The sequence below is a fragment of the Mesocricetus auratus genome, unplaced genomic scaffold, assembly GCF_017639785.1.
Source record: "Mesocricetus auratus isolate SY011 unplaced genomic scaffold, BCM_Maur_2.0 Super-Scaffold_100676, whole genome shotgun sequence".
NCBI classification, from domain to species: Eukaryota; Metazoa; Chordata; class Mammalia; order Rodentia; family Cricetidae; genus Mesocricetus; species Mesocricetus auratus.
Window position 1 is genome coordinate 56037523 of NW_024429266.1, and position 139812 is coordinate 56177334.

Consider the following 139812-nt stretch of genomic DNA (forward strand, 5'->3'; position numbering starts at 1 on the left):
GAGTGTGGTATTGCGTGCCTGTCTTCCCAGCATGCAGGAGGCAGGAGCAGAAGGACCACAACAGGCTCTAAGCCAGCCTGGGCTACATACAAGTTTCAGGCCAACCGAGAGTACACAGTGAAACCCAGTCTCCAAAACCCAAAACTGAAGTAACAACAACAAACCCAACGATAGTAAACGTAAATGAGAGAGCCTGTCAGTCCTTGGTCGGATGAATCCGTAGTGTGTAAACTGTGTGTGTGGAGCGCTGAGTGTAACCTGGTAGGAAGTGATGGAGGAATAACCAACCCTCCATGGCTGGGCACTGGAACCAGAGTAGCTTCCTCTTCATTGCCAAGTGGGTTGCGGCGGCTCACGCTACCTCAGGCTGGATTAGTGGGTTTCATGGATCTCTTCTCCCTTAGTGGACTGCACACCTTCACTACTGGAACTGAGAAGGGCAATGCTGTGTTTCATGCTTTCCTACCATGGAAGAGGGGGCAACATGGTGGGTACTGGCCCTAGTGGTAGGAGAGAGAGTATGAATTTAGGGACGGAAACCCAGTGAGGGAGAAGACAGAGGGCAAAGAGGAAGACAGGAGAGAGGCACTCATGTGACTCGACTTGAGGCTCTCCTACATTGAGGCTCCTAGCACAGCCCCCTGGATACGGCACAACTCCTTCCCCAGCAAAAAGCCTTCCTCAGAACAAAAGATCTGTCACCAAAAGCACTTATTTAGCAACAATAATAGCAAACACACAAGGTACAAAAACATGTTTCTCAAAAAAAAAATTCCAATTCAATTCAACAAATATTTATTTTCCTGAAAAAAAAAGCAGAGATATATAAAGAAATAGAAACATGCATTTTTTTTCTTGGTTTTGATTGAAAAGCCTATTGGTACAACCAGGAGAACAGTTTTGCCCCAGTGAGCCAAAGCACAATGGGAAAGCATTTTTAAATAGAAAAGAACACTAATACATAAATATACCAAGGTAATTTTAAAACACAGTGGTGTCTCAGAGCTCCCGAGGGGGATGGGGCTCATGCCCAAAGGCAACTTATATTCTGTCTTTCCCATGGGCTACTTGGGGATACAGCCTACCCCAGGGTGAATGTCCATGTCATGCAGTCGGAGCGGTAGCTGGAGAGATGGCTCAGCAGCTCAGAGCACTTGGTGTTCTTGCAGAGAACATGGGCTTGGTTCCCAGAACCCACATATGAGTTCACCACCACTGTTACCTCCAGCTCCAGGAGATCCAGTGTCTTCTTCTAACCTCTGAAGGGGCCAGTCATGCATGGTGCATATACATACATGCAGGTGAAACACTGATACACACTAAATAAGTAAATAAAAATGTGGTATGGGGACAAATATATAGCCAAAATGGCAAGAAAATGACACATCATCATCAGTAAATACATATATGGCTAGCAAAACCCAATGAGAAAGAGCCAGGTATCATGGTACACTCTTGTAAGCCCAGAACTCAGGAGCTGGCAGAAGGAGGATCGGAAGTTCAAAGCCAGCCAGGTGTGGTAGCACACGCCTTTACTCCCAGCACTTGGGAGGCAAAGGCAGGTGGATCTCTGAGTTTGAAGATAACTTGGTCTACAGGTCTACAGTGGGAGTTCCAGGATAGCCTGGGCTACACAGAGAAACCCTATCTCAGAAAACAAAAAGTTCAAAGTCAGCCTGAACTACATAAGGAATTTGAGCTATATTGGTAACTACCTTGGGCTACATTGCTACATGAGACAACATCTCGAACAAAAGAAAAAGAAGAAAAGACAAAAGAAGGGAAAGATAATTTAGAAGCCAATGGAACTCCAGTGAGCCAGTTTGGAGTAGGGAGAGAAAAACAAAGTCCACTTTCCTCCCCGCTGCCCAAGTTCCCCCACTGTCTTAGTTAGGGTTCCTACTGCTGTGATGAAACACCAAGACTAAAAGCAAATTGGGAAAGAAAGGGATTATTTGGCTTACACTGACATACTGATGTTTATTATTAAAGGAGTCAGGACAGGAACTCAAACAGGACAGGATCCTAGAGTCAGGAGCTGATGCGGAGGCCATGGAGAAGTGCTGTTTACTGGCTTGCTACTCATGGCTTGCTGAGCCCAGGGATGGCCCCACCCACAGTAGGCTGCCCCCCCCCATCAATAACTAATTAAGTCAGGAAGTGGTGGCACAGGCCTTCATCCTCCCACTCAGGAGGCAGAGGCAGGTGGATCTCTGTCAGGTTGAGGCCAGGCTGGTCTACAGAGTGAATTCCAGGACAGCCAGAGCTGTTACACAGAGAAACCTTTCTTCAAAAAACCAGAACAAAAACCACAACTAATTAAGAAAAAGTGTTAGAGCCAGATTTTGTTTTGTTTTGTTTTTTGAGACAGGTTTTCTCTGTGTAATAGTCCTGGCTGTCCTGGAACTCACTCTGTAGAGCAGGCTGGCCTTGAATTCACTGAGATCTGCCTGTCTCTGTCTCCCGAGTGCCACCACCTGGCATACAGTCAGACCTTATTGAGGCATTTTCTCAATTAATGTTGCCTCCATTCAGATAACTCTATTTTGGGTGTCAAGTTGACATAACACCAGGCAACACACTCACATATCAAATGGACTCAGTGGTCTCAACTATTCCTTCAAGCTATAGTGAACTGCGATTCTGAAGAGGTTGCATAGGGACTTAGGTTTGAATACCAAGGGGGAGATGTGGAAATTCTGCTGGGAACTCAGGGGCACTCCCACGGTAAGGAAGTCCCAGGGAAGACAGTCTTGGCCAAATTCCATAAAGAAGCCCACAGGCTCGGGCCTGGGGAGGTGACTCAGTGGTTAAGAGCACTGGATGCTCTTCCACAGGTGCCAGGTTCAATTCCCAGCACCCACATGGTGGCTCACAGCTGTCTGCAACTCCAGTTCCAGGGGATCCGACACCCTCACATAGACATACATGCAGGCAAAATATCAATGTACATGAAATAAAAACAAACAAACAAACCCACAGGCTCAGCCTAACCCCAGCAGGGATGTTTAACATGGTGTTGTGAGCCTGTGCATCTCAGGGGGAACGTAGCTCTGGGTAAGCTGGGTGGGGAAGTACAATATCAGGGCTACCCTGCTGCCAGGCAGAAACAAAGGCAACAAGGAAAGGTGAACATTTCCCAGGGTGATGCCACAGAGGCCACCATAGTGACCACCCCGTGCTTCACTTGGGACCATGGCCAGTTCTCCTGAGGTCTCTAGGATAGACTGGAGCAGTTAGACAGTGGCTCTGTTGATCCACCCAGAGTCATCTGGTGCTCTTTCAGTCTGTCAAGGGTGGTCCAAAGATTGCAGTGTCTGTAAATGGGCTATGAGCACTGGAGAGAGCTCCAGGTGATACCCAGGGTTTTGATACTAGGGAGTCTAGAGATTCCCTACCTAGTAGGGAATGAGGCTCTCAGATCCCACTCCGCCCTTTTTCTTGTGGAAGCACTTGCCGTCCAGCTGCCTGGCCTCCCCTGCTCTGGTTCTATGTCACCCACACCCACCTGATGAAGATGCATCAGGGGGAACCTGCCACACCCCTCCACCCTGACACCCACAGACACTCCCCACACTTCGTCGTGAAGGCCATTCCCTGGCTTAATTATTTGCAGATCTTCTTTCTCTTTGGAGTCTCCCAAAGTCCAAAGACTCTTCACTGATTAAACCCAGAGACATGGAGAGGAAGGGGTCCACCCCTGGGCCTTTGGAATGGGTTGGGTGATTAGGTCATCAGTGATCTTTATTGTACAGCTGAAGGTTTTTCCTTTCCCAGAGGAGTGGGTGTCACCATCTGCCCACCTCCATCTTCCTGGGAGCTGCTCTGCCCAGTGCCGGAGCCTCTGCCAGCTGCCCAGAGCCCTCAGCCTGCACCTAGGTGGAACAGGGGCCATGTTGGGTGTTACTTGTCTTCTTCCTTTCCTTAGAGGCTTCCCTTGCTGCCCCTCCACATGGACTTCTCACTCTTTCTTCCTGACTCTAGGTTTCTGTGCCTTGGGGCTCTGGACCTTGCTCAGCTCCTCTGGGTCAGAGCGAATACTCCGGTGCAGCCTTCCTTTCCTGAGCTCCTGGGCGCTTGCTTTCCCAGGCCGGGCCAGGAAAGGAAACAGCCAGAGGCAGGGGGATTCCTAAAAATACACTGCTATTTCCCGGTGGCTGGGAGACTGGGAAGTGGACAGCGAGGCTGCAGGGGACGTTCAGCTCCACCGTCCCTGGGGTGCAGAGGATTCTCCGGGAAAGGAAAGCAGATTTGCCACACACGTGTCTCCTAGACTGCCCCGAGCAGCTGAGACCCACTACAGAGCTGTCTGTGATAATCGTGTGCTTGTCTTCATAGGTCTAAGACATTTTTGCTGATTTCATTTTTCTCAGCAGCATGACTTCATCTGTCCCAGGCGACCAGGCAGGCCAGACAGGAACTTCCCTTCAAAAGCAAGACTCAGCCAAGTCACTCTCCCAAGTCAAAACCAGAATTTACACCAGAACTGGTGGCCCAAGTTCAATGCCCAGAACCCATGCAAAAAGCAGGATGTCGTGGCACCCATCTGTAATACCCATACTCCCAAGGTGAGATGGAAGGCAGAGACAGGAGAATTGCCTGGAAGCTCACAGCCTGCCTCACCCCCACCCCTGCCTGAGCCTGGAGTATACAGGCCTGCAGCAGAAGAGAGACCCTGCTCCAGCTAATTAGCAGGTAATAACTGACTCCAAAAATCATAACTATTATAACTGCTCTCTCACCTCCACAGACAGGCCAAGGCATTTGTGTTCTCTCTCTCTCTCTCTCTCTCTCTCTCTCTCTCTCTCTCTCTCTCTCTCTCTCTCTCTCTCTCTCTCTCTCTCTCTCTCTCACACACACACACACACACACACAAACACCCAAAACTCAGGATCTGAGTCCCCTGGCTCACATCATAGTGGCTGTGTGGCTTTACTGAAACAGCACTGGGGTCTTGTTCAGGGTTAACACTTTCACTTCTCTTTTGAAACTCCATAGTAAGACCACCAATTCAGTACCCCACCCCCTCATAAAAGATCCGCGCCCTTCTTGTGTCTGAATGCTGTCTTGCTCAGAGCAAAGTGGTACCCTAGATAGAAGGAAGGATGTTCACAGTTACCATCATGTGGTGATATATTATTTGTGATTTATTAAAGCTTGCCTGAGGGCATAGAAAACAACGCTAGCCACAAGCCACAAAGCCAGGCAGTGGTGGCACACACCTTTAATCCCAGGGCTCAAAAAACCGGCAGATGGATCTCTGTTAATTCAAGGCCACACTGAGCTACATGAAATTGATCCAGTCCTAAAGAGAAGCAGCTCACACAAAGGTGATCTCAGCACTTGGGACCACACGCCTTTAATCTCAGGATTTGAGAGGTATAAAAGGAAGGAGCAAAGTCAGTCTTAAAGATTTATTCTCCAGCCATGCTGAGGACAGGACAGCCCTTTCAGCCTGAGGTAGAGGCAAGAGCTGGTGGCTGGCTGCTTTGCTTTTCTGATCTTCAGCTTGAAGCCTGAACTCCAATATCTGTCTCTGGGTCTTTTATTAATTGTGTTACACTAATCCTGTTTCCTGAATAGCCTGTTCTCTCAGCAGTGTCTTCCTGTCGTAGGAGCCAGGCCATCCAGGACTGACTCCCCTCACATTGCCTTAGATTGTAAAGCCTTTTTCTCAAGGAGAGATGAGACTGGTGGCTGCATTGTTCAATTTCTCTGCTTCTGGATCGCCTGCACAGATCCGCCGTACCCCTGTGTCCCACAGCCTCAACAGCCAGGCATCAAGTGCTCCTTGTTGCTGTTTAAAGCCTTCCCTAGCTCTCCAACCCCTCTGGTCATCAGTCTCCTGAAGCAGCCTGTTGCTAGTTCAGTGTGCTTTCTCTGTTATGGGTCATACCTGAAGGCATCCCTGTATCATTTCTTGGTCACTCTCTTCCCCTTCACTCCTCCCATAAGTTCTCAGTTTTGAAGTTCCAGGGGAGGTCTATATCACTGATCTAATTTGGACTCCCTTCTCCTTTTGACACCTTAGCAGTTAAAAACAAACAAACCACAAACAAAGACTAGCTGGCCAACACCTCCATTTCTTCTCCTTTTTTCTAATTTATGCACTAAGTCGGAGGCCGGTACGGAGACACCACTCTTAGGGCAGTTTCTCCCTTACACTTGCAGCGTCTCTCTGTTCTGCTACCTCAGTTTCAACAGGTACATATTGGCCATCGCAGTGGCTAGGCTGCTTCTGAAGCTGCTATTTGCTGTTACCTCTGCTCCTGTCGAGCCACAACCAGGGCACATGATGCCTGCTCTAGATCTACAACTGTTCTTAAAGCATCTCTACGCTCCCTCAGGAGAATGTGTCACTTCATACCCCCTAGAAGACAGCCATCCTGGGACTTCTACTACAGTCTCTGCCCTGGTATTCTAACCGTAACTATCCTCAGCCTTACCCTTGCCCTTGCTACAAAGCAACAAATCACCATGCCAAAATTTCCTCTGCAAACCAGCCTCCCCAATCCCTGCCACAATCTCACAGCTTCGTTCCCCGTAACAGGGACACCATGAGTGCTCTTACCAAACTCATCCTCTGTTTTTGTATATCCTGAAAACTGTTCTAAAGATTGCTAAAATTACTTCCCTGGGTTTTTATTAATCACATTGCAACTTTCAAGGACTAGAAATTTGAATTACATTGTTAAACGAGCTGTATATGTACAATTCCTTAAATAATATTAGAAACTTATATATAGTAGGTTTTAGCAAAATTAATCTCAAATTTGTACCAATATTCAGAATTTGCATACAATATACAAAAGCTCGATCCAATGCAAAATATTTAAAACTAATAGTTGTTAGTATTTAGGCATCTGAACTGGCCTGCCTTTGGAGTTCTGACAGGATACGCCCTCAGCTGCTGCCACTAAGAGCACCTTTGCCTATTCACTATGTTCCCTTTCAAAAGGGCCCTGCCCACCTCCCATCCCTTTCTCTCTCTTTCTCTCCCTTTCTCTGTCTGTCTGTCTGTCTGTCTGCCTCTCCTCTCTCCCACTGCTCCTGTCCCTGGAAGCAGGCTCTCCCCTCCCCTCTCCCCTTTCTAAGATCCTTTTCCCCTAATAAAAACCCTCTACTTGAAGTCAGTCTCACGGTGTCTTTCTTTCTTGAGCCATTTTAAAAAATTACAGCAGTAGTTGCTTTTTAAAAGTAGATTCAATAATCTTACCACACCTACATCCTCCCTTTCTTTCTTTTCAGAGCAGATTCAGTCATCCACCCTTTTTAAGCTGTCACCATCGCTTCACCCTGCTTTGGACCAGGTTCAGGGCATGAATAATCTCATTCAGCGTTCCCAAGAGCCCTGGAAAGAGGCACCCCACCCCAGTTGGGGCTGCTGTTACAAATGTTAGACCAACAGGCTTATCTCACAGTTTTGGAGACTGAGAAGTCCAAGGTCAAATGCTAGCTGCTTTCTCCACAAACTTCACCATCTAACCCCTCCCCCAGCACACACTGCCTGCCATGTCAAAGGTCAGCAGAATCCATGTTGAGAACCCTTTTTCACCTGTAAAGGAATTTCTTGAATTAAAACAAAACTCTGAAATCAAGCAAACAAACATTCCCTAAATATTTCTAAGACCTCTGAGCTATGTTCCTCTAAGAGTCTACCAGTGGGCATGGTGGCACCTGCGTGTCAACTCAGCATTTGGGAGACAGTGAGTTCACGGCCAACCTGAGCAACATCACAAGACCCTGTATTATTTTTTTGTAAAGAGATAAGAAAAAGGAGCTGAGGAAATGGCTAAGTAGGTGAAGCTCTTGCCACTGATTCTTGAGGATCTTAGTTGAGATTCCCCAGCACCCCAGAAGCAGCATGGGGGGCATAATTCCAGTGCGGCAGAGGCAGAGACCCAAGGATCCCTGGAGACTGCTGTACAGTCACACTAGCTGACCAGGTTTACTGAGAAAACTTGTCTCAAAAAATAAGGTAGAGAATTATTGAAGAAGACACTAGATGTTGACCTCGGCCTCCGTGTGCACACATATATATCCACATGTATCAGCACACATGTGCACCGACACATGTGAATACACATACACGCATATACCACACACACATCACAATTTAAAAAAAGGAGAGGAGAGCAAGATAAATGAACAGTGTTGGGGGGCAGTGGAAGGAGGGAGGGAAGAAAAAAATAGTGTCCCCCCACTCCGTGGCTTCCCACCCCATCACCCTCATCTTCCAGCCATTATCCTCCCACTTCCTTTGTGTCTGAACCAAGACAAAGAATCCTCCCTCCAGAGCAACAGCCATCTTAGCACCAAACATCCAGCACTCTCCCGAGCTCATCAGACTTGGGAGCTTTGAGGGTTGGTGTGTCACGCCAGTGTCCCTTCCTGTACACCTCCACCGTGGCTTTGTAGTGTCCGGAACTCAGTATGGTACTGAAGAGAGTAGTTCTCTCCCCAGAAGGTACTTCCAGCACCCCCTCTCAAGGCTGCTTCAGTGCCCCCACATACTGACTGGCTTAAGTAGTTTCCTTAACTTCCCAGGCCTTTGGTCTCCTGGAGTCTGTGTCTAGAGGGCAAAAGGGCCACACTTGGGTTGGGATCGCTCAGTGAGGTCCAGAAGGGGGAAGCTAAGAGGTCTCAGCAGCCCCAGTGAGTCTTCCAACAAACTGTCCCCATGCTGTGCTAGGACACCACATCTCCAGTAACACGAAATTCCCTGATTTGTAGCTTATTGATGGCGATGGAATTAAGACTTCTGCAACCACCAATGCCATTAAATCCTCCAGAGCTCAACACACTTGGGAGTTTCGAGGGCTGGTGTGGCATCACACCAGTGTCCCTTCCCATGCACCTGTCGTAGCTCCCAGATGTCTCTGATGCAGGGGCAGTGTGGCTTTGTCTCAGTCCCTGGCAGGTGTCTGATGAGCAGTCTGGGAAAACCAAACCCAGACAGTACATCTCCCCAAGCACCCTTGTTCCAGCCACAGGGGAAAGGAGCAAACAGTGGGAAGCCTTGATGTCTGAAAGGTTTTTTTTTTCCTTCTAAGGAGTTCAAAGTAGTTCTGTGTCTGATCTTACCTTAGCCTTCTGGTACCCTGGGGAGATGGGGGAGACAGCGGGAATGATTTCAGTATACTCTGAAATATGGGGCCACTGAGGCCCAGAAATCTCAGACAGCTGGTTCAAGGCCACCAGAGTAGGGCACAGAGGCTGCTGTGGGCGCCTCACAGCTCCCTTCCCCCGCTCCACCTGCTCATGACCCACAGAAGGAAGCCTGGATGAAGAAGCTTGAGAGGTCCTGTGGTTTTCCCAGACAGAGCCCAGGTCTCAACTTCCCAGCTCTCCCAGTCGCAGACCACACACCCTTAGTGCCTCCAGGGGAGCTGGCCCGACAGGCTTCCCTTGGGGTTGAGCCAGCTCTTTCTCTGCTCATTAGCAGGTCTGTTTCCAGGTGGATCTACCACTGGGTCATTAAAGCAATAAACAAACTGCTGATTGTCGGTGGGCTAGACCTGGCACCCACGCTCCCTGCATTGTGCTGAGTTCCAGCGGGCCCACACAGCCCCTGAAACAATGCCCCACTTCCTCCCAGGAAGCTGCAGACCCAAGCCAGCCTCCTGGGCTCGCCCACGTGCTCTGGCCAACCCATTGTCTCAGAGTCCTATGGATCTAGCCATTCCCATGACCAGGGCAGTTGCATTCGCTTTGCAGTCCAAAGGAGGGGGTCAAGTGGCGGGGACAAAGAACTGTCACTCCCAAGTGGGTGCTATTGCCAAATTTCCAGGCTCCTGGTCAGGAGTTCGAAGCTCTGCCTATGCAGGGTTTGTGTTTCAGATTCTACTTGCCAAGTAGAGTCTAGAAACCAATGCAGGAGAGGAGCTGGGACTAAGTCTCATAGTCAGTGGTTCTCAGCCTTCCTAATGCTGTGACACACTAATACAGTTCCTCATATTGTTGTGACCCCCGCCATAAGATTATTTTTGTTGCTACTTCATAACTGTAATTTTGCTACTATTATGAATTGTAATGTAAAATCCATGTTTCCTCATGGTCTTAGGAGATCCTTATGGACTCAGGGGGTCACAATCCACAGGTTGAGAATGGATTCATTTTGTCTTCCAATTCATCCTCTTTTCCTTAGGCTTGGCTAGACTTGCTCCCTGCCTCCAGAATGTTTGTGTGTATATCCCCTTCACACACATGCGTGCGCACGCGACACACACACACAGAGACACAGACACACACATGCAGAGACACACACAGACACACACACAAAGACAAACACACATAGAGACACAGACACACACATGCACACGCACAGACACACACACAGATACACAGACACACACAAGCACACACACAGAGACACACACACAGAGACACACACATGCACATGCACAGACACACATAGACACACACAGAGAGACACAGATCACACAGAGACACAGATACACGCAGAGACACACACAGAGACACAGACACACACATGCACACACAGAGACATACATACACAGAGACACAGACATGCACACACACTCACACAGAGACACAGACACACAGAGAGACACAGACACACACACCCATGAGACTGAGGCAAAGATTGTTAGCAAAAGAGCAAGAGGAACACCCAGGTGTGCAGCCACCTGCCTGGTGCAAGAGGAACACTGCAAACCTGGGGTTTGCCTTCACAAAAGATCCTAAGAGGCATTCACTTGTCATCCCTAGAACTGAGGCAAGGACTACGCCGCTGGAATCACAACCAACCTGGGGCTTCCTTCCTTCCTTCCCTCCTTCCTTCCTTCCTCCCTCCCTCCCTTCTTCCCTCCCTCTTTCCTTCCTTCCTTCCTTCCTTTCTTCCTTCTTTCCCCAGTCCTAGAGATTGAATCCAGGTTCCATAAATTCTGTACATGCAGGCTGGGCAGTGGTGGTATATGCCTTTAATCCCAGCACTGTGGAGGCAGAGGCCAGCCTGGTCTTTAGAGCTAGTTCCAGGAGAGTCAGGGTTGTTACACAGAGAAACACTGCCTCAAAAAACCATAAAATTCAAACAAAAAGTCTGTGCATGCATTCTATCCCTCCATCCTCAACTGCTAGGTTTTGATTTTGGTTCCCCTGCCCCAGTCTATCCCCACTCCCTCTCTCCCCTCTCTCTCTTGAAACAGGAACTCACATGGTAGCTCTGAACTGTGAACCATGTTGACTCAGAACTCATCATGTAGACTAGTCTGGCATTGAACCCACAGAAATGTATCTGCCTCCCAAGCGCTGGGATTAAAGGCATGCCCCACCATGATTGACAACTATTGCTTTACTGAGATGGGGTCTCTCCCCATGTAGCTCAGACTCCCTTTAAACACGCCATCCTCCCGACCTATCTTTGAGTGCTGGGATTGTAGGCATGTATCATCATGGCTAACTTTTCATTCTCATCCCCTTTTGGGATACCGGGTGAAAGTTATGCCTCAAGGCAATGGAGAGGACTTTGGGACAGCATGAACTTGGGACTAAAAGAGGATGCGACTAGGGTGGAAATTCTGTGCTGTCTAGGAAAGGCTGTGCCAGAGGCCCACAGGGAAGTGTTGAGGTGTGAGGCAAAGGTCCAGAGACTGTTGCAGCCTCAGCTCTGCCAAGACCTGATGGAGCTGGGGAAGCTGGTGTGTCTCACTGAGTGCCAACTGTGCATCTGTCCAACACAATACACTGTGTGCACAGCTTGGCCCAGAGCCCTGAGGCAACTTATCTAGCTATAGAACTGGAGTCTGCTGGAGCCTTCTGATTGCGGAGGCAGGTGAAGAAAGGCCTTGGCTGGTGCAGGCAAAAGAGCTTTCCATAGAGGAAGGAGCCCAAATCTGGATGGTTCTGGGGTAAATAAATGTGTGAATAGGTCTGTGTGTCTGTCCAAAGGTGAGCCCAAGTCAGCAGTCACATTGCCTAGATGTAGACTCAGCAAGGGTCTCTCTCTCTCTCTCTCTCTCTCTCTCTCTCTCTCTCTCTCTCTCTCTCTCTCTCTCTCTCTCTCTCGTTTCTGACACAGGGTGTCATATATCCTATGCTGGCTTCAAATCGCATAAATAGCTGAGGACGACCTTGAACTCCTGTTCTCCGAGCTTCCACCTCCCAAGTGCCAGGATTACAGTTTTGTGTAACGAAACCTGACAAGAATTTTATCATTTTGTGTATTATTAGGTCTATGATTCATTTCTCCTCTATTTTTGGGTTTATTGTGAGATCAACCGGAGAGGGCATGGTGGTGCAATACCAGCACATGGGTTGTGATATAAAAGGATCAGGAATTCAAGGGCCTCATGGCTACTTAGTGAGTCTGAAGCCAGCTGCAGATCCTAAGGTCATAACTCAAAATCAAAGCAAGACAAGCAAACAAAACCATTGGGAAGACATGGAGGTCTATTTCCCGAATCTGTCTTGCTCAGTGTTCTGTCGAGGAGCCCTCCTCTGGCTACAACATTGATGACAGAGCTTCACAGCAAGTTTGAACTCAACATGAAGTCTACTTTGCTCTCCTTTCTCAATACAGCTTCGGATAGTCTAGGTCCTTTGAGTTTCCAATTTGACAATTTTAGAATTACCTTTTCATCTTTTGCAAAAATTACTGAGTAATTGTGGTTGCACTGGATCCATAGTTTTATTTTTAGGAGCCTTAATGTCTTCTTGAAAAAAGACTTATTTTATGTGCATGAATGCTTTGCTTGTATGTCTGGAAGTGTATTATGATGATCATGCCCAGTGCCTGTCAAGGTCAGAAGAGGGTGTCAGATTCTCCATAACTGGAGTTGCAGAAGGTTGTCAGCCTCTGTGCAGGTGCTGGGAATTGAGCCTGAGTCCTCTGCAAGAGCAACAAGTGTTCTTACTGGCTAAGCCAACCCTCCAGTCTGAGAACAAACGTCCCAATGATACTGACTCTTCTTGGGGCTGGAAAGAAGGTTCAGGAGTTAAGAGCATTTTCTGCTCTTGCAAACCACTAGAATTCATTCCTAACGGCTCACATTGTGTATAACTCCAGCCGAGGAGAGGTGGGGATTGGCGTGTGGACCGCACATATGTACACAGTTAAATGTATTCATATTGGGGCTGAGAAGATGGCCCAGTGGCTAAGAGCACTTGCTGCTCCTCCAGAGGACAAGTTCGGTTCTCAGAGCCCTCCTCGGGCCACTCACAACCACCTTGTAATTCAGCCCAGGAAACCACATAGCCTCTTCTCTCCTCCTTTGACACCTGCATTTATGTAGCACACACAGAGAGTCACATAAGCAAAAATAAAGAAATACAATTAAAAAATAAACCCCCCTCCCCACAAGACATGGCCTCACTATGTAACTCTCTGGCTGTCCTGGAACTCACTCTGCAGATCAGTCTGGCCTTGAACTCGAAGAGATCCGGCTACCTCTGCCTCCTAGCTGCTGAGATTAAAGGTGTGTGCCACTACACTGGATTTAAAAATAAATCTTTAAAGCTGAGTCTGGTGGCTCTCTGGAGGCAGAAACAGGCAGATCCTGGTAAGTCTAAGGCCAGCCCGATCTACTTAGTAAGTTCCAGACCAGAGTGACAGTGAGATTTTTGTCTCTTAAAAAAAAAAAACTTTGGGGGCTGGATAATAATAGCATACACTTGGCAGGGGGATCTCTGTAAATTCTAGGCTAGCCTGGCCTACAGATCGAGTTCCAAGACAGACTCCAAAGCTACAGAGAAACCCTGTCTTGAGAAACAAAACAAAACCAACCACTAAGAAACAAAAAGCACTGACTCTTGCCATTACCTGCATGGCTTTGGACTTGACTATACTGGAGCAACAGGAAATGAAGAAACAACAGACACACTTACAAGAAGCTGGGATCTTGAGGGCTGCTCATGACAATAATACACATTCATACTGGATACACTCCCTCTTCACAGACTGTCATTCATGAACATAATATATCTCTTTATGTACTGAGACTTTTCTCCCAGAAATGCATTATCATTTTCAATGCAAATGTCTTACAATTCATGTATTAAATCTACCTCTAAGTATCTCACATTTAGTAGTACTATTGTAAATAGTACCTTATTTTCATTTTTCAGTGCATACAATTCGAATACGTGTGTGTGTGCCTGCATATGTGTGTGAAGTCAAAACTGGGGACTTATGAATGCTAGGCAAGTAATCTAGCACTGAGCTGCATCCCCAGCCTCTTACAACTGCTTATTGTAACTTATATCCTCTAATTTATTATTGTATTCTATAATCGATTATTGTATCTTGTATCTATAGTCTACTTGAATCACTTAGTAGGTCTCAAAGTTTGCTCTAATTTGTTGATAAATTCTTAGATTTTCCCATGTTTACGGTATTAACTGTAAATAAATTCAATAAAATAATAAAAAGAATCCATGTCTTTGTTTTGCTGTTTCCTAGCAGAGCACATTTATAACATGTAGAAAGCCTGATTTACGTGGAGACACAGGACTCAGTCTTTAGCATAAAATAGACAACAGAGACTGGAGCGATGGCTCAGTGGGCTGCAGTATTTGCTGCACAAGCATGAGGAACTGAGTTCAGATCCTGACATCCATCTAAGAACCAGCGTATTCCAGGTTTCACCTATAACCCCCAACATTGTGGGAACTGGAGGCCCCTGATCACTGGGGTTTGCTGGCTACCAGCTGAGCAACAGGTTCAGTAAGAGATCCTGCCTCAAAGGAATAAAATAGAGACTGGTAAAGTAAGCTCACAACATCCTCCTCTGGCCTTCATGAACATGTACACAGATGATTTATACCCCCCAAACACACACATGTTCATACATAACATACACTTACATCACACACACACACACACACAGACACACACACACACACACAGACACACAGACACACTCACACACACTCACACACACACACAGACACACACACAGACACACACACAGACACACTCACACACAGACACACACACAGACACACACAGACACACACACAGACACACTCACACACACACAGACACACACACAGACACACACACACACACAGACACACACACACAGACACACACACACACAGACACACACAGACACACAGACACACACACACACACACACACGCGCGCGCGCACACACACACACACACACAGACACACACTCCAAACAAACAAACAGAGTAGCTGTTTGTGAGCCCTGCCTTCCTGGGTTACCCTATTTGATCCTAACATATTATTCTTTTTATATATTTCTGAGTCCAACTTAAAAATAGTCCAGGCTTTGTGTCTGTGCTCATGGGAGATGCTCGTCTGTGGTATGATTTCCTCACGTCACTGGCTTCCCTTCAGGATATTGTCTCACTACTAGAATGATGGGGGATGTTTCTTCTCTTGGTTCTGAAATACTTGGGGTTGTTGTCAACTTCAACTGTTTGGTAGAATTTTGTACTATTTTGTTGTTGTTGGATTTGGGGAGGGACAGTGAGATAGAGTCTCATTCTGTGTGTAGTTCAGGTTGGCCTGGAAGTCACTATGTAGCCCAGGCTGGCTTCAAACTCATAGTAACCCTTCTGCTTCAACATGATGCATGGCCCAGCATGCATCACCAGGCCCAGGCCACATTCTTATTGTGAGGACAAGTTTATATAGGTAGAGAACTATTTAAATTTCTATGTTTTCTGGGGCCAGTTTTGATAATACATGTGTTACAAGTAGTTTGACCATTTCATCTAAATTTATTCTACAACACTGCTAACAATACTTTCTCACGTTTGGTCTGGCTTGGGGTTTAGGGGTTCTGAGACTGGGTTTTAGGTAACTTAGGCTGTCCTAGATTTCCAATGTAGCCAAAGATGACCTCGGATTTGTAATCCTCCTGCCTCTACTTCCCAAGTGCTAGAATTACAGCATTCACCACCATGCTGGTGCCTGAGATGCAGAGTTTCACAAATTCTGGGCAAGCACTCTCCAGTCTGAGCTCCACCTCCAATCTCAACATTCTCTTCTTACCCTCTCTGCACCTGTAGGATCCGAAGTAACAGCACCCTGTCTTTTCATTGCTGATATTGGAAATCTGTGTCCTCTTTTGCTGTCAATCAGTCAGCTAGAGAGTTATTGATCTTATTGATTTTCTCAAGGAACCAGCCTTGAGTTCATTGATTCCCTTTATTTTTGGCCTGTTTCTTATTTCAGTGATTTCCATTCTTTTCTTCCAACATTGCTTTGGGGAGGATGTGAAAGGGTGCAGGCTTGTACCAGCATCTCCAGCTATAAACCACGGAGGGTCTTTGTGAAAAGTCTTCGTAGACAGAGTTCTGTGCAACCTCTCTATTTTTTTTTATAGGGGAACGCAAATCTAGAGTGGGAATCAGTTTTGTTCAGGTCACTTAGCCATCTCATTCCTCCCTTCACTAACATAGTCTTGGAGGAAAACATGTAAGATATATTTGGGAAGTTTATAATGTATGCCAGAGGCTGTGTTCTAAGAAAGAATAAAAAAGATTCACAAATCACTCTCTTTGCTTTCAAAATCATTCCATTAAAAACAAAACAAAGCAAGCAAACAAAAGCAAAACCACTTTTCAGTTTAATGAGGAAGACAGGAAGTTCTCAGCCAACCCACAACAAGTGCCAAAGCAGAGTCTCCTCAGGGTGACATGAGAGCTCTGGGGGAAGATGGAAACGCTGATGTGGATGAGGATGAGAGTGACAGATGGTCCAGGGGTTTCAGAGAAGACGGTACAAGAAGACCCACCAGCCAGCTGTGCTGGCATAAATCTGCAGTCTTAGCCCTTGGAAGGCAGAGGCAGCAGGATCAGGAGTTTGAGGCCAGCCTGGGCTATGAGAGACTATCTCAATAAATAAATAGTAACTAGCCAGGCGTTGGTGGCGCACACCTTTAATCCCAGCACTCAGGAGGCAGAGGCAGGCGGATCTCTGTGAGTTCGAGACCAGCCTCGTCTACAAGAGCTAGTTCCAGGACAGCCTCCAAAGCCACAGAGAAACCCTGTCTCAAAAAACCAAAAAAAAAAAAAAAAAAAAAAAAAAGGAACTGGGGTGGAAATCAGTTTGTAGGGTGCTGTTCTAGCATGCAAGAAGCCCTGGGTTCCATCCCCAGAACAGTATAAAATTTATGAGATTGGTACACTCCTGCAGTCCCAGCGATCGGGAGGCAGAGGATAAGATGGTCAATGTCATTGCCAGCCCAGATTGAGTGAGACTCTGAATAAATAGAATAGATCCAGTATGGACCACAATTTTTTATGAGTAGTGGCCCTGACTTAGGGACTCTGCAAGGTCTCTTCCCAGGGCTGCAGAACTGGAGGAACACACTCCAAGCTCACTGTGGCAGGTAGCTTCAGATGCTCCCCATGCAGGGTTCCCACAGAGCTGTCTGACACAAGTGATCCAAATGCCATTCTTTATTTTATGATCTGATCTGCCACACGCTGTAACTTCTGTCTGTTCTAGGCACTGGAAATGAGTCACGAGACCAACACACATTCAGTGTACTGGCGTGAGCACCAAGAAGTAGGGAATTTTTTGGAGACCATCTTGGAGACTTACTGCCACAATACTCTCATGCACTGACTACAGTTTTAAGAATCTGGAAGCTAGGCTGAGCATGGTGGCCCATACCTTTTATCACAATACTCTGGAGGCAGAGGCAGGTGGATCTTTGTAAATTCAAGGCCAGCCTGGTCTACATATTGAGTTACAGGTCAATCAGGCCTACATGACGAGACCCTGTCTCAAAATAAACAACTGAACAAGTGCTAAGACTCTGCTTGCTTTCCAGCAGAGCAGACTCCAGAAGTCCAACCACATGGTACTCAGGTCACCTCCCATTAAGCACCCCAATGACAACAGAGGGCTCTCCTTACAGTAACCCAGTAGGGATCTAATTATTTCCTAAAAGTTTTCAGAGCGATATGACGTCCAGGCTGACCACTCCTTGGTTCTTAAAATTTAGGAAGCTTTTAGGGGGAGAACTACGTGTCTGAGAGAATAGATTCCACTGCTGGAACAAAGGCCACTGTCACACAAGCTTGCACAACACCAGTTTATTGTCTCTCATGTGGTTGTTGAGGGACAAGCATTGCAGAGCTTTCTGAGGGCTCCCTGGTAGCAGGGCTCCAGACAGACTCCTCACTGATGTTCAATGCCTTTCTTTTATCTCATGGCCTGCAAAAACTGCCATAGCTCATGCCACCACGCCCACTTTCCAGCCAGCAACAGGAAAAGGAGAAGGGAGAATACCCCCTTTCTTTTGTTAGACATCACCAGGAAGTTGCATGTGTCACTCTGTGTAGGTCTTGTAGGGGCAGAACCAGGAAGTTTGCATCTCTCAGATTTACTGGGCAGAACCAGGAAGCTGTGTGTATCTTCTACCTAGGGCAGACTCCAGGCACTTGCCCTTCCTTAGCAGCAAGGAGGGGCTGAGCAATACAATCTTCTAATTGGTAGTCATTTTCTTAGCTAAACTTATATTACCTGAGAAGGGAAAAATTGATACCATGGGACAACCAGCAGCATTTGACATAAGAATCCCCATAATCTTGCCTGGAAAAAAGACCAAGTGTTGGTAACATAATCAGGTACATAGGTTTTTACCAGACTGTAACTGTTTATTATTTTGCACCGCTGGAGGCAAAACCCAGGGTCTCACACTTACCGGGCAAATGTTCCACCACCAGTCTATAGTCTAGCCCCTCAGATAGTGAGCCATTTGGTGTCTTGTGACGTGAGGAAGCAGGGCCAACTTGACAGATGTTTGTTTAGTGTAAGAACAGGATCTCTCTGTAGCCTGAGTTGACCTGCACTATATGGAACAGGCTGGCCTCTAATTTGCTGCCATCTTCATCCTGCTCAGTCTCTCAAATGCTGAGATTATAGGTATGAGTCGTGCCCAATGTTGACAGGGTTTTGTTTGTATTTTTGAGACAATGTGTTGCCTAAGTCTGGTGGCTTTTGAACTCCTGATCCTTCTGCTTCTACCTCCCAAGGAGATTACAGGCAAGTATTGGGTCCAGTATCCATGTAGCAAGTCTGCTGTACTGCACTGGAAGCCAGCCTAGTATCTTCCTGAGGGAATGTTATCCCTCAGTGTCCTGTGTTACACAGCCTGGGTCTCACAGGCAGGAGAGGCCAGCTTTGAGGCCCGTGAGGCATTAGGGACTTCTGCAGAGAAGCTGGGAGCATGCAGCCTCCTCCCGATGGCATCTGGGCTAGCCTCAAAGCTTCTCCCAAGGGCTGTGTTTCCATCCTCCACACTCAATAAGCCGAGAGAACTGAAAACAGTCAAGAATGGAAGATAATACAACAGACAATAAAAAGACAAACTAGAAATAAAAAGATGGTTAAGAACAGTTAAAGGGGAGAGGGGACAGCAGGTAATACAGTAGGAACTAAAAATAAGCCAAATAGACTAAAAAAGAAATTAAAAGATAGAACAAAGACATGATAAGGCAAGGGTTAGAAATAAAAGACAGTGAGAAACGAGATAATATAATAACAATAAATCTAGAAGATAAGATGAGATAAAAGGAAATAATATGAAATAGCTAGGAGAAAGACAAAACAGATTAAAAATGTCAGAGATAAGTAAAATCATTAAGACCCAAACAATAAAAGACTAAAGAGATGAAAATAATAAAATGGCTGGCAAAAGCAATGAAATCTCCAGCAGGTGTGGTAGCTCACATCTATAATCTTGATACTTGAGAGGTACAGGCAGGAAGATTAGGAGCTCATGGTCATCTTTAGTAACAAATCAAATTCCTGACTAAACTGGGCCACATGAGATGCAGTCTCAAAAAACAAAAAAAAATTTTTAATGCATATATATATATACATATATGTGTGTATGTATTTATAAAAAAGGCAAGGCTACTGGGGTGAGTAACAGGGTAATAGATCAATTTCCTCTCAAGTTAACATAATGTGGCCATGAAAGTTCACAAGCCCAGTCTCCCGCCCACAAAGCCTGAGTGGAGGCTGCCCACTCGTACAGCCCCTAGCTGCTGAGCATCTGTAACAGCCGCCAAGGCACCACACTGTACACTGTACAGCGTAACGCAAGGCACAGCTCAGTGAGGAGCCATGAGTGAGGAGCTTGCACAAGTTAGTTGACTCCCAGCTCTGGAGACTGAACGTCATGGTCAAGGGGAGAGTGTGACTGGTTCCTTCCGAGGCTCTGAGGGAGGACCTGTTTCAGGCCTCTCTCTAGCACCTGAGGATGCCCTCTGACTCTATACAGTATCAGCCCCACACAGTTCCGGATCCAGATACCCTGGTTTCATAAAGACACCACTCAAACGGAAGTAGGGCTTGCTCCAGGGAACGCATTTTAACTTACTCACTCCTATAAACTCCTTCCTGGCATGGTGGCACATGCCAGTAATCCCAGGACTTGAGAATCAGTGCTAAATGAGTATTCCTGGCTGTCCTGGAACTCCCTAGGTAGTCCAGGCTGGCTTTGAACTCATAGGGATCCGCCTGCCTCTGCCTCCTGAGGTCTGAGATTAAGGGTGTGTGCCACTGTGCCTGGCGTGATTTGGGCACACAGGCAGAAAGGACACCCTAGAGGCACAAGGCTATGGCATCCTACCCCATCTTCCCTTATGATGCTAAAACTGCAAACAGCAGAGGAGGTCCTGGCCACAGTTCTCTTACTGTGTCCATGAGGCCAGGACCGATGGTCTTGATTGTCAAGAAAGTTCTCTGAACAGAAACCCCTCATAGGGCCCAAGGTGCCTTCCAAGGAAATATGATCTCCATGGTTTGGGGATCATACCTTGTTCTCTTCTGCCTGTGGGTCTGGTCACCGCTGGCTATCAGAACATACCTTCATATCTTTTTGTTTTCTTCAGTTTTTTCAAGACAGAGTTTCTCTATGTAGCCCTTGCTGTCCTGGAACTCACTATGTAGACCAGGCTAACCTCAAACTCAGGAAAACGCCTGTCTCTGCCTACCGAGTGCTGTGACTAAAGGCATGCCCTCCACTACCACCCAGATAGAACACATAGTTTTTTTTTTTTTTTTTTTTTTTGGTTTTTCGAAACAGGGTTTCTCTGTGGCTTTGGAGGCTGTCCTGGAACTAGCTCTTATAGACCAGGCTGGCCTCGAACTCACAGAGATCCTCCTGCCTCTGCCTCCCAAGTGCTGGGATTAAAGGCGTGAGCCACCAATGCCTGGCTAGAACATATAGTTCTTAAGAACAGTTTTTTTTCTTGTTCCAAACCACATGTTTCAGTCTGTCTGGGATGCTGGAACAAAATTCCACGGACTAGATAGGCAATTAATAAACAACAAAAATTCTTGAGTTTGAGGCTACCCTGGTCTATAGAGTGACTTTCAGACAGCCAGGGCTACACAGAGAAGAGAAACCCTATCTGGAAAAACCAAAATGAACCAACCAAACAACAACAACAAAATTCATAGTGTACAATTCTGGAAGATGGGAAAGAAGTCCACCATCTAGGTAGCAGCAGAGTAGGAATCAGGTTAGAGTTTGTTCCTCAAAGACAGCATCTTCCGTGTCTTTGACGTAGTGGGAGGGGCAAAGAGACGCTGCTTTGAAGGCTGTTTTATAGGGGTCCCATCTCATTCAGGAACTCAGCCCTCACAACACAGCTTCCAAAGGCCCTGCCTCTGCCTGCTGTGCTATCATGTGAAGCTGCCAGTTGAAGGGAGGGGGTGTGGCCCAAACACTCAGACCACAGACACATCAGCGCATGAGTAGAAGTAAAAATTCTTTTCGCTTTGGAGAAGCACAGACTCTCGTGAAGGAGGTCAGTCAAGGATCGCGTAGTTCTAGCTCCTCAGTGGTTGAGGAGACATAAAGGGGGCTGACTTGGAGCGGTTGCTCATACCTGTACTTCCGGCACTCTAGAAACGGAATGAGGGAGATGCCCACAAGTGTGAGATCAGTGAGTGAGTCAGTGGAGAAGAGATCCTGTCTATGCCCCTCACTCAGACTAAGTAGGCCGACAGAGCTCAGGCCCCAGGCTGCCTCCTGGAGAGTTGGCGGTGCCTCTGGGAAACCTTAGTGAACCTTTGATTAACACTCTGCTGTCACCATTTAAAGCCTCTCATAATTCCTAATCCAGGGACTCTACCCTCTTATTGGCTCTGGGCCCTGCAAGTTCTGCAGCTGGTCTCTCCCTACTGCCTCATCCCAACCAAGTCTTGAGACGGAAGCCAGGGCTGTTGAGCTGGCTTTGACTGGGTGCTGTCTACCCAGGGTGGTTTGGGTGCAGTTCTCAGGGCAAGGTGAGCCCTTCCTCTGCACTGCCTTTGATTTGGTCTCCCCTGATTCCCGGGTGTGCTCTTAGAGACCGACCCTAGGAGTCTCTCTGCTCAGATCTCTTCTCCTGAGACTTGGCCAGTCCTAGCCCTGTTCCCTCCAGGATCTCCCTGGCAGAAACCCAAAGTGGTGTGAGAAGGGAGGGATGAAAGAAAGTGAAAGGATCAGCCTCTCTGGATGGCCCCTACTCCTCCTCCTCCTCCCTTGCCACCCCTCCCCCGTTGTCATGGAGACCAGAACAAAGCCTCTTTTTCCCCTCTTTTCTGGATTGTTAATTGTCTTTACTCCATGGTGCCTTTGTTAATTGTTGCCAGTCCCTCCCAGGATGGGGATCTAGGTTTCCTCCAGACAGGAAGGAGGGTTTTAAAAAGTTGGGTGGTGGGGGTGGGGCACTCCACGCTTGGCTGGGGTGGAAGTGAAGGATCCCCCAGCCAGGGCAGCATTTCCTACAGTGCTCAGGCTTCTGGGAGGGGAAGGCTTTCTTCACCATCTTCCTGTCCCCCTTTAATCAGTGCCTTTTCAGGTGGGCAGGAAGAGATGGGAGAGAATAAAGGAGGAAGGCAGCCCAGCATTATGTGTACGCATGTGGGTGTTTGTGGTGTCCTCTGAGGCGCAGGTGGCCTGCCCTTTCAAGTGGGGCAGTAAAGACATGCAGCCTGCTTATTATTACCCCAGCATGGAATTTAGACACAAGGCACTGAGGAAATGGCACAGTGGTTAAAAGCACTTGCTGCTCTTGCAGAGGACCCAAGTTCAATTCCCAGCACTCATGCTCACAAACATTCGTAGGTTCCAGGGAGTCTGACACCCTCTCTGCCCACATGGGCACCAGGCATACATGTGGTGCACATACATGCAGGCAAAACACCCATAAAATCAATACATTTATTTTTTAAAAATACTGTACACAATGACTGGACATGGAGACACACACCTTTAACCCCAGCACTCAGAAAGCAGTGGAAGGCAGATCTCTGTGAATTCGACGCAACCCGATCTACAGAATGAGTTCCAGAACAGTCAGGTTTCACAGAGAGACAAAAACAAAAACACAGTTGAGAGGTCAGGCCCTAGAGTAAGAATGATCAACCCTTAGTTCCTCATGGTGACTAAGTAGTGAAGAAAAAATTGGAGGCATGTTAGGAGTGTGTGTGTGTGTGTGTGTGTGTGTGTGTGTGTGTGTGTGTATGTAAGGCTCACCCATTTGTGTTAGGGGTGGCATGGGTTGGGTCTTCCAATTGGAAGGCAGAGAGCTGACTCTCACATGGAAAGTAGTGAGCTGTCTGTTTTTCTGGGGTCCAGGATAGGATATGGGATATTTGTAACACTCAAGATCTGGTCTGTATGGTTTGAATTCTAAGCGTTACCCAATGTGGCCCATTTTGCCCACATGTACCAATCATTGAGACACCAAGTTTTGCAAAGGAGTTTATTCACAAGCATCCACACAAAGAAGCAGGAGCTTCCAAGATTCAAATATGTCTCCCTGGGGATATGGTTTGGGGCATTTATGTGGTCTGAGGAGAAATATGACTGGAGTGGTATCCTTAGCATGCTCAAGTTAAAAATCTTGACTTTGTTGCCGGGTGTTGGTGGCGCACACCTTTAATCCCAGCACTCGGGAGGCAGAGGCAGGCCGATCTCTGTGAGTTCGAGGCCAACCTGGTCTACAGAGCTAGTTCCAGGACAGCCTCCAAAACAATACAGAGAAACCCTGTCTCGAAAAACAAAAACAAAAACAAAAAGAGAAATCTTGACTTTGTGGTACATTTACACAATGGAGTACTTACTACTCAGTGGTAAGAAACTATGACATCTTTAAATTTGCAAACAAATGGACAGAACTAGAAAAAAAATCATCCTAAGTGAGGTAACCCAGATCCAGAAAGACAGATATAGTATGTACTCACTTATAAGAGAATGCTAGACATAAAGCAAAATATAACCAACCTGCAATCCACAACCCCAGAGAAGCTAGATCCCTCTTCCAGAAACAGATGTAAGCAGATGCAGAGATCTATAACTAATCATTGGGCCAATCTCCCAGTGAGGGAGGAGTGATAATATGAACAAAGGAGTCAAGACCATGATGGGGAAACCCACAGAATCAGCTGACCAGAACTAGTACAAGATCACTGACTTCGTACTGTCATCTGGAGAACTGGCCTAGACTGAACTAGGACCCCTTAATACAGGTGACAATGGTATGGCTTGGCCAGTATAAGAAGCCACTGACTTTGTGGAGCCCATTCTCTATGGAGAGATACTTTGCTCAGCCTAGACATGGGAAGTTGGGGCACCTTGGTCCCGCCTCAATGAAGTGATGGGATAGACTTAGTTAGCATCCTAGGGAAGGCTTTACCCTCTCTGAGGAGTGGATGGGAGGTGGCATTGGTGGGGGGGCTGGTGCAGGAGGAGAGGAGGGAGGAGGGAACTGGGATTGGAATGTAAAAAAATGTTTAAATAATTTTAAAAAATAAATAAGAAATCCTGACCTCCAGAGGTCAAAAGGTCATCTATTAGTCACCAACACAGGTCAAGTGAGGGGTGGTGGTGGTTTCAGTCCTTGTAAAACAGACAACAGAGCACCTGCGACTCCCTTCTCCAGAAGGGTTTGGTTGGTAGTGAGAAGACTGGGTGTGGCTGCCCAGTCTGACCCAACCTAAATGATGCCTCCCTCGCTTCACACAGAGGACGCCCTGACTGACACGTGCTGGAGGCTGGCAAGGCAAGCCAGACAGAAACCCCATTCTTCCTCCCTCTTCTGTTCCTCTGTTTGCTTTCTGTTTCAGCACTTTCTCAGGAAACTGGCCTCAGGAAAGCAATTCAGAGCGGCTCTGCTTTTAACCCTTTTGTGGTTTCCCCTCAGGGGCCGTTGCTGGTGAGATCAGGTCTCCAACCTCAGAAGTTAAAGAGAGCTTCCTTCCTCGGGCAGTCCAAGTCCGCCAACATTTTAGGAGCTAGCTGCATGCAAAGCAGTTCGGAAACGCCAGTTTCCGAACTGCTTTGCTGGTCCATGCTTGTAACCCCAGAATTTGGGAGGACGGGGCTGGAGTGTTAATGGTGGTCAGTAAGGTCTGGATGGGGTGTGTCCAGTATCTTGGCATCTTGTTCAAATAATTTAAATAAAGGGCAGTGTTTGCTTCAGCAGCACATATGGTAAAACTGGAATGAAGTAAAGCCGAACACAGATCGGAAAACTTTAAGGAACTGTTCAAAAGAAAAACGGTAGTACGGGCAGCTAAGCTATGACTGCTGCTTGGGTTGGTAGAATAAGAGCCCACTCTAGGGCTTGAAGCTGTCCTCTGGGGCTTCTTTGGGAGGGGGTTCTTAGAGAAGGAAGGGGTTCCTTGCTAAGAAGCATAGTAGGCCCTGTCTCAAAAAACCAAAAAAAAAAAAAAAAAAAAAAAAAGAAGCATAGTAGGACGGGTCTCTGTTTTGATTGACAACATATACCTGTTCCCATGACACATCTTTTAGAAAAATCATCTGAATACCTAACTTTAAAAAATTACCTTGTGCCTATTATGCATAGCTATAAGATGGTGAGCAGAAGATTCTCCGTGGGAGTTCACCAAATGGTCAGTTTGCCTTGTGAATGCACCCAAAACTAGTTCAGGAAGGATCAGCCCCCTTACTACCAATGTGTCCACCTTAGGCTTGAAAGCCATCATCTTAGAGTAAAGAAACTAGGCTCATTCCTGTTTATGATCAAATCTGTTTCCCAAGGATTGGGCTATGCCCCACTTGTAACCTTAACTACACATGGTTCTGTACTGCCCGTTCCAGGAAACAGCAACCATGTCTTTGCTTCAAAAGTTGTTATGACCACCTTGCAACCTCATCTTTGTTTCAAAACGTAGTTATAATCACCTGTTGTTATGACCACTTTGTCATAGTCTGCTTCTGTAACACCACCCATTTGTTTGGAAGCCCCTACTCTATTCCAATCCTAGCTAAGAGTAGTAAGATCTCCAACTGCTAAGCCATCTTTCCAGACCAAGGACTTATTTATTTTAAATTTCACTTATGTTATGTGTATTAGTGATTTGCCTGTGTGTTTTGCATGCAGTGCCTGTGGAGGCCAAGAGACAGTGCCAGATCTCTTAGAACTGGAGTTGTAGATGGTTGTGAACCATCGTGCATGTGCTGGGAATGGAACCCAGTTCTGCTGCAAGAACAGTCCTCTTAGACACTTAGCCGTCTCTCCAGTTCCTGGGTCACTATTTTTTAAGCATCTCCTAGAAATTAAATGGGGCACAGGGCAGACAAGATTCCCAGCTTCGCAGAGCTTACTGTCTGAAGGGGAGCAGGAAAAGACAAAAACAAGTCAGAAGCAGACAAAGTGAGTACCTGCTGTGGGTGACTTTTAGGGGTGTTTTTGTTGAAATATAAGCAAATTATTTGATAAGTTACTGACTTTTGCACTAAAACAAACTATTATCTGGAGAAGGCAACTGTTTATAACAACCTGTTTTCAGGTCAATTATCTTCAAAAGGTTCCTGAAGCAAATAATGAAGTTATTTACTGGATTTCAGTGTTATCTTTCTGGAACACATATCAAAGTCATATGGAGGTAGGCAGATGGCCTCAGAAGCAGTGAGAGTGCTGGTCTGGCCTGGCTAGGACGGGGAGAGAGACAACAGAGAAATGGATGGGCTGGGATGTATTTTTGGAGACAGAACAAAGCCGATCACTAAATGGACTAGATAGGAGGAAGGAAGGATGGCGGTTAGGCTTTTGTCTTGAATCCCTGGGTCGCCAGGGGTCCTATTAGTTCAGATGGAAAAAGCAAGCCTGGGGTCGTGTATGTGTAAGTATGTTGGGTGAACTGATGATTGGCCTAGGGGAAGGAGTCTGTAACCCTAGTTTCTTTGGATGTGGGGCAAAAGAGTCATAAATGCGAGGCCAGCCTGGGTAATTTAATGTGACTGTCTCAAAATTAAGAACAAAAACAAAAAAGGGAGGGGCTGGAAATATAGTTTAAGGTAGGGAACTTTTGCTTGCCCAGCACATGAGAGCTCCTAACGAGTTTAATCACCGGTGGTGGCAGAGAGGGGGAGGGGCAGTATTGGTACCTGTGCTGCAACACTATGAAAACAGATAAAATTTCATACTGGAGCCGGGCGTTGGTGGCGCACGCCTTTAATCCCAGCACTCGGGAGGCAGAGGCAGGCGGATCGCTGTGAGTTCGAGACCAGCCTGGACTACCAAGTGAGTTCCTGGACAGCCTCCAAAGCCACAGAGAAACCCTGTCTCGAAAAACCAAAAAAAAAAAAAAAAAAAAAAAAAAAAATTTCATCCTGGAAAACTGGAGATGTGACTCAGTTGGTAGAGTAGCAGTCTAGCACTCACACAGATCCTAGCTTTTATCCACAGACCGCACAAACTACACTTCACCCTCTTACAGTCCCAGCATGTGGCAGGCAGAGGCAGGAGGATCAGAAATTCAAGTTCAGCCTACATAGTTTGGGGATAGACTGGGCTACATGAGTGCCCCATCCCCCTTTTCCGTCTCAGGAAAGAGGGTAGATAGGCAGGAAAGTGGGGCGCAGGAAAGGATCCCAGAAGAGCGCCCCCTGGAGGCAGGGCAGAGAAAGGACATGAACAAGGGAGGTTGGGAAAGAACACACTGCGAAGTTGGAGGCCGTCCTGGGGTGTGGGAGGGCAGAGTGACTATTTCAAGGATTGAGTTAAAAGGTATAAATCTGGTGGTATGATCATAAGAAAGATCTAGAATCTTTTGTCAGACTGTTCCTTCCCCCACTTATTGTCTATAACTTGAATTTCGTATTTTTTTTCACCTCTAGAATGGTGACGATGATACCAATTCCACAGAATCAAAGTAAGGCGCCGTCAGATATTGTATGGGGAAGTAGCACCATGTCCAAGACTCAACAGGCAGACACTCCATAGCTTAATCTGGTGGGGAGGTGATGGGGAGGTCTGTTACAAATGAACCATGAACCGTCAGGCAGGGAGTGCTGGAGAGAGGAACATCTCAGCTCTCTGTCATTGTTTTTAGAGATGCTAGGGGTTTGGGTTTGTTTTAAATAATAATAATAATCATTATTGCTATTATTGAGACAGTGCCCCGCTATGTCAGCTCAAGTGGCCTAGAACTCACTGAGTGGACCAGGGTGCTTCCAACTCACAAAGATCCACCTGCCTTCTGGGACTCCACTCTCTCTTCAAACTCTGTCCTTCCTCCCCGTGACAGTTTCAATGTAACTGGCCCCCATAAACTCATAGGGAGTGGCTTTGTTGGAGTGCCTGTGGCCTTGTTGGAAGAAGTGTGTCACTGTAGGGGCAGCTTTGAGGCCGCTCAGGATAGTGTCGTAAGTTGACTGTAAGATGTAGGACTCTCAGCTACTCCTATAACACCACGTCTGCCTGCATGCCAACATGTCCCCTGCCACGATGATATGTCGTGGACTGGTGTTTGTGGGGCTACAGTTGGGACCAGCCAATCAGCCCCAGGTCCACTCCTGAGAGGGGGTGTGTGGATGAGGGAAAGGCTATTAATAATCAGAAATGCAGAATAGCTGTCAGGAGGGCAATTTCAGTCCATACTGAATGTACCTCAGTTTATTCATACACCATCTTAAGTAACCAACCACAGGTGGGGACAATGGCAGAAGACTCGTATTATCATGTAAAAAGGGCAAATAGCAATTACTTCCCTTAATCCTAAAGACACTCCATAGCTGCACATACCACTTGGCCTTCAGGCACTTCAGAGCTACCTGTATCACCTAACCTTCAGGGTGAGAGTAAACCAGCCTGGGCCCAAGTCTATTGTTATTTAGACAGGAGCCATTCACCACAGAGGCCAGGGCACCCTGTAGCCATTAAGCTAATGTCTTAGAGACAATAGGAGTGAGTTGAGCTCTCTTGCAGGACAGAATGGATTTCCATTTCTGGGTCCCAACAATAATAATGGACTGAACCTCTGAAACTGTAAGCAAGCCAGCCCCTTCACTTACATGTTTTCCTTACATGAGCTGCTGTGGTCATGGTATCTCTTCACAACAACAGAACCCTAACTAAGACACTATCTGTCTCCATCTGCTATAGCTAAGGATGGGGACAGGAAGTGGCCCACAAAGAGATACCCCAGAGTCAGAGACCAGAGGGAAACCACTAGGTATGGATGCACAGGCATGCTGTCTAGGAGGAGGAAAAGATGGTGGAACTTGGATAACTCTCTCTTGGCTTGAGAAATGGCCCCATTCAGTCACTGTTATGGGATAATTGATCATGATGTGACTGTGTTAACTCCTAGACTGTGTTAATATAATTAAACTTGGATCAGGGGTGGAGTCAGTGACTAGTTGATAAGAATCATAGAGAGTATGGAGGACCTAGGAAGATGGATAGAGAGATTCACAGGAAGGAGTAGGGAGGGACTTGGTGATTTGAGGGCTTTTTTGGTTTGGTGGGAGGAGCAATGTGTCTTGCTGGGTCTCCCACCAAAATGGAAGGTTAGCTGGTTGCTTCTTGACATCTTTGATCCAACAAGTTTTCACTCCAGCATCTGACTTTTGAGTCTTTATTGTTAACTAGAACAACTTAGATAAAAACACTGGTTTGTGTACCCTGGATGTACTTAATAGATTGTGGTCCTCTAATCTTTAGGAGATTTGCCGTATATGACTTTAAAATGTTTATGCTTTCTGCACTGAACCATAATCATTTCTAGCAGTGACTATTGAGGTCTCCAGAAGATTAATGGGACCCTGCAATGACAAATTCACCTAGAATGTAGTAATGCCATTAAGCTGCCAAACACCACCCAAAGGTCAGTTTGGAACTACAAACTGCTCAGGACTTCAAAGCTGCTAGCTGAGATGGTCCTGCCTTACAGACTACTCCAGCCAGGATTTAAAATAAGCTCTGCACTTTCCCATCACACTACTGACTAGACAATAGCTGTCTCTCCCAGGACTTGACCATTATCTCAATTTTCTTAGGGTCCCCTAAAGATTCCATTACCCCCAGATAGTAGGAAGTAATTTTAAGAACACAACATCCACATTCCCAAGAGGTGGGACAGCTGGTATCTGGTCGTTCAGTGGGTTATAGATGTTTGTCATTGTTTTGGGGGAGTTTAGTTGCTAGTTGTTATTAGTCATGGTCAGGGAGGAAACTAACAAAGGAGGTTAGATTCAGGGATCTTTTTATGAAAAGAAAAAGGGGGATATAGGGATGATAGGATAAAAGGGTAGATTATTGAATGCAACTACTAGTCTCAAATATTTTACTTTGGTATAGATTTTAGTATATTGATACAAATTTAAGGTTATTTTTGTTATAACATATTGTAGACATGTTTCTATTCTTTAAGATATGGTACTTAGCCGGGCGTTGGTGGCGCATGCCTTTAATCCCAGCACTCGGGAGGCAGAGGTAGGCGGATCTCTGTGAGTTCGAGACCAGCCTGGACTACCAAGCGAGTTCCAGGACAGCCTCCAAAGCCACAGAGAAACCCTGCCTCAGAAAAAAAAAAAAGATATGGTACTTATGCAGTTCATTTTAAAATGTAATGTAAAGTTCTATTATTACAAACTGTTTAGAATAATTAAGAAATTCAGGTTAGCAGTTGTTCATCTATAACATGTTTTAGGTATGTTTTCAGGATTAAACATTTATATTAGATAGATGGTTTTCAAACACTTCAGAGATCTACAGAATATGGCATTTAAAATGTTTTAATAACATGACAGCACCCATGTACTCCAGAGAAGATGATGGGCACTGAACAACCTCCATACACAGTTTGTCTTTGTTGTGGCAAAGTTAGCCACTGGGTAAAGAAACTGCTCTTGCCTTGACTGTGGAAAATATGCTGTCCTAATTGGATAGGCAGGACACAAAGGAAGTTGTGGGATATTCGCAGTCTGACTACATTTGAGAAAGCTTGCTACAGGACGTTGACTGCTTAACTTTGCCAAGATAAGGTAGGTCAGCCCTTCAAACTTCCTGCTTCACAGAAAAGTCTGTCAGATATTCTAGGCTTGAAGGCTGAAGATGGATATCCCAACGTTGCAGAGAAACTTGAGTGACTGTCCTGGAAGCTGTCTCTATCATTTCTGTAGTTTTGGAAGTTGTTTTTCCTGCACTTCCTGTTTACTCAGGTAGTATTTCATCCTTCTCTGGTCTCTGATGGGGGTTGAAGACTAAATAGCTATACCATTTTCATTGTTACCAAATTCAGAAAAGAAACTTATAAAAGAGAGGTAAAGTTTATAGAGTTGGGAGACATAAAAGCTTAAATTATTTATATAAGAAAATATTTTAAGGCCTAAAAAGATATTTGTAGCTTGGCAATATAAGTTATGATAGAAAGTGGTTTAGGTATAAAACTTTGGATTCACCAAGATAAAATAGATAATAGTTTCTCCAAGTTTTCCAGTTACTAACAGATTGGGCATTGTGAATATAATTCTTCAATGAGAATCATTCTTTGTGTTTACAATTTTACTGTGTTACAGTTAAAACATTTCCTTTTTATTTAGACAATACCTGATACTTCTTCTTCTTCTTCTTCTTCTTCTTCTTCTTCTTCTTCTTCTTCTTCTTCTTCTTCTTCTTCTTTTTTCTGAGACAGGGTTTCTCTGTATTGTTTTGGAGGCTGTCCTGGAACTCACTCTGTAGACCAGGCTGGTCCTGAACTCACAGAGATCCACCTGCCTCTGCTTCCCAAGTGCTGGGATTAAAAGCCACCAATGCTCAACAATTGTTTTTATTGTATATAGTTTTACTGTGTTAGAATGAAACCCTTCTTTTTTTTTTTTTTTTTTTTTTGGTTTTTTCGAGACAGGGTTTCTCTGTGGCTTTGGAGGCTGTCCTGGAACTCGCTTGGTAGTCCAGCCTGGTCTCGAACTCACAGAGATCCGCCTGCCTCTGCCTCCCGAGTGCTGGGATTAAAGGCGTGCGCCACCAACGCCCGGCGAAACCCTTCTTTTTTATTTAGACAAAAAGGAGGAAATGTTACAGGATATTTGAACACCCTAAAACCAGACCCTCAATAGTTAATGTTGACTTTTCCCATCTGTTTTTGTTTTTTGATGCTCGTTACTGGCCTATCTCCATACCTCTGGCTAGACTGACCTCATCAGAGCCTTGCTTAGAACACCATTCCCTTTAATCAGCCAACTGATAAACAAGAATGTATTAAGAACCTCCTCTTTGCCAACTCCTGTCTAGACACAAGAGATCTAACCATGAACAAGAGGTATGTCCCTGTCCTGCAGAGTTTACCATCCAGGGGAGTACACAGACAAAGGGATTGGGGGGTTCTCAGAGCCCATGCACAGAGTTCTTGGCCCTGATTTGACCCCTCCCCCAAGAAAGAATTCCTGAAGAGTTGATACCAGACTGAGACCCCAAAGGCAAAAGACAATAAAAAGACTTGTCATCCAGGCAGCAAATGGGGAATGATGAAATGCAGTTCCTAAAAGACTTCGTAAGCTTCCTGGCTGGCCATCCCTCAGGACAGTTATACAGTCCCACAATTGGCATTCCTTCAACCTACAGTACTCTGGCAGGTCCCCAAGACCCACTTTGGACAGTGGCCTCTCTAAGGAGACTCTGATTCCAGTCCCCACGGCTTAGTGTCCTTGGTAGGCCATATGGCTTACCCTGCCTGAGTCTCTAGCACTTTCTAGAATTGTGGTTGACCCATTCCTTCACAACATGGGAATCCTGGAAGAGTTGCCACGGCGCCATTCATCTTGGTGGTCCCTGGCACCTGCTTAGGTCAGGTCTGTTGTGGACTTTCAATAAATGGGCTGGGTGAGGAGAATCCATTCTTCATTCATGCCTTCCTCTTAAATAGGGCAGGAGAAACGAAAAGAGACTTGTTGGAGAGACTCTGAAAAGGACAGGACTAGGGAGTGGCCAGAGACGTGTAGAAGCTGTCTGTCAGAGATCAGATCAGGCTAAAGTAGGTCTGTCTTCCCCCCTCAGGCTGATTTCAAATGGAGACCCTCCTGCCTTAGCTTCCCCAATGTTGGTATTATAAGTATGAGCCACACCCCGCAGCTGTCAAGTCTAGTTTTTAAAGAATTCAATCTAAAGCTGGGCCAGGTAGAGCACGCCTTTGATTCCAGTACTTTGGGGACAGAGGCAAGAGGGCTTCTATGAGTCCAGCCTGATTTACAAAGTGAGAAAAAAAAAAAGCTCAATACAGGCTCTCTGTTTTTAGAGGCTGTGAGCAGGGCAAACAACTTCTTAGGGCTTGTTCAAAGGCATGAGGATTCTCTGTAGCAACTCTCTGCAGCAACCTGAGTCGAGGGAGTGAGCCGAATTCACCTTCTTTCTCCTATTTTCTTTATCCAGTAGTCGCTACATCTCCACTGGCTCTGGAGAACTCCACAGTCCCCTTCTCAGCACAGGTCTCCAGCTGTTGAGGCCTGGCTGGACCAGCTGCTGGGAGGAGGAGGAAACTCCGTCCCTCCCTCCTTCTCCATCTCCCCACCCTCCCTCCTCCCCCGCCCGCCCGCCCGCGCGCGCCCTCCCTCCCTCTTTCTCCTCCGCGGCTGTCGAGTGGCTTTCGCAGAAGCGAGTGGCGAGCTCCCTGCTCCAGTCCCGGCTGGGAACTGAAGTGTACGAGCGCGGCTTCAGGAACCCGAGATCCGGAGCGGCCGGCGCGGGTCGAAGGCCAGGGCGGCGCGCTCAGCTTCGGAGGCCCTGGCTCTGAACCGAGCGGGCTCGGAACTGTGCGGAGGGACAGAGCGCACTACCCGCCGGCCTGGCCCGCGCAGCGGCGGAGAGTCTGGGAGCCGGACCGCGGAAGGCAGCACGGTCAGCCGGGGGCAGAGGGCAGAGTGCCGAGCGGCCTGGCTCGGCGGAGGGCGCCGCCCGGCCCGGCCTCAGCTCGGAGCCCGCGACGGTGGCCAGCGGAGCCCGGAGGGCCGCGGGTCCTGAGCGCCTCCAGCCCACGGCGGGGGGGCGTGCCTCCGCCCGGCCGCGCCGCCCCGGCCCACTGCCCGCCGCGTTGCCCGGGCATGTGAGCGGGAAGGCCAGGCTGCTGGCCGCCGGGACGTACGGAGCAGAAGCGGGAGCGCGGAGCTGCGACCTCGGGCCAGCGCCTGACCGATTAGTAAGTGCGCCCCTCCGCAACGCGCGCCCCTCTCCCCAGCCTCGCGAAGTTTGACACGCGCGCCCCCGTGTTCGTGGGGATACGCTGGCTCTCTTCCGCGTTACTTTCCATCTTGGGCAAAGTTTTGCCAGACGGAGCGGATCCTACGGGACCCCTCACAACGCCGGCCGCTGGCGCCAGCGCTAACCCGAGTCCTTTAGGAGAGCAGTGGCTGCGGCGCTAACCCGAGTCTTTTAGGAGAGCAGTGGCTGCAAACCATGGGGGTGGCGTGCGCGCGCCGCGCGAGCTGGGCTTAGGAAGTCCTCAACCCTCCCGCCCTCTGCGCCCCGCCGGCTCTAGGTCTTTCTCCCCAGCGTGACCAGCCCGCCCAGTTTTCACATTCCCAGTCCGAGTCTAGACGTCCGATGTGCGCCCCGCGTGGGGCTCGGGTGCCCGCGACGCGGAGCTCCGACCCCTGGGTGCATGGGGGTCCAGCGCGCACCCTTCCCACGGCTCCGGTTCATTCTCCGCGGACCAGCCGGGCGCCGCCTCCCGTTTTTCTGCGGTTGCTGCTCTTGTCCTCTCTCCACTCCAGCCTGCCCCTTCCCACCCCTACCTCCCACGGTGGGGTGTCGGAGGAGCGTCTTTCACTCCCCCTTTCACGGTAGAAATAAACTGAGCACAGGGCTGGTGGGATGAGGAAAGGGGTGGTCGCTTAGTCCCAGCGGTTCGCCATTGTTTTCCCACCCCACGTTCGGTACGTAAACACACTCACGCGGGTGTGTTTGTGTGCACGCGTGTGTGTGCACGCGCCGGCTGCGGCTGCTCAGATTCCCTAAGAGCTCTAGGGTCGCCCGCGAGATCTCCCCGCAGGCAGCCTGGATGTCCTGGCAGGAGGTGCCCCATTACTTGGAATTGGGGGAGAGGGACGCGGGAGTGGGAGTTGCCCCAGAGTCCCTGGAGGGGCCGGGAATCTGGCCTGCGTTGGACGTGAATTTTGAACTTCAGCCTTGGACCTTTCCGGGAGGACCCCGGGCGCTTGAGCGGCGGCTCCCGCCTGGGAGGGTCCCCAGCAGCTGGCGCTCTTGGCAGCGATCTCCGTGACAAGGACTTGGAGGAAGCCGAGGAGTTTTCCTGGGAAGTTTGCTTTAGCTCTGTGGGAATTTCCGGGCCCGGCGCCCCCGCGCTGGCTCTGACGGAGGGGTCTGACCTACAGCAATCAGATGCTGCCTTAGGAAGTTTCTCTCAGGGTGCTGGGATTCAGCACGCTTGGGTCTTATTCCTCAGCAAGAGGGGCAGCTTGAGTTTGGCTATTTCCAGACATCGTCTGTACTTTCTCCAGTAAAAAAAAAAAAGGGCGGATTTGTGCACCTATCTTTGGAACTGGCATATGCTGATTGTTTGGAGGATACTGTTTGGAAGGCTTTAACCTGTACCAGGAGAGCCAGATAGTAGTTAGAACCAGGAAGCTGGAGTTGTACACCAGTGCGGCTGCTCGTGGTGTGGCTCTCTATGATCAGTTTAACCCAACCCTGTTGGTCAGGTTACTTATCTGTAAAATGAGGTTAAATTCTGACAATATCCACCTGGTGGGGGTGGTCTTGGGAATGAAAAATATTGGTGTAATCTCAGAACGCTGTGCCTGGCACATAGTGCTAGACAGTCGTTAGCTGTTGGGGTCGGGGAGTATCTTAGTGGTAGAGCACTAGCCTCAGGAAATCCTGGGTACTGTGTTCAGTGTGTGCGTTTGGGAAGTTTGTCGTTGTCTATTATTATTATTAACTATATCTTTTATTATTGTTATTAGTTTGCTCTTTGATACAGGGTCTCTGGGTAGCCCTGGCTGTCCTGGTACTTCTTTTGTAGGACAGGCTAGCCCTGAACTCAGATCTGCCTGCCTCTGCCTCCCTAGTGCTGGGACTAAAGGTGTTCACCAACACACCTGGCTAGCTGTGTCATTATTGTAATAGCAGTATTATGGAGCCCAGGGCCTAGTTCATACTAGGAAGTGATTACCATCTCCAACGTGGGCCATTGCAATTTAAATGACCTTGTACTGAGCCCAGAAGAACTCTTTGGGATTGTGTCCATTTATCAATTTTGGTTATTTTCACTTCTGGGGAGGAAGAGACCCCACACTTTTTCCTACCTCTAATTGATTGTGTCCATTTGTCTGCTTCAACCTTATTGTGTATTTTTTTCTTCCGTCTTTCCCTCCCTTCCCAGCTTTTGTGCATGGCATTTCAATCCCTCCTTTCCTCATTCTTAAAAATTAATCTTGGCACCATGGAGCATTCGCCCTGGAAACAGCCCCAGGAAGGAAATGTCTTCAAGAGGGTAACCCTGGACACCCTGGTCTGTACTGCAGACTCGGGATTGGATGTGCATTTGTCGCTGGGACTGGATGGATTTCCACTGAGAGGAACCCAGGTGTCTTGGGCTCAGGGGACCGTCATGTGGGACGGGCAGGCTGCCTGCCCTGGAGGGTTCTGTTCCCTAGGTAGTATCTGTTTCCTGTTACTGGGGCTCACTTGAGAACCTCTTCTAGCTAGCCTGGCTGCCAGGACATGCTGCATCTGGGATTAGATACATGAGGGGCAAGGGTGTCACCTCCAACTTTCCAATGGCAGTTGGAGGAGGGTTTTCTAGGAATGTAAGGTAGGTACCAGTTCTTGTCTTTATTCCTGCATAGCACAGGGAGGGAGAGCCGGGCACCCGTTTCCTCCTCTGACCCTCACCGGGCGTGTGGGGGGGGGGTGGGGGAGGGGGCCAGTGTGGGGAAGCTTGGTGTTGGGAGGCAGTTTGCAGATGAAAACCTGTGCAGAAGACATCTGCTTCATTACTTAACAGAAACTTGTGGAGGGAATGTGCTCATTGCCTGCCAGGCCTGTGCTAGGCAGTGATAGGTGGCCTCTACCTGTAGGGGGGGCAGCTCTCTACCAAATCATGAGAAGAAATACCCCAGGTGGGGAAATAGCGCTTGGGGCGGTGGGAGCATTGGGAGGCCAGAGCAGACTATCCTGGGAGAACTCAGAAAAGGCCTGAGGACAGGAGACGGCTGGCTGCACACAGCCGGGAAGAGGGGCATTCCAGGCGCCGTGTTGGAACCACGTATTCAGCTCTGTGGTTGGAGAAGAGCGCCTGAAGGATCAGGAGGTTCAGAGCCTGGCTGGTGGCACCCGGTGGAATAACTGCTCGTGGTGGCCGTTGTGGTAGGCCGAATTTTATTGTCAGTGCCACAGGAAGCCATTGGAGAGTGTGAAGTGATCAATTTATGGTTTTTTGTTTGTTTGTTTGTTCTTTTTTTTTTTTTTTGAGACAGGGTTTCTCTGTATTGTTTTGGAGGCTGTCCTGGAACTCGATCTGTAGACCAGGTTGGTCTTGAACTCACAGAGATCAGTCTGCTTCTGCCTCCCGAGTGCTGGGATTAAAGGCGTGCACCACCACCGCCCGTCTCAATTTATGATTTTTAAAGATCATGAGAAACTGTGATCCTCAATTTGTCCTTTGTAAATTCAGTATATGTGCACACATATCAACTATGCCCCAAACCCAAAAATACATTTCCAGGTTAGAACCTGGAAAAAGTGAAGAAAAAAAAAACCCCGATGTATACTACAACTTGGTAAAGATAATTAATGTGTATACATACAGTTTTTGTTTATTTTTTTTTTACTACACTGTGTGTGTGAGATGGTTGTAGGGACATATGGGTCTCAGCTCTCGTGTGGAGGTCAAAGAGAGAGAGATGGCCCCAGCTTAAAATAAAAAAAATCCATATGTCCTGGTGGAGACTCATTTGTATGGAGGGGAGGGGAGAGTAAATTGAACTAGAGTGGGCAGTCAGTAAGGGGCTGTCTGGAGGGCTCACCTGCATAGTACTGACTCCGTCCTAGATGTGTGACCCCGGAGTGCCAGGAAGGGTAGAGACGGTTCCAATCTCAGGTCCTCCTGCAGCCTTACTTCCAGATGGGAAGAGGCCCGACCTGGGCTTTTCGCTGGAAAATTAAGAGTTGGGGACTGAAGAAGGACCTCAAGACAGAGCAGATGTGAGCCATGTCCTCTCCAGTCCTGTATCTGGGCTGTGAGGTGAGCCATGGCCCAGAGAAAACCTTCCCCCTAGAGCTGCTGAGCCCCCTGGGCTGTGAGGCTGCCAGGTAACCGTTGGCCTGAACTGACCGCATCCCTCCTGGGGACCCAGCTTCTTGCCTTTTAGGGGCTGATGCTGGCTCATATGCACTAAGGTTTCTTCTGGAGGTTTGGTTGGGCTTTCTTGGGCTAGCATGAGTAAGTTCTCAAGAAGCTGATGCCGTGGAAAGAGAGGGTCCCACAGCCCCTGTTCTCACCTGCACCCCATCCTCAGTGCATTAAGGGGTGAAGCTCAGAGTTTGAAAAGGCCTCTGGGCAGGGAGGGCTGCCCCCTTGAATGGGAGTTACCTTCCTGTTTGCTTAAGAGGGCCTGCTCCTGCCTGAACTTGCTGTCATTCTCACCCTCTGCTAGTCCCCTTCCTGGAACATGAAAATGTCAACCAGGGTGGCTGTCAAAATGCCTGTCACCAAATGGGGAGCCAGCACCCACAATCTCCCTGATGCAGGCAGAACCCATGCTCCGAATGCAGGTCCTTGTCTGGCGACCCTCTTCCGGAGTGTCCTTTCCTTAGTCTTTGGGAAGACTTTAGTAGGAGATTCATCACTTGACATTTGGACAAGGCCACCTCTACCCTTTGCCAATGTCCCTGAAGGGGTATGTGTCACCAGGCTTTCATAAAAGGCACATGCACCCTCCCAAGTGTGCCTGATCTATTCCAAGGAGACAGGAGTCCCCTGCTCCTGCTTCTTCAGGAGAATTCTGGACCTCATGACCCAAGGTTGGCAGGATGCTTCTCCTGCTTTAAGACTACCCTTTTATGGCTTGACATCTCTGGGTTGGCCTGGAGGCTCCTAGTACTATCAGGCTTTGGTGCTGTCAAGAGGGACCCACCAAGTTCCAGAGAAGCATCTGGATGGTGAGCAGACCTGTGAGGAGTGGGTAGTAGCTGTTCCGCTGCTTCCATCCAAGAGCCGGCTACAGCTTTAGCTGCGCAGTGTGGCCTGGTATCTTGGTACCCACCGGTGCTCCTGGGACCAGACCAGCTAGAAGAGGAGCCCCAGATACTGAATAGGCAGGGGCTTATGGAGTACAAGACAAAGAAGAAGTTGGGACAATATCCCCAGCTGCCGCCTTTTTCCTAACTAAGTACATTCTTTAGCTAGGCCCTCTGGTCTCTTGGAAGCTGTCAAATCTGGAATTCTGTTCACCAGATAGGAACCCACATCCCACCCCACTCCCTCTGGCTTTAGCAGAAAGCCTTATAAACTGTCCATGGGGATGGAGCAGGGCTGGGGAGGAGCATTATTATCTCCCCCTTCGTTGTCCCCTAGGTAAGGAAGGTTTCAGTGTTCTGGCTTGAGAAGAAAGGGGAAGGGGCAGCCCAGGGCGCACCGCTGGCCCGGCCCCTGGTGTTTGGGTCCGGAATCCCCGCCAGGCTTGGTTCCCTAGGGACCCGCCCCAAGGCGGCCGGCCTGTCCTCCAAGCACCCCGCCTCCTGCCTGCGGAACCGGCCGGGCGGAGAACCGGTTCCTGTGGGCCGCCCCGCCCCTTGGCAGGACGAGGGGTCGGCGCCTGCGCGGAGTTGGGGGCTGAGGCAGGTGCCTTGGGGTCCAGGTGCGACAAATGGACTGAGCAGCTGATGTATGTGGGTGGCCCTCCCGAGGCCAACGGCCTTTGCTTACTTCTTTTTAAAAATTGTGGCTCATTAATTAATGATTTTTCTGTGCTGGGGAAGGACCCCAGTTCCTTGCTTGATCATGCGAGTGAGGCAAGCAGGCTAGCACTGAGCCACACACTCAGTCATTTCTAGTCCCTAAAAGTAGCGTCAGCAGTGCCGTTACTTTACCAGAATGCAAAAAGGATTTAAGATAGATCTAGATTTGCCAGTGAGACAGGGAAAGGAATGGATGTTTCCATGGGAGACCTAGAGGAGTTGGGTGCTGGAAGGGGTGACCTACGGGGGAGTGGCCTTCACCGCACAAAGGACCTGTGAGGTTGGGCCAGGCCATCTTGTGACAGCCCAGAGCCCCCCCCCCCACTGGCTGAAGTGGTCAGGAACTCCCCAGTTGTGCAGTGAGGCTAGACTAGATGAGTCTGACCTCACTGCAGGCTTTCTGTGACCCCCAACCATCCCTCCCAGTTCCCAGCTCTGCTGTTAGAGTCTGAAGTTATTCAACCAACCCAGGGAGGTCTGGGTGCTCAGCCTGTGTCTTGAGGGGTGGGGTAGGGTGGGGAAGGAAGGAAGGATAAAAGGCTGGCAGGAAGCCTGTGTGCAGGTACAGCGGGGCTCTGGGAGCTGGAGGGGTGTTGGGTAGGACAGGACTAGAAAGTGTTGAAAGCAGAGGGAGGGGCCTGCAGCTCCTGCCATCCCTCGGGTCAAGGAGCTCTTCCCCTCCCCCCATTTGTGAATGGAAGGAGAGGGTTAGTGTTCACTTTACAGACAGGCAGGGTGGTTTAGTAAACGCCAAGATATCCTGGGGAGAGAGTCAGAACAGGTGTGTGTGTGTGTGTGTGTGTGTGTGTGTGTGTGTGTGTGTGTGTGTGTCTGGCGTGCGTGAGTGCGTGCACGTTTGTGTGCAGTGAATATGTGGGTCAGAGGACAACTTTCAGGAGTCCGTTCTTCCTGCCATGATGGTTCCAGGGCTTGAACTCGGCCATCAAGCTTGGCAGGCAGCGCCTTTACCTGGTAAACCACGCCCACCATCCATCTTCGCTATTCTACAAGGTTGTAGATCAGTGTTCCTCAGTGAGACACCCAAATTGGAGAATGATTTTGGCTGATTGTACACGTGAGCTTGGGGGGCCAGAGCTGAGGGGAGTGCTTGTGTTCCAGTGTAGTGCCTTTGGCTGTTTAGAAAGGGTCTGTGGACTTCTAGCTAAGTGGACACCAGAGTAGGATCCCTGGTGCCCAAGTGAAGTCGCATTCGGCTTGGAATGTTGAGCTGGGGCCCCAACACAATGAAAGGAGAATGGGAAGTGCGAAGGGTCTTGCTTGCCCGAGTGGCTTCAGCACATGGGTCTTGGCATCAGAACCTTCCTGCCTTCACCCAGCAGAACTTACCCGTCCGTGTCTTTCATGGGGCCACTATGCTGTGGCCTCGAGATGACTGTCTGGTCACATATAATCAGTCTAGGCACACAGAGTGGTGGCATCTTCACAGGTCACACCATAAGACCTCAACCTGGAAGCCAGCCAGGGCGGAGACTAGCATTGCTATGTGTGGCATGCATAAGGACTGGAGGGAGCTGCCTTCCTTTCCAGTAGGGCTTGGGCACAGTGTCATGCAGGAGACTGGATGCCCAGGCAGCACAGGGGCAGCATTGCCAGCCAAGCTGGCATGAAATGCTTGTGCGGCTTGCCCACCTTCTGTTGCCCTCCCCAAACCCAACAACAGGAGATTGTGTTTGACCGGAGCCTCTGGGCTGCCAGGACCAGGCAGGTGCTGGCAGGGGCTATGAAGCCCCATGCAGGGGTCAAGCCACCAGTGCCAGCACCGCAGGATAAACAAGGCTGCTCATAGGCTGGGTGAGGGTGGCCACAGGAGGCAGGAGTGGAGAACAGGTGTCTCAGGAGCTGCTGACACAAAGGGCCTCTTGTCCCATCCTCCTGCCTCAAGGCGTAGCCCCCTCCCTTGTTCGGGCCTGCCCAGAGTCCAGTGACCAGGTCAGCTGAGGTGTTGTCTCAGCCTGTGTTTATGCTTGCTTGAGACAGATCCTGCAGGTACACCCCAGGAAGAAGGGGACCTGTCTGCATAACCCCATAGCCCAGAGGTCTCTATGGGCCTGAGTTTCCCCTGCTGGGGCAGTGAGCCCAGGAGGTGAGAAGAGTTCCTGGAACTTGGTGAAGGATGGATGTAGTGTCAGGAGTGGGGATCCCAGAAATCCATGGGGCGGGGGGTGGGGTGGGGGGAGTTCGGGCTGGGGGAGCTAAAATGTGACAACGCATCCCCCTTCCTCCTAGATCATACACGGGAGACCTTAGCCAACCTTTCTGCTGGCTCTGTTCTAGGGTCTGGGGAGACAGTGCCAGCAGTCAGGAAGCCTCGGTACCCAGACTAAGTCTTCAATAACAGTAGTGGCTACCTCGTGTTCCTATGGTCCACCTATGGAGAGGTATGAACCTGGCCTATGTTAGGAGAAGCCTGCTGCTGTTGCTGGACCTGGTAGAGTATCTGCAGGAGCCTGGGAGGGAAACAGGAAACATTCGAGTTAAGCACTAGAGAGCCGGGCTGCCCAAGGTCTGTCCATAGGTGGCCTCCTGTGGATAATTCCCTCTTCAAGGAATGCTAGGAAAGGTTTGGGGGATGCGGCATTTAAAAGGGGTTTGAGTGAACTGTTGGTGATTGCTGCTCAGGAATGTAGGCAGGCCTTTCTGGCAAGGCCGGCCTGTGAGCCAAGCACAGTGGAGTGAATTGTGGTTTACCTAGAGCGCAGTGTTGGAGGCTGACAGCCTAAGGGTCGACTGGGCCATCCTGAAGGCACGTGTGGGGAGTTAGGGCGTGGCTCCTCCAGGTCAGACTCCAGTTTTTGTCCCCTCGACAGCCTTTATGCCCCCAGCTCTGTATTGTGGTAATGCCATTGCTCATTCCAGGTTAGTGTTCAGTTTACAGAGAGGCAGGATGGTTTAGTGAAAACACTCTGGGAAGGGGGGAGAACATTTTAGATTGTGAATGTTGGTTTTGGGCTGTTTACCTAGGGTTTTTCTGGTTTTTTTTTTTTTTTAACGTTTGCATCTTCCTTATCTATAACCCAGGGTCGTGGTATTTCCCATACAGGATTTGTGTGAGGACAGAGAGGGAGCGTGGCCAGGTGTACAGTGCCTGGTGGGTGACGGTGCCCCCTAAGGTAGGGTTGCAGCGTAGACCTGTCATGTTTCTAACAAGGAAACAATAGTCTGTGTCTTTTCTTTGGCTTTCTGAAGCTGGTGGGCCAGGCTGTCCGTGGCGTGAGTGCGCAGCTGAGGCTGGGAGGCTTCATTGAGGGCTCTGCCACTTCTGCAGGACTAGATGGGGAGGCCTGCTCTCTCTAGGGCGTCATTAGACTCAGGCTATGCTTGGGGCTGCCCAGAGCAGCTCCTGTCCCTTTCTAACTGGGGGGGAGCCCTCTGGCATCTCCTTTGTCGTTGTTTTGTGTTGGAGGTGGGGTATGGGACTATTGGCCCCCTGGTCTAGCTCCTGCTGCTGGTGGCATGTGTATCTCAGGCCTGTCACACAGTCTCTTTGAAAGGCTGGCAGTGAGACAGCCTGGGTGTATATAGAACTTTCTGGGCTCCAGGGGCTCCACCCCAGTGGGAAAGGCACAGAGCAGCCCCAGACAGGCCCAGGCAGGGCCTGGTACCTAAAGCCGCCCACCCATGGGGCAGTCCATCCATCATCCATTCTGTCTGGGTGACAGGTCCCTTGGGGTCTCCTAAAAGCCGCAGATAGCCCATCTTAGACATCTGGAAGGGCATGTGCTAGGCAGGGACCACTGTGGCTGCGTTCATTGTGAACATAGTCCTTTTCTCTTCCTCCCCTGAGTTAGGTTTCTTAGGTGTCCATAAGGTGGACAGAGACCCAGTTGCCATGAGGGTGAATGTGGGAAATTGGGCTGGGACGCTGCTCCGGGTTCACATGGCCAGGTGGTGATGATGGCTTTGCAGGAATTCCGAACACCTCACAAACAAGCAAGAGAAGAGGAAGGAGCAGTTGGAACCCCTGGTCTCTCCCCAGGGCCTTGTCTATATTCAATGCAGTGTGAGTACATTATTTACAGCCTGCACCCAAACACTTAAGTTTATCTCTCATTTTTTCTCAAGATGGGTGTGTCTGACTTTTTGGCCATGTCTGTATCTTTCGCCTGTGCTTTCCTGTCCCTTCCTTATTGCAGAGGGCAATGCCCAGCCTCTCCACGATAGTGGGGTCTGGGCGCCTTTAGGCTGTACTCCACAGGTATCCAATAAACGTGAGGTAGAGCAGAATAACCAGGAGCAGGTATCTAGGGTTCCGGCGGCCTGGCTTGTGCCTGTGAAGGAAGGCTTCATGGTGTGAGGGGTAGCTGCTGGAAGGGAGGGTGCCAGAGGCAGAAGTGAGCCAGCGGGAACCGGTTTCTCTGGAAGTGACTGGCCTAAGGGAGCCTTTCTCCTCTTGGCCCCACAGGGACTAGTGTTGAGCTTGAGAGGAGCAGAAAGGAAGAGGCCTACGGTTTTGTTTTTCAGCCCGAGTTCTGTTAATAGCAATTTATTGCATCCGGGTCCCCAGCCAAGCACATTCTGTTCTCCAGTGTTGGGGGACGACACTTGGAAATGGCAAGGCTAGACAGGAAGGAGGAAGGGATCAACACTTGTGATTGACGGTGGTGTCTTGGGCTATGGAGGCGCCAGTTTCACCACAGGCTAGCTTGAGTCTGGCCTGTGTAGGGAAGGAAGCAGGGTGGGCAGCTCCGTCCTGCACCATGCCTGAGGGACCTTGGACTTGAGCTTTCTGTTTGTCAAACGGTGTTTGGGCTGTGATGCTGACCAGGCCTGTAGTATTCCCTGAGCTCTCTGGAAAGACCCCTATAAGGAAAAGGAGGGCAATCATGCAGGAGAACTCCAGAAGAGGGGGAGCAGGCAAGATGGCCACCCCCGTGAAAAGAATGGTGCCTGAGCAAAACACCCCCTTTTTGCAATGTGCTGAGCTGGTGGAATTTTAGTCGGTGGCTTCAAGATCGGGCTGCAGATGGAGCTCTGTGGGTGCCTCGGCTGTGTGCAGACTGTCGTGTGGGGGTCCAGGATGGAGAAAGCAGAGCTGGCATCCGGGGTGCCCCTTCCTCCCAGCTGCTCTCCATGCTTCCCTGGGTACCTCACTGATCCCCACTCCTGGGGGCAAGTTCCCCACCCCTCTCCATCTCTCAGGTAAGCAGTCTTTATTTTTTCCTCATTTCTCCATTGTCCTCCCAAATGTTTGGCTTTGACTACAGGCATTTCTCACACTTTCCTCAAGACCATTCCCAGACTCATGGTGGGAACCTCAATCTGGGAAAGGCAGAGCCCGATTCCAAGACCTCTGCTCATGGCTCTGGTTTGGGGGGAGTGGTGGCTGATTGCACCTCACCTGCATCCTAAGCTAAGCATGGGGCCACTTGATGGTTGTTGAAGGCCAGCTTCACTTTCTGGTGAGCACACTGTGTGTTAGGCAGTAGGAGCCTGAACATGGTTTCTACCTGTGAGGTTTGGCCCATTATTGTTCCCGGGGACAGCTGGTGGCCTCTTCACTCCGAGGCCAGTTGCTCACCCTCTGTTCTCTGAACCGATGACAAGGGCTCACAAAAAGACAGGCACGGCTCATGGCACCCAGGCTCCGTAGCATCCCCACATCAGCATATTTGGGACACCACTGTTGGGCTACATTGTGAGGACCAGCCCAGAGGCTCAGGAGGGAGCCCTGCTGGGTCCGAACAGAAGGAGTGGCGGGCTTTGACGCAGACTGCAGTTAGACAGAGCCCACCCAGTCCAGCCAAACCTTGGACCCAGCCACAATGCTGGGACTTTGTTGACAATGGGAAAACAGGGTGTTTCAGAGAACTTTCAGAATGGGTGGCTGGTTCATTCAGGCCGAAGCGTCTCTTATTGTCCCATGAAAATTCCCAGCAGTCTCTGTTCTTTCCACTTGAAGCCATTGTTGCTGCCTTCCCATTGTGCTGAATGCTGGTGACCGAGAGCCTTGTGTTGACTTGCCAAGGCTAGCAGCTCTTAGGGCTCAGGCTAGCAGCGTGGGAGCCATGTTGCTTTAATCATCTGCCTGACCCATGCTGCCCAAGACTCCTGCATGCTCAGGCTTTCTGACGAAGGGGCAGATGGTGCTCCAGGCCGATCTCTACATGTCTTTTTAAGCGGTTTGGTGGCCAGTGCTTGTGAGACAGGGTCTCGTGTAGCCCTGACTAGTTTTGAGCTCAGTGGTTGAGGATGATCAGAACAGGTGCGTGTTACCATGCCCTGCCAGGTTTGATGTATATTTAGAAAGGAATGACATTTCCCAAAACTTTACCAAGACCGTCATGGTAGAAAGATTGGGTGAGATGGGAGACGAGGCAACCAGGCTCAGCTCCCTCTATGGCATCTGCCGAAGTTGGGGGGCCTTGGCCATCCCAACATTTGTGGAGAGACTGAGCGGCCTAGGTTTGTGCCCTGGCTCTGCTCACCCTGAACTGGGATTTGGGCAAATATCGGAGTACAACTCCTCCCCCCGAAAGTCAAGGACACATTTATTAGATTTTAAAGGAAAACCTTTAAAAACCTGGGCCGGCAAGCTATGAATCTCAGCAGCTTCTTGGAGAAGGAAGAGAAGGGGGGAGGGGCGGCCATGCGATTTGAGTCGGGCCATCCCAGAGGTCAGCTAGCCACATGGTGGACAGGCAACCACACCCCAGGGAGGGCAGCTGTGGAGAAAGAAACCGGGAATGCCAAAGAACCAGAGAAGTCTTGCTTGCAACAGAGACAGAAGAAAGGGAACTGCTAACACTTTTTGAGTGATTCAGAAAAGCAGGCCGACTTTGGGAGCTGCATGGCTGCCAGCCTGGAAGCTGCCTCCTCACAGCAGAGTTTTCTCACAGTGGGGAAAAAAGAATAATAAAAGATGAAAGGACTCAGTGAAGTGATATGTGTGTTCTTGTTCATCATCTGTGTCCAGTGTGGAGGCGGCTGGCCACTGAGGCTTGTCCTGGGCGGCGATAGAACTATCCTTCTCCGCCCTGACAGGGTGCCTGCCACCCAGTACCCCGACTGCGCTCTCTGGAAGACCTAGTAAAAGAAGAGTACCTCGGGGCTGGAGAGATGGCTCAGAGGTTAAGAGCATTGACTGCTCTTCCAGAGGTCCTGAGTTCAATTCCCAGAAACCACATGGTGGCTCACAACCATCTGTAGTGAGATCTGGTACCCTGTCTGGCCTGCAGGCATACATGCAAGGAGAATGCTGTATACATAATAAATAAGTCTTTAAAAAAAAAAAAAGAGTACCTCTCCAGACACGGTGGGCTTAGACTCTGGCATCTAGGATGCCTCTGTCCGCTCTCCACACCTTCTTCCTTTGGATTTGGGAAACAGATGCGTTGTTCACCTTGGCCGAGTTACCCCATGCCTCAGTGCTTCTTTTAAGTCTTGGCCACCAGTGCCAGTATGGGGAGGGTCACAAAAAGGCGTGTGCAAGAAGTCTCTAGGATGGAGTCTGGCCTGGGAGGATCTCATCCAGCTGTTGGCTGCTGTTACTGGCTGCTGTGCTATCAGTGACCATTTCACCCAAAGAGACCAAGGAGAGAGCTGCTATTGAGGCTCCGTGCAACTTCGCTAGGGGCACGCCCCCCTAAAGGATAAACTTACAGGCTAGGTGTGACAAAAGTGACAGCTCGACTCCGAAAACATTGCCTTTCCTGTCTCCTGTAAACTAAAGGTGGTAGTTCTTGCCAGGTAGAACCAACGGAGGCCTGGAACTCCCACACACAAATGCAGGAAGCTGGACTGCCCATTTTAATAATTTATAATAGTCAACAGCCTTTAGCTGACCTTTGGACTCTGATGCTGGATGCTGCCAGAGAGACTGGCAGGAAGTAAAGGCTTCATGGCTACCTGGGTCTGCTTCCTCCTAGGACCGTGGCGGCAGGGAAGAAGTCTTGCTGTGTCCCTGCTACATGCAGAGTCCACGGATGGCAAGGGTTCACTGGGACTGGAGAGTCCATAAGAAGTGACTCCTGCCGGGCGGTGGTGGCGCACGCCTTTAATCCCAGCACTCGGGAGGCAGAGGCAGGCGGATCTCTGTGAGTTCAAGGCCGGGCTAGACCGATAGCCTCCGAAACAACACAGAGAAACCCTGTCTCGTAAAAACCAAAAAAAAAAAAAAAAAAAAGAAGTGACTCCTTCACAGAGGGCCTGGTCTGCGCTTTGGGATTTGGAGTCAAGCTGACTCTAAGCTGCATCCTGCTCCCTCCTCTTCGTTTAAATTTCCTTGTCTGTGAAATGTGTCTGGTTTGCAGACCAGCACATTTAAAGATTCCAAGGATGTCCAAGCCCGGGGATGCATGCCTGTGAGGATGGCTATGAATTGGGACAGACAAGAAATCATAAACGTACTTAAAATGTCTTGGGGTATTGTTGCAGTTCTTTTGTTTGTTTTTGTAAATTGGCTGGGTGGCTTTGTAGATGACAAGACAATGTTAAAAGGTTGAACACCAGCTGGGCGGTCAGTGGTGGCGCATGCCTTTAATCCCAGCACTCGGGAGGCAGAGGCAGGGGAATCCCTGTGAGTTCGAGGCCAGCCTGGTCTACAAGAGCGAGTTCCAGGACAGCCTCCAAAACAATACAGAGAAACCCTGCCTCGAAAACAAAACAAAACAAAACAAAATGTTGAACAGCGACTCCGTTTAGTTTGAGATCACCCAGTAGATGCCTGTGCTGTTATGTCTGTTGAGTCCTTTCCCCATGTGACCTGCTCTGTGCTACACCCTCATGATGGAAGTTAGGGCCTTAGCACACTACCCCCTCCCCCTCCCCCTTTGCATCTAAGGCCTGAGCCCTCTCACCTGTAATTTAACCGCTTGGAGAAGTGTAACTGATGCTCTGGGCAAATGTCTGGGTGATGTGCACCAGACACCCCCCCCCCAATGTGTGACTGTGTATGTGACTGTGTGAATCCCTCGGTGTATCAAGTACGTGGTCAGATAACAAGTGTGGTGAGGCCGGCCCTCCAGTGATCTCAGGCAGGGAAGGGTACATTGACTCCTGTGGTGCAGAGGGGAAAGCTGAGGCTTGGAGACCTCAGGAAGCTCGGCCAGACTAGCACGGGGTCCGGGAGGGCCTCACATCTGGGCTGGCTCTCTCTAGTACACTCTGAATTCTCACTCCATCTTTCTAGGCCTTCTGCAATTATTTTCCCCATCCCCGTAGGCAGATCTGTTAGGGCGGATAGTCTTGAGCCGGGAGGAGGAGGGTTAAATTCTTCCTAAGTGCAGATCTAGGCGCTTCCATTGACCCGGTTGTTGACCCCTTGTCCTCCCCTGGGTTAGGTCTGCAGACGGAGGGTGGGGGGGGAGGGAAGCCACAGGAGGAGTCTCAGTGATCCCATGGATCAGAGATGCCCCAGGCTGGCGTCCTTCTCTTTCATCAGAGATGAATGAAGATGCTGGTGGCTTTCCAGGGAGTCCCTGGGGTCCTTGGGGTCGGCCACCATCTGAGGGGCCTGCACTCTTAAGCTACAGAGTAAGGCTAGTCTGTGGACACAGTGAACTCTGTGTGCTTAGTCAAGAGAGAATGAGGATGCTTTCTGTCAGTAAAATGCTAGATTAAAAAATCAGAAAGTGGGACTGGAGAGATGGCTCAGCAGTTAAGAGCACTGACTGCTCTGTCAGAGGTCCTGAGTTCAATTCCCAGCAACTACATGGTGGCTCACAACCATCTATAATAGGATCCAATGGCCTCTTCTGTCATGTAGGCATGCATGCAAGTGCAGCACTCATACTAGAGTAAATAAATAAATAAATATAGAATACATAAATAAATGAATCTTTAAAAAATCAGAAAACAAAACATCAGATGACCCTTAGGGCTAGTGGGACTTTGTCACTTGTTGAGAAGGAAAAAGATGCCCAGGGGACCAACTGAAGCCAGTGTCCATGACCGCAAGTGGATTATTCCCTGAGGATTGGGACAATGGTCCTGGCCTCCCCAGTGGCTCCTCAGCACAGGGCAGCTGCTGTGGCATTCACTGTCCTGTCACCTCTGTAGATAGTGGGGCACCCGGAAGTAGCCCTATTTCACAGCCCAGAGTGTGTAGCAAGTCCACAGCAGAGCCGTTCTGGGAACCAGGGGTCAGTCACCCTAGAGAGACCTGTGAAGAAGGGATTTCCGGGAAAGTCAGTCTTGAGAGGAGACTAAGTATCTTCCTCTATCCCAGGCTTCCTGCCTCTCAGCTGAAGAATCTTAAGTGCACCTTGTGTCTTTCTTACAGACTGTGGAGCAAGACCTTGACGCAGAGCTGGGCTCATACTGTCTGGCTCTGGCCATTTCTAGACTCTTCAATTAGTGACTTTAATCATGGCCTGTGAGCAGCCATGCTGCCCTTCTGACGCCCCGTCTCAGGCTAGCCACCAGTCTGTGGGGTTGCCGCGCTCTTGTCTCAGCTTACATGTGCTTTAAAGGTGTGTGAAGCGCGGTTTACAAACAGTTTCTTACTGATTTGCGTGTGTCCGTGAGTGGGGGTACTAAGTATGGGACATGCTGGGCAAGTACTCCGCCACTGAACTACAGTGATGGACTTTGCCTCTTGATTAAGAAAACAAAAACACCTTTAATCCCAGCACTCGGGAGGCAGAGGCAGGCGGATCTCTGTGAGTTCGAGGCCAGCCTGGTCTACAGAGTGAGTTCCAGGACAGCCTCCAAAACAATACAGAGAAACCCTGTCTCGAAAAACCAAAAAAAAAAAAGAAAACAAAAAAAGCCGGGCGGTGGTGGCGCACGCCTTTAATCCCAGCACTCGGGAGGCAGAGGCAGGCGGATCGCTGTGAGTTCGAGACCAGCCTGGACTACCAAGCGAGTTCCTGGACAGCCTCCAAAGCCACAGAGAAACCCTGTCTCGAAAAAGAAAACAAAACAAAAAACAAACAAACAAACAAAAAGAGTGAGCCAGGGTGGTGGCACACACCTGTAATCCCAGCACTTGAGAAGTCGAGGCAGGAGGATTATCATGTCAGCCTGGGGGGAAACAGATTGAGGCCCTGTCTCAACAAAGCAAACACTGTGTTAAAATATACATAGCATCAAATTTATGGATGCACCGTTGTAAAATGAAATCTAAGGGCATTCTCTGCCTTTGCGCTGTTAACACGACAGTCACCAACTCCGCCATCCCTCCTCTGAGCAGCAGGTCGCTCTACCCTGAAACTGCACTTCTCAGTGCCTGGAACTCGATCGTTTTCATCTCTGCATTCCCGGTCCCTCACAAGTGAAAACATACAGCATTTGTCCTTTACATCTGGCTTTTTTCACTTAGCGTGTTTCATGGTTCATTCATGTTGTAACGTGCCAATTCCTTCCTGTTTAAAGGCAATGAACCCATTGTATTTGTAAACTGCATATTGTTGGTCTGCTTCCCGTCTTTTGGTTGTCATAGTGTCCTAGTGAGTCTAGAGGTAGAGCTTGCTTTTGTTTGATTCTTGGGGCTTGTATGTACCTGGAAGGAATTAGCCACCATGCTATTTTCCACAACAGCTTCGTTTTATGTTCCACGTCCTGGCTGATACTTCCATCTAAAAAAAAATGTTGGGTGGTGGTGCACGCCTTTAATCCCAACACTCTGGAGGCAGAGGCAGGTGGATCTCTGTGAGTTCAAGACCAGCCTGGTCTACAAAGTTGAGCTCCAGGACAGGCTCCAAAGCCACAGAGAAACCCTGTCTCGAAAACCATAAAACAAAACAAAACAAAACCATGTGAGGACTGAGGAGATGGTTGAGTGCTTGCTGCACTGGCATGAAGACTTGATTTCAAATTCCCAGTGACTTTATAAACAGTTATGGAGGCGCACGCCTTTAATCCCTATACTTGGAGGCAGAGGCAGGCGGATCTCTGTGAGTTTGAGACCAGCCTGGTTTGCGGATTGAGTTCCAGGACAGCCTCCAAAGCTACACAGAGAAACCCTGTCTCAAAAAACCAAAAAAAAAAAAAAAAAAAAAAAAAACCTATTTCAACACAAAACAAAACAAAAACCCAACATACAACAACAACAAAAACCAGCCATGGATTGCTGTACGTGCCTGCAACCCCTGCTCTGGGCGGGTGGACAGTGCAGAGACAGGAGTGTTGGTGCTTGCCGGCAGCCAGCCTAGCTCCAGAGTCAGTGAGAGACCCCCCTGTCTCACACAGCAAAAGGCAGAGATAGAGCGGGACGCGATGTCTTCCTCTGAAGTGAGCCCTGTGACACAGATACATACCTCTTTTTTCTAGGAAGCTCTCTGGCCTTGGGCTGATTCCTGGCCCTGGTCATGGCCTCCATCCTCCATATCAAGTCTCCTTGCCGTTTGTCATTAGGAGGAGTCAGGTGAGGCTTTCTCATCTGCCATAGCAGCAGAACAACTGAGTCAGCAAAACCGTGATGTTGGGGTTTGGGGGGGCATGACCTTGTGGGTTCTGTGAGGGGCTGTGAGGTAGAGGCATGCAGCAATTAAAAATGGCTGTCCAAGGAACTCTTAAGGCCTGGTGAATGCTGAGAAAACACTCTGTCACTGGACTGCATTTCCATCCCTCGGATTCCTGTGTGTACCCCGCCCCCGCCCCTGCCCCCACCCCCACTGGTTTCCTTGTATAACAACTCTGGCTGTCCTGAACCTTGATTTGTAGACCAGGCTAGCCTCGAACTCACAGAGATCCATATGTCTCTGCCTCTTGAGTGCTAGGATTAAAGGTGTGTGTCACTACCGCCCTTGGATTATTGAAATGGGGCCTTAAGGTATAGCTCAGGCTGGCCTTGAACTCACTGAGTAGCCTGGGCTGGCTTTGAGATTGTCCTGCCTCAGCTCACGGGTGCTGGAATTACAGGCACTGTCACCATGCCCAGCTCAAAGGATATTTAGTATTTAGTAGCACAGAGACTCCATTGGTAGCGGTTTCATGGGAGAAAGAAGAGAACTTTTCATTCCAGACTCTTGGAGAAAGCATCAGTAGACATATGCCAGGTGATCAATGAGCAGCCACCTCCAGACTGATGTGAACCAGACGACTTCAAAATTTCTGTCTTTGTGTTACTTTACATAAAGTTCTTGTAGATTTTCTACAGAGCACATATTCCTTTTATAGTAAAAAATTAAAAAAAAATGACCGCACCCATTCATGAGACGTAGGCTCTGTGCTGTAGGGAGTTTAGGAAGCTTTGGAGAGGGCAGTGACGGCCTGGGGACAGGTGGCGTGGAGGAGAGGTTAGAATGCAAGGCAGTGAGTGGTGTGTGGGAGGGAGATGAGCTCAGAGCAGCTGGGAAGACATTGTGAACACAGCTGGGCCTTTGAAACCCTGGTTCCTGCAAGAGCTGTGAGCGGGCCCCAGCGAGCTCCCCACCGTTGTGGTCTCTGGGAGCCAGTGACTGACCCTATGGCCTGGGTCTTTCCTGTCAGGCTTGCTGTGACCTTGAGCAGCGCTAGGCAAGCAGGGGTTAGTGGGCTGGTTCAGGTCCCGGGTGACAGCTCTAAGAAGGGTCTCATCAGCCAGTCTCTGAGTTCAGCTCAGGTGCCATTGGCTGCGACTTTTGCCTCCTCTGTCTTGTGTTCTCATCGGTAAGGGAGATAGATGATTACTAGCAACTGTTTCAGAGGGCTGCTTAGTGACATGGCAGAGCTGAAGGTGGTCCTCCATGTTGCTAGTCAGTTCCTGTTTCCTGTTTGAGAGGTAGATGGCAATGCTCGGCTGCCTGGGCTCACATCTCCTCAGAGAGAAATGGAGGTCAACAACGTGCCTACCTCAGACAGTTCCTCTGAAGAATAAATAAATTAGTAGGAGTAAGACAGTTTGAATAATGCTGGGCGTGAAGTAAACCTCAAGAAGAGTTAGCTATAGTTGGGGGTCCTTAGCCACACGCACCAGGGTGACTCAACCACTCACTGTAGCTGCCATTTGAAAACCTGTCTGATTGCCTAACAGTCATTTTTTAAAAAATGTTGTGGATGTCACCGCTACAAGTCTTTTCTTCTCGGTGCTGCCTCAAGATCCCTCCCTGGCTCACTGTCACACTCCTTTGCCAAGTCCTGGTTGCTGTCTCATTTTCCGAAGAGAGTTGGTGAGGAGGCAGAGGCTGGGGCAGGGCAGACCTCTGGGAGGGCTGGCCACTGTTTGTTGAATGATTTTAGATGGATTAGAGACTGTGAGGCAGCCTCCTCCTTGCTTCCCGGCCCCTTTGAAAAGGAGCCAAAGCCAATAGAAAACAGTGCGTATAAAATTAAAGGTCACAGCTGGGGAATGACACCCTCGCTTGAGCTCTGGCCTAAACACAGGCACACACACACATGCATGTATCCAAACGAACTTCACTTACATGTATACATACGTGTACACACACACACACACACACGGTGTGGCGTGCTCAGAGGGGCCCGGGTACTGTGAAATAAAAAAGAAATGTCAATCTTGTGGCTGGCCCTGGAGTAGATAATGGGAGAGGAGAAAATGGAAGACGCGCTTACTTCACTCTTGGTGGTGAATGAACATTACATGAGCAAAAGCTGGGTTGCTGGTGCCGGGATTGGTGACTGAGTGATGCTGTCCACCTATTTTGTCCTTGTGTCTGCTCAAGCTGGGGAACTAGATGCTTGAGTCCCTGGGGTAGCTTTCATACCTGGAAAGGTAAATTTCCCATGGCAGCATAGAGAGGTGGTCCCAGCTGACTGTTGCTATGACAACCTTCCTGTCCACAGTGCCAGTGGCTTTCCTGGTGACCAGCATCAACTTCTTCATCTTTTTGAGATGCCAACTGTCCTGATTGCTGATCCATTTCTTTGCTGTTGCAGGTAGCAGAGTGAGAGGAAGGAAGAAAAGAATCAGACCCCTTTCCTCAGCCTGCAGGGACCCTAGGATACTGTGTGGAGGTCAATCATGGAACAGGATGTGGGCTTATATGGTGTGGTGTGGTGTTTAAATGCCTTTAAGGAGTACCTTCAGAATATATCCTGCTTTGGAGCTACAGCTCTGGGCCAGCAGAAATGCACACTTCATCCAGTTCATTCATTCATTCATTCATTCACTCACTCATTCTACCAACTGTCCAATACCACCGTGCTAGGCACCACTCCGTCTTCTGCAGGCTGTGCTAAGTACATTATATCCAGTAACTTGATAACTCTCCAGCTTGCCTGTAAGAGGGTAGTGTGAGCTCTACCACAAGCAGAGACCCAGAAGCTTACAGAGAGACAGTATCAATGTTCTCCAAGCAAGTTGGGCAGTTCCCGGTCCTGCCCTCGAGACTCCTAATCAATCTCATCGCTGTGGTCACAGTCATCACAGACAACTGGGTAGGAACTGGCCTTTATCTATATTACCTCATTTACTACGCAAAACCACGCTGTGTGTGTGTGTGTGTGTGCCTCCATGTTTATATTGTTAGGAACTGGCCTTTATCTATATTACCTCATTTACTACACAAAACCACACTGTGTATGTGTGTGTGTCTGTGTGTGTGTGTGTGTGTGTGTGTCTCCATGTTTATATTGTCGCATTTACAGATTAAGGAATTAGCAGGCTTAGAGAGTTAATAAACTGGCTAATAAGAAAAGTGCTTAGGGGCTATGGAGATGGTTCAACCAGTTAAGAGCACTGGCTGTTCTTCCAGAGGACCTGGGTTCGGTTCCCAGCACCCACATGGCAGCTCATAGTTGACCGTAGCTCCAGTTCCAGCAGATCCAACACCCTCACACCAGTGCACATTAAAAAAAAACAATTAAGGGGCTGGAGAGGTGGCTCAGAGGGTAAGAGCACTGGCTGCTCTTCCAGAGGACCTGGGTTCAATTCCCAGCAACCACATGGTGGCTCACAACCATCCACAATGAGATCTGGTACCCTCTTCCCTCTTCTGGCGTGCAGGCAAATGTGCAAGTAGAACATTGTATACATAATAAAAACATAAAATTAAAAAAAACAATTAAAAAGAAAAGTGCTTAGCTGGGTGGTGATGGTGCACACCTTTAATCCTGGCACTCGGGAGGCAGAGACATGTGGATCTCTGTGAGTTCTAGTCCAGCCTGGTCTACCGAGTGAGTTCTAGCACAGCCAAGGTTACATAGAGAAAAACAAAACAACAGCAAAAATAAAAGTGCTTAGCTTTGGATACAGGAACCGGAAGACAGGAGTTAGATCTACTCTGAAAGCCTCCTCCCTGGGGACCAGCTATCTTGGTACCAAGAAGGCACCATGCAAGCTTCCAAAGGAGGGAAGCACCAACAGCTCTACCCAGCTATGATGCCTGTGAACCATAGCAACAACCAGCGCAGCACAGTGACTTAAGGGTGCAGTGGCAGCACATATACCTTGGCAGTAAGCGCTGGCTCTTTAATTGCACTTAAGGTGGTTCAACAAGAGAGAAATCTTTACAACGACTCAGGTCTAGTGGATCATGGATCTTGAAAGGGGACTCTCCAACCTCGGCTCTACTAAACCAGCACAATCCCTAGTTACATTCTAAGTATCCATCCTTACACCCACACGTAGGTGCAGTTCACACCCCTTATCAAGGAAACTTCTCTTTGCAACAGATGGAGGCCACTGAAGAAAACTGCAGCTGATCAAAATGCAGAGTTGTGCAGCCCAGACCCAGTGGATTCATCTACAGCACAACTCCTGCACCCAAGGGTCAGGGGTCACTGCAGGAATGAGGGTGCAAAGATTGAGTGGAATGGGAAGCCTACCGTGAGATTGTGTCTCCTAGGAACGTCACAGCGTGGCTTCCTAAATGGGAAGTGAGCACGGATAACCCCGGTAGACATGCTAATATGGGGGGGGGGGCAACGAAGATCTGGAGACCACAGAAGGACGCTGAGAGCAGGAGAAATGGTCCTCCCCAAGGAAGAGCGACCACTCGGTTATCCAGTCCCAGATGGTCAGCCCTGAAAATGGTGTACGTTCGGGTGACATTATACAGACTTAGCAGGGTGTAACTATTTAAAAGTGCGTTTGAAGCCAGTGGCAGTGGTGCCTGCCTTTAATCCCAGCACTCCGGAGGCAGAGACTGGGAGATTTTTGTGACTTTGAAGCCAGCCTGGTCTGTGTAGTGAGTTCTAGGAGGGGATGAGGAGGGGATGATGGGATGGAGGGGGCAGATGCATTTGAAGTAAGAGCGGTTGTCACAGAGTGTGTTCAGAGAACTTCTACCACTCGTCTTTTCTCCACAGCACCCATCCTATTAGTGATAGGTAAGATAAAGCTAAAAGAACAGAGTAAACAGCACAATCAAGAATGGAGAAAAAAGTAAGGAAGGGATGGCTCAGTGGTTAAGATCGCTGGTTGCTCTTCCAGAAGACCCAGATTCATTCCCAGCTCTGCTGTAACTCTAGCCCCCGGGGATCCAGCACCCTCTTCTGGCCTCTTTGAATATCAGGCACACATGTACATAGACATACATGCAGGCAAAACACCCATGTATACAAAATAAAAGTTAAAAAGGGGGGTACTGGGGTTTCAGTCCTCTTTGCTTGTCTGCAAAGTCACTATTTCACCTAATACCATCTAATATTTTGAAAGAACCAGAGCTTAAGCTGCAGAGCCTAGACTTATAACTAAGCAAAAGCCACATGCTGCCCTGTCCAGACACAGTAGAAAGTCTGTGTAAGTAAAGGTGAAATTCCTCTTGCATGATGGGTAAACATAGCTTATTGTAAACTGTCTTAATCATCTTTTCCCTCTGTGGCCATCCTTTGGTCCCCACATTCCCCTTGTTCTTGGAATTGGCGTGGCACCACCCTGGTTAATGGAATGGCGTTTCACACTGGTGGGCACCAGAGGGAAATGATGTTCTGAGGAGTCTGAAGAGATCCCAGGGAGGGAAGGCGCGGTTGTTGACGCTCCATGCAGAGAGTGACAGGCCCTCTGCTTACTTGGGCTTCCTTCACAAGTCAATGTCCTCACTGTGGACATCTGAGGACCTACACTGTGTAGTACTTGTCAGAGAGATGCTAGTGTTGGGCATATCAAAAGGTCATTGGTTCCGGGGCACACACGTAACATTAGCTGCTAAGGAGGCAGGAGGATTGAGGCCAGCCTGAGGTCCTAGCTCAGAAATATCAAGGGCTAGGGGGTGCTTTGACTGGAAGTGGATATAGAGAGGGACAACTAAAATTAAGGGCCATTTGAGGGGCAGTGTGGAAGCCTACTGCCGTAGAAGCTTCTTACAATATCTGCATATGTGAAAAAAATCTAAGTGAGATAATGGAAAGCCCTAACTAGATAGCTCTTGTCACCAAATGAAATCTCCAGGGTCAGGAATTGGTTACATGTAATTGAGTTGTTGACCAAAGAGACTCCGTGAAACCCCCAGACAACCAAAGTGATGGTACGGCCCCGTTGCTGAAGACAACATCTGCAACTCTCTGAACACAGAAGTCGGGCTGGTGCCTACCGAGAGCCTCCATCCTGTGTCTAGCGTTCGCGATACTGAAAGGTACTCTGTACACTACCAAGAGGAGAAAGGTAAACACCAACTCCGCTACAGACATTTAATCTAAAATAGTTACCTGACAAAAGTCCTGGGAGTAGCCAACCACTATCTGATTGAAACCCGTGTCTCCCGCTGCTTGGGTCTCTAAGACCCAGACAGGCCGTGGACCTAAGGGAAGCCAAATACTGCTGTTCTAAAGGAAGGCTGCAATAAAATGACTCCTAATGACATTCTGCTATACTCAGATCAACGTTTCATTCAGCCATCATCAGAGAACCTCCTGCAGTAGATGGAAACAAACACAGACACCCGCAAATGGACAGTGTGCAGAGAGTGAGAGAACTTGGAACACCCAGTCCTAAATAGGATATCTCCAGCAAATCCCTCTCCTCAGAGCTCAGAGAACCCTGTGGCAGAGGAGAGATATTGTAAGAGCCAGTGGGGGTGGAAGATAGCAAAGAAACAAGGCCTTCTAGACACAACAGGACTGATAAATTCATGGAGAGTGAAAGGGATTCCTGCACAGTGGGGATTTCTTCCCAGACCCTAGAGGGCACAAACCACACCCAAGCACCTGCTTCTCACAGAGACCCTTTATTAAGTGGGGAAGAAAAGTTAAAGTGGCTGCTTTCTTTTTCTTTTTTTGTTTTGTTTTGTTTTGTTTTGTTTTGTTTTGAGACAGGGCTTCTCTGTGTAGCTTTGGAGCCTGGAACTAGCTCTTGTAGACCAAACTTGGTCTTGAACTCACAGAGATCCGCCTGCCTCTGCCTCTTGAGTGCTGGGATTAAAGGTGTGCGCCTGGCCTGGCTGCTTTCTGACTCAGGCAGAAAATAGCAGCAAATGACCTTGCAGGTGTCATGTTTAAGAGGAGGAAAAGGGGAGGTCTGTGTTAGAATGGGCTATGATGAGGTGATAAAGAAAACGGGGTGCGAGGGGAAAGGGGGGAGGGGTATTTGTCCCAGAGGGACAAATGCCTGCCTCTGGATAGAGAGGAGACAGGCCTAGCACATAGGCAAATGGCAGCTTATAAAGGCAAAGATGAGGTGTTTAATTTTAATTGGGCATGGTAATTAGTGAGCCAAAAGGGGCTTCTGATAGCTGGACCTTGGTAGTCAGCCTCTAGCTAAGGAAGTGGCTGAATTAGGGAACAGACCTCGGTGGCTGGCTTTAGGAATGTAATCTAAGGGTTTTTAGCAAGACAGAGGGAATGGGGAGAAGGGTGAGGCCTGCCACAGCCATGCTCAGGTGGGCTAGTGTTCCTTCAGAGACTGGCACACCACAGGTCTAAGCCATATGGGGTCCTAGTGCTGAAAGGGGGTGTAGACACAGGCTCCCACCCCTAACCCAGGACCTACCTCCACTTGATAACTGCTTGAAAAGGAAAAAATTGTTTTCTCCAACCGAGTCTCACTGGGTGTACAAACCACACTTAAGGTAGGCCCTGTGTCCAGCAGTATATGACCAACACAGAATGAATTTAATGCTTTTTATTGTTTTTTGCCTTACAGGTTTTGCTTACATATTATGGTTTCCAATTTTGTGTTTTTGTGAGATTTCTGTATGTGCAGATTTGTTTTTTCTCTGTGTCTTCATATATTTCTTGTGCTTTTTCTTTGGCTCTTTGTGTTTCTGTTTGTTTTGTTCCATTCTGGTTTTTATTTTATTATTTTTTTAGACGCCTGTTTTTTAATGAGATATAGACAGATAGATATGTAGATAGGGTGTGGGCTTGAGGAGACAGAGGAGGATCTAGGAAGAGTTTGGGGAGGGGAAATTGATCAGACTATATTGCGTGGAAAAAAATCTATCTCCAGTTTAAAAAAGAAAAAAAAAGACAAAAAAAGCACAAATCTAAACTCAAAAAAAAAAAAAAAAGGTAAGAGTCTGGGGTGCCACAGCTCAGTGAGTGAGCTCATAGTGACAGACTAGTGTGCACGAAAACCTGGGTTCCACCCTGAGCATTGTGGGGGATGGGGAATGCAGACAGTCCTCTTGAGACTATGAGGCAGAGCCAAAGGTGGAAACCTGTGTGTCTGACCATCTAAGGATGGTGGGCAGGGCCAGGGAGCAAAGTCATTGCTTACTTTTTGGTTTTTCAAGACAGGGTTTCTCTGTGTGTAGCCCTGGCTGTCCTGGAACTGGCTCTGTAGACCAGGCTGGCCTCGAACTCACAGAGATCCACTTCCCTTGCCTCCTGAGTGCTGGGATTAAAGGCCACCACGCCGGACTCATTATTTACTTTTTAAAAGTCCACCCCTCTCAGTCTCAGGCTTCTGTAGGATGCGTGTGTCTGGTCCCGTTTATCATCTCATTTCTTGCAGTACTAGGGCTGGAATGCAGAGCCTCACACCTGGAGGTCGGGGCTCTATTGATGAGCTCCAGAGGTTGGGGATGGAAGTGAGAGTCAAACTATCCTTGCTGCTTGGGGCCTGCCAGCCTCAACCAGATCACTAGCACATAGAGAGACATTATCACTTTGCAGAGTGCAAGGGTCTTAGGAGTCGTACCTGCTGAAGACTAAATATGCATCTCACAACTGCAGGGAAGGCGTTGGAAGGCCATCTTGCTTCTCTAACCCCTTTGTCCCCAACCATCTATGTGGCCAGAGTCTTGACATGTACATCACCCTGACTCCACAAAGTGTTAGACTCTTTGTATACAGGAAGAAGCAGAGGGGTTTCTGTTTGAAAAGGAATCTCATGTAGCCCAGGCTAGCCTGGGACTTCGGATCCTTCAGTTCCTCTTCCAAAGTGTTGGGATTACAGGCCTGTGTCACCATGCCTAACTGAACAAGTTCGCAAAGCTGCCGTGGTTTCTTTTGACCACGTTTTCCTTAGCCAGAGCTCAGTCAAGAACTGACCTTGTGAACGGTCAGTTTGTCTTTGCTGGGCTAAACCATAGAGGTAGTGGGAGAATGGCTGGCATCGACCAGTGAGTGCAAGATGTGCATGATGTCGCTATCCCATCTCTGTCAGATGGCTGCCCCAGCCCTCAGCTTCTGGAGTGTTCTCTTGAGGAAGAGACAGTGGGCCACCAGAAGTGCTTGGAGCTGAGTAAATGTATACGTGGGCTCTTACATTTTGCTTCTCCTTCCTTCCGTTAATAGTCAGGCATGTCCCTTAATGGGGTTTTGACACTGAAGCAGCAGTCCCTGTTTCAGTGGCCTAGGATTCTCCTGCTCGTGGGAGACAGGGATGGCCCAGTCACATTCTTGGCACTATTGGGATGGAGCACGCCTGGAGACCTTTTGGGGGATAGCTCACAGTGTGTACCCCAGCAGCCCCTCCGAGTTGTCCCCTCTCTCTTGAGCTGCCCTCTGTATTGAGAATGCTCAGGTGCCACCCTCTGAGGCTGGAAGGAACTCAGCTACCGTTCCTTCTAGACCACTGCTTTCCCCTCTACCCTTCGGGACTCATGTATTCAGTGCCAGGGAAGAAAGCTCGGTGCTCCGTGGGTTCTGGGCTGCAGGCACTTACAGGTGAGGGCCACCACCTCTCCCAGGCTGGGGGCAGGAGCTGGCATCTTAGTGAGCTCAGGTGGATAGATAGCGCTTTGGCCTGCCAGTGATGTCTGCCGGTCCAGGGGCTGGAGTGGGAGCTGTTCTTATCCAGCTGAGACTTAGACCAGCCACAGCCTGATCCCATCCGCCACAGGCTGAAAGGGGACTCTCAGGAAAGCTCCGTCCTCAGCCTGCCGCGGCCAGCCCAGCTCCCAGCTCTGAGTAAACACAGAGATAGGATCGGGTGGAGCCAGGAAGGGTGGCAGGGTGCGGCCTGTGGGAAGAATGACAGGATGTGGCACTGGGCACCATTCTGGGCACCCACGCCTTGGGACTATTGTTCAGGGTAGCCTGAGGCTCTCAACTCTCTGGGGTTTCAGAGGAAGTGACATTCCCTCTGGGACTAGGGCCTGCCCCACCCATGCTGCGTGGATCTCTTTCCCTGGCGATGCCCTTGGCACCAGCCACTCGGACAAGTTGAGGGAAGGGGCAGCGGTAGAAGTTTCCTGTGCCCAGTGGCCCCCCTCGGAGGGTCTTCCTGTGGCCCAGGTCTGAGTCACAGTCATGCTGTGATAACTGGACTCTATCTCTCTACATCTAGACACGGGGGAGGGGGGCAGGAGCTGTGGTTATGGGAGGAGGAAGAGCTCAGAGGGAAGACTTTCCTGGACTCCCATTCAGCTGGGTCTGTCTTGAGTGATTGGGAGAGGAAGTGGCTGATGGTTTGTTTGGGGTAGAAAGGGCTTGGCAGAGGATGGGAGTAGGGATGGGGAAGCCTGCTTGTGGGGAGAACAGGAGCCATGCGCACATCGAGTACAGGCAGCACTCTGTGCCCCAGTCCTCCCCGGAGAGGAGGGGTGTAATGATAAACACCCCTCGGTGGGCCCTGCCAAGGTATGCCACTAAGCAAACAGGCCGCGTGCAAAGGAGTTAGTGCAAGAGGGTTAGTGAGGGAGGGGGAAGTGAGAGAGCGAAGGGCCGAGTGGGAGTGGGGGGAGACAGGCAGGCAGACAGACAGACGGAGAGAACAGGGAAGAGACAGGAGGGAGAGGTGAGACAGCCAGCTGTGCCTGGTGGGCTCTTTTAAGGGGTGCACGTGTTGCATAGCTGAGGTGGCGAGGCATCTGGCGACAGGTGATGATGTAACCTGGGTGGCAGAGGCAGGCTGCTGCTGCAGCAGGAACTCACCAGGGGTACTGTTCCGTCTCCTTGCTGGCGGGAGGTCCCTGACTGTAGTACTGAAGCATACAAACTCCGCATCTCTAGACCTGGGTGTCCCATTTATTTATTTATTTAAAAAAGTGTGGTGCTGGACGGGGCGGGGGTGTAACACTGAGCTGGCACTGGTGGGCTGCCTTGGGTGTAAAGCTAGGACTTGGGGTTGCAGAATAGGTGGAACTGGGGATCCCATAGTTATCTCCTGTGCACTCTGGGCTTTGGGCTTCAGGGCATCTAGAGAAAGGAAAACTCCTGAGATACTTATCGTGTGCTAGAAGGAGCAAAGGAAGTTGGCTGAGTCTTTAGTCCCTGGAGAGGGGGCTTAAGAAGGGAGGCTCCGCTGGAACCTTTAAATCCAAAGGGAAAGGTTTCTTACCGGTCGGGGTAGGAGGAAGAAATGGGCTTGCTGTGTTGCTGGGTGTCATTCACACCGGGGAAGGGCAGGGAGCAGCATCCGGTTTCCTCCATGCTCCAGGCACCATGCTAGGCTCTGGGGCTACAGTGATGGGTGTAACGGGTATATTTTCACCGTGTCGTGCTTGGGTTCCCAAGCTACTGGGTGAGTCAGAATCATCAGGCATTCAAGGGCCAAGTTTAAGGTGCCCTGTGAATGTAAAACAGGCACATTCATAGGTTGCCTCTTCATCTTGGGTTCTGTTATTTTACTGAGAAGGAAACAGGCTCAGTTAAGCAATTATTTGCTCAAGGTGGCAGGCACAGCAGTGGCTATTTGGAGTTTAGGCGCAGTTATACCCAGGTCTGCGAGACTTGGAGACTTTTCTGTCACCCGTTTGACTCAGTGTCCCGGGCTATCCACATACATGTCCAGGATGCTCGTCCTGCTGTACTTAGCCCCCATAAACTCCTGTGAGGTGTGGGTAACTGCCCAGTGTGTAGGAGAGGAGATAAGCAGAGAGGCTGCTTGCCAGTGCTCACACAGGTTAGCTGGGGCCAGGCAAGAATTAGACTCTAAAGCCCTGAGACCCTTCCCTTTTCACCATGGCAGGTAGGGGACCTTGCTTCCTTCAAGGTGATGATGACAGGGCAGGGATGGGTAGGCAGCAAGGTGGTCCAGGGCTCTGTTTCCCAGAGGTACAGCCCAGAGATACCTGCCAAGGCCTGGTCTCTTCATAAGCTCTGAGCAGACCAACCATGATAAGCCAGGTGCCTGTCTGTGAGCATGGGTGGACCCTGATATGGACAACAGGGTCTGATAGGGTTACCAGGCTGAGGCGACCAGGTTGAAAACTCCAAACCAGCCTGATGTCACTGAGATCCATTTCCTTAGCTTACCAGTGCCGGGAGCCCCAAGATGCCACTTCTTATGGGCTGGAGGTGCTGGGTGGGTGTGGGAGCGGTGGAAAGGAGCGTTGAGGCGCACTGGAACACACAGGCACTCACTCGCATTGTGTTGAGTCTCCTAGTAAATACAAGTAAAAAAATTTTTTTAAAAATGCTGGATGTGCTACTGAGTGGTAGAGTGCACACTAGCCTGTGTGAGCCTGCACTGCAACCCCAAACAAGCAAACCAAATTATAAAGAGAATCAGGTAAGGAGACTGGAGAGATGACTGAGCACTGGCTGCTCTTCCAGAGGACCCAAGTTCAATTCTCAGCACCCTCATGACAGCTCACAGCTGTCTGTAACTCCAGTCCTAGGGGATCTGACACCCTCACACAGGCATACATGTAGGCAAAACACCAATGCATATAAAATAAAAAATGAAGAAAAGCAAAAGAATCATGTGTCTCTTGGGCACTGAGACAGGTGGATCTTGGTTCAGTCTGGCCAACAGTTAGTCCCTGTCTCAGGGGGATAAAAAGGTGGGATGGTCCTAAGAATGTTTTGTCTAGAGTTGGAAGAATGGCTCAAAGATTAAGAGCTGGTACCACTCTTGGTAAGAACTTACTTGTTCCAGCTCCAAGGGGGATCTGATGCCTCTGGCCTTGGGCAAGAGCATTCATGAGGGCATACACTAGGACACACACATAATTAAAGTAGAGCTTTAAGGGATGTATGAGAGAGGGAGAAAAGAATGTTTTTTCCTAATCCATCAGGTTGGGACCACAGCTGGTTATGAATGAGTTAGTGCACCTGTGTGCTAAGTTTTGGGACCCTTGGTGTGTTTGTTTGATATAGCACATTCCCACCCAGACTGGCTGCATTACAAGGGCTCAGTAGCCAGATGTAGCCGGTGGGGCTGGTCTTGGGCAGTCAGGACAGGCCATCGACTCTTCCATCTCCCCCTCAGGGGGGTGGATGGATGGTCACCCTGTCCAGTGGGGCAGCATTTGGCCTCAGGCACTCATCTGACCGTGCGCTCTGGCTGCGGTGACCGGACTGCTCCGTCTGAGGTAGGAGTTGGAAGCCCGAGGCTGGGGCCTAATGGAGAAGAAACCCCTTGGGACCCAAGTCTGGCCTGAGGAGGCGACCCGGTGGCAGCAGTGGGTGTGGGATGAGGTGGCGGAGAGCCGAGGGATCAGAAGCCCACAGGCCTTCATTGTGCGCCTGTCACACTTCCTCTGGCTTTATTGCTTTTGTCCAACACCCTATTGTCTGGTTTCCTTTTGTCCCTGCTCTCAGCACCGCTGCCTTTTATTTCCCAGCCAGCCTGGTTGTTTTCATTTCTTTTGTCTGAAGTTCCTGAGAGGAAGGTTTTATTTTCAGCGGTTTGATTAATTCACAGCTTGAGCCCGGGTTTGTTTGTTATGTAATTGCTGCCCTCAGCTCCAGGATAATGCCCCCGCCCCCACTCCTGCCCCCTGCGGGGCCCTGCTCCCCGCCCCTCCCCAGCCGGATGGGTTGAGCTGCCTGCTTTCTGCAGGTTCTCCAGGCAGCCCCTCAGACCCCTGGGCCGAGCTGGGCCGGGGTCTGTTTTCTCTTCGTCCAGGTGAGATGGGACCCAACTAGGGTCAGCTAGCCTTGTCTTGCCCTGTCCTATCCAGGGTTCCTGAGGCACGTAGCACTCAGAAAGTGGGTGGGGGAGTCTGCTGCCATCTGATATGTTGGATATAATCAAGTCAAATACATGTATATATCTTAATCGATTATAATATTGCTGTAGCTGTTCACAAAACACCTGTGTATTCTGTTGTATACAAAGCTGTAACATTGTATGGCTCAGTACACAGTACCAGAGTAGTTGGTGTAATCTATAGGCTATAGTATACCCTGTGCAGAACTGATAAGGTATACAAATGCACTAGTTTCCTTATTTTCAGCCTCACTTAACAGGGTTTCAGGTGCCCACCGTGATCTGAAAGTATTAGATGGAAAACCTTAGAAGTAAATAATTCATAACGTTTTTGTTTTGCTTTAGACTTATTTATTGTGTGTGTGAGGAAGAAATGGCGTGAATTGAATGGAAGTCAGATGACAATTCTGGAGTGGTTCTTGCCTTCTATGTTTATGTGGGTCCCAGGGATGGAACTCAGATATCCAGGCTTGCATTGTTGGGTAGCGAGCGCCTTTACCTTGCTGGGGCATCTTGCTGGCCTTGTTTTGGGTTTTAGACGCAGGGCCTATTGGGCCTGGGCTGTCCCTTAACTTGCTGTGTAGCCAAGGATGACCTGGAATTTGTGACCTTACTGCCTCACCTCCAGAGTTCTGGGGTCTCAGGCGTGTACCACCACGCCTAGTGAAATATGGTGTTGGGGATGGAATCCAAAGCTTCCTGCATGCTAGGCAAACACTCTACCGCTGAGTTACGTTCCGTCCCTGTGTGGTTTTTTTTTTTAATAGCATATCATTCTCAGTCGCATTAATGGAATCTTGAAGTTTCTGGGTTGTGACCGTCCTTTGTCCAGTGTGTCCACACAATATGTGGGTCGCTTGGTGGCATCTCCTTCAATCAGCCGTTGTGACTGGTGCTAGGGCGGTATTTGTATTCAGGCTACTCCTACACAGTGGCCCCGACCTGCTGGAGTCAAAGTGCTTGATTGGGAAGGTGAAAGTTGAAGCTGGAGAGAAGGCTCATCAGTTAGAGCACTTGACCCTCTTCCAGAAGACCCAAGTTCAGTTCTCAGCACCCACATGGTTACTTAGAACAACCTTCAGCGCCACTAAAGGAGATCTGATGCCTTCTCTGGCCTCCGTGGGCCCCTGCACATGCGCGTGCACAAACATTCACTCAGGCACATGCACGTGCGCACACAAAACAATAAAATATAAAGTGAAAGTTGTCAATAGAGGGGAAAAATAGTCTGCTAAAGTTGACTGTGGAATTATGAAGAAAGGAAAAGGACTGTGTATCATTTTTGTTGCAACTCAAACTGCAAATGCAACAGCTTTGGTCTGGGACCATGGCTTGCTTATGTCGGGGAGTGCTGTGGCTGCAGGAACCCATGGGGGGGTCTGCCCTGTAAGATGGCACTAGTCTATCGAACTGCCTCTTTTGTTGAAGGGTCTGTTGCTGCATCTGATAATTGCTCTTTAATTCCTGAGTCTAAGTCTGTATTTTTTTTTAGCGTTGCAGCTTCTGGGAAGGCAAGTGTCTTTTTACTGTGTCACCCTGTGCAGGAGGGCACAGGAATACCAGTCAACTGTAGTAAACTCACTTTCCCAATGACACTACATTCTTAATCCGTTTGTGAAGACAGGGGGCTCCTGTCCTAACCACCTCTAGTGAGGCCCTACCTCCCAGCACTTCTGCAGGAGGCCAGACCCTTCTGTGCCACTGGAGCCCGGTGCGGATCTCTGAGTGCTTACCCGGGGACTGGAGAAGGTGGACACTGCTTCTTTGACCTTGCCTAATGCGACCCTGGACACTGCTCTCCAGGGTCCTGCAGATGCTCACCCTCTGACACTAGGTAGTGTGGTAGGAGAGAAGGCAGCGTCACAAGAGAGTCTACCAAGCATATTGCAGGTGGCACAGGCCTGTGATCTCAGCACTTGAGTTCAGAGCTATCCTTAGCTACATAGCAAATTCAGTACTAGCCTGGGCTATCTGGAATCCTGTCTTGAAAAAAAAAACTGAGAATAACAAGGGTTCGGGGACTGGCAAGATGACTTAGTGGTTAAGAGCACTTGCTGTTCTTGCAGAAGACCTGGATTCAGTTCCCAGCACCCACATGGTGCCTCACAACCATCTGTAACTCCAGTTTCAGGAGATCCAACACCCTCTTCTGGTCTCTGAAGGAATCCAGGCATAAATGTGGTACACATATATACACAGGCAAAATACCCATATACATAAAATTATTATTTAAAAATCATTTGTGGGGGAAAATACAGCCAAGGGGCAGGAGAGATGACTTAGCAGTAAGAGTGCTTACTGCTCTGCAGGGACGGAGTTTGGTTCCCAGCACCCATATCTGGTGGCTCACTACCACCAGTAACTCCTCTGGCTTCAGGAAATCATGTGACCTCTCCTGGCACTCATATGCACATATCCACTCACATATACCTAAGAATAAATCTTTGTTTTGTTTTTTAATCCTCACAAAATCCCCAAACCTGGCAGTACAGGTCTCAGTGCCAGCAGGGGCAGAATCTACCAGGGACTCTAACTAGAGCAGAACATATTTCTTGAATGCCATCCGTCTATATTTTACAACCTGCATTAGATATGTGTAAATATAAGAAACATTTCACTTTGACTTGTCCCTGTAATGAGAAGAGTAAGGGGTTGGCTGTAGCTTGGTGGTACAGCAGAAGCTTAGCTTGTGTGGGGTCCTGGATTTGATCCTTGGGTCCTCTATAAAGAATAGATATCTTGTCCTGGGGAGTTGGTTCTTGCTTCCTTTTGGTCAAGTTGGGAACCAAGGCAAACTAGCCTTGTGTGAGGGCTCCTGCCAATTCTAGCCATTGGACTGGAAATTCAAATCTAGGCTCTTTTTGTGGGTGTGAGGGGGAGAACGGGGTCTCACTATGTAGCTCTGGCTGTCTTAGAACTTGCTCTGTAGACCAGGCTGGCCTCAAACTCAAAGAGATCTGCCTGCCCTACCTTCTGAGTCCTGGGATTATAGGTGTAATCCACTATTCATGGCCTTCAAATTCAGGCTCTTAGAATTCTGACCCTTGCTTTTAAGTCTTATTAACTAGTTCCAGTACATATGTTTACTCACATACAGTTCTCAGCTATCTTGGGCTCTCTGACTTCCTTGGGTGAGCCCATCAGCTCACTAGACCCAGCATGGCAAGAAACAGGTTGTGTTCACTTCGCATGTGCAAGGCCCTGGCACTGCAAAAGAAAAAAGGAGGGCCGGGAGGCAGAGGCAGGCGGATCTCTGTGAGTTCGAGGCCAGCCTGGTCTACAGAGCGAGTTCCAGGACAGCCTCCAAAGCTACAGAGAAACCCTGTCTCGAGAAAACAAACAAACAAACAAAAAAAAAAAAAAAAAAAAGGAGGGAGGAGGGAGTGATGGATTTTAAAAATCAAACAGTAAGAAAGCAGGCTCCAAAGCAGGCTTCTGTTTTACACATATGCGTCTCTGAGGGGTGCCAGGAGGTGCTTGGGTTGGGGACACGAGGGATGGAGGCACCTTCTGGGGGGCAGGGTGAGTTTACAACTGGGCCGTGGGCCTCATTCACTCTGTGCCCTCTGTCCCTTCTCCTGCAGGATGTCCATGCGGAGCCCTGTCTCTGTGCAGCTGGCCCCTGACAGTGCTAGCACCATGGTGAACTGCACCATCAAATCTGAAGAGAAGAAGGAGCCTCACCACGAGGCCCCCCAGGACACGGCCACCGCAGTGGAGACGCAGCCTGAAGACCCAGCCCTGGCACTGCAGGATGCTGCCAGCTCACACGCTCCAGCGCAGGTGTCTAGCTCTTTCTAGGGACCCTCGGGCATTGTCCCCACCCTGCCTTTGCGGCTTTTCCACCAGGCCCGCACACTTTTGTCTAGCTTGTGTGCAGAAATGGTCTCTGCAAGGGGCAAGGGCAAGCTGGGGCCCAGGTGAGCCCTAGGTGAGCAGAGGGGAGGAGCCACCATGATCAGGACTAGAAGCTGGGTCACCTGTCAGAGCAAGGCAGGCGCTGTCTCCTTCCATCCCCACCTGAGTGGCTGTTTCAGCCTATAATTTTCTTAAGACAAGGGGGGAGCTGGGGTTGGAGAGATGACTCGGTGGGTAAAGTGCTTGCTGTCCAATCGAGAGGATGGAAGTTTGGATTCCCAGAACCCTTGTAAAAACCAAGCAAGTGTGGCAACTGGCTGAGACTGGGAGTCTCGCTGGGTTCAGTGAGAGACCTGCCACAGTAAATAAAGTGGCAGGTGCTTGTCAAAGTTGGGCCTACACACACCATGCACGTGCGCACACACACACGTGCCCACACTCACATGTGGACCACGCATCCACAGAGGAACGAGAACTGAAATATATATGATAGAGATTCTGCAGGTCTTAAACTTCTGTTTCCATAGGGGACATTTAATTGGTGACTCTAAGGAGGAACTCAATTCGGAAGAGTGGGGGTGGCCAGGGATTACATCTTGGAGAAGTGGTCCTTAGCCAGCAGGAGGCCTGGGTTAGATGAGACAAGGGATGCTGTTGCTGCCGCTGCTTCCTCCTCCTCCTCCTCTTGTCTTTTGGGACAGGGTCTCTATCCCATCAGGCTGGCTATGAACTCACAGAAATCTGTGTGTCTCTACCTCTTGAGTTCCGTGTACCACCGTGCCAGGTTGAACACTTCTTTTTGAAAGAAGTGTTTCTTTTCATTTATTCAATCATTGATCCGTTCATTTACTTACATTTTTCAGGTTTATTTATGTGTATGAGGATTTTTTTTGTCTGAATGTGTGTATTATGTGAGTGGCTGCTGCCACAGGGGTCAGAGGAGGGTGTTACATCCCTTGGAACTGGAGTGGTTGTGATCACCATGTTCGTGCTAGGAACTGAACCTGGGTTTTCTGCAAGAGCAACAAATGCTCCTAATTGCTGAGCTATCTCTTCAGCCCCTATTTTTGTTTAAAAGTGTGTGTGTGTCTGTTTCTGTTTGTTCAGGGGTATGTGCAGTTGCCCTCAGAGGCCAGAAGAGGGTATTGGATGTAATTGGAAGTTTCTTTGAGCTGCCAACAGCTCCCAAATAAAGACACAGGACTTATTAGTTATGAAAGCTCACCTTAATTTAGGCTTATCCCACTACTAGCTCTTTTAACTTAATTTCTTTCTGGTTAATTTCTTTCTTTCTTTTTGGTTTTTTAAGACAGGGTTTCTCTGTATTGCTTTGGAGGTTGTCCTGGAACTCACTCTGTAGACCAGACTGGCCTCGAACTCACAGAGATTCACCTGACTCTGCCTCCCAAGTACTGGGGTTAAAGGCGTGCACCACCAACGCCCAGTCTCATCTAGGTTTTAACTCAGGGCTTTTTACCTTTCTTTCATTCTGTACGTCCTACTTTCCTGCTTTCTCTGTGTCTGTCTGGCCGGCCCCTGGTGTCTCCTTTTTTTTCTTTTCTTTCTCCCTCAAGCCTAAATTTTTCCTCCTACTTATTCTTCCTGCCTGGAAGTTCTGCCTACACCATCTCCCTCAATATTGGCTGTTCAGCATTTTATTAGGCCACTCAGGTGCCTTAGGTAGGCAAGGTAGAACATCGACACATCTTTATGTAGTTAAACAAATGCAACACATCTTTGCATAGTTAAACAAATATCCCACAAGAGTTGGATCCTCTGGAGCTGCATGGGGGTGCTAGGAACTGAACTCTGGTCCTCTGTAAGAGCTCTCGACTGCTGAGGCATTGCTTCTGCCTCAGGGATCATTTTAGGGAGCCCACAGTAGGTTCCTGTAATCAAGTAGCCTGGCTGGGAAGCACATGGGTTTGTAGTGGTGACTGGCAGAGGGTGAGCTCTGTATTAGTTACGTTTCTAGTGCTGGGACAAAATGTCTTATGAAGCAACCTAAAGAAGGGCCTGTTTTGGCTCACAGTTTGGGGTTGCACATGGTGGAGAAGGTATGGTGGCCAGGAATTTGAGGCAGCTGGCCATGTCGCATCTGTAGTCTGGAAGTGGGGAGAGTCCAAGACCCTCCATTTGGGGTAGGGTTTCTTTCTCAGGTAATCCTTCCTGGAAGCATCCTCATAGACAAACCTACAGGTGTGTTTCCATGGTGATTCCAAAACCATCGTCAGCCCCTCCTGATGTATCGGGCCCCTCGTTTAGACGCTTTACTGTATGGATCCCAGAGACAGTCTTGACTTTCAGAGTTGTCTGGGGCTTGTGTGAGATCCAGCCCCCTGTGAGCTACCAAGCCTGGACTGATACCCAGGTCTCTTGTCCCCAAGTCTCTGTTCATTTCACTGTATCCTTACCAGGTAGTGTGAGCCTGGCCTGGGAATGTGAAAAGGAACAGCCCATAGAGTCGCAGGGCTCAGAAAGGACTCTTGTGGGGTGCTTGGCCCACTCTGTGCTCCCTTTCTTGGGAGTGGCGGTGACAGACAATTCAGTGTCTCTTGCAGGACTGTGCCTCACCAGAGAGCAGTGGGTCCCCGGACCCCAAGAGACCAGCAGCTTCTGAGGCTGCTTCGGGAAGCCAGGAGCGGCTGGACTTCAACCGCAACTTACAAGAAGGTAGGATGTCCGTCCTGTCAGAAGCGTGGTCCTGGCTGGTCTCCGGTGGGCCCTCACCCGGCCCTTACCCTGCCTTCTTCCAGTTGTGCCAGCCATTGAGAAGCTGCTGTCCAGTGACTGGAAGGAGCGGTTTCTGGGAAGAAGCTCTGTGGAAACCAAGGATGTCAAAGGTGCGGAGCCTGCGTGCAGAGAACGGGAGGGCGTCTCAGCCAGAGCCTCTCCCTCCTGGTCACACACTCTGGGTATATAGGGCAGAAGCTCAGACACCTGCCCTGTTTCTTTTTTTTTTTTTTTTTTTTTTTTTTTGGTTTTTCGAGACAGGGTTTCTCTGTCGCTTTGGAGGCTGTCCTGGAACTAGCTCTTGTAGACCAGGCTGGCCTCGAACTCACAGAGATCCGCCTGCCTCTGCCTCCCGAGTGCTGGGATTATAGGCTTGCGCCACCAACGCCCGCCCGGCTCCTGCCCTGTTTCTTGACTCCCGCCTGGCTCGCCTGGGAGTCTCTAGGCCTCCCCAGGTGTGGGAGGCCTGGCTGGAAGCAGATCCCATGGGCTGGATCTAGACTCTCATTAGGGACCCTTGAGGCTCATCGTTCAACCCCCCAGGTCTCAGTCTAAAGTGAGCGGAAAGTTTCCACTCACTGTTGGCAGTTGAGGCCAGGCCTCCGGGGCCGAACTGAGGGCTGCTGCTTGTCTCCTCAGAGTGATCATTGTCTCTGTGTTGTCGAGTACACCCACAATGGTAGCTTTAAGTCCATACTTCTGCTCCCCCGCTTGCTGACTGGGGCCCCAGCGATGGAAGCCTGAGCTTCGGCATTTTCCAGCCCTGACTGTAAATGGTCCCCACTTAAGCTCTTAGGAATAAACTGTCCCATCAGACAGCCACGTTGGAACAGAAGGCAGGGACTCGAGCAGACATTGTCAGATCCTAGACAAACAACTTCCCACACATTAACTCAGTTCATCCTCAGTGAAGTAACTGTCATTGTGCCAGTCAATAGATTTGCTTTTTTAATCCCCTAAAGTACAGAGAAGTTGGGCACTGGGCTGGCAGGACAGAGAGGGTGTCAGATGAGTAGGTGGGCGGATAGACAGGTGAACTAACAAAAGCTCTCCGTGGTGGCATTTCACCGTGAGCAGGGACCCAAGAGGGCCTGGCCGAGAAGGAGCTCCAGCTTCTGGTCATGATCCACCAGCTGTCCGCCCTTCGCGACCAGCTCCTCACGGCCCACTCTGAGCAGAAGAACATGGCGGCCATGCTGTTTGAGAAGCAGCAGCAACAGATGGAACTGGCTCGGCAGCAGCAGGAGCAGGTGCCGCCGGCGTGGGCAGGGGCTTCCCAGGCTCTGTGGGAAAGGGGAGCGTCCCTGAGAGGAGACCAGGTTCTGTGAACGGGTGCTCAGCCCTGCACCGCCCCCTCTGTGCGTGCATGGCCTCCTGGGGAAGTCAGGGTAGGCTGGGGGCGGGTGCTGGAGGGGAGTCGGGGCCTCCCGTGACTCCCTTGTCGACTCTGTGCCTCACCAGATCGCCAAGCAGCAGCAGCAGCTGATCCAGCAGCAGCACAAGATCAATGTCCTCCAGCAGCAGATCCAGGTGACCATGGGAGGGTGACACTGGCCTGCCGAGCCACTGGGGAAGCGGGCTGCGCCACAGGCTCCCTCCAGGCTCCATGAAGAGGCCACGCTCTTGCTCCAAATTCCCTCCGATTCTGGAGTCCTGTTTTTAGGGGTGACCCCAGAATGTCTCTCTCCCCCTCCCCCGCACTGAGACTCAGGACGAGGAGATGGGCTCACAGATGTACTACGGGTTCAGATGGAAAGTTGTCCCCACTCTATGCCCCGTGCCCACCTCGGGGCCCGGGCAGACTCCAGCTGGGCAGCTCTTTGGGTCCCCAGAGACTTACAGTGGGTTTCTTTGCCTTCAGCAGGTTAATATGCCTTATGTCATGATCCCAGCCTTTCCCCCAAGTCACCAGCCCCTGCCCGTCACTCCTGACTCCCAACTGGCTTTGCCTATTCAGCCCATTCCCTGCAAACCAGGTGAGTGGGGGCAGGGCAGGGCCGCCACAGAGGCTGCTGTCTTGAGATGAGCAAGGAGGCCAGACCTGGCTCTTCATCCTTTACCGTTCACCGGCCTTTCCGGGCCACAGTTTGGGCCCAGTGGAAGAATAAGTCCTTTCTGAGCTCAGCTGGGAGGATGGAAGGGAAGAGCCCACTGCAAAGCACAAGAGAGAGGAGAAAGAGAACTAGAGAAAGACCTGGGGGGGCTCCCTGAGGAGGGGGGGCTCCCTGAGGAGGGGGGCTCCCTGAGGAGGGGGGCTCCCTGAGGAGGGGACACTTGATGGTTGGGTCCTGGAGAGGACCTAAGAAAGTGAGGGAAAGGCTGGGGTAGGGGCCTGAGGGAAGAGCTTGCAGAGGTGTGCCAGAGTGACAGGGTGTGGGGTGCTGTAGAGGATTGGAACCTGGGTCTGGGAGCGGGTGTGTGGGAACAGGTACGCAGAGAGTGCGTTGCCTCTGGTTGTGGGTGGTGAGAACGAAGGTGACCGATGGGATGATTTCTGGTGACAGTGGCAACAGACAGAGTTGGGGACAGGGCACACATGCTGCCTGTACCTGCCCCAGCAGGATGGGTAGCGATGAAGACTCCTCCTGGTGTACCCTCCCTATTCCCCAAGCCCAAGACAGAGTGCAAGCTCTCTGCCACAAAGCCAGCTTTGCTTGCTAGCTGGATCCATCGTCCTCATCATATCCTCATACTGTAACCCCGTCTCCACCCCAGTGCCCTGACACACCTCCTGTGAGCCATTATTGACAGCTGTCGTGGGGCTAGTGATTATCCATGCTGCATTTCCATGCTTCCCTTGGGTCTAGGCCTAGTGAGATAGGGTAGGTACGGGAGAGAATGTATAGGCCAAGGATGGGTTGTAGTGTCTAGAAGAGACCTGGATTCAAATCCTGGTGCTGCCGTGTAACGGCTTTGTGGGCAGCCTAATGAAGGTCTGTTACCCGATCTGCTGTGATCTCCAGAGAAGCCTGACTAATACACCTGTAAAATGAGATGGGTGTTTTGAGCTTATGATCGCATGGGCTTTATCACAGGGGAAAGCACACAGGGCACTCCTCCCAACACTCAGCAGGTACAAGAGCAGAGCGCGCCCTCCCTTGCATGGACCAAGGCAAACTCTTTAGAGTAGACTGGAAAGGGCAGGTATGGCCATCAGCCTGCAGGGACCGGGCAGGAAAAGGGGATGACAGACGCCCACTGTGCCTGATGAGGACAGAAGGCTGGGGCCAGCTCTAGACTCAGCCCACCTGCATGTAGCAGTGGGACCTGTCAGTCACACAGGTACCTGCTGTTCTGGGCTCATCTGGGACGTTGCCCTTGCTTTTCTTTCCCCAGTGGAGTACCCGCTGCAGCTGCTGCACAGCCCTCCTGCCCCTGTGGTGAAAAGGCCTGGGGTGGCCACCCACCATCCTCTGCAGGTACTGCCCCGCCTACCGTGGGTACTCCCCCACCCGCCCACTGCGGGTACTTCCCCACCCACCATCCTCTGCAGGTACTGCCCCGCCCACCGCGGGTACTCCCCAACCCGCCTATTGCGGGTACTCCCCCGCCTACTGTGGGTACTCCCCAACCTGCCCACTGCAGGTATTGCCCCGCCCACTGCAGATACTCCCCGCCCACCGCAGTACTCCCCCGCCTTTCTTTGTTCTCCTTGTCTCCCTCCTGTCCGCTCTGGGCATGTGTGCTGATCCCACTTTCTCCCTGAGTCCTGTCTGTCCCACAATAGGAAGGGGTCCTCCTTTGATGTCTCTCACTTTCTGGGTCCCCAGGAACCCCCACAGCCATTGAACCTCACAGCCAAGCCCAAGGCTCCTGAGCTGCCCAACACCTCCAGCTCCCCCAACCTGAAGATGAACAGCTGTGGGCCTCGCCCCTCCAGCCACGGGGCTCCCACAAGGGACCTGCAGTCCAGCCCCCCCAGCCTCCCTCTGGGTAAGCTTTTCTGTGTGCTCTCACCAAGAGGACAGTTCTTAGATGCCACTGGCCACACATCCCTTCCCTTCTCAATTCCAGTTTGGGGTTTTAAAAATTCCAAGGCACCTTATCACTGAGCTCCACTCCCGTCTCCGCTTTCTTAAAGCCAGGGTCTAATCTTACAAAGAGGAGGCCGCCTCCTGCATCCCATTTGTCCTCCAGGACCGGATTAGACTGCCCAGGGTCGCACTGAGATTCAGATTTGGGAGTACTGCTTCATTTCCAGCCCCTTAGGACCACCAGGCAGTCCCATGAGGGTGTGTGGGAATAGGCAGCCACCACTGAGACGCAGCCACAAGGAGCTCCTAGGAGTGACGGACGTGGCAGGCAGTGTGATAAGTGTGGGTTGCCCCTGGGATAAAGCCCTCAGGTCCCCTGCCCGTCACTCTGCTCCCTCTTCAACAGGCTTCCTTGGTGAGGGGGATGCTGTCACCAAAGCCATCCAGGATGCTCGCCAGCTGCTGCACGGCCACGGTGGAACTCTGGAAAACTCCCCCAACCCCCCATTCCGAAAGGTATGGCATGGGCCACACCTCCTCTTTCCAGAGGGCGGGGCATGTGATAGAAGATGTAGGGTGACACAGGAGGCGTGATGTCTCTGTCGCCTGCAGGACCTCATCAGCCTGGAGTCTTCCCCAGCTAAGGAGCGGCTGGAGGAGAGCTGTGTGCACCCGCTGGAGGAAGCCATGCTGAGCTGTGACATGGATGGTGAGGGAGGGCTCTGGGCGCCACCTCACTCCGTTAGGGCGGTGTCTGTCTCTCATCCCTTGTCTCCCTCTTTTCTCGGGTCCTCCTGGGGTAAAGCCCTCAGGCCCTGGCATGCATCTCCTTTGTGCCCTGGTATCTGCAGTTCCGGTTCCCTGCTGTGCCTGTTCTCTGGCTGTGGTTGCTGGCCTCTGCTTCCCGCCTGGGCTGAGCTGACCTCTGTGTGAGCCTCCTCAGTGCCTCCTGGTGGCCATGCAAGGGATGTCTCTGCCGGCCCCGGAGCTGGCTCTGCCTGCCTGACTCTGTCTAACCCATCCTCCAGGCGCTCGCCATTTCTCCGAGTCCCGGAACAGCAGCCACATCAAGAGACCCATGAATGCCTTCATGGTATGGGCCAAGGACGAGCGGAGGAAAATTCTCCAGGCCTTCCCGGACATGCACAACTCCAGCATCAGCAAGATTCTTGGTAAGGGTCAGGATGGCTGGGTCCTCTACAGTGGAGGGGTTCAGTCCAGGAGTCATGGTTCAGTAGGACTGGGTCCCAGGAGTCAGCTGGGTCTACTTGGGGCTTGCGTGGTGATATTCCATGCCTTGTTGAACCCTGGTAGAATCTTAGAGGGTGTGGGAGACGATGTGATGGGAGGCTGGATCCTGGGACCTTGTACCAGTACAAGACTCTTCTGGTTGCTCCTGCCCCTGGAACTTTGTGTGTTCCTTACCAGGCCCATATCCCCAATGCCTCCCGGCCTGTGCTATGGCAGTAAACCGGAGACTGGTATTATCAGTATCAGTACCAAGACTTTAAGTGCCACATGGTGTCTGAGACTGAGGCGGGGCAGGGCAGAGAGGCTGTGTGAAGGTGATGCGGCTGAGTTCTCCAGTAGCAGTGCAGAGACTGACAGTGGATGCGCGGAGGCCGGGAGTGGCTTCTCTCTTGTGCAAGCCCTTGGGAAGATACCTCTAGGGGGCGGGGCCATTGTTCAGCATGAGGGTGGTGCTGACTACCTGTCGTTAGCAGTCTCATCCATTCCCTGGGCCAGCATCCACACCGGGCCAGGCCCTTGCCGAATGCTTATACCTGTATCACCTGTGGATCCCCCTTGGGGCCCAGGGTCCAGCCAGGGCTTCCAGAGCTCGGGACCTGGTGTACTCAGAGAGTCTGGCCCTGAGTTCTCGCCTGGGTTTGGATCAGGCTCTCGCTGGAAGTCCATGACAAACCAGGAGAAGCAGCCGTACTACGAGGAGCAGGCCCGTCTGAGCCGGCAGCACCTGGAGAAATACCCCGACTACAAGTACAAGCCCAGGCCTAAGCGCACCTGCGTGGTGGAGGGCCGGCGTCTGCGTGTGGGCGAGTACAAGGCCCTGATGAGGACACGGCGCCAGGGTGCTCGCCAGAGCTACGCCATCCCGTGAGCAGGCCTTCCCCGGTGGCCAGAGGCAGCTCGTGGCTGCCTCGAGAGGCTGGGTTCATGTGTGGCTGGCCTTTGTGTGAGGCATGCAAGGTCTGTGTGGCTGTCCACTGGGCATCTGTGTGCACCTGTGTGTCATCTGCCTGTGCGTGACTCCTGGTAGATGATGGTTACATGTGAGACTGGTGACTGGGGGTCGAGTCGCACTCAGAATGACTTGGGGCACCCGAGGCCTGACAGAAGCAGGGCAAGTTCAGATGCACTACAGGGGCTCATCCCATGGGAAGGTTCCTTGACTATAACCCAGGCAAACACAATAGTGGAGTCCTGTAGACAGCGACTCTAAAATGAAGTCGTATTCATGTGCCGCCTTCCAAGAATACACCATGGCTCTCAATTTTCCAGCTCGAGCTGACAGTTAATTTGGCCGTCAGGATGCAAACAGGGCCAGGGTATTTCAATGCCCCAGGCGGGACAGGAGTTGGATGCATGCCTTCGAGGCCTGGAGGACACCTAGGGGGGTGGGCTGGGAGGGTGCGTGGGTACATCTGTAACTGCACCTTTTCTCTGCCTCTCAGCCCGCAGGCTGGCCAGGCACAGGTGAGCTCCTCAGATGTCCTGTTCCCTCGGGCAGCAGGCATACCCCTGGCACAACCACTGGTGGAGCACTATGTCCCCCAGGGCCTGGACCCCAACATGCCGGTCATCATCAATACCTGCAGCCTCCGGGAGGAAGGGGAGGGCACAGATGACAGACACTCAGTGGCTGACGGAGAGATGTACCGGTACAGCGAGGACGAGGACTCAGAGGGCGAAGAGAAGAGCGATGGGGAGTTGGTGGTGCTCACAGACTGATCCCCAGCTAGCTGGGCCTGGCCTGTCTCCACTGGGGAAGACCTCGTTCCCAACCCAGCAGGCACAGCCAGCCATCCTGAACTATGTTGGTACTTGGACTTGGGTGTGCCCAGGTGATCGGTGAAGCTGTGCACTTGTAGATACATTCCCAAGGTGTGTGTGGGGGGGGGGGCGGTGTCCTCTTTGGGCACATCTGGGGTTAGTGTCCTGGCTGGGTGGGATTCATGTGGCTGTGATGGGCCAAGCTGGCGGAGGTCTTTGGCCCTTGGGGGTTAATGGCCAGGGAACACTGGATGTACTCCCTCTTGTAGTCCCACCTACCTGAGGGGATGGCAGGTACACGCCTGTCCCCAAACATGCTTTGTTTCCATTTTGTCTTGGGCAAACCAGCCATGGTGGGACAACATGTCTGCCCCCAGAAGCTCCCAGGCTACTCCTCTGTCTCCTGGATCACTTCGTACTTCGTACAGAAGGGTCTGGCTCTCTATCCTGTCCTTGTCTTCCAAGTCCATGTGCCTCTCTCGCCTCAGAGAGAGAGAGAGAGAGAGAGAGAGAGAGAGAGAGAGAGAGAGAGAGAGAGAGAGAGAGAGAGAGAGAGAGAGAGAGAGAGAGAATGTCTGTCTGTCTGTCTGTCTGTCTGTTCTCACACGTCATCTCCCCTCTATGGGCAGAAGGTATTTGCTAAGTGGCTGCTGTGAGCCAGGCATGTTGATGAGCTCTGCGATGTCTCTCTTGATGCTTTTCTGGGGGCCTCTTCTGTGCTTCTTTGTCCCCAAATTGCTACCTCTTCGTCAGTCTGGTGTCTCAGGTTCTGTGTGTTCTCTCCCAGTGTGCATTTCTCTCTATTCCTCCATCTGCCCCACGCTCACTGGATTCTCTGGGGTTCTGCAGGACCCAGCCTGCCTCTGGGACTGGCAGTTTCCTGACCCCACGCCGACCCCTTTCCTCCCCCTGACTTTGCCAGTCATTTCCCACGGAGCCATTTTTAGCTCCTAGTACTGTGAGAGTGTGCCTCAGCCTCCAAGGGGCTATGTCCAGATTTTCAACCCGAGTCCCGGGCGCAGGGGCCAGAGGACTGATGACTCCTCTCTTTGTCGGTGACAGCCCCGCAGAGGGAACCCCATGGCAGCTGGTCTCTATCTCTTCTTCATGTCCTGGGGAATGGGCTACATTCCTGATAAACTTCCTGGTTGTTTCCCAAGAAAATCAAAGACCATTAGCACCTAGCTCCAAAGATCTGGCACAGTCCCAAGCCAGGGAGATGACCCCAAACCCCACATGGCCAGGTGCCCCCCACTCCTCCCATGACCCTATTTCTCTCCAGACTGTTTCTTTTTATGACTGTAAACATAGATAGTGCTTTATTTTGTTACTAAGAAGATAATGATGAATAACTTAACCAGCACATTTGTTTTCTGATGGCATAATAAAGACCGACCATTTCAGAATTCAGACCCTTGCTCTGCCAAGGCTGGCCTGAATCCATGTCCAAGTCTGGCGCCAGCCAGGCACTGCTGCTCCCTGGTGGCAGCATATGGGATCATCGGGCAAAGTATCTGGAAGAACTGGCTTTGACAAGGAGACCAGGACAGGCCTGTGAGTGACACATTGATGCTCAGGGAGTCACTGAAGTGGCCTGGAGGAACAGTGGCTCAGCTCTCTCCTTTGGGCTCCACTGTCCCACCTGAAAGCAAGAGACTTAAACTTCTCCGTGATTCTTACCCCCTCCCCGGGAGAGGGAGCCCCTTGAATCCCGTGAAAGCTGGGGGCTCATCCCAGAAGAGCCATCTCGCACACTCAGGATCTGTCTCGTGGGCTCCCTGCCATACTTGTTAAGGGAACACTGTCTCTGGATGTTCTTCAAGACTCCGTGACGACCTTGCACTTTGAATGGGGATTTCAAAGGCATAGTTGTAACATCCTCGCTGGAGACAGGACTGGGGGAAAGACCCAAAGTCTTCAAGATTAATGGGATTCTGATCTTGGTTAAATTATGCCATCAGCATGGAGCGGGGGAAGCGACACTGAACAGGAACTCCAAGGGATGGGCCAGATTAACAGGGTTCCCTCCTCAAGGGCAGTGCATGTCCCACACAGGCTTGGTCCCAAGTGTATCAGCCTAGCTCAGACCCCCTCTTTAGAAAGAGCCGCTCTCCTCTGGGAGGGCCCAGAGTCAGCCTGTGAGGATAGAAGGATGCTTGTAGGTATTCTTAGAGGAAAGGTTCAAGGGGGCCAGGATCATCCAGTCTGGAAAGGGGGCAAGAGGGAAAGGATAGTGTCGGTTTCTGGGTGGCAAAGGGGGATGCTGTGTATTGTGAGGCTACATGTACGCGCGCGCGCACACACACACACACACACGCATGTGCGCACGCACTTGCGCATGCACAAGCTCTTCAGCAAAGACATTCAGAAATCGTAGGAGCTTTGGAACCCAGAAACTAATGGTTCGGACTTGACACTGAGGGGAGGGGCGCGTTTCTTAGTTTTACGTCGGTAGGTATGGCAGGGTTGAGACCACATGCCACAGGCAGTGGGTCAGGGAGTGCCGTCATTCCCAGCCCTGCCCTTCAGAGCTCTGACTGCCTTTCCTTGCTGTCCTCACACCCTGGCGCCCTGGCCAGCTTTGAGAGAGGGGCCAACAAGACCAGACTAGGGTTCTGGAAACTTTATCTGGCTGCTGCCTGGCTCAGTTAAGTGGCCACTAGGGGGAGCTGCTCATCTCAAAGCTCCTAACTTCACCCCAAACTCCCACCTTGGTCAAAACTACATCTTGTAATCTCCCTGGAAGTCTTTTCAGTCCTGAATTTCCCCCTTGTCACCCTGTGATGATCTCCTGAAGCCTGGAGGGCTTGGGCCCTCACTGCCCATATCCACAGTCCTCATCTAGCTGCTGTGACACACACACACACACACACACACAATCCTCTGGCTAACTGGAACCTCACCTCTTCCCGGGAGAAACAGGGCGTGGTCAGGTGGGCAGAAACAGGGACAATGTGTTCTGGTCACTACCAGGAAAGCTAGCCACAAGCTCACCTGGCCCCTGCCCACCTCTCCACAGGCCAAAGGTCAGCCCTGGGGAGTTGACCTTGACCTGGATCTACTGCCTAGGGTGACAGGAGGGAAATAGGACTCAGGCATTGTGTGTGGGGGGTGCAGGCCCTCTCTCTCCTCCAGCCCGACTGCTTGCCCGCCCCAGCCATACTCAATGCTGTGCCCTTGTCTACAGGGTGCTAACTCAAAGCCCTAGGAGACCAGCTGCCTATGAAGTCACCTGCGCAGGACTAACTGTTCTAACCAGACTGCGGGCATTGCTATGTAATTTTGTCCATGGCCACCAGCATCTACAGGTGACCTCAGGGTCCCTTCCTTCCCAGCTCTGACACCATCTGTATACCTGGGCACATCTTTCCCCCCAGGTCTTCCGTCATCCACTCTGGAGGCCTGCCTCCACAGGACCGTGTGACCTTGAAGGCCCTAGCCGGCAGTGTCCATGAAAGCTGTTGCCATGACGCCTGGTACATTTGCAGGCAAATGTCAGACAACCAGATTCTTACCTACCTCTGCCCCAGCCAGTTGCTACCAGTCAAGATGGTTGGGGTTTTCTCACTTGAGTTTCTGCTCTGGCCTCCTGAGGAGGCTGGTTACAAAAACTGTCGTGCCTGCTGTCAGAGTAGCTCTCTCCCACCCCAGTAGATGAGGGCCAAAGAGGACTGTGGAGGGAGGCCAGAGTGTTCTTTCTGTTCTGTTTTCTGCAGGCCCTCCCCTTGACTGCCCCAATTCTTGTCGTCTGCATCCATGGCTCCCCTGTAATCAGTGAACTGCAGAGGCAGCTTCAGGGTGGTGCAAGTGGGGAGGCTGTGGGGGAGAGCCTTGCCCAGGTCTACAGGGTGCCAGGCACGGATGGCACCAAAGATGTAACCCAAGCAAGAGCAAACCCCACAGGCGCAGCGGAAGGGAGGTTGAGGCTCACCCAGCTCCATGTGTACAATGGTCACACTCCAAGCCATTGTCCTTCTGGAGACAGCGTTCCAGAAACAAACATTTTAATGCAGAAAAACATGATAATTTACAAATGAATCACAGTGGGGCCTACAGCTGCCCCCTAGGACTGGGAGGTGGAGACTGCGCTGGTAACACTTTCAATATCTGGCCATGCCCAGGCAACCGTGCTTCCACTGCTGATTCCCACGCGGGAAGACCTTGGTTGTGTTCACAATAGAAGACAGTGGGACAGATCCATGGAGGGGAGAGAGGTGAAGGCTGCTGCTCGTTCTGGTACCTGCAGCCTGGCCCGAGGTCACATCTACTCCAGGTCTGCTGTTCCCTCTGCAGAGGCCAAAGCACCCCGGGAGCTGGGGAAGGAGTGACTGGAGGGCATCTGGCTTGGAGAAGTTAGCGCTGCTGTGCCTAGCAGGGAGTTCTGCCTCCAAGGTGACAGTAGAGTTTGCTTCCTGCTGACTTGGGGCTCAACACCTCTCACCTGAGGCAGATGTGGCTGAGCTGGAGGCTGGGGCACCAGAGGTAGAAATGAGCCCTTCCCCTCGCCTATTAGGAAGGGTCAAGGACAAACTGAGGCAGCGCAAGCTCCAGCGGGCCTGGGCTGGCAATGGTGTGCTCTTACAGGGTGGAAGTCTAGGCCCCATGCTAGCTGCAGGCACTTCCTCTCCAAGCCTGGCAGGGTGAAGGGGACCCCCTCCAACACTAGGCTCCAGCCCCTCCAAGCAGGAAAATGAAGTCTTCATTGGCATCCCCTGGAGGCCTTCACCATGGCTGCCCACCTTCCTTCCCCAAGGGCGCCAACCCCAAGACAGAAGGGAGCCCCGGGGAGCAGGTCCGGCAGAAGGATGCGAAGGAGCAGGAGGCTGGTCACTTTGGCATCTCCAAGGCCAACACCTGAGGCTTCACCTTAAAGTACTGGTTGAATCGGATCACGGCATACCTGCCAGGGACAGGGCAAGGAAGCAGATGAGCATGGAGACTGGCAGCCCCTGAAGACTCCGCCTCCCAGCTCAAGTCTGGCTAGGGCTGGGCACCTCAACTCTTTGTTTGTTTGTTTTTGAGAGGGTTTCTTTGTGTAGCCCTGGCTGTCCTGGAACAAATTCTATAGATCAGGTTGGCCTCTAACTCACAGGAGATCTGCCTGCTTCTGCCTCCTAAGGGCTGAAATTAAAGACATGCACGATCACGGTCCCTGCTAGGGGCAAGTCAACTCTAGAATGCCTTCACTGCCGTTTCATGTTCTTCAGCCAGACTGGAGCAACCCTCCCAAAGATGTGTTTGGTGTTTTGTTTTTATTATTATTTGCCGATATAGCTATTGCTTCACAGTGGGCCTCCAGAACGTTTTAGTCTTTCGAAGCTACAACTGTTAACTCTCGTCACTGCCTGGTCCCAGCCCGGTGACCGTTCTGCTCTGTTCCTGTGCACATGACTCTATCACCTCTCATAGTCCTAAGGCGTCTGTCTTACTCCACTTAACAAAATGTCCTCAAGGCTCATCTGCATGGCACGTGACCAGACGCCCTTCCTTTCAAAGCCAGAGTGTTCTGTGTCATTCATTCATCAGGCGATGACACTTGGTGAGGGCCAGTGTTCTAAAACAAACACGGGTGTGCAGCCACTACTGAGAGCCCACTCTTCTGCTGTTTGGGACATGCACCAGGAGGAGGGTTGCTGGATCGTACAGGTGTTCTATTTTTCAGTGTTTGAAGAAACATTCTTTCGCAGAATGGCTGGGCCAGCTTACAGTCCCAGCACCGTACAGGGTTCTAGTTTCCTTGCAAACGCTCTTGATTTTCTGTCTTTGTTAGTTTTGCACCATACTCTGATGTGTGCCCCAGTATCTGAGCCTGCACGGTGCTACGGCTGAGAGTGGATGGAGACAGAATGGAGGAATTGATCCCCCGCCTGCAAGGACAAAGGGACCTCACTAAATGGGCCCCCAAGCTGTCACAGTAAGAGTTTGGATATGGCCCCCATGCCTAAGCAAGAGGTAGATATGAGGGGTCATGGTCCCCGGGCGGCAGTATGGGTAGATCTAAGTCTCCCAAGTCATCTGCACTCTGTAGCTCCTCCTTAGTGCATGTGGAGGTCAGAGGTCAGAGGGCAACTTTCAGGATTTGGTTCTTTCCTCCCACAGGTTCTGGGGGTCAAACTCAGGTCACCAGACTGGGCCACAAGTGCCTTTACCCACTAAGCCATCTCAGTGACCTTCCATCCTTTGACACCGACTCTCAGGCCTGTCTTTACTTGTTCCAGGCTCTGGCTAAGATGGCACCAGCAGAGTGGGCCTGGTGCTGGGTAGGACTGTATAGGAGCCTTAGTGGGCGATGGGATCACTTTCACTAGGCTTGGTGGGGCTCGCTGTGAAGCTGGGGTTGGGTCAGCTGTGCACTGGAAGGACTCTGGCATTCTGTTTTGACTAGCTTGGTCACGTGGTAGTCACGGCTCTCCCTTTTCCCCACACGCATCTTCCCGCACACATCTCCCCATACTCACCTGAGGAAGTCGAAACTGATGGTGGAGTATTGGTTCTGTATGAGTGCCCAGAGTGCCCAGAAGAAATGGGATGCCTGCAAACAGGCCAGAGAGTCAGCCCTACAAGGCCACACTTGTCATAGCCCTCAAGAGCAAGAGTGACACAGCCACCTTGGGCAGAGCTAAACATAGACCAGTGTGGGGAAAAGTGGAGGCCAGGCCACTGGATAGCACTTGGTGACTCACTACCCACCTGTAAAAGGCAAGCAGAGCCAGTTCTAGCCAGAGCTCAGCATCCAGGTGAGCAGAAGGGGGCTCCAAAGACTCCAAGGTTCCCCAGACTGCCTCTCTCCACCCCAAGCTCTAAGAGCCAGAAAGCCATGATTCCCAGTTACCCCTGAAAGCTACAACACCATCACCTTCCTAGGCATGGGGGCATACCCTTAGAGCTTTTCCCACACACCCCAAGCCTTGGTCACACAGTTGCTAAGGAGGGCTCCCTCCACTTCCCTTTCCATGGCTTAGAAGGGATGTAGGCGAGCCAACAAGAATGGGGTTGGTTAATTTGCTGAAAAGTTGAGCAAGGGAAGATTTGCTCTTAAGGTGCAACAAGGGAGGAAAGGGGTCAGGTTTGGGCCAGCATGGACCAGGACAGGCAACCAGTCGCAGAAAAGACAGATTTTCTAAGCTCTGTTATGAATTGTGAAACCTAGAGCTGGCTTGTCTCCCCGTGTGTTACCTAGTCACCTCGACACACACCAGTGGTGGGGGGAGCCTGGGAGGCAAGGCTGATAAGTTGTAAGCTAGGTCGTGGTGGTGGTTACAAGAAGGGTCTTAGTGTAGCATGAAACGTTAAGGTTAGCTAGCAGAGAGAAGCACCCATCCAAACTGTTTGCTGAGCCGGGAAGCTGAGGTGTTTCTTGGAACTATTCTAGTGAGGTGGGTGGCAGGAACATTAAGGGAACACCTAAAATGGCTGTTTTCAGACCCTTTCTTGGTGGGGTGCAGTCCACAACTGGACTGTGTCAAATTGATACAAGCTCAAATCATTTCAGAAGAGGGAATCCAAATTGAGAAGATAACCCCACTGGACTGGCCTGTAGGGCATTTTCGTGACAGATTTGGGAGGGCCCAGTCCACTGTGGGCGGTGCTACTCCTTAGGCTGGTGGTCTTGCATGGCATGAGAAAACAGGCTGAGCAAGCCATGGGGAACAAACCAGTAAGCAGCACCCCTCCTAGCCTCCACATTTTCTGCCTCCGGGTTCCCTACATGATAGACTTAAGCTGTAAGGCAAAATAAACCCTTTCCTACCCAAGTTGCTTCTGGTCATCATGTTTCATGCCAGCAACAGAAGCCCCCACTAAGCACAGCCGACCCTGGGCTGTGGGTGAGAAACTGGCGGGTCCAGGCACTCACCAAAGCAAATTTGTTGACTTGTGCGTAAAGCCGCTCCACCTCTCTGGGGGTCGCAGCTGCTCCCTTTTGTGCCTCAAGATAATAGCGCAGCCACTGCAGCTGGATCTCCCGAGCTGGGTACCGGCAGTAGTCAACCTCATTCACGCCTGTGAGACAGAAGTTGCTGGAAAAGCTCCTCGCAGGTTTGAGCCCAGGAGTCTCCCACCTGGAGCTGCTGGCTGACCTGAGGAGGAGCCCTGTCGGTGGAGGGGGTCTCCTCTGCCCAGCCGGGTACCACTTGCCTGGGGCTGAGGAGAGAGGCTGACTGGCCAAGTGCTAGGTACTGCCCTGCAAGTGGAAGGAATCCCAAGGCAGTGCCTCTGAGGGCAGCGCCTGCCACTCTGTGAAGGGATGCCTCGCAGAAGGTCTCAGACTTGGCACCACTTGACCTCAGAACAGCCCTCCCATTTCAGGGCCCTAATTCCTTCACATTCCAGACACGGAGGTGGGCTTAGCTACCAGTTTTAAATGTCACTGCTGGAACTGGCATTTCCCAGGGAGTGCCCCGCCTCCACTGACCCCCCATGACTGACCCTTCCCTGTTCTAAGTGTTTTCAAGTCGCTTCCCAGATCCTCCAGGTGTGTGCTTGGCACAGGGTAGGCCAGGAATTATAAGCAGTTTAGTTAAGGGGGAGCAGAGCTGGGCCGCACGCATCTCCAGGGTTTCTCCTTGCCCTTCTCACACCCTTCCCATGCGTCCCTGATAGCCCCAGAGAAACAGTTTCCCAGTTCTAAGCATGTGGGCAGTAAAGACTCTCCCTTGCACATGAAAAGGCCCAGGGCACGCAGCCAGTTAGAGGTGGCATTGGGTTGGACCTGTATCTTCCTACTGCCCAGAGGCTGCCTGCCAGCTCCTAAAGGCTACAGCCACCCCTTTGGAGAAGCTCCAACTCAACTGTGCTCTGTGGATAAGGACTTAACACCTCTGGGAAGGCCTCCCAGCAGCCCTGCCAGACATGTGCCCTGCAGGCCAAGCTTGCTTCAGCTCATCACGGGCCAGCTGACGCCCAACCCCTCCCTCTGATTGCCCTAAAGAGCTGGGCTCCTGGGTGCAAGCGACTGCACAGACCTGATCCTCTGAGGCTCCAAAACAGATGTGATTCTTCAATCTGGACTGGGCTAGTTAGGGGAACGGCCAAGGGATGACTCCACAGCTGGTGGGGGCTGTGCCTATCCTGAGGATGGAGTATTTTCTTCCTTCTTTTTTCTTTTTGGTACTAGGTATTGAATTCAGGGCCCTGTACACGCTAGGCAAGTGGTCTACCACTGAGATATCTTAAATTAACTATCTTTAATTCTAAGACGGGGTCTTACTAAGTTGGCCAAATTAGCCTTGAACATATACTGTAGCCCAGAAAGGCTTTGAACTGGGATCCTCCTGCCTCAGACCCCCAAGTAGCTGAGATTACAGAACTGCACAACTGAACTGAGTCCAGCTTGGAAGGGGGTCCTCCTTAATTCTCGTGCCAGGCTGAGTAGCCCCTGGGGCCCTACAGTAAATGAGTTTTCTTCATTTGTACCAAACTGCCTGTCACACAGGCTAGCAGAGGTCAGCTCTGGAGAGGAGTTCCTTTCTGTGAGATAGGTTGCTCTTTAAAAGCAGGCTGTGTACACCTCCCACCCATCACGACCCAAGTCCTTCCCATAGATTTGCCACCCCATCGTAAGGAGGCCACTGAGGTCAGAGTCAAGCCCCTACCTGCAAACTCATTGAAATGGTTGCCAATGTCGAAAGCCTGGTAGTTGTAACCTGCGTATTCATAGTCGATGAACCGCACATGGCCTGTGAGAAGAAGAAACGATGAAAGCTGGTTCCAGATCTGGACATGGGGCGTGTCAGACTTCTAGACTTCCACACACACCCTGTGGCCCTCCCTGATCTCTGCCACAGCCTTCTAAACTGCTCCCTGCCTTTCTCATAGCTCCAGCCCCCTCTAGCTGGTCCTCAGGTTCCCTCTCTAAAGGCATCTGTCTGTCCACAGCATAGGTAAGGATAAGAAAGCAATACCATGCCTCTGGGTCCCACAGCCATGGGCTCAACTAACGTATACTGAAAATCGTTAAAATTTGATCCGAGGAATGGAGATAAGGCCCAGTGGTTAAGAGTACAGACTAACTGGGTGGCAGTGGTGGTGCACGCCTTTAATCTCAGCACTCGGGAGGCAGAGACAGGCAGATCTCTGTGAGTTCGAGGCCAGCCTGGTTTACAGAGTGAGTTCCAGAATAGTCAGGACTGTTTCACAGAGAAACTCTGTCTCGAAAAACAAACAAACAAACAAACAAAAAAGTACAGGCTACATACACATAAAGTACTAATTTAAAATTTCTTGTGTACTAGACATGTACAGACTTCTCCCTTTTGTCATCCCTAAGACAGCATTGCTTACCACCCATTTAGCTCACATTTCCAGTGTATTGGACATTTGCTTTCACTTGCTTTCAGGGTGCTGGGGACAGGACTCTGGGTCTCACACATGGTAACCAAGCACTCTGGCTGCAAAGCCCCACTCTGCTGTCTTACTGGAGACTTGTTGCCACTCTCAGATGTCCCACAACCGATCTTGGGTGTGTAACGAGGGACTCCTGTATTCCCAGGGGAACTGCATTCTCAGGAATAGTAAGAAGCAAATAATCCCCCCCCACTTCACTTCCCCATTCTCCTGCCCTCTCAAGGCTGAGGAGGCCATGGTGTCCTCAGAAGCTCATAAAGTCATCAGGACACATGACCTGGATGTCCTGACGGAGAAGGCCTTCCCATCTATGATTGAGTTCCCTCTTGCAATACGTTTTTCTAGGTGGTACTTTCCTGTTCCCCTTTCCTCTTCATTCTCACAAGTTAAGATCACCGTAAGGCATAAGCAGCGTTCTCCGCGATAAAGCAAAGTCCCTGACCTTGGAGTCCTTTAGCAGGCCAGCCAGATGGCCCGTGTCCTCACATCAGAGGGGCTTGAGGGGCTGTACCTTTGGTGCTGTCATAGATGATATTCTTGCAGAGCAGATCATTGTGACAGAACACCACAGGGGACTCTAGCTGGGATAGGTGTTCCTTGAGCCAGGCCAGCTCCTGTTCCAACACCTCCACCTTAGGGACATCTGCAGAAAGGCTAGACAGTGGCAAGAAAGGAAAACGTCAGTGGCAGGTTGGGAGAGGGTTGACTTTGACAGGCAAGCCCTACACTCCAGTCCAACCATTCATTGGCTGTGAGGGGATGGTCGTGCACGTGAAGTAGGGAGAGCTGGGGGCAGTTCTAGGCCTGGAAGACCTCATCTAGGAGAACGGGTCAGCCCAGCAGAGCCTCCACAAGAGCTTGTCCTGTCCTTCTGGCTCCCAGGGTTACATTGAGAAGGTTAAAACCTGGTCATAAAAGTAGCAGCCAGGGGGCTGGAGAGATGGCTCAGAGGTTAAGAGCATTGACTGCTCTTCCTGGGGTCCTGAGTTCAATTCCCAGCAACCACATGGTGGCTCACAACCATCTATAATGAGATCTGATGCCTTTTTCTGGCCTGCAGGCAGACATGCAGACAGAACACTGTATACATAATAAAAAAAAGTAGCTGGCAGAACATAAAAGTCACTAAATAAGCAGGGCAGTGGTGGTGCACAAATTTAATCTCAGCACTCTGGTGGATCTTTGTGCGTTCGAGACTAGCCTGGTCTACAGAGCAAGTTCCAGGACACGCAGGGATACACAGAGAAACTTTGTCTTAAACAAACAAACAAGTCAGTCACTAAATGGCATCCCTGCTACTCTGTGAAATGAACAGGGTGAGGATGGGGACCCAGGAGAAGACAGGAGAGGTGACAAGTGCTGAGGTCAGAGACTATGGTCAAATCAGCCATGTCACAGGGCTGTAACAAGGCAAGCTACCTTCTGTGCGATGTCAGAGAAACAACAGCACCCCAACACACCCCGAGTGAGAGACCTGTTTTGCCACTCCCAGCAACTAATTCCTGTAACCTTGAGTTCTGAGATCTTCCTGTCCCTGGTATCTGCTAGACTAGCTTGAAGGCGGAACAAAAACTGCACAAGGCCACCCCCTCACCCCCCCCCCCCCCGCTCCGTGTCACACCGAAGTAGCGTTGTCTGCCAAGAATGCTAGGCCGGGGAATGACCTATCATGAGTCAATCAATGCAGAAGTTGGGTAAGGACACGCCGTACTCAGGTGCTCTGTTAACTTTGACCCTTCAGTTACACAGTCTGTGTACAATGGAAAAGCCAAACAGCATAGTCTTTCAAAATTCAGAACTACCCCTGGGAAGGGGGGGCTGGGCTGGTCTCCACTCCTGTTTCTCTGCCCAGGACAGTAAAGCTCACAGAGGAAGATGACAATGAGATGGACAGAACTGTCTAAGATGTCCCCAATGTCCCCTGTTGGAAAGGAATGCCAAGGCTAGAGGGGTCTTGGGCCTTCCATCCTACAGACTGGGAAATGCAGGTTCCAGAAAGGGGAAAAGCCTCATCCTAGATGACTCATAGCATGTGTACATCGAACCCAACACCTCAGTCCAACTGGGTTTTCAGCCTACCTACTGTGTGTCCTTACCACGGGTCTCTGCACCCTTGGTCTGTCCCCTCTGTCTCTGAGGCAGGCAGCCCTCAGAGAGAGGGGCAGGCCAAGCTCCATCATCAGTCATTCGAATGCCCCTCCCTGAAACTACTTTGGAATTCCTCTTTTCCTCTGAGGCTATCTCAAGGTAAAGACCGAGGAGGATTCCTTTGGTTTGCCCAAGTCTCAGTCTGAAAATCATGCCTGTAACAGCCGGATGCTGGCCTCAATCTGACCCTACCCTGCCACGCCAAGGCCACTGCAATACTTCCTATGAGAACAATCCGGGCCTATCTCCAGGGCCCCCTCTCACTGCCATGTCCCTCCCTGAACATGTGGACCTCTGCCAGCTTTGTTGCCTTCCATCCTGCCAGCCCCAAATCCCTCCACCTCCGTAGGGTTGGTGGTAGGGCAGCCATCGCTGCCACCCAGAAGCATCCTCACCCCGGAAACAGCAGAAGGGATGAGGGCTGGGGTCTCTAAGAGGCCTGGGACTCCTGCTGGGGGAGGGGCTGCTGCCTGGCCATCTCATCCAGTTCCCATTGGAGGAGCAAACGTTGTTTTCTAAGGGACCAGCTCTGCTGTTCCAGTCTCTTGCCTTTCTACATTTGCCCTTTTCTCCGTCCGCCCATCGGTACCCCCTCATGATGTCCATACTGCCCCGCCCAGGGCCAAAAAGCCACCAGTGCCACCAAATAGCTTTCTACAGTCTCTGACATAGTGTCTGTCCTCCATTGCCACCTACCCACCAGGCTGCCCCAAGCAATGCTGTCCCCGATGTGTTCTGTGCTTCTGGGAGGCCACCTACATGCAGTCCTGGCCGAGTAGAAGCTCTCCCTGGCCTGGACTGGCAAAGCGCCGTCAGTGAGTGCTCTATGGGGGACCTGGTTCTCCTGACTTAGGTCTTCCAGGCCTAGAACCGGCCCCCACTTATCTCCCTACCTCACGTGCACAACCAGCCCCTCACCAGAGCTGTGCTTATGCCCAATGGGTCCCTTCGTAAACCACAGTTCCGGCTCAGATACCTTCATAATCGTGGGCATGGGGCACACATTGTACTTGGGAGACTGGGGCAGTGAGACCATGAGTTCAAGACATGTTGGCTTGGGCTACAGAGTGAGACCCTGTCTCAAACAAACAAAAACCAAACACACTTTCACGACTTCCTGATGCTTGTTCCTATCAATCCCAGCTCCTTAGCCTGGTACCCAACCCCCTTTCCTCTGACTCCTATTCTCCATACCCACAGCCTCCTGAACATCTGCTCCAGCCTCATTCACCCACTAGGCAACCTTCAAGAGACCCCACCCCCCTGAGTGCCTCCTGAGCTGGAGCAGCCCCGCTCATCTTGCCCTGCCGCCTCTGCCAAGAAGGCTTTTGCTGTCCCTTCCTACCCCTGATTATGCATTTCACTCCCTGCCTTCTGGGTAAGGCATGCTCTGTTTACCCAGATGGTTCCTAAACTCCTTACAGGCAGGGCCTGTGCCACAACACCTTCACTTTTCTACCTTTAGATCCCAGCCAATGTTTGTGAAATGAAGGACTGAATAAGCCAGGGCCACGAGGTAATACCTGGAGTCCAAGATGTACCATCTAGTTTCAGTGACTGTTCCACACAGTCCTGCTGTGGGACGCTCTAAAGGGTAAGGGGTCGATTCCTTAGAGAGGTTCAAAGAAGCTAAATCTGGATTCCCCGGAGGCCAAAGGCATGACAAAAACAAAGGAAGCTGGCCAGCTCTTTGCCAAGGACCTCTCTTTTCTGGGCAAGACCATTCACCACTGCCACACAGGGACAGCAGTCAACAGACACTGCAGTGTCCATCCAGGTATGAGCACCAGGCTTGCACCTAGAAACAGCAAGTCCCATCTCCACCTGTCAAACAGTGGTGCTGGCTGAGGTGACATGTCGCACTCTGGTCTTCAGGGACATGATAGTTCTTGTCCCAGGATCTGAACATAGTCAGACAGAGGGCAAGCTAGGGCCATCTGGCACTCATAGCACAATCACTGGGTGTGTGCAAGGGACACTGGGTTAATGACCACCATGGAAGAGGAGCGATGAGACTTGTTTCTCTCAGACCTCCCTCTTGTCACTCTACTCCTGTGACACTTCAGCAGAAGGAGTGTTCAAATTAATTGTGTATTTCAAAATTTCGAGAAGCGAGGACTCTGAATGTCCAGCACAAAGAAATGATAACCATTTGAAGTGAAGACATGTGTTGCCCTGATCACACCATCACATGCTGTATGCATAATTATATGTCAATCAAACACATTCAGATACATTTTAAAAGGCAATGCTTGCTGGGTATGATAACACACACCGCTAATCCCAGCTCTTGAAAACCTGAGGCAGGCTGATCTCTGTGAGTTCAAAGCCAGCTCCATCTACATAGTGAGTTCCAAGCCAGAGGGGCAACACCGTTTCAAAAAAAAGTTGATGTTTAATCTCCACAGGATGTATGGAAGGTCAAGGGGCCATGTTGCTGACTCCTTTCCATGCTTTAACCTCCAAGGTGTGTCAGGAGTTGGGTACCTGCAGGTCAGCAAGTAAAGGGGAAGTTTGGGGGACATCTGTCCCCGGAAAGAACACTTCACAGAGCAGTGGATATGAGAGGAACTCAATAGGGGACATGACTCTCAAAGGTTTCAGAGGCTTAAGAGGAGTCCAGGCAATCAGCAGGAAACCGTGGCATTCCAAGGGCTTGCAGGGCTAGTCTATGACCCACTGAGCTCAGCACCTCAGGTCCTCAGAGGCTCCGCCCTCCCATGGTTCCAAAGACAGACAACAGTTCATGCATAGTTAAACCTGGGTTGGGAAACTGAAGCCTCATACCCACAGCCTGACAGGGGAGCAGGGTTTCCTCTTGCAACCCTAGTCTCTGCTAAGAAAAATGGAGTTGTCCCTGGTCCTCCTCCCTGACACTGTAAGAAAACTCAAAGAGAAGTAAGGTCTGGTGTACAAAACGGATGATGCACGTTGCTGAGATGCAGCCAATGGCCTCCCTCTGCCAGGACTGTGGCTCAGGGCAGAAGGTGCCCAGGAGAAACTCCTCCTGCATCCTGCATCCCTGAACCTCCTCTAAGAGTTGCCTGGAGCCAAAAGTGGGGGGCAGGGCAGAGTCATGGGCAGCCTTGAGCCTCTTAGATGTCTGTACCTGGGATTGATCTCATCCTTCACCAGCGTGAAATAACGGTGCATCTTATGCCACAGGGTGGGCTTCGGCAGGTTGCCATTGGTGTGAATGGTGTGGATCTTTGCCATTTCTAAGGCAATTAACCTACAACAAAGACGGAAGGAATAGAGTGTCAGTACTGGGCTTGCCCTCCTGCCCAGCCCCTCCTGACCACAAAGAGTTTGGAAGGTTCTTCTGGGTATTTGCCAGAGGACCAAGTGTAGGATCTTGACAGGTCCCAGGAACCTTTGGTCTCCCAAACAAGGTCTCAGCAGAAGGCAGGAAAATGCAGTAAGACCTTCAGCCATTACTCCTTTTCTAGTCTCGGAGCTGGGCCAGTGAAAAGCAGAGGACCATCCACCCCCCTTCCCCCCAGGAGCTTGGCCTTCCCCAGCCTTCCCATCACCGCCCCTGAAAACACAGGGGCAAACAGACAGAGGGGCAATACTCCATGCCCAGACTTTGCCCCATCCTCTCTGGAGAGGTAGCAGCAGGTCCCTTTCCATGAAGTGGTGTTGATGCCAGGCCAGGAGGAGATGTTAGCTTTTTATCAGTCTGGCCAAGCTGGGGAGGCTGGCCCAGGGCAGCCCTGTCTGACACCACAAGGCATTGATGCTGGTGAGCAGATACCAAGGACGCAAAACAAGGCAGCCTTCTATCTTAAGTTCTCCTACAGACATTATTCAAGGTCCTGGGGGAGATTGGGGTGGGTAGCAGGGAGGTCCGCTGGGAGTGGGGAGGGGGAGTGGAGGACTTGACTACTGGAGCGGGAAGGACCCTGATAAGAGCCTAGCACCAAGGCCAGTGCCAAGGTCAGCACAGAGGCTGGGGTCCCAGCTGGGCTCTGCAAGCCCTCCCTGCTGCAGTCCAACCCTAACCGCCTGCCAAGCCTCCGCCATCCAAGCTTCTGAGTTTCCCTTGCCTCTGTCTGTCGCTGGAATAATAATCACTAGGAAGGACAACAAAGGCCCTGGTTGTTTGAAACCTTGTAACGGAGCTGTCCTAAGGCTACTCCTCCCCTTGCCAGGCCTGGGAAGGGACCAGCCATACACCATCAGGATAATGGCGATTTCAGGCTCCTCCCCAAGCCTCCCACTTCCTCAAGGGTGGAGGGACATCAGCAGCTGGGTAGGTGCACGGAGGTCAGAGGTCCTGGGTTAGGTGAGAGCCCACCAAGGGTCTGGGAAAGGGGAAGACACAGACCTGAGGCCTAGCATGTGTCTTCTGAACAGAGCGGTTCCTTGAATGTCAAAAAGGCTGTTGTGTGAATAGCAATTGAAGTAACTTCAACACTCAGCATTTTCATGCCATAGAGCCTCAGCAGACCAGGCCGGGGATGGGCTCAAGGGATATGAGGTGGGGGGTGGGGGTGGGGCATGTTCCTGCAGATACCCTGTCAGCGTGACAGGACGGGAAAAGCTCCATCCTGGGAAAGTCACCAAGGAAAGGGCTAACCTCCTATGCACACCCCAATTTCTGGCTCTCCCCCAACACCAACGTCTTATTATGGCACCTAAATCCCCCTTCAATCTTCCTGACAGCGGTAATTGTTTCCAGAAAGAGGATGAGTGAGGTTCACAGGGGCGGAGAGAGACCAGGAGTGGTGGGGACCTGCCATTGTGTGAGCTTATTTGCACAGGACTAAGGGAGAGACTCTGAGAAAAGCAGGGCAGGGTCCCCTGTACTCTGTTCGACCTCACCTCTCCGGGTTGGGTGCACTCAGCTTGAATGCCAGTGACCTCCACATAGGTGGACACTCCCTTCACACACACCCACACCCGCCAACACCAGCTGTAACACACAACTCAAACACAATGTCCTGGGGCCCCAGCAGTCTTAGAGGCAGCGCTGAAGAGTGTGGAGGGCCAGCCCTGTATGCACACAGCCAAGTGCACTTACTTGGGTTGACTGGTGGGCAGCTGAGGAGGCACTGAGGAGCTAGGCCTACCCCTAGGTGGGCGTCACCGCCCTCAGAACGCAAGAAAAGTCTCCTTCCTCTTGGACTGGGCATCGCAGATGCCAAGCAAAGCTCCTGGGCAGACCCTGCACTGCTGCGTCCAGCATCGGGAACAACCTCAGCTTCCCCTTGCCTCACTGTGATAGTCTGGTGGCCTCCATCCACATAGCTCATGACACCATGGGGAGGAAGAGGGTAATGCCTGACCACCCTTCCTCACCCCACCAGAGCAGAGAGGGTGGTGTGCTGCAGCTGTTTGGCTCTCCCCCTTTCTGGCCCCACAGGAGTCTATGCAGAGGGTTGAAGGTTAAATGTAGTTCCTAGGCCTTACATATCCAGATACTCACTGGGAACAGTTCTTGTGCATGGAGGCTTCAGTCATACTCTAAACGTGGGTCTCCACTGTCAGGGAAACCAAAGGGCCCTCAGTTTAGGGGTGTGGGGGAGGATGTCTCCAGTTAGCTAAAGTCAAGTCCTCCCTGGATAGGGGTGTTTGTCTTCACACTTTTCACTATGCAGAAGATGGGAGGGAAGTTGCACAAGGTGACACACACCTTTAATCCCAACACTTGGGAGGCACAGGCAGGTGGGTCTCTTAAGTCTGAAGTCAGCCTGGATTACACATCAAATTCCAGGACAGCCAGTACTACCTCAAGAGACTCTGTCTCCAAAAAAAAAAAAAAAAAAAAAAAAAGATAAAAAAATAAGATAAAGAAAAAAGAGAAGGAAGGAAGAAAGAAAGAAAGATGGGGGGTAGACATTTTGTGTGGCCTCAGATTTTGGCTCAGATTTCACTTCCAGAGCTTCTGGATGTTTCCACATCTGTCACAGGGTGGGCAGAGGTTTGAGAAACAGGGAAAAAACAAAAACCTGACCTTTGATACATTTATGGGACCACTTTGTTCCCCTGGAACTCATCCTTCTAGTGGACACCACTGTGAGTTTCTAGAATGTTACTGCCTCTGAGTAGAGCACATTAACAAATAGTTTCAAAGCAATATGAAAATATGACTTATGACCCCTCTTCACAAATCCCACTGCACACTGAAGAAGCCAGCCAAGAGCCTCAAAACAAGCCGGGCAGCGGTGGCACACGCCTTTAATCCCAGCACTCAGGAGGCAGAGGCAGGCGAGGCCAGCCTGGTCTACAGAGTGAGTTGCAGTACAGGCTCCAAAGCTACACAGAAAAACCTTGTCTCAAAAAACAAACAAGCAAAAACCAAAACAACAACAATGAAAAGAACCTCAAAACCATAGCCTTGGGGAAAACGATGCCTTGCGCCCTACTCACCTGAAGAGCTGGGGTTCTCTGATGTGCTCCGGTCCCAGGGCCACACCCTGCATGTATTCATAGCACAGCCCGTTCTGAAAGGTGCAGTAGAGTCTGGGGGCGCAGCCATGTGCTCGCAGCAGCTGGAAGTTCCTGACCTCATTCTCCCGGTCCACCAGCAACTCTGTCCGCTCCCCATACACCCGGACCAGCACACAGTCCCGCATGTCCTCCTCCACATAGCAGGCCACCAGCTTGTTGGTGATGCCATCTTTGAAGCGCTAACATGGGGAGAGGGCAGCTATGGGTAGGAGGGTGGGGTGTAATCCTCTCATCTCTTCCCAGAGCTCCAACCAAAGCAGAGTGTGCTCGTTTGAATACTGAGCACAATCCCACACCAGCCAGCACCATGTTCTGCCTTGAAGCAAACTAAAACACAATCGGGGAGGCAGGTGGCAACCACCCTGAGCCCAGGCACCCTCACTCAGCCCAGGTCTGCCTCCAGGGCATGGGATTTGGCAGAGTGGGCATGTCCACAGGAGGCCGTGGGGAGAGGTTCTGTCTCTCCTCCCTTCTCCATCCTGACCGGGAAAGAACCCACCACAGGTGAGAATGTGACCAGTGTCTGGAAACTGCCCAGACAGACATCCTGACCAGCTCCTTCTCACCAAGGCAGGGAAGGGCTCTCAGCTGTATCTCTCTTGCTCCATCCAGTGGCAGAGAGACAAGGAGGGTACTCAAGGAGGGTACTGAAGTTGGCACTTATCCCAGAGCTCTGGTGGCCAGAGGTCCTTGAGTCTCTGAATTCCACACCAGAAGAAACAGGAGACACAGGAGTGGGAACACAGACTCTCTGGGCACGGTGAAAGGGAGGAACCATGAGCTAAGTTTTATGGGCACCATGTGACAGCTGGATGGGACTTCAGAGGCCACCAGAACCCATTCTAGGTGAGGAAACAGGGCTGTGAGAGTAAGAGCTGGATTTGATCTCAGGATTGCCTTGCTCCTGACTGGGTCGTCTGAAAAACCGCTACCACACTCAGCCCAGATTCTCCTCTGAGCCCTACCTTCCCCACTCAGGTCTGTGACATGGAATCTACCCCTCTGTACCTTCCTGCACAGGCTGCCAGGCTGTGGGCGGCTGGATAGGTGTAAACATTAAAGAGAATGCAGGACAGCTGGGGAGTAAGCGAGGGGCCAAAGTGGGCAGCTGTGCCCACAAGTGCATGTGGCAGAATATATCAGCTGATGGGGGGAGTTGCTCAGAACTAGCCTGAGGCCATGGTGAAGGTGTTGGAATTCCGAATTCCACAGGGCTGGTTCCTGGGGCCCACAGGGAATGCTCAGACCCCTGAGGGCTTGGCTCTCGCGTTAGGGTGAAGGAGCAGCACAGGGTGTGGGGGGAGGTTTCCTTAAAAGTTCGTGCCTCCTCGGGTTTCAGAGCGGTTGAGTACGCACTTCTGGGCAACTAGGGCACACGCTCTCAGCGACAGGGGGTGGGGCCGTACACGGAGCATGCTGACAGTGGGCAGGTGGACCTCAGGTTGCATGCTTGAGAACCCTTGGAACAGACGAGTGGTTCAGGGAAGTGTGGGTTCAGCTTTGCATAGGGATAAAAAGAGGAGAGCTAAACACATATACAAAACACGGTCCAAAATCTTTCCTGCGCAACAGCCAGATAACCCTGGGACCCGCACTCGGAAAGATGCACTGACGGGCGTCCACGCAGCCCCTTTGCAGCCCAGGCAGGGCCCCATCCCCGGCCTCGCGCCCGCTCGGCTACCTTGGTCCGAACTTGCTCGGGCTTCCAGTGCGGCCGCAGCTCCCGGATGAGGCGTAGGGCACCCGGGAGGATGTCGTCCTGATCCACCGCGACGCCAAAGCACGGGACGGCGGCCCTCGGGGCCCCTGCGGGCTCCCAGCAGCCGGCGCTGGCCGCCGCTTTCTCCTCCATGCCCCATGAGCACTGCGGGCAAGGCGCCTGCCTCCTCAGGTAAAAGGGCGAGCACGGCACTGAAGCTGAAGGGGACACAGCCATTCCCAGCAGCCCCACCCCCTCGGAGCCGCCGCGCCCGCGTTAGCCCCTACGGGTGGGACCTGAGAGGCAGTGGGAGTGGTCGAGGAGGGGCCAGGGGAAGTCCATGACTCATGAGCGAGCTGCCCGCTCCGATCGCCAGCGCGTAGCCCCGCAACCCAGCTGGCCGGGGATCGCCGGGGTCCGCCGTGACAGTGACATCACGGGCCGCAGTAACGCCCCCTGCCCGCCCCATCCCGGCCTCCGGGCGACTGTAGCCCGCCATCTGCAGCTGGGGCCGTGGCTACCTGGAGCTCGGGGTGGGGGTGATGCCCCGCCTCAATGACGCAAAGGGCGGAGCCTCTTCAGGCCCCTCCCCAGATCCCTGCTTGGGCATCCTAGTGTGGGATGATCGGGTTCCCATTGAGGCCCACAGCTGTTTGTGAGCTCTTTCCTGGTAGCCTAGGGTAGGGCGTGGGACTGGGGTGGAGAGGACTGGTCTTTGTCCCCACTTCATCCTGGAATATGGAGATCGGCTGCTCCCAAAGTGTGGGCTTTGACTTACCTTCAAATCCCTGGACCCCTGGAAAAGGTTGGGTTGCATCTCTAAGGCTTCCATGCTTCCAGGCATCACTCACCACGACACACACATTCTATGGAAAGCCACATGGTGATGGTGGCGGGGTGGATGTCCCGTAGGCAGACTGGACTCTAACTGAACATTCCCGGGTATTTTATGAGTACTCAAGCACATTGTGACTCACTAAATCCTTAACTCTTCCTCCCAGTCCTGAGAGGTTGACTGGGCACAGATAGTAGGTGCACAGGTGCCTGTAGCCCAGTGCTTTGTTGGGCAAAGAGGTGATCAAAGGCCTGGCACAAGCTATGGACCTAGGTGCGTGTGGAGTGACTGATGACACAGATCCTAGAGGAAGGGATGATAAGTCCCCTGGGGGACTTGCTGTGGAGAGGAGACCATATGCTCCCCTGGTCACCCCCAGAGCAAATGGTATCAGGGGCCAGCCCTCTGCTATCGGGAAACCTGGGCTTGCCCCGGGGACTTCATGCCTGCCATCTCACACTCTGACACCAGAAACGTGCCCACAAAACAATGTTCTTCTGTGTTTCCAAGTTGTCCTTTGACCTCTTCAGGAGCCTCTCAACCACAAGGCCCTTTGATTCTTGCTGCCCAGAACCCAGGTCTTCTGGGACAATTTCTATACCGATGCTTACAGTGGCCACTAGCCCCAAGTGGCTACTCAGCACTTGAAATGTGACCAGCGAGGCATTTTGTGTAACTTTAATCCTTATAAGTATGTAAATAGCCATTTGCTGCCACTGTGTTGGGCATTGTAGCAGATAATAGGGGAGGAACTGCCTACTTAAGGTCATGAAGTCCCAGGATGCCAGAGCTGGAGAGGACATTGCCTCCAGCTCTTTCTTTTGCAATAGGCAAAGAAACCCATGCTGGACAAAGGGATCATAATCAGTGGGAGTCCAGGCTCTTGATCTCAGCTCTGTGCCAGGACAACGCAAACAGCTCCTGCTATGCAAATACTACCTCAGAGAAGCCCTGGGACCCTTAACCCCAGGACAGGGAAGTCCAGATACCAAGGGCTTCATTTGAGTACTCACTACCTTAAACTTTATGGTAAAAAGAGGGGTGAGAAGCTACAGGTAGATGCTACTTTCTCATTCCAGCAGGGGGAGGAGGGGTGAGTGGGAGAAGTGCCCTCAGCTTGTGGTGTCAATTTCAGGCCTTGAGGTGGAAGACAGCAGCCTGTATGTGTACCTGACCCAAACCGAGGTGTCTGAAATTCTGTTCCTGTGCCAGCACCAGTCACATGGGATTGAGGTGGAAGATTCCCAGGACCTGAGTCAGCTGGATTGGGTTCTAGGATCGTTTTTTTTTTTTTCAGGATTCTTCCCTGCTTGATTCTTCACCAAGTTATCTTCCAATGCCTTTCTGTCTCTATGTGTTTCTCACGTGTGAGGTGGGATTGTTGGATGTCTGAAGTCTGTGTTAGGTGGTGATGAGTTAGATTGCCTGTGTCAATGGTTACTTGGAGCAGGGGCATATAGAGCATGCAGAGAAACTGAGAGGAGCTTCCCAGGGAACTCCATATAAGGTCGAATCGCTCAGCAGGGCAGAGCCTGGGATCAGTGTCAGCTTCTATGAGCTGGAAGCATCTCTCTGACTTAGGGTTACTATTGCGGTGATCAAAGCTACTGGGGAGGAAAGGGCTTATTTGCTTACACTTCCACATCACAGCTCACCAAAGGAAGTCAGGACAGGAACTCAAGCAGGCAGGAACCTGGAGGCAGGAGCTTATGTGGAGGCCATGAAAGAGTGCTGCTTATTGGCTTGCTCCCTCTGACCTGATTTGTTATAGAACCTGGTCCCGCCCACAATGGGCTGGACCCTCCCACATCAATCACTAATTAAGAAAATTTCCTACAGTCTTGCATGTAGCCCCATCTTATGGAGGCATTTTCTTAATTGAGGTTTTCCTCATCTCAGATGATTTTAGCTTGTGTCAAGTCGACATAAAAGTAGCCAGTATATTTACCCACACTCTATTGCCATAGCCCTACGGCTTTTCCCTCCCGGTGGACCTAGAGGATCACGGGGTCTATTTCTTTGCAAACTCCTCAACCAAGGTTGTTTCAGGAACAAACTCTATGTGAATCTTGTTGACAGTAGATGGAAGGCATTGGTTTTACACACTAAAACATGTGGGGGCTATTTTATCACATTCTCCCTCTCTCCCTTTCTGTCTCTGTGTCTGTCTTTCTCGGTGTCTCTGTTTGTGTGTGTGTGTGTGTGTGGGGTAGCCAAAGGACAACTTCAGTTATCATTCCTTAGGTACTAAGCCCCGGTGATCTGCTTGTCTCCATCCTCCTGGCTGCCTTCATGCCTGGCTTTTTTTTTTTTTTTAATGTGGGTTCTGGGGATGGAACTCAGGCTCTCACACTTGAAAAGCAAGCACTTTACTGACAAGGCTACATCTCCAGCCCTATTTGTCATGCGTCTTCTCTCTGTGTGACCATGCAACTGTCCCTTCTTCTGCTCCAAACTCAAAAGAATCCACCAGAAACAGGTTCTAGCATGAAGTCTTTATTCTGTGTTTCCTCAAAACCAGGAATGGTGAGTGTGGGCAAGGGGGCAAGCACTCCTTGGGAGCTGTGTCCAATGTCCCTGTGTGGGGGCCAAGCCCAGACAAAATGGCTCTCGGAGCGCCAGCTTTGCCTTGGCCTGAAACCAGGGTCACTGGGTGACAGAGGGCCTTATCGGGCCAAAGCAAACCCAATGCGATTGTTATGCCGATCAAACTCAGTGTAGAACTTGCGGATGAAGCTGGCGCCCAGGACCCAGACTGGCCCAGTGGGTGGCGGGATGTCTAGGCCTTGGAGAGCCAACGTGCATAGGTCATCATTCCTGTAGGGATCCTGGCAAGAAGAGGGAGACTTACTCTATTGCCCATGACACAACCCCTTCCCACCACCTGACCCTGGCAACTGTCCTCAGTGTATATCCCAGCTCTCCCACACCCTTCCAGAGCCGGCTCAGCCCAGCCTAAATTGCAGCCTTCCTGGGGCAGGCAGGCAGGCAGGCAGGCAGACAGGCAGGCAGGCAGGCAGGCAGGCAGGCAGGCAGGCAGGCAGGCAGGCAAACAGTGTGTCTACCCTGTGTTCCCAGGCTTACTTAGTTTCTGACCAAGACCAAATCACTGAGCTTCTCTAGGACCCTGAGAGTGCAAAGGGCAGAGGACTAAAAGGAGGGACACCCAGAAATGGAGAGAGGACTGTCACTGAGTCACAGCATGCATGAGTTTGTTGGGTTTTTTGTTTGTTTGATTTGGTTTGATTGTTTATTTTTATTTACTTATTTTTCTGGACAGCCCTGTAACAGCTCTTGCTGTCCTAGAACTCACTCTGTAGACCAGGCTGGCCTCAAATTCATAGACATCCACCTGCCTCTGCCTCCCGAGTGCTAGGATTAAAGATGTGCACCCCCCCTGCCCATCTAAATCTGGGGAGTTTTGAAAACTTTGATTCCCAGGTGCCTGTCTCAGAAGGTTTGATGGGCAAGGCGAGGCATGCAGCCCGGGTACTGGGATTGTTAAAATTTCTCTAGATGACACAAGCAGCATTCATGGATCACTGGCCTAGTTGGTGATTGGTACAGCACAGCTTCTCCCCTTTGGGTGGCCCCGCCCACCCTCCTCACTGAGCCTCACCTGTAGCACGTAGTCCTCCCTGGTGAGTGTATAGGCTCTGCCTCCCAGGTGGAAAGAGATGTCAGGGAGGCTGGACACCTGGCTGCAGTCCACAACATACTGGGGAAATGAAGGAAGCTCTTTTCAGTGTGGACATCTCTGAGAAGTCCAGAGCCCTGTGCCAGAGAGCCCTGGACAGTCTCTGCTCACCCTCCACGGGAGACATGCCACACATTCAGGGAGGGTGAGCAATGAGGAGATGGCTTGAAATGACTTTGTTTTGGCATCCAGTGGTGTCTGGATGGGTTGGAGGCTGGAACCAGGTGGTTAACCCCCACCCCGCCCCCCAGGCTGTTCTCTCCACCTATTTCTTACATCATCTGTGCTCCTCTCCTTGGCTCCCAGGGTTTGCATGAGCAACTTCAGGGAGCTCGTAGGACCCGAGATAAAGGACGCACCAGTGTCCACAACTACCACGCAGCCCTCCTCACACAGCAAGGTGGCAGACCCCACAGATACCCTGCGGAGGCTACAGTTAGACGGGTAGACAGACAGACAAGAAGGCAGACAGGCAGAAGCCGCCAGGCACCCCCCAGCCTGCGGGTCTTTCCCAACTTAGGGTGGTGATAGGAAGCCATAGGAGGGGTCTGGTGGTGCACTGGAGGAGAGCCGAGCCCTGAGAGAAGGTGCTGGCTGTCCTTGTTATCAGCGCATGATCTAGAGACCTCCTCCCCCTGAGCCCTCTCCTTCCCATCCTCAGTTCCCATCCCATGCCCCCATCCTGGACAGAGCTGGCAGGGAGCTGCGCCTTAAGGAGTGGCTACCCCCCTCTCAACCCACCCCAGCCCGATCCCAGTGGCAACATCAGTTGGAGGGTTGGGAAGGTTGAGGATTCCTCACCCCTTCATCGCAATTTCCCAGGAGCCAGTCCTGCTGATGCTCACATAGTGAAAATTGCCTTGGTAATGCTGGGGGTCGCTGCCCCCAAGCACCACCTCTCCCCCCAGCAGGTGGGAGTCCCTAAAGGAAAGATCAGCAGAAGTTAGAGACACACAGCCTTTGAACCCTGAGACTTCAGGGTAGAGGGCATTGGGGTAGAGGGAGGGTTTAGTGGGCAGATGGCGAGGCTGTAAGCTGTCATCAGGAGTCCTGGAGAATCCGTACCTGCTCTCCCTTGCTGGCCCCTCCCCAAATGCAACAGAAGTATTTCTAGGGCTGTCTAGCTGCCTCCAGAAAGCTATCAGGTTCAGGACACAGGGTGGATGCAAGTAAGTCCTAAATGTACGTGCCTTCTCACATGGGTGCAACAGGTATGTGGGGTAGACTCCAGACTCTAGAGTGTAGGGAGAAATCAGGCATCTAATGGGGCTGGGCCTGATGAGTGGGAGCCTGTTGGGGTATAGTTATGGTTCTGTGGCAAGGGTCCTGGAAGTGCGGCCGTTCAGGGCCACATAAGGCTCCTTTCTCCTCCAGATTTCTGTTGAGGCTGAGAGGGACACAGAGAGAAGGCCTTCTTTGTGGACAAGGTTCAGCAACCTGGTTGTTTGGTAGGGGTAGAGGTTAATTTTCACCCTTCAGGCAACTGAGTTACCAAATGATGAAACCACTCAGAGCTTGGTGGACTCATGGTGACTGGAGCCAGGCTCTTGTTCCCAGCCAAATCTGATTGCCCTCACCTTCCTCTCCATGTCCATGATGCTACCTCAGCCCGGGGCTGCCTGGGGCTGCTTCCCAAGGTACTTACATGAATGTGAAGGAGTTTCCCAGAATCCATGACATACAAATATGTATGTGCACATGTGTACATGGGGTAGGTGTACACGTGTTCTGTGTGAGAGTCAGTCACTTCCATGAACGTTACTTCTTCCTAGCCCTTACAGGCCTGCTTGCTGCCGTTGCAGGATCCTGCGTCTGAACCCCATGTGACTTCCCATCAGCTCTTCTCCACCCACAGCATGGCTCAAGCATCCTCTAGCATTTAGAACACCCACCTCCCATTCCCCGCTCTTCCCTGGATCTCGCCCCACACCCTGCCCCACATCCCCTTTCCTGTTGAGTTTCCCAAAGCAGCCTACATTTTGTGACCTACATTTCCTGACGCCTACTTCCACTCTTAACCACCTTTTTCTTTTTCTCTTTTTGGTCTTGCCTCCACTCTTTGAAACACATACTTCCCAAGACCACTGACTGCAGGAGCTTCTGATTGGTGTAATTCACTCGAAGCCTCCCTTTGTAAAGAAGTCTTCCCGAGTCACCGTCCCGTCCAGAGACTCCTGCTTCCTCTGAGACTGCTCTAGACCCCCCCTCCCTTCCACTCTCACTGCCCCCCCCCCCTGTTCTCACCCATGATGATTTTACCTCCAGCTCAAACCATCTTTCTGAACCCAGAAATTGGCAGCAGATCCCAACCCCACTGGGACCCTCACTATAGCTTCCCCAAAGCTGAACTGCACAGAGTCCTGGCCTAGAATCAAAAAGCATCCGTGACTTTCAGTGCCGGGTGCCTGGTGTACCCGGAGCATTCACAGTGCTGTACTTCTCGTCTCCCCTACTGGACGGTAAGCTCTATGAGGATGGAGGGGAGGGATTGTCTTGTTCACTGTGCACCTCTGGAGCCTTCCGTGGCACATGGCACAGAGTACTGGCTGGATCAATGACAGAACAAATACACAAAGGCACCAACAAAGGCTGGCTGTGCCTGTGTGGCCAGTCCCTAAGGACTGAAAGTTTGATTTCCATTCATTTTAATTGGCCAGTGTGTGGTTCTAGATATGGATTGAGGACCACCTCATCAGGAGCATGGAAATCCTGGCCTGGACTCTTACCATTCCTCCAGTTCTCTGCCCCTCCCTGCCTTGGCCTGGGGATCAAAGGCCCACCTGCTGTAGTAGACGGAGAAGACTTCCTCCTTCAGCACCCTCTGGGACAGAATGTGGTCAAAGACAGGGGTCACCCCACCGACGGCCTGAGCAGGGAATCCCATGCCCAGTACCCCATCAAACTTGGCCAACATGAAGGGCATCAGGGGCAGCTCAGTGACCTCTCCAAACGTCTGTGTCACAATGAGTCCACCCACCTGTGAGAGAAGAGCCAGAAGAGATGGAAGTCACTTCCCAACCCTGGCTGGGATCTGCTCTGGCTTCCACGCCAGGAACCCCAGAGCTACACAGGTTCTATACATCAGTTAGGAAAGATCACCCCAACAAGCCTACACACACCCAATCAGCACATCTATGCTTGGAGCAAGAGAGATGGGGTTGACTGGTGCTTTAAAGCTGAGAAAGAGGTCCCACCGGGCAGGTGACCCGCAGCCCGCCCAGAGGCCAGGTTTTATACTACCACACCAGCTGGAGCTCAGGATTTCCCTATCATAACCCGGGCTTCCCCCACCCCCAGTTTAACAGGCATGGTGAGAGGGAAGGGCTCGCACTGGTTCCCTCTGGGGCTCAACGTGTGTTTCCCTACCTCCAGCTCTACAACAGGGACGGCCTACACACTGGCCCAAAGAAAGCAAATCTTGCCCTGGCACAAAACCCTGGTCTCCAATCTCAACAATACTCCAAGCCTGGTTTGAACTCATAAGTGCAGGCTCGTCACAAGGTTGGAAACTGTGGGGTTTAGGCTAGCCCCCACACAAGTTAGACGCAAAGCCTTGTCAGCCTATTTGCTCCATTGAAACTCTGGTCTTCATAACTTCAGCTAGAAACTTCCAAGGAGGTTGTCCTTCAACTTCCCAGGCTCCAAGGTGGGCTGGGATATACCTGCCCTGCTCTGATGGGCCCCATAGGGCTGGTCCTACTTACAGTTACTATGTCCTGGCTGAGGAAACCTTTGACCTTCCCTGATCCATAGTGGATGGTGAATTCAGTCCCATTCTCCATGTAACTGGAGGATTCTGAGGAGTCATAGAGGCTGTGAATCCCTAGCAGAGGGACACAGGCTCAGATTAGTATAAGAGTTATTGACTGAGGCAGGAGGCTTAGAAATAGGGCAAGTGGTAGGCATGGCTAATATGGCTGAAGACTTAACTCAGGGTGCCCATGGGTGTGTGTGTGTGTGTGTGTGTGTGTGTGTGTGTGTGTGTGTGTGTGTGTGTGTGTGTGTGTTGGTGTTCCTGAGTCTACAGCTTGGAAAAAATGTATACCAGGAGGGATGGTTTTTCTCTTATGTGCTTGTGCTTCTGAGACATTCGTTTCAAACAAAGAATTCAATAGGCATTGCTAACATTGATACAGTGCTAAGAGGATTCTGGCTGGGGTACAGAGTAAGGGTTAGTATGAGGGTGTTGACTAAGGCTATCATTGGAAGAGCCTCAGGACTTGGAATGAGTTTGCAACATTGTTCCTGACTGAATCCTAGGGACCCTGGGAAATGGCCTTCCAGGTACCCAGGCACTTCCCTTAGCTGGCTTACTCACCTTGGTGGCCAGAGACATTTCCTCTCTCTTTCTAGGATCAGTGGCATGGGGCTGAGGGAGAGCAATTCATTGGAGCATGGGGAATTGAGCTAGGAGCAGCCGGAAGGGCTTGGTGAGAGGCGCACACTGACTCTTACCACAGGCAGTGTAGAGAGGGCTGCACTTCGTGGAGGGTACCCAGAGGTTGGCTGAACCTGTGTCAAAGATGACTTTGAAGGTCTGGGGTGGGGTGCCAATGCCAATCTCGCCATAGTACTGGGTCTGCAGGAGTAGAAGGCAAGTGAGGACCAAGGCAAGCGAGCCTTGGGTTTGGGAGCCGCGCCTGGCCCCCCTCTTTCTTGGCTCTTGGCTTTCCATTTTGCATTATCCTCTGCTGTCCTGGAATATAGGAGACTCACTGAGGCGTGAAAGCCTAATAGAAGCAGTTAAAATAGCTGGGCACGAAAGCACCCTGGAGGCAGAAACTTGTAGACCTCTATGAGTTCAAGGTCAGCCTAGTCTGCATAGTGAGTTCCAGGCCTTCCAGGGCTGCATAGTGAGACCACGTCTCAAAAACAAAACAAACAACAGCAACCCCCCAGACTTCTCAGTTGTGAAAAGGGGTTCTATAGAGTGTGCAGGTGCTCTTTGGCTCTCAGTCAAGCATGGTGTGGGAAGGGTGGTGCCTGATAGTCCCAGAGAGAAAGGAAAATCGCAGCTGAGTTAGTTAGGCACTCACATCCAGGTAGTTGGTGAGGACCACTGGGGAGGTGCCATTGCCAAAGGAGAACCTCTTGGTGAATTCGCCCCATTCAGCACCGAGCTTGCTCATGTCCACTCCGCGCTCCTTCAGGATTTCCCGGACGGAGGGCATTTTCTTGAGTAAGATCCTGCTCCGGAGTAGGGGCAGAAAAGCAGAAGGGTCGTGTAGACCACCAACATGGCCAGAGCCCAGATTTCTTGCTTTTGGTGTGTCTATTACTAACTAATCACTTCTTGTGCCCTGGGGTTTCTCAGGAGGATGTACAAGCCTCTTGAGTCACTTATTCTGGTACTAAATAATTCTCAAATCCCTCCTGTTGTCTCATTTTAATCAGATAAGGCAATTTGTCTGTCCATCCATCCTGGATTGGGACATAAAGGTCATTGCTGTCTCTTGACCTCTCCTTTGATTGATGGGGAGACAGTGCCATCTGGGGCCTGTAGGTGGCAGCAGATGCCCACGGCAGGCTGCAGGGACTTGGGGACCCCTGGGGTATCACAGAGTCAGGTGATGTGTGCCCACTGAACCCAGCAGGATTCAGATAGGCCAGTGTCTTGGCCCTTTGTCTCATATCAGCCATCCTACAGTCACCTTTGACTGGCAGAATTAAAGAGGTGTACAAACAGTGACCCACAGAGCTGCTCCTGGCCGCAGAGCAGCTGCCTGGCACGCGCCCACATACAAACCAAACAACAGCTAGCTCTCTGTTTTCCAGTGGAGACGCTGAAGGCTCATGGGGGGGGGGGTGAAGATGACTCAGAAATGCCAAACAGAGTCCATGCTGTCTGGCTGTCTTTTCTACCTAGAACTGCCCAGACAGCCGTGAAGACTGTTTTGCAGTCAGAGGAAGGTGCCTTAAGCCCTGGGCCAGAGAACTCTGGGACAAGCCCACCTCAGTGGCAGTATGCTTTCCCAGACACAGAGGCCCTGCTTCTTCTCCGATGTGAGTCCCAACCTTTCCTGGCACTCTGTGCCCTCACGCCCCCTGCTTTGGCCATACTTCACACCTAGCTGTGTAATCTCTAGCAGAAATGACGTACAGGGCTACCCTAGTTTACTCTTCACAAGTATTTTCTCACTTACTGTATTTGATCCCAGCTATCCCACAAGATAGGAAGGTTTGTTATCCCTGCTCTATGTAGGAGAAAGGAAAAAGTGTCCAAAGGTCCGCTCCCCACCATGTCCTGAAAAGGCCCATGCTTTACTGCACTTTGTGGCCCTTCCTCTTTGAGAAAACCCCTCTGCAGTGCAGGTTTTCTACATGCCTTTAACTCCAGTGCTCAGGGGGCAGAGGAAGGCCGATCTCTGTGAGTTCGAGGCCAGTCTGGTCTACAGAGTGAGTTCCAGGACAGCCAGGGCTACACAGTGAAACCCTGTCTCAAAAACAACAACAAAAAGAAGCCTCACTCCCACAGGCCTGGAAAGGCCCTGATGAATGCTTCATCTTCCTGAACGGGGCTGCCAGGAGCCTTTCCTTGACTCTACTCAGTGGTAATCCATGCTATAGTCACGGCTTCTTACACCATGCCTGGCAGGACACAGCTTAATGCGCATTATCTCATCAACTCTTCAAAGCAGTCCCAGGGAGCAGGCTCTGTTATGATCCTGTTAGAATGGCACACTAAGACTTGGTGAGGTTAGCCTTGCTGCTGGACCTGGCTTTGTCTGCTGCTAGTGAAGCAGAAAATTTAACCTGGAAAAATCTAGAGGACCTGCCTCTGACCTCTTCACCATTCTCCTTACCCGGAGAGTTAACCTGGCGGTGCCCTGTGCAGTCACCGCAATGTGTACTTAGGGATCAGGAACGTGTGGCCCTCTGGATGAGAAGGCGACAGCCCTTCCTAATTAGTTATGAATGTGTGGCACAGGCAAGCCACTGAAATTCTCAGAGCAGGACCACACATCCATGACTGACTGGCCATAAGAACAGGGTGACCCCTTGAGCTGGGTGGTGGTGGCTCAGGCCTTTAATCCCAGCACTCGGGAAGCAGAGACAGGCAGACCTCTGTAAGTTCAAGGCCAGCCTGGTCTACAGAGCGAGTTCCAGGATAGGCTCCAAAGCTACAGAGAAACCCTGTCTCGAAAAACAAAATAACAACAACAAAAGAACTGCCTGACCCCACGTATCTGAAAGCTGAGAGCACTGGTAAAGACACCAGTCCCCGCACCCTGCCATCCCTTCTCTGCCCAAGTTACCTTCCAAAGGCGGCTGTGTCTGTCGGGAGACTGAAGGCGCAAGAGCTCCAGAGTATCATCAGGAGTCCCCAGAGAGGCATCCTCTTCCCGTCCATTGGTTCAGCCAAGGCTTTCTAAGGTCTGTGTAGCTCCAGAGCCCCTGACCCTTCTTTTATACACACAGGGCTGTACTATGATTTATTACCTGCAGGGCAGCCCTCATAAATCCTACCCCATGAGACCAGGCTAGGTGGGTGAGGGATAAGCAGGCCCTGGGGTGTGTGTGGGGGGGTGTGTGTATGTGGGGGGGGTGTTGGTGTGGGAAGTGTGGCAGAGCCCAGTGACATTAGAGTCCCTGCTTGGCCTGGCCCTGCCACCTCCAGCTTAGACAGAAGCTGACGAGGAGCTGTCCTGCTCAGGCCTGAGGTCAGGGCACAGACAGCATAGAACCTGGGCTTCTGAGTCCCAGCCCAGACACGACCACCTATGCTCCTGGCTGTCCTGGAACTTGTTCTATAGACTAGGCTTGAACTCAGAAATCCGCCTACCTCTGCCTCCCAAATGCAGGGATTAGAGGCGTGCACTACCACACCTGACTTAGATGCTAGAGTTACAAAACTGACAAAGTGGCAAGGACACCCTCAAAGAAATCACACTTGAGCTGTGACCTCATGGCCTGATGCACAGGCCATGAATAGTCAGAGAGGGAAAGAAAACAAGACTCAATAAAAGCATGTGCAAAGACCCTGTAGAAAGAGGAAACGTGGTGACATACGGGCCAGAAAAAAACCAGTGTTCTATAGAACAGAAAGATAGAATGGAAGGAGATGCCCCACCTCTGGGGGGCAGAGTGAATGCCTCTTACCAAACGCCTACGTGTAGCAGGCACTATTATAGGTGCTTGGTAAACTTAATGCCACTGTACCTCAGGTGTGAGATAGTTCCATTATTAGATAGTTGAGGTAACTTGCCCAAAATCATAGTGACAGTGTGTGTCACAGTCAACGTGGGGGCCCAGAACCCATTACAGACATGTAGAGCTTCAGACAATCTGGGTTCACCAAACCCATGTGAAACAGTTGGAGGTTTACCTACAAAAAAACAAGGAGCCTCTGATGGTTAGGACAGGAATGATGTAATCAACACATTTTGCAAAGATACCCTGGCTTTATGGACTAGCAAGGACTTGGGGTGGGTCCAGGGTAGCATGACCCATGCCAGTGAGAAGGTCATAGTACTGGAGTGTTCCTGTGATGGCATGGGTGGGCTTGGAATTTAAGAGGATTTGGGAGGAATTTAGGCAGCCAAATCTGCAAGGCCCAGGAGTACATGGGAGATTGTGTAATAGGAAGGGAAGTTGAGGGAGATCATGGATTTAAGGGTCTATTGGGTGTGGGCTTCCTTTAAGAAATTCCAGAGGTGGGACTGTAGAGGTAGGTGGCTCAGAGGTTAAGAGCACTGGCTGCTTTTCCAGAGGTCCTGAGTTCAATTCCCAGCAACCACATGGTGGCTCACAACCATCTATAATGTGATCATGTGACTTCTTATGGTGTGCAGGCATACATGCAGGCAGAACACTGTATACATAATAAATAAATAAATCTTTTTAAAAAAGACAGAAAAACCCCAAAGGTGATGGCAATGACCTGGGGGAAAGGTTTATGCATCCTTTGCCACAGACCTGATGGAATGAACCTAGGAGAAGACGGGAAGCAAGACCAGAACTCCAACTCTGATAGACCAGCAGGGAGGACCAATCGGCAGAAGGGGCCACAATGGAGTGACCAGATAGGTAATTAGTCTTTGTTTTTCCTTTTTGGTTTTTCGAGACGGGGTTTCTTTGTATAGTGCTGGCACCTGGAAACTCACTCTGTAGACCAGGCTGATCTCGAACCCCGAGATCCACCTGCCTCAGTCTCCCGAGTGCGGGAATTAAAAGAGAGTGCCACCACACCATAAGGTGACTTCAACAGTGACTCAAAATGACCAAGATAAGAAGGAGCGGGAGGCAATCCAGTAAAGCCACTGCCGTTCTCCGCTCCCCTCTTGATGAAAGAGAGGGGCAGGGCTACTAATGACTCCATACATGGGTGGGGCCCAGGAGTGGGTAACCTCCCCTCAGGAGCAGAAGGAAGGCAGGCGGGTGTGCCAGTTGGTGTATTTGGTATTGGGGGCTGATGGACTGACTTTCTTGCTCCAGAGGCTGTAATCTTCTCCAGCCAGAGGTTTGAAGAAACACTGAAGGTCGTGAAATGATTATCGGAGTGTAGAAGCCATCCTTGGAAATCAAAGGATTGCAGAGGCTGATGTTTGATGACTGGAGTGCAGGACTTCACAGGAAGCCGGCTTGCCCTGGTCCTACTCCCTTAGCGCCTAGAGCACACTGTCCTGTGAACATAATTGCTCTTAGCATCTTCATCGAGCAGCTGTGGCTGCTTGCTAGCAACCCTCAAGATTGAGTCTGGTGACATCCTTTCCCAGAAAGGGGATGGGGTGAGGTCATTAGACCCTCACCTGAGATTCCAGCTGCTCCTTCCTAGACCTCCCCTCTAGATGTAAGTGATTCAGATGAGCTGCAGGTAGTTGTGTTGTCTGTGGAGGAGCTGGGGTACAGAGACTGGAAGGTTATCTGAAGGGGCGCTCTGCCCGTGCAGGTGTGGGGAAGTCATCGTCTGTGCTGGGGTGGGACCTTTGATGGTGTAGCTGCTTTGGGATTGATCACTCTTGCTTTGTAAGGAAGCCTAATAAACTTGGTTCACCGGACTGGACTTCAATGGAATCATACTTATCTGGAGTGAGTAGATGTTCATATCTCCACAGGAAAAGATCATTAAACAGTTCTCCCAGTTGCTTAGACACAGACACAGGAAATATGTGCCGGGTTTTACCCTAGGGTTGGGCCAGTGATGAGGAACAAAAGAATTTACTGTCTTAGCAAAAACAAAAAAAAGGACAGGTTTGAGGCTGAATCTCACTATATAGCCCAGTCTGACCTCAAAGTCATGATCATTCTGTCTTAGTTTCTCAAGTACTAGGATTACAGGTGTATGCATCCACAACGAATACAAAGCATTATTGACTGGAGAACTGTGTGGACCTAAGGAAGGAAGTTAAGATAGGACAGGCTAAGCCAAATGAGACCACGGGAAGAGAAGAGCCGAGCTGAGGTGGTGACAACAGCTGAGTCTCAGGCTGGGGTGTCCAGTCGGAGGAGGGCCGGGCATTTGCCAGAATGAAGGTGGAGTGGTGTCATGTGACAAGGTCAGCCTTGGACTTGGGTGGCGGCCGAGGCAGAACACAGCTGAGGCTGTTGGGAATGGGATGCCCTAGAAGCCAGAGAATCCTACACCAAATGACCAACACACATTTAAAGGTGTGGTTTAAGACAGCCATGAACTCGTGGTCCTCTCTCCTCTGCCGTGTCAGCATTTCCCACTGGCGTGTGCTATCACACTCCGTCACCCAGGGAGTGAAGAGGTCAGGGTACAGCCAGGTCACCATCTGCGTGGTTAGTGATGTCATTGGGGAGGGTTACAGAAGGCACGGGGTGGAGGAAGATGGCAAGTTGGGAGCCAAAGTCTGTAATAAATGACAGGGCAGGACCCACAAGCCCAATAATAACACAGCGAGCGAATGGAGAGGGTCCAAGAAGAGACGCAGGGCGAGGAGACCAAGGTCATCTCCTGGTGTCTATGTCACCCTGGGAGGCAAACGGACCAGTGTCCCCAGGGACACGAGAGGGAACCACGACCTAGAAGGACAAACAGTGTATCCTAACTCACAGACAATGCGTGCAGCCACCTAGGGGGTGGGGCCATGCCCCCAGATCTCACTCTCCATACCCTGAGGCCCTGCCGAGACAGAGTTCCTCATGAATCCCAGCGGAATAGCTTAAAACTGATCATGTCTTTTAGTTTTCCATCATGGCTGCTATCTGTCATGGGTGGAAAGAGGGGTTGACCCCCCTACCTGTTTTCTCCCTCTGCTCTTCCCAAGCCCTCGAGGAGAGGGAGCAAGCACACGGAGGGAACAAATGGGAAGGCGCCATGGGTACTGGCGACCGACAGAGCACACATCCCACCAGTCATCTTGATCAGGCAGCCCGCGTATGCTTAGCAGACCCCTTAGCAGCCCGGTGACACAGGCATGGCTTACCCCACCATTCAGACGAGGATGCTGATGCTGCAGAGTGGAGGGAGGACAAGATGAAGGCTCCGCCTTGATACTTCCCCTGTAGCTATGGGTGTCAGGATGGGTGGACAAGCCGATGGGAGTCTAAAGAGATGGGTGCCTGGCTAGAGGGACTGATGCCAAACCTACAGACCGAGGCATGGCGTCTTAGCACTTCTCTAGCCCAGGTTAGACCACAGCACACTGAGGCAGGACCTTCACAAGTATGTTAAGGTAAGGTACAGACCCTTCTAAAGCAAAGGCAGGACCAGGGTCCACGGTAGGCAACAGGTCTGGGCCTCTGTGGACCCAGCACCCTGTCTCCCCAACACAACCTCACTCTTGGCATCCATCCTTTCCTCTTGTCAGTGTGTGTCACACACCTCCACCTGTGTGTGTGTGTGTGTGTGTAAGTGTGTGTGTGTGTGTGTGTGGTCCCAGGGTCTGCTTGGCTTGGGACAAACAGTACACACAAGTGTGTGAGAGATGTGTGAATAGTTTCACCAGGGGAGGGACACCCAGCAACTCCTAGCTGTGGAAGAGGGAGGAGCAGCAGAACAAGATGAGCTGCCAAGCGGGCAAGTAGCCCAGCAATGACAATGCCCTTTACTTATTTTCACATGAAAAAATTGTTCTGTGTATGAGTGTTTTGCCTGCATGTACTATATGCACCCCATGTTTGCAGTGCTGGAGGCCAGGACAGAGTGTCACATCTCTAGGAACTGACGTTGTAGAGGGCTGTGAGCCACCATGTGGGTACTGGGAACTGAACCTAGGTCCTCTGCAAGAGTAACAAGTGCTCATAAGTGCTGGGCCATTTCTCCAGCTGGACAGTGTCCTTTCTGCCCTTTCTGCCTCCACCATGATGCGGCACCTGGCAGTGGAGTGCTGGACATGATCATATCTGGACTGGACGCTGGGTATCACCTCTAAGCAGCTCTGGAAGTGACATGAACCAGCACCCTGAGAACAAGTCTAGATGACTGGAAAAACTCCCTGAGAAGCTGCAAGGGAGAAGACCCAGGGGCGACCTGAAGCCCTTGCAGAACTTTGACAAGGGAAGCCGGACCAGATGCTCTTGTGCAGCCAATGATGCAGAGCACAGGCCTGAGACACACGGCAGGGAGGCCCTGGACTTTGGTTCAACAAGAAGGAGCAAGGATGCCCGGAGCTGCGTTTGTATCCTTGATGGTCACACTGAGGCTGATGCTCAGAGGCTAGGAGGCTCTGCAGGTGGGAAAGGTCGAGCTGACTACGGGCCTTCCAGCATTACAGTTGACCCTTTCTGTCCTCACTCCGCCCATTGGCCGGCCCGACCCTCTGCCATTTCCATTGCTGGGGAGAAGGTAGTTTCAGTCAGGCCCTCTTTCCCTCCAGACTCAGACCCTCTGGCATCTTAGATCCTGGGACAGAGAATGTTCAAGATCTTTATCAGGTCATCTCCCAGGACCTTAGTCCAGGGGTCTAATTCTTCTCATAGGACTCCCCATGCTGCCATTTCTAGGACCAGGCTGTATCACGTCACCTCAAGGTCAAGGTTAAGGAAACGGGGCAGAGAAGGGGCAGAGGAGAGGGTTTTCTTGGCCCACTCTCTGCCCATGGGTGGAGAACCAAGCAGGAGAAGCATAAATCTAGCCGAGCCCAGCTTTCCCAGTCAGGCTTCAGAGGCCAGTACGTCTGGGCATGGGGTTTGGCATCCAGGGAATCTCTCTAAAGACAGCGATGTCAAGGCTTGGTCTTAATTTGGTTTCCAATCCCATCCACCTCCGTGATAAGGAGAGACAGTTTACATGGAGGCTGTGGTGACTTGGGAAGACTGGGGTGGAGGAGGGAAGGCTGAGTGGTATCAAAAATCTTGTTTGCAGTTTTGAAAGGGACAAGGATTCACTCCTGGTCATCAGCATGTAATATAACACCTGCCCAGTGTGTTAGTCAGTGGTGGAGGGAGGACTCATCCCGTACAGTGTTTGGGAGTCAAACATCTCCGAGCCAGCCCTGTTTCTGTTTGTAAATAGCAAATGGATACTCAGAGGAAGACGGAAAATAGACATCCCCCCTTCACCCTCCTCCTTGGGCCTCTGCCCCAACTGTTTGCTTTGTTTCCCATCCTTGCAAGGACCCAGCTGGCTCTTCAGAAATTTTTCAATCAGAGCGCTGACGCTGGACGCAGCAGGGATGAGCAACCAGGACCTTGAGAGAGAAAGGCCCAGAATAGAGCTGAATAGCCATCCAGGGCTGCCTTGTGTGGGTGGACTCTAGGATGATTAGTCAGAGCCCCAGGCAGGGTGTTGTTGTGGGGACAGAACCTTGGGGCTGTGCTGGAGTGGGGGTGGGGAGAGAACCATGTGTCCTAATCTATTCATTGTGGGGACCTTGGTGGGCTCAGGGTTTAGCCATGGGGTTGGGATCGTTCTAACCTGAGACCTGGTAAAACCAGAAACTGAAGGTAAGTCTCACAGCCCTCAGGAGCTGCAGGGGTTAGGGGAGGAGAGCAGGGAATGGTGGGAAAGCCTGGTGGAGGGTTCCTGAAACAAAGCGCATTCAGGGTAATGGAGCCTGACAATGTATCCCAACACAGGTAAGCTAGAAACACAAACTCTTCCCGACTTCCATTGAAGGTGGGCATTGGAGAAGCAGGGGAGGTTACACAGGAGGATGTGGCAGAGAGAGGGCTCGTGCGTGTGCACACAGAGACCAGTGGGTGGTGCAGGGTGGATCTGTATGGGGATACTGGGGGCATGAGCTGAGCTTCACCAAGCAGGAAGCTAGCTAGGAAAAGAATAGAAAAAAACTGCTCCAATTAAAAAAGCATTTGTGATGAAACACAGCATTCTCCAGTCCTGTCCTTACTCTCAGCCCTGATCTCCAAGGACCACAGCTCCCCCACCCCCCCAAAACACACACCCTCCCTGGGTTCTGCCCTGCTTGATCATGGGGTGTACACTTCTGAACATTGTTACATGCATCCTGCCATTTCTCAGTGTTAATTTTCATGAGTTTTAATTGCTCTTCAAGTAGAAGAGTCTTTCTTTCATATTCCACCCTCCAGGTTTTGACAAAACAAACTCTTGTGGGGTTTTTTGTTGTTGTTGTTTTGCTTGTTTTTGTTTTTGTTTTTGATTTTTGAGACAGAGTCTCTCTATGTAGTCCTGGAACTCATTCTGTAGACCAGGCTGGCCTTGAATTCACAGAGATCTGCCTGCCTCTGCCTCCTGAATTCTGGGAATGAAGGTGTGTGCCACTGTCCTGAGTAAAATCATGTTTTCCCCCCTGTGTATTATAGTAATCTCTATGGTGTATGTTTTTCTTGTCCTCCACTGACATCCCTTTGGGTTTCATGACCAGATTCTGCTCATAATCAACCTGCCCAGATTCTCCAAAGCCCTTTGCACCAGCTTCCAATCTGGTGTCTGGACTGTGAGATTCACACAGGGCTTCTCTGCTGCTGTCCCTGTTGCTTGGGGACTTCTTCAGTTTCCATCCTTGACTAAGGTTGGCATAGGCGCTCAGAGCTTCTTGAAAAGGGGTCAGGAGAAATAAAATCAAAACATAGCCTCACCACCTGCACTTATTCTAGGCAGTCTGGTTGCGAACTGAATTCTACCATAATCTAGATGTGCTACACACACACACACACACACACACACACACACACACACACACCAAGCCTGCAGAGCATGTTTTTCTTCTGGAAGTCTTCCTGGAATCAGTTTTCTCTTCTTTCCTTTCTCCTTTCTCCTCCCAGAACTAAAGGATTTGTAGCTTCTCTTTCCCAGTAAGACATTAATTATAGAATAATTTTAAATGCTATCTCTGATATGAAAAGTTTTGTTGCACAAAAATGGGGATATATTTAATACTGAGCTACCAACTTAACCCATGATTATGATGGTAAATTTCATGTTTTAACTATATTTTTAAAATGTCCTTGACTGGGTATGGTAGTGCACACTTTTAATTCCAGTACTCAGAAGGCAGAGGCCAGTGAACCTCTGTAAGTTCAAGGCCAGGACAGCCAGGCCTATGTAGAGAGGCTCTCTCAAAATAGATAGATAGATTTGAAATATAGATAAATAAATAAAAAGAAAGAAAGAAATAGAAAAAAAGGCAGGAAAAAGAAAATGTCCTCTATGCTTTTTGCATTTTCTGTTTTCTCTGTTTGCTCTGGTCTTCTGAACACCAGGCTTTCCTGGGGCTCCCTGAACACCAGGCTTTCCTGGGGCTCCCATGCCTCCGTACCTCTCTACTCACATGGCTAAGAGCCAGGCAGGTAGAAGAGTCTGGAAACTGCACTAGCAATGCTTACAGCTGGGTGTGTCCACTGTTGGTTTCTGTGCTGCCATTCTCTGGGGCATTCTCCAATATGGAAGGCCTTTTCTCCCGACTTGTCATCTCCTGTCCAGGGACATAAACTTTGCTGCTTGCTTGGGTTCCTGGAGCAGAGAGAGAACAGGAATTCAGGCATCACCTAAGCACCCACACAGTCCCTCTCCACAGCCATGCTCTATCTGCACAGACGGGGCTCTCCCTTCTCTCATGCAGTCCTCAGGAGAGGAAGCTGCCTCTTCCAGGGAGGATACCTAGCTAGCAGGAAAGGCTGGGCATGTTGGTTGGGGGTGAGCTGGAGGGTACCACACTAAGGAAGTCTGATGACTAGATACAGAATTTTCAGCCAGCCTCCTGTTTGCAGGTCAAGCTACATGGGCACCTAATATTTCTCATCCAGAGTCATAGTTCTGGGTGCTGGATTCCAGTCAGGAGCTCTTCCTGGCTTTGTAGTAGCAGTTTCCTTTGCTCCACATCCTCACCCCCAACCTGATGTAGTTTCCATCCTCAAAATCTTTTTTTTTTCTTTCATTATTTTCTTTATTACATTTTTTTTTAGAAAAGAGCTTGCTTCACATGTCAATCTCAGTTCCCTCTCCCTCCCCTCCTCCTGCACCCCCCACCATCCCCCCCAGCCTCCCATCCTATCCCCACTTCCTTCCCCACAGGGGAAATCCTGAGTCTGTCATTTCGCTCAGGGCAGGGTCCAGGCACTCCCCCCAAGAGTCCAGGCTGAGAGAGCATCCCTCTTTGTGTTATGGACACATGAAGTCCATTTGTATGGCAGGGATAAATACTAATCTACTGCCCAGGGCCCCATAGGTTGCCCAGGCCTCCTCACTGACTCTCAGGGGGTCTGGATCAGTCCCATGCTGGCCTCCCAGCTGTCAGTCTGGGGTCCAAGAGCTCCCCATTGTTCAGATCAGCTGTCTCTGCTGGTTTCTCCAGCCCATTCTTAGCCTATTTGTTCATCACTCCTCTCTCTCTGTCACTGGGTTCAAGGTGTTCAGTTCAGTGTTTAGCTGTAGGTGTTTGCCTCTGCTTCCATCAGTCACTGGATGAAGGTTCTAGGATGGCATATAAGGTAGTCGTCAAGTTCATTATCAGGAATGGGCATTTAAGGTGGTCTCTCCACTATTGCTTAGCTTGCCAGTTAGTGTTACCCTTGTAGATCGCTAGAGGTCTCATTGGTGCCAGATCTCTCTTCAAACTTATGACTCCCTCTATTATGGTATTTCTCACCCTGTTCTCCCCATATTCTGCCCCCAACTCAACTTTCCTGTTCCCCCATGACCTACTCTCTCCTCCTCTTCTCCCCCTCTCTTCTTCCCAACTCCCACCCCCCCACCCCTTACCGTGTTCCCAATCTGTTCAGGAGAACTTGCCTCATTCCTCTTCTCTGGGGAACCATGCTTATCTCTCTTAGGTTCTTTCCTGTTTCCCAGACTCTCTGTCAGTGGAAGTGCAGAGTGGCACTATCCTGATCCATGTCTAAAATCCATATATGAGTGAGTACATACCATGTTTGTCTTTTTGTGATGGGTTACCTCACTCAGGATGGTTTCGTCTCATCCTTAAATCTTGACATTATTTCTCTTCTTTGGAAATGTGTGGTAATTATCTTTATTATTTTGAGTGTGTGTGGGGGACTGAGTGTGAGCATGTATGCTTACCTGTGGAGGTCAGAGGCCTACCATGTAGGTCTCAGGAATAGAACTCAGGTTGTTAGATTTGGCAGCAAGTGCCTTTGTCCAATGAGACATCTCTGTTTTTATTTTATTTTAATTACATTTATTTATTTATTTCCCTTCTTAAATCTTCTCTCTGTCCTTGGGAGTTGTGGCGATTAATCTTTGTTGTCAACGTGACTGGATTTAGGATAACCATGGAAACGCATCTCTGTGTCTATGAGGATGTTTCCACAGAGTTGTAACTGGGAAGGCTTACTGTGAATGTGGGTGGTACCACACTTGGTTCCCAGACTAAATAAAGAGGAGGAAGTGAGCCAGTGTGAAGCTGCTTCAGGCCTTTGCCATCCTGCCTTTCCCACCTTTGAGGACGGTCTCATCTCAAACTGGGAGCCAAAATAAGCCCTTGCTCCTTGAAGTCCTTCTTGTCAGCTAGTTCCACTGCTCAAGCGACGTGGCTAACGCAAGGGTTTGTACCACCCTTCCTCCTCTCCTGGCTTTTGAGAGACTAAAACGCCAGGTCTGAAGTGTGGTCAGGTCAGCAGGCTCAAATGGCTCAAGGTTGTACCTTTTGCTCCCTGTGATGGAATGATGTGGCCGACTACATCAGAGTGATAGTAGGGAATTGCCAGCAGGCACAACCCGAGGTGATGACTGTATGGCTGCTTGTCATGTCCTACTCCCATTCCACAAGAGAAGCCAGCAAGGAACCGTGCTGGGCTCTGCTATCTTTGAAGAGGAAAGATGGGAAGCAGAAGTAGTTGGGGAAGAGCACACTAGCTCCTTGGACTTGATGTCCTTAGTCTTCTTGTGACCACACCTGGGCCCAGGCAAGCTGCTGACAGAAAGAGGAGGCCTACAGGACAAAAGGCAAGTCTGGGGCTCTCCTGTTCTGGGGACCAGGAACCTTATCTGTGGTGTCACTCTGGCTCCTGGATCTGCACATAAGGCAAGTGCTTGGGCAGACAGGAGTAGGGTGGAGGGTGTTGCTTTAGAGGGTGAGGGGGCTGGGAAGGAGACACTACAGGAAGATGACCTTGACTGCAGACAGAAGGTGGGCACGTAGGAATGTGTCTTCCTCTTGACTCTATACCTTTTCAGGAACGACATGTGGGCACACTTCGCCTACCTCTCTGAGCCCGTTTCCTTTTCTATAAGTGGAGTTTACACTGCCCACCTCATGTGCTACCGAGAGGATGCGATGAGGTAACCCTTTGCTGGACCAACTATAGGTACTCAGCATCGCTTGTGAACATATTGAGAGTGATGCTGGAGGCCAGACTCTCTCCCTGTTCTGTCCCACCCTGGCCACTGTACTTTTTCCCTCAGGGATGGAAGACTACTCAAGAAGGGTGGAGCCTGGGGCGCTCATCCCCACAGTGAAGAATGCCCTTGCCCTCTAGATGCCTTGGCCCAGAGAATTTAGGTTTGAGAGCCCCTATGCATCTCTGCCTTCAAGTCTTTGAGCTCCGGGGAGGGCTCTGGGAACCTTGGGGGCATGTAATATTGTATACCTTCACAGTTTCCTTTTGCCTTTGCCCTTCCTTCAGTCTGGAGAGCATGTTGGAAGTTAAGATCAGGGTCACACGAAGCCAAAGATCTCTTGTGTCCCGTGGAGACCCCAGCCTTTCCAGAGACATGGGGCTGAGAACTGGGAAGCCCAGAGTCTTGCAGGTATGCAGTTTTCCTCATCTACTCCAGTCCCACACAGACAGGCCTGCTTCCCGTATCGGAGAGCACACTGCAGTGTCCCGCCCCTGAAGTGGCAATCCTCCTGTCTGCCGCAATAACAAAGAGATGGGTAGAGGGAACTATGGGAGTTTCGTAACAGTTAGACTGAGAGTGGAGTTCAGAGACCCACAGCTGCAAGCTTCACCAGAAAAAAGAACTGGCTCTGGAGTCTGTGGGAAAAACAAAAACAGAACAAAAAACAACTGATGGGAATAGGTGTTGAGTTCCTTCCCACGAGGCACAGCAACACACCCATGCTATTGGGGTGCCCTTTCCAGCACCAGCAGTGTCACACTACTGACACAACATGATTCAACATGAACTCACAGCAGATCCCAGAGGACAATTTCAAGGATAAAGATGGGGATGGGGGCAGGTTGTCATGGTCCCATGACAGCCTATTGTGTTGCCGTAGCAACATAGCTCGGCCTCCACCCTGTGCAGTCTTGGTTTCTGTGATGGACAGAACTCTGTGGTGCTTCAAAACATGAGGGTAAGGAGACCCTACAATCCCCTGGAAAGTTGACTAGGGAACCCCGAGGCTGTCAGCTTAGGCTGAGGCATCTTGTGGGCAGGAGGGTAGATTCCCTGGGGTTTCCTAGTGACAAGCTCTCCTTTTTTCTACCCAAATTTGTATTTCCCAGCTATCGGGCTCCCAGGAGTTGACCGAGATGGGAACCCTGTCATCCTAAAGAGGCTTGAAGGTGCAGCTGTGACGAGGGGTGAAGCACCATCAAGCTCACTGTCACAGGTTTGTTCTTGAGTCATTTATCATTCAGGTCCTCCGCATGCTACCATGAAGACCAGAAGAAGGCACGCCCATGCTGGGATGGCCCCAAGCAGAGAGGTTCCCTGTGAGAGATGGGTGCTGTAGAAGTCCCTTGCACCTCTACGCCCAGGGGCCACGCCACCCTACAGAAGCCTGGAGGTGGACGCAGGTGATACTCAATCCTCTGCCAACAGGGCAGTGATTGGCACTGTCTTCCAGATCATTCTGTCCAACTGACTGACACGAGGAAATTGAAGGGAAGGAACTTAATGGGTCTGTGCCCCACTCCACTCCGCCGCAGTTTGGGAAGTCCCGGAGCTAGGAGGGCTGCTCCGGAACATTTTAGAGAAACTTGATCTCGGGCTTGGGAGCAGTAGACACACCTTGAGAGGTGGAGGCAGGTAGATCTCTGCAGGCAAGCCTGTCTAGCTCCTAGTGCGTTCCAGGCCAGTCAGGGCTACACAGTGAAACTATCTCAAAACAAACAAAAAACTCCATTCTAATAGATAGGTATTTTTTTTAAAAAGAACAAAACTTGATCTTGCTGAAGTGTCCAAGCAGCATCCGATTTGGGCACCTCTTTAGGTTTTAAGACTTTCAGCATTTCATTTTTAATATGTAAAGATTTATTTTACTTTTAATTAGTGTCTGTCTGTCTGTCTATCTGAGGGTCTGTACTTGTGTGGGTAGATGTCCAAGAGGCCAGAAGAGGGCTTTGGCTACCTTGGAGCTGGAGTTACAAGTGGCTGTGTCCGTTGAGTGTTAGGAATCAAACTCTAATCCTCTAGAAGAACCACAAATGTCCTTAACAGCCGAATCATCTCTCCTGCCCCTTAATTTTTTATTTCATATTTTCAAAGCATTGAGCTGCAACAGACTGGGGAATAGCCAAGGCCTTCCTTAACTATTAGTGTCAACAGCACCGACTTTGGCACCAGAGGCATCTTGAAATCAGCTAAGAGGCAACTGAGAGAGAAGAGGGCCTGTCCCATCTGCACTCCTCGACGATGTCAGGGAGGAATTGCACGCGGTGAGACAGCAGCATTGCTTTATTGCCACAGTCCAGAAGTCCCCTGCCCCAGCCCTGCATGCTGGCGGGCTGGGGCTGCGATCCACACTCCCTTCCCCCACCCCGCCCTGCACTCAGCCCCGCGCTGGCGTGGCTGGTGCAGCCCGAGCCGCCCTCCTGCCATAGCGCAGGCCGAAGGAGTTCCAGTTGTAGGCTGACAGGTCCTTCTCACGCTGCACCAGCACCGCTCCACGGGGTGCGGGGATCAGGCGACTGCGAGCAGAGCACACGGGCCGCAGGCGCCCCGCGGAGCTCTCCACGGGTGGGCACGGCGAGGTCCGACGGGCTCGCAGTCCTGCAATCCCAGGTTTCCTCTGTGCGCACCGCGGGCCCTTTTCCCAGGCATTGATGAGTTCCTGGGGTCCGGGCCGCTGGCCTAGGACAGACAGCACAGGCAAGTGAGGCTGGGGTGACAAGGCTTGCTTTGGACACCTCCCGATGCTGGCCCTCGGTCCTCAACCCCAGAAGCTCGCCTCTGACGTCAATGTGGAGTCAAGGTGCTGTCTGGTTAGGATGGTTGGGCTGTTTGCACCTTCCTCCTTCAGTAACTTTACTTTCAAGTTCTTGCCAAAATTCCCTTCAAAAAAAGACTTTATTAAACTATCTCTTTGAAGAAGCAGTTTGGAAATCAAGAAAACCCAAGTATGCAGGGGGACACTCTGCTCTGGCCCTCTTCTGGGGTCTCGGCCTGGTCCCTCAGTTGAGTGTCTGCATCTGGAGTTTGGGTAGCCCAGGAGCACCTGGGGCTTGGGGAAGGGAGGGGAATCCATTTATCTTTCAGAATGCTTGAAACAGTACCCTGCACATAGTAGGGCCTCAATAAGTGCTCATTAAATAAAAACTAGCGAAAAAGTGGAATAACAGAAATTGAAAAAGTGGAGCCAATGTCATTGTGCCCCACACCTGTGACCTGACCCTGGTCTCTGAGGATGATTGTGAACCTTCATATGCAGTATCAAGACTCAGTGACCGCCCGACATTATCTGTGCTCTAACAGGCGCAGCTCCCCCAGGCAGGTGCAATGCCTTCCCTTCCTGCTGGAGGCTGACAAGGCCCTCTGCAAACACTTCACAGGCAAGGCTCATTAAATTCTCTCTCTCTCTCTCTCTCTCTCTCTCTCTCTCTCTCTCTCTCTCTCTCTCTCCCCCTCCCTCCCTCCCTCCCTCTCTTTGGCAGTAAAATAGGGCAAGTAGCTCAGCCAACACAGTAAGTCAAGTCAATTATAGCTAGTTAGTAGCAAAGAGGCCTGGTGAGTGGGTGTTGGGGAGGAGGATGGCATTGAGCCTTGCTCCTGGATACCCTGGCACACTTTGGAGATGAGTGTGGCTATGGTCCAAGATTAATAATAACCATCTGGGAGGCCTTTCCTACCTTCACTGTGTGGGAGAGAAGACCTCAGTTCCACACACAGGATATACTGTGTGGGCAGACAAAGCCAATAGTCAGAGTCCCTGGACAGTGAATTGGTGAATTGTCTGGGGCCCTGTGCCCTTTGGCTTTAAAGGGTGATGCACAATGATGTCAGACTCCATGCCTAAGATCTGGGGTCCAGAGAGGCTGAGCAATCTCTAGTATATACAGGAAGCAGATGACCACGGGGAATTCAGACTTGTGCCCTGACTCAGCAGCCGTGCTCTTGGGGTACCCTGGCACCTGCCGGGATTCTTCAGTATTTGGCTGAATAACTTTGGGGAACACTTCACCTCTCTGGACTTTTGTTTCCCCAGCTCATCAGTTTCCCCAGTGAACTCGTGAGTTTGACACGCATTGAGGTCTGTCTATGTGTTGAGGTTTTGCTTTTCATTTGCTTATTTTTCAATCCCCTCAAGGGGTCTGAGGTCACAGATAAACGCAACTCACACATTCAGCCCCTTCCCAGCATCCATACCCAGAAGTGCTTGGTGTAGAGCAGAGAGCACTCAGGAGACCATCACAAAGGAGCTGGGGTGACCAGGCCCCTGGACCTAGATGAGCCTCCTGTGCTCACAGCAGATGGGGCCCCAGCTATCCATCAAGTACAGTGATTAAACTCATGCCAGGAGCCTGGCTACCGTCTGAAAAACGTGGCCTCATGTGTAATGGCTCTCGTGCCCCCTTTTCCTGGACCATGCGTACCTGTGGGTCCAGGGTTCGCCACAGGCGCCACTTTTGCCAGTGGTTCCCCAAAGGTGGCCACACAGAGGAGAAGCAGCAGCTGCCAAGAAGCCAATGTGGTCATCCCGGCAGCAAGGGGCACGCGCACGGTGTGTCCAGAGGCTGAGTGAGACAGAGGCCACAAAGACTAGGTCAGAGTGAGTACTGTACCTGAGCCTAGGTCAAAGAGAGAGCCTGGGGGAGAGGAGAGAGCCCTGTGACCAGCGTTGGCCTGTGGAGGGATAAGCCTGAAGCAAGGCCACAGGGAGCAGGACTGAAGGGGCGAGGAAGGAAGGGTCAGATTTGGAGGAAGGTGTGAGCTGCTTTCCTTGGATAATGGTGGGGTTGTTGGTCGTGGGTTTGCTGGAGAGCAAGTTGCCATGCATGGGGGTGATCAGGGAGGGGGAGGTAGATGAGGTCACACAGGAGTATGCTCTGAGGTCCAGCTGGGAGCCTGGGAGCCTGGGAGCAAGCACTTCTCCCCTTGTGCTGGGCTCTATGCAGACGCATCTTTCTTTGCACTGCCCTCCTGGGTGGCACACGCCTTCCTCAATCTGGCCCTGACCCTCCTGCTATAATAGAAAACCAATTCCTTATCTCTTCCAGGAAGAAAAAAAGGAAGAAAGAGGCAATCATCTTGCACATTCTCAAAGCTCTCCGCAGCCTTGGAGACCATCATCAAATTGTTTTACTGCCTATAATTCAGGACCGGAAAAGCCTTTCTCTCAACTAGCCCATCAGTTGCTCCTATTCTCATGGGCTCTGGGAGGTTGTCAACTAAACTGGCCGCATCAGTTTGACTGCTGAGACAGGAGCTGTGTAGCCTGAGTCTCAGGTAGCCACTCTGCCTTTCTCCCCTCCTGTCCCCCCTCCCCTCCACACTCCCTCCCCCTTCCCCCCCCCTTGCCCCAGCTCTCCAGCACCAAGCACTTTGAAACTGTCCAACAAATGGGATTAAGGACAAAGTGCCCCGGAGGCTGGTGGCACAACAGGTTGAACCTAGGTTTCTGTCCAAGGGCAGGGGTCAGGAGTGTCATTGTGACCAACTTTTAGAAGCAGCTTCTCAGCACCATGCATCCTGCTACTGTGTTCCCTTCCCAGTCCAACTGCAGACTCGAACATGTTGTGGAGGATAAGAATCCTGACTTGAGGCCTGGAGAGATGGCTCAGCTGTTAAGAGCACTGACTGCTCTTCCAGAGGACCCTGGTTCAATTTTCAGCACCCCCATGGCAGCTTACAACTGCCTGTAACTCCAGGATCTGACACCCTCACACAGACATACATATAGGCAAAACACCAATGCATATAAAATAAGAATAAATAGTTAAAAAAAAAGAAGCCAGCTTTTTCCTTATCCTGTCAGTCATGAGTAGGCCACGCCCATCTCTAGGCACCATTGATTAGCTTGGCTAACCAGGTGCCTGTTCAGACGTCCACAGGACAAGCAGACTGAAAGCCAAATACCTTAAGTCTTGGATAGAATATGGAGTAGAGACAAAATCCACTAGGCAAAGCCTTAGCTATCAGATCCAGTGTAAGGCATTGCTACAAACTATCTACAGACTAGGGCTGTGCTATGTTCTGGGATGCTGAGGATGCTGACACAGGGTACCCCTGATTTAAAGTCTAGTGTAAGAAGTTAACTCATAGGCAGCTTAAACTAGTAACTCATTTCAAAATCACACCAGACACATGTTAAAGTGTAGATGATGGCAGATGGGAAACCCAACCTGGAGGGTCCAGGCTGGTGGTGGTACCTGGATAAGCATGTTCCAGATGAAGAGGGCTTGCAAAAGCCACTCTCCTCAGGGGGTCTGCCTGGGCTGGTGGTGCTGGAATGGCAGGCAGGCAGGGCTGGGTATTGGGGCTGCTGGATACAAAGCTAGAGCTTCATATGGAGAGAAAGCCATCTCAGGTTCTATCCCAAAGGGGAGGGAGGAAGGCAGGAATATATCAGCATGCTCTGAAGATGGTGTCTCCTGGCCTCTCTGGGCAGAGCGGGATGGTAAGTGATGGGGGAGGGAGGTTGTCCGGTGGGAGGTTGGTGATCCTGACGTTTGCCTCGCTGTCCCTGTAGTACTCCATCGCGGACAGTACTTCTCATGTGTAGCCTGCGAGGACTCCGCCTGCCCCTAACACACCCTCACTCCACATATACACACACCACACATAGAGCACACACAGACGCACTGCATACGACATGAGCTGGTGAGATGGCTCAGCAGATAAACGTGCTTGCTATCAAGTTGGACGATCTGAGTTTGATTCCTTGGGCCCACATGATGAAAGGAGAAAACCAACTCCCACAAGTTGCATATGTGCGCTATGCTCACACACTTACACAGCAAAATAATAAATAAATAACATAACGTATGATGCAATACCCCAAATACATTCCACATATATCCACACTCACCATATACATGTCACACATATGCCACACACACAGACCCCCCAGACCCTGATAACTCTTAACTGCTTAGTCTATAGGGCACGCTATACATATAGTAGAATTGAACTGTTTGATAATCGAAAAGAACACACACACACACACACATGCATACACACATGCATACACACACTACACACAACTCGGGCCAATGTATTCAGCCAGGCATCCCAGTATAATTTGGCCAGCCCGGCAATCAGGAGCGATCGGTGCTCCTTGCTTTCTGCTTACTTGATGCTTCAGTTGGCCTTGGGTTGAAGGCCTGCTTCCCCAGATCCTCCCTGAGTCAGGGCAGTCCCAGGTCTTGACAGCAATGTACTTACCTTGGCTGGATTCTGGCTTGAGGGCCGGAGGTCAAAGATAACCACTTGGACAGTTGGAACAAACCGAGAGAAACCACTGGCTCCTGGGTTTCCTCCCTCTGGCGCCCTTATCACAGCCCCTTTTATGAAGTCTATGTGGGTGACGTCTCCAGGCACAATCCCACCTCTGCCCTCCCAGACCCTCCTCGGGACTCCACACCCTGCCACTGGCTTCTGCCTCCTGGCTGTCATGTCGGAGCCAGCAACTTCCTCGCCCCCAGAAACCATCCAAAGCTGCTTTCATAAGCTCACTAATTCTTCCATCATCTCCATCCTCTTGACAGCCCCTCCCTTGCAGCTGGAGGCTCATTCTGCTCCAAACAATGAAGAGAAAGTGCCTGGGGAGTGCCTGGGGAGCGTGTATATGTGAAATGTCTTGCCCCTCTCTGTCAACACACACACACACACACACACACACACACACACACACACACACACACACTGATGTGAATACAAGACACAGGATGAAGGAGAGGAAGGGCACAGCCTGACCCAGAAGCTCCTTGAGCCCACATGCTGCCTTCTCAGAGAGAAAGCCAGGTCAGACCAGCCTCCATCAGGGCGGCTCTTGGGCTGTGAATCAAGAGTGGGGGTAGGGCTGGGAGGGTCTCCTTCCCTCCTTTTCCCCTTAATCATGGGGCCCCTGAATGACATAGGTTTTGACATGAATGTGTCACAACATGGTCAGATGTGCTGGGCAGTTATGTAAGCAGTTGGGTATAAGGAAGAAGAGTAAAGCTCGTCATAGCATACCATACACGGAATTCTTCCTCCTGGGTGGTTGAGGCAGTCTGGGATATGCTGGATATGCAGAGTTCCTGGCCAGGTTGGGTGACAGAGTGAGATATTCTCTCAAGAAGTCAAAGAGTGGTAGTCATAGTGACACATCCCCAGCACTTGGGAGGCATAGGCAGGTGCATCTATGAGTTTGCAGACAGCCTGTTCTACATATTGAGACCTTGCCCCCACCACCAAATAATTATAATACTACTACAAAAGGAAGGTGCTATTTTGTACTTGGTGTTGCTGAACTGGTCCTGAGAAAGTAGATACCGAGAGTGGGCAGCCCTTGGTGCCTGAAGGGCAGGAACAGCTTCCCCATTGGTATTCCTGGCACTTACTCCACTGCTAGGCAAATAGAGGAAGGGGCTTAGTGGGTGATCACCATGACTCTGCTCCTTGCCTCCCTCCCCCTTTCTTCCCTTAAGGGTGCTGCTCTTGTTTGTTTTTATTTTATTTAGACAGGGTCTCACTATAGCCTTGACTGGCCTTGGACTCACAGAGATCCGCTTGATTCTGCTTCCCAAGTACTGGGATTGAAAGTCGGCCACCACAGTCTGTCCTGCCCCCTTTCTTCAGTCTACATGAACTCCTCTTAAGCTACTGTGGTGCATCGTATATATAATCCCACCACTCACACTTGAAGCAGGATGGTCGTGAGTTCCAGGGCAACCTAAGACCTTGTCTCGGGAAAACAAAACAAAGGAAAAGCTCTTTGACCATGAGATGTGGGGCTCTCCAGAACTCCTCTGTGGGGCTGGGTTCTCTGAAGGCAAGGGCACCATCCACCTCCATACAGAGGGTGGTTTCTGCACCAACTCTACCGGCTGAGATTCTCTTCCTGATGCTACTTGTGGTTAGTGCCTGTTACTTGGCTAATGTTAACTGAGGCTTAGAACCATAGCAAACCCTTCAGGTTGTTAAATACCAGCATGGAAACCACATCAAGGACAGGTTCTGACTCTCACAGACTGCAACTATAGCTCGTGGAATCAGGGAGTGAGGTGGTGTTGCAAGCCCACCTTAGGGCTGGGGTGGATATCCTGGATGGAGACATCAACTCCGAATCTCAGATACATTCACAGTTTGGGGATTTAATCTTCACTCCCCTGCATAAATTCCAATTGGGAATGTTGCTTCCAGCCTCAGCTGGGTGTCAGGACCAGGATCTCAACCCCCGGCAGCCTCTTGAGAGAACTTGGGGGTTAAGATCAGTCACTCAGCTCCGTCTTTCTCTGAACTTGGAGATGCCCAAGTGTGATGGGAGGTAAGTCAGTGCTGGGGGGGGGGACTCATGAAGATAACCCCAGCCCCCTTTCAGCCCCTGCACCAACAATCCAAGTTCAAGGAGAGCATCTCCGACGGTTCAGACCATTGAGCTGGAGCCTTGAAGCTTCTGCGACAGCTGTGGGAGCCAAGAATCATTATTCCAGACAAAGAGTGGGAAGCGGATTCAATACCCAGGCTATTACCCATCTGGCCTTGAGATATGGGGCTACTGTGCTTGGAGAGTGTCAGGCCGGTGTGCACAGCTGGCAGGAGCTCTAAGATGTGTGTTCTGGCCCCGTTCCTGCGTGTCTCGGTGTATGCCTCTCAGGTACTTCAGAGGTGGGCGTGGGCCCAGAACAGGTTCTGCTCCTTACCTTATTTAATGTCATCAAGTGTCATATAGGGGGCCCAGACTTAATTAACCAAGTGTCCCAGAAATACATGTTGTCTGGGTCACCTAGAGTTTTCATTTCTTTGTCTGGCCAGCTATTAATGGCGGCCTCCTCTCCACCCACATCTTAGCCACTCCAGCCCACAGAGCCCTCACTTTTGATCTTAGCAAATGGAGGAGCAGGAAGGGAGGGGAGGGAGCCTGGGGTGGGCGTGTCTCAGATAGTGGGGTGGGGTAGGGGAGGCTGCTGCACTTAGGATAGCGCTTAAACCAGTTCCATGTCCCCTCCCACCCCAGATACCCCGCCAAGCCCAGGCTCATGTCCTCACCGTGCTCAGGAAAGAGATGTTAGAAGCGCTGCCCAGGAATCCGAAGGCCACAGGGAAAAAGCTCCTGGGGATAGAGGAGAGGACGGGGTCAGAGGTGGCCCAGGAGGGGAGGAGGAAGGCAGCAAGGCTGACATGCCCTACTCAAAGACTCAGACTTTGGCTCCTGGGACAGCAGCCACTGGGCCCTAGGGACAGACATGTCCTGGGTTCTGTTGAGAGAAGCAGTGGAGTAAAGTGAATGAGAACCACCAGTTGAGCTCGGGTCTGTCATGGCTGTCCCTCTTACTGACACTGTACTCTGAACAAATCTTCACTCCTCGGAGACCATGGCCAGCTTTCAGTCATGCTTAGCAGTATTGGTACCTACATCGTAGGACCTTCTCACAAAGCCACGCTCAAAGGGCACACTTTTTGTGACTTACTCTCATCATGTAAGGGCTTGATGCCCTCTTTGTTAGATGGGGTGGGGAAAATCTGCATTGGTGGCTGAACACCTGGCATGGATGGCAGCTGGAGGTTGTGTTCATGTGGGCACAGCCTTGTGCCTCAGCATCTCCTTGCCGAGGCTACCTTTGCCTTTCAAACTGGCCAGGCCTGACAGGGCACGGATGCTCCACAGGGCTTGGAGGCAGCCAGGCTGGGAAGTGAACCCCAGTGTCCTGGATGAGTGAGAGACAAGAGATCTGAATCTTTTCTGGGTGCTTCTCCCTAAGCCATAGTATATTGGGACCGAGGGGTACTCACTTGAAGAGGCTAACAAATCCATAGGCTTCCAGGAGCATGCCCAGCAGGGGCCAGCGCAGCAACACGATGGCTACACCCCCCAGGAAGAAGCTGGTCCCCTTGAGTTTGTGTCGTTGGAAGAAGAAGGAAAATGTTCTCCTCAGGCCGATGATGAGGGAGAGGCCAGTCAGGAACAGCAGCTGTAGGCCCAGGGAAGTGAGGACAGAGAGAGCAAGTTCCACTCCATTCCCAGGACAGACAGGCGTGCGTGCGTGCGTGCGTGTGCATGTGCGTGTGCGTGTGCGCGCGCGCGCGAGTGTGTGTGTGTGTGTGTGTGTGTGTGTGTGTGTGTGTGTGTGTGTGTGACCCAGCAGTGGCGTGGAATCCCAGAGAGGCTGCTGTGGGGTGGGACTGTCCCCTTTTGCAGCCAAGAAGTTGGTACCCAAAATCCCTGAAGGGTCCCCACTGTGTGGCTCTGCTAGAGCCTTCAGTGTGGTTTATGGGGGCCCAGGCTCCCATATAACTGAACTCTCTCTTCTAGTATGTTCCATGCCCCACCCACACCTCCACTATGCCTTTTCTTTCAGCATTCCAACCACCTGTGACGGCTTTATCCTCCATTTCCTCCCCAGCTACCTTTCATCCACTCCTTCCTCTCAGCCCTTGTATCACATGAAGCGTTTATCTTAACTCTGGCTTTCCCCACAGCTGCCCTGGAGGCGACAGTTATAGCCTTATCATTAGATGCAGGGATTCAATGGTGGGGGACGGGGTCTAATTCGCCACAGGAACACCAGGACCTCACCTAGATCTTGGTGTAATCTTCATGCCCACAGATCCTGCCGTCATCATCCCTGCCCCCTCCCAAGTCCTCATCCACCCTGATTGGCTATGATCTGAATGAACTTGGGGCTGATCCTCCTGGCCACCCAGGACAGGTGCTGAAGGACTCACATTTCCAAAAGCCAGGAGTACGGAGTCAAAGTACAGGAGTATCCCGAAGAAGATGAAGAAGACACCAAAGCCAGTGATGCCCACACCGATCTCTGCAAGAAGCAAGGAGAGCCTCAGCTTTTCTTCCGGATGGGTCAGGTGTTCTGTGTAGGCTCTCGGGGGAGGGAAGACGGGCAGGGGCTGTGGGGCTCCTGGGAAGCTTTGCCCTCACATTGGGCCAATGCTGCTCCTTCCTGCGCCTGCAGGACATTGTTTTCAGGACCTCCTCTGGACTCAATAACCTGCCTATTCTTTTCTGCAGCTGAGCGCTCCGGGGCCACACCCAGTGAGGAGAGAGAAGTGGCTGAAAGCTCCAGACCGTGAGCTCCAGGCCCTTGCTCACTCCTGGATCCATGTGCCCTCTCCTCAATCACCGGTGCTGACCTGCCACAGGTGACTGGGAAAGCAGAAGCCATCGGTTAGCAACACACTCACCCATCCTGCAGCAGCGGCCTAAGTACCTCCCCACCCCCTAAGTCTCCTCTAACTTAACTCAGTAGAGTCATTAGCTCACAGGGTTGACCGCCACTATCAGTGTCCTACAGGCATCATCAAAGACACGGGAGTTAGTAAACCAATGAGCAGCAGGCAGACATGTGGGGCGGGCAGAGCACCTTGTTTGGTCAAGGGCTATCCTCTAGGCATGTGATGTGCACTTCTGACCAATCCCCCCAGAAACAACAGACAGGCATGAGGGTTATTTGGCCTGACATCCTCTCATCTCATGCAGAATTGTGAATTTGACTCTGCCACTGTGAAAGGAAACAAATGACCATTCATTATGCTGCTTTAAAAAAAAAGCTAAATTAAAAATTGGGCTGGAGAGTTGGCTCAGAGATTAAGAGCACAGGCTGCTCTTTCAGAAGACCAGGTTCAATTCCCAGCACCCACATGGCAGCGTTCAACTGTCTGGAACTCCAGTTCCAGGGGACCCGACACCCTCACATAGACATGCATGCAGGCAAAACACCAATGCACTTAAATAAAAATAAAGAAAATAAAATATAAAAAGTTACTTCTGTTTGAAGTGCCATCACACACACACACACACACACACACACACACACACATACACACACACACCTTGGAGATCCTGCTTTCAGAGCTGAGCATGTCAGTGCAGGTCTGTAATATCCCAGCACTTGGGAGGTGGAGGCAGGAGGATGGAGAGTCCATGTCATCCTTGTCTCTTTGAGATCACATGGGCTATAGAGCACGGACCTCAACAAACAAACAAAACCATCCTTCTTTCAGATCCTTTGGTTTATGTCCGGAAGTGGGATTTCTGGGCCACATGATAATTTCTCTCTCTGAAACTTTTCCAGAGTGGCTCGGTCCTTTCACTGTCCCCAGGGCACAAAAGTGTCCCACATGCTTGACAAAACTTGTTTTCAAAAAAAATTATTTCTAGTTTTATTTTGTGTGTGTGTGTGTGTGTGTGTGTGTGTGTGTGTGTGTGTGTGTGATGCATGGCTGCATGTCACCTGTGTGGGAGCCTACAGAGGCCAGAAGGGGCTAGCGGGTACCCTGGAGCTGGAGTTTCAGGCTGTTATGAGGCCTCTGGCCCCGGGGCTGGGACATGAGTCCTGTGGAGCACTCTTAACTGCTGAGCCATCCCTCCAACCCCAATTCTAATGTTTTGATGGCAGCCATGCTAGCTGACAATGCCATATTGTACTGTGGGTTTTTGCTTTGCTTTTTGAGGTGGGGTCTCAGGTTTCTGATAGGCCTTCATGGTATGTCTGGGCCTATTTCCTCCTTCCGTGTCCAATGGTTCTGGCCTGAGTTAAACTTCCTAGCACCCAGACAGAATACAACACCCATGGGGCCCTAGAGCTTTTGCGTTCTGATTCCACACTATGTGATGTTTCTACCCTAGGAGATAAGGTATCCACCCAGATGGGGGCACTGTGGAACTACACCATGTTTCTTTAATGTGAATGATAAAGATGTTTGGGATTTGTTGCAGTAGTGAGAGTTTAATCCAGGGCCATACACCATGTACTAGACAAGTGTTTTATACTAGTGCTGTATCCAGTCTGCCCCCAAACAGGGTTGTGGTCTGCAGTCTAGGTTGGCTTTGAACTTGAGATCTTCCCTCCTCAGCCTTCTGCATAGCTGGGACTGTGGGTGCATACCCCCATTCCAGGCATGTTTTAAGTTCAAGCACTTATTACAAAACAATATACACAATGGTATAAAAATATATTATCAGTTGGGTATGGTGGGGCATGCCTTTAATCCCAGAACTTGAGAGGCAGAGGCAGGAAATCTCTGAATTACAGGCTGGCCTACAGAGTGAATTTCAGGATGGCCAAGGCTACATAGAGAGACTGTCTGAAAACAACAATAAAAGCCCGTTATTTCCTTACACCGGCCAGAAAAATATACATTGTGACTCATAAGACACCCTTCCCCCTGTGTGGAGACATGGTGTGAACATGGTTTTGCTATTTCTTTTGTACTGTTAAGATATCTGCATACCTGCCCTGTGTACCCTTAAGAACGGACTCGGATTTGTTTGTTTTGCAAAGGGCGTAAGTTTCTCAGATTTTCTTTGTATGTGTTTCTGAGGAGGACAGCAGAGCCTGGCTCTCCAGTCCACACACTCCTGACCGTGATTCTCTGCTGCTTGCTTTCATAGACAAACAGGAACCTGAGTCAGGAGGCCACAGAGGCCTTTAGACGTGGAGCTGTCCTCATGGAAGTGGAGGCCAGGAGTAGAGGGATGGATTAGTCTAGCCAGCCACAGCAGTGCCCTCCCCTGCCCTTGCCCGCCAGCCCTCCCCTCCCCCTCACCAGTGTGCCAGAAGATGTGTGCTGATGTCATTAGAGGCAGCCAGGACCACTCTGCGTCCCTGCCAAGCTTCTGAGAACCAATATGAGGAGCTCCTTGTGCTGAGGATCCAAAGTGATCCCCCGGCACAGGCAGATGAGAATCCTGTCCTGCTCAGTGTGTGTGTCTGCATCCCTGACACAGGAGGCTGAGGCAGGAGGATTGTGAGTTCGAGATCAGCGTGGGCTACAGAGTGACAAAACGAAATGGCGGTGTATGCTGCAGCCCAGCCTTAGGAGGCAAAGGCAGGAGAGTTACTGCAGGTCTGAGGCCAGCCTGAGCTATAGGGGGAAATTCTGTCTCCAGAAACCTAAACCAACCAACCGACCAATCAACTCACACCCCCATTACAATTGCTTTGGAGTTTTTGGGATTTAATGTTACTGTATAGCCCAGGAGAGTCCCCCTGCCTCAGCCTCCCCAGTGCTGGGATTATAGGTGTCTCCCACTGAATCCAGCTCATTTTTCTTACGTCAGACTTCTCTAACAGTGATTTGCACCATGATCACTTTTTGGTTTGTTCTGTGCTCTTCTTCATAATGTTGGTGCAATTCTAGAATTGTCCTCTGCTGGGATCAGCCTTTTTTATAGGACACATTTAGTTGATTCCGGCATTCAGCATCGTTCGCAAGCTCATAGACAAGTGCTTCAGGAAGCTTGGTTCTCACACACAACTTCAAAACATAGCCCATCTTTTGCTTCTACTGTAGTTCAGTGACACAATCAGATTTGGGGAAGGGGGCTTGCAGCTGAAGTTCCTTTCAGGATAACAGCCAGGGAAGAGAAGGCGGTGGGTTTGGGTGGGTATGTCACACAGACACACAGGAATGACAGACATGCTTGTTGGTGATGGGTCCCTGATCCAGACAAAGGTCGAAGTGCGCCCCCTGCTGTGCACGTTACAGAGCAGAAAGCGGGAAGGCCAACTCTTGTGGATGGCCTGGCTCTCAGGCACTGCCTAGCAAGGGTGGAGACCTCCACTGGCTCAAGGTTGTCCAGTTTTGGGTTTCCCTATGTCAAGTGTCATCTTGCATCGGCGTTCTAACTCTCCAGCATCGGGTCTCTAGGTCCTGCAGTTTCCCAAACTATTGCCAGAAGGAGCCCCCAGCCTGCAGCCCTTGGGGACAGGCCAAAGCCAGGTGGCCAGGGCACAGCTTTTCAGAATGCATCAGGCAAAGCCTTTTTGCTGCAGGGCATTGTCACCTGGAGCAGGTGGATATGTCTCTTTGGCCCAAGCGTGTGTAAGAAGTAATATAGTGATTGTTTTTACAATTCATGTGATCATCCTGCCTCAGCCTGCAGCCTTTTTCCCTTTTACAATCACAAATGCACTAAATTTCTAAGTACCACAAGGATGCTTTTGTCCTACTTGCGAGTAGGTGTCACCCTGAACTATTTGGAGAGTCCTTCCCTTACCCTTCAGATAGACAAGATACAGATGTCAAAACAGAAAATGAACACATATATTTCTACTGTCTAGACCCCATTCAAGCTATATCCATGTGTGTCTGTAGTAACATTCATA

At 50.8% G+C, this 139812-nt stretch overlaps 5 protein-coding genes and 1 long non-coding RNA gene across 11 annotated transcripts in view; 2 read left to right on the forward strand and 4 right to left on the reverse strand.

Moving 5' to 3' along the window:
* The first annotated feature begins 33815 nt into the window (after positions 1–33815).
* Sox13 (SRY-box transcription factor 13) lies at positions 33816–81264 on the forward strand. 4 transcript variants are annotated; one of them, XM_021229124.2, is made up of 14 exons: positions 33816–34390; positions 69862–70060; positions 72685–72808; positions 72892–72978; positions 73946–74118; positions 74330–74398; positions 74730–74844; positions 76205–76287; positions 76639–76801; positions 77249–77358; positions 77455–77551; positions 77871–78014; positions 78741–78957; positions 79536–81264. In XM_021229124.2, the coding sequence occupies exons 2-14, from the start codon at positions 69863–69865 to the stop codon at positions 79810–79812; spliced, it is 1857 nt and encodes a 618-aa protein (XP_021084783.1). In that variant the 5' UTR covers positions 33816–34390; position 69862; the 3' UTR covers positions 79813–81264. The 4 variants fall into 4 exon arrangements, with proteins under 4 accessions (XP_021084783.1, XP_021084784.1, XP_005073420.1 ...); XM_021229125.2 differs by lacking the exon at positions 33816–34390 and having other exon boundaries at positions 74733–74844; XM_005073363.4 differs by lacking the exon at positions 33816–34390 and having other exon boundaries at positions 72697–72808.
* A 2577-nt stretch (positions 81265–83841) lies between these two features.
* On the reverse strand, positions 83842–101022 carry Etnk2 (ethanolamine kinase 2). 3 transcript variants are annotated; one of them, XM_005073362.4, is made up of 8 exons: positions 100484–101022; positions 98722–98981; positions 95456–95578; positions 90710–90852; positions 89448–89531; positions 87710–87855; positions 86313–86386; positions 83842–84754 (listed from the first exon to the last, which is right to left on the reverse strand). In XM_005073362.4, the coding sequence occupies exons 1-8, from the start codon at positions 100736–100738 to the stop codon at positions 84682–84684; spliced, it is 1158 nt and encodes a 385-aa protein (XP_005073419.1). In that variant the 5' UTR covers positions 100739–101022; the 3' UTR covers positions 83842–84681. The 3 variants fall into 3 exon arrangements, with proteins under 3 accessions (XP_005073419.1, XP_040593171.1, XP_040593172.1); XM_040737237.1 differs by lacking the exons at positions 98722–98981; positions 100484–101022 and adding an exon at positions 95909–95999; XM_040737238.1 differs by lacking the exons at positions 98722–98981; positions 100484–101022 and adding an exon at positions 95935–95954.
* Positions 101023–103826: 2804 nt separating this feature from the next.
* Positions 103827–112399, reverse strand: Ren (renin). The gene is made up of 9 exons (XM_005073361.4): positions 112290–112399; positions 110070–110220; positions 109489–109612; positions 108738–108856; positions 107814–108010; positions 105835–105954; positions 105310–105454; positions 104956–105054; positions 103827–104164 (listed from the first exon to the last, which is right to left on the reverse strand). The coding sequence occupies exons 1-9, from the start codon at positions 112382–112384 to the stop codon at positions 104003–104005; spliced, it is 1212 nt and encodes a 403-aa protein (XP_005073418.1). The 5' UTR covers positions 112385–112399; the 3' UTR covers positions 103827–104002.
* Positions 112400–112614: 215 nt separating this feature from the next.
* LOC121136986 lies at positions 112615–115036 on the forward strand. Its single transcript, XR_005874191.1, has 2 exons — positions 112615–114060; positions 114469–115036. It is a non-coding gene; the product is annotated as an uncharacterized LOC121136986 (long non-coding RNA).
* A 10947-nt stretch (positions 115037–125983) lies between these two features.
* Kiss1 (KiSS-1 metastasis suppressor) lies at positions 125984–131021 on the reverse strand. Its single transcript, NM_001281568.1, has 3 exons — positions 130928–131021; positions 128137–128277; positions 125984–126397 (listed from the first exon to the last, which is right to left on the reverse strand). Exons 2-3 carry the CDS (start codon positions 128237–128239, stop codon positions 126096–126098), a joined length of 405 nt encoding a protein of 134 aa, NP_001268497.1. The 5' UTR covers positions 128240–128277; positions 130928–131021; the 3' UTR covers positions 125984–126095.
* A 1799-nt stretch (positions 131022–132820) lies between these two features.
* Golt1a (golgi transport 1A) overlaps positions 132821–139812 on the reverse strand; it is a 12595-nt gene continuing 5603 nt past the window's right edge. Inside the window, exons 2-5 of the mRNA XM_005073359.4 lie at positions 135413–135504; positions 134480–134658; positions 133736–133799; positions 132821–133151 (exon numbers count right to left, since the gene is read on the reverse strand). Of these exons, the coding sequence (XP_005073416.1) occupies positions 133113–133151; positions 133736–133799; positions 134480–134658; positions 135413–135504 (374 nt within the window). The 3' untranslated portion in view covers positions 132821–133112. The remainder of the gene's footprint in view (positions 133152–133735; positions 133800–134479; positions 134659–135412; positions 135505–139812) is intronic.

Excerpts from the sequence above, each read along its gene's own strand:
- Ren (XM_005073361.4), bottom strand. The coding sequence starts at position 112,384 with ATGGACGGGAAGAGGATGCCTCTCTGGGGACTCCTGATGATACTCTGG. Across the intron at positions 109,613-110,069 it reads TCCTCACCAACTACCTGGAT|ACCCAGTACTATGGCGAGAT; the intron begins GTGAGTGCCTAA and ends CTACTCCTGCAG. Across the intron at positions 105,055-105,309 it reads AGGAGAGGAGCACAGATGAT|TATGTTGTGGACTGCAGCCA; the intron begins GTAAGAAATAGG and ends TCATTTCCCCAG.
- Etnk2 (XM_005073362.4), bottom strand. The coding sequence starts at position 100,738 with ATGGCTGTGTCCCCTTCAGCTTCAGTGCCGTGCTCGCCCTTTTACCTG. Across the intron at positions 89,532-90,709 it reads CATCTATGACAGCACCAAAG|GCCATGTGCGGTTCATCGAC; the intron begins GTACAGCCCCTC and ends TTCTTCTCACAG. Across the intron at positions 86,387-87,709 it reads AAGTCAACAAATTTGCTTTG|GCATCCCATTTCTTCTGGGC; the intron begins GTGAGTGCCTGG and ends GCCTGTTTGCAG.
- Kiss1 (NM_001281568.1), bottom strand. The coding sequence starts at position 128,239 with ATGACCACATTGGCTTCTTGGCAGCTGCTGCTTCTCCTCTGTGTGGCC. Across the intron at positions 126,398-128,136 it reads GGCGAACCCTGGACCCACAG|GCCAGCGGCCCGGACCCCAG; the intron begins GTACGCATGGTC and ends TGTCTGTCCTAG.
- Sox13 (XM_021229124.2), top strand. The coding sequence starts at position 69,863 with ATGTCCATGCGGAGCCCTGTCTCTGTGCAGCTGGCCCCTGACAGTGCT. Across the intron at positions 74,119-74,329 it reads CTCGGCAGCAGCAGGAGCAG|ATCGCCAAGCAGCAGCAGCA; the intron begins GTGCCGCCGGCG and ends GTGCCTCACCAG. Across the intron at positions 78,958-79,535 it reads CGCCAGAGCTACGCCATCCC|CCCGCAGGCTGGCCAGGCAC; the intron begins GTGAGCAGGCCT and ends TCTGCCTCTCAG.